The 138,749-nt window shown below is 41.9% G+C and overlaps 4 protein-coding genes and 1 pseudogene across 11 annotated transcripts; 3 read left to right on the top strand and 2 right to left on the bottom strand.

The window, feature by feature from the left end:
* The first annotated feature begins 6,574 nt into the window (after nt 1-6,574).
* Nucleotides 6,575-12,382, top strand: LOC118402611 (homeobox protein Hox-B1b-like; annotated as a pseudogene).
* A 27,444-nt stretch (nt 12,383-39,826) lies between these two features.
* Nucleotides 39,827-87,891, top strand: skap1 (src kinase associated phosphoprotein 1). 2 transcript variants are annotated; one of them, XM_035734987.1, is made up of 12 exons: nt 39,827-40,078; nt 41,532-41,637; nt 43,702-43,727; nt 44,122-44,238; nt 63,344-63,424; nt 63,537-63,620; nt 63,741-63,865; nt 63,990-64,053; nt 64,840-65,064; nt 67,781-67,834; nt 68,121-68,230; nt 86,814-87,891. In XM_035734987.1, exons 1-12 carry the CDS (start codon nt 40,039-40,041, stop codon nt 86,904-86,906), a joined length of 1,125 nt encoding a protein of 374 aa, XP_035590880.1. In that variant the 5' UTR covers nt 39,827-40,038; the 3' UTR covers nt 86,907-87,891. The 2 variants fall into 2 exon arrangements, with proteins under 2 accessions (XP_035590880.1, XP_035590881.1); XM_035734988.1 differs by lacking the exon at nt 43,702-43,727.
* A 6,000-nt stretch (nt 87,892-93,891) lies between these two features.
* Nucleotides 93,892-107,524, bottom strand: LOC118357654 (uncharacterized). Of its 2 annotated transcripts, none has more exons than XM_035734986.2 (7): nt 107,432-107,524; nt 106,518-106,567; nt 106,198-106,284; nt 99,202-99,302; nt 98,976-99,071; nt 98,520-98,741; nt 93,892-97,827 (listed from the first exon to the last, which is right to left on the bottom strand). In XM_035734986.2, exons 2-7 carry the CDS (start codon nt 106,539-106,541, stop codon nt 96,297-96,299), a joined length of 2,061 nt encoding a protein of 686 aa, XP_035590879.1. In that variant the 5' UTR covers nt 106,542-106,567; nt 107,432-107,524; the 3' UTR covers nt 93,892-96,296. The 2 variants fall into 2 exon arrangements, with proteins under 2 accessions (XP_035590879.1, XP_035590877.1); XM_035734984.2 differs by lacking the exon at nt 107,432-107,524 and adding an exon at nt 107,154-107,374.
* A 13,112-nt stretch (nt 107,525-120,636) lies between these two features.
* LOC118357653 (chromobox protein homolog 1-like) lies at nt 120,637-126,054 on the top strand. 2 transcript variants are annotated; one of them, XM_035734983.2, is made up of 6 exons: nt 120,637-120,966; nt 121,947-122,033; nt 124,409-124,586; nt 124,717-124,879; nt 124,959-125,053; nt 125,311-126,054. In XM_035734983.2, the coding sequence occupies exons 2-6, from the start codon at nt 121,976-121,978 to the stop codon at nt 125,453-125,455; spliced, it is 639 nt and encodes a 212-aa protein (XP_035590876.1). In that variant the 5' UTR covers nt 120,637-120,966; nt 121,947-121,975; the 3' UTR covers nt 125,456-126,054. The 2 variants fall into 2 exon arrangements, with proteins under 2 accessions (XP_035590876.1, XP_035590875.1); XM_035734982.2 differs by having other exon boundaries at nt 120,643-120,966; nt 124,361-124,586.
* A 160-nt stretch (nt 126,055-126,214) lies between these two features.
* Nucleotides 126,215-136,463, bottom strand: LOC118357652 (endoplasmic reticulum membrane sensor NFE2L1-like). 5 transcript variants are annotated; one of them, XM_035734978.2, is made up of 7 exons: nt 136,268-136,463; nt 134,695-134,744; nt 133,899-134,455; nt 130,324-130,542; nt 130,137-130,229; nt 129,880-130,026; nt 126,215-129,796 (listed from the first exon to the last, which is right to left on the bottom strand). In XM_035734978.2, the coding sequence occupies exons 3-7, from the start codon at nt 134,451-134,453 to the stop codon at nt 128,426-128,428; spliced, it is 2,385 nt and encodes a 794-aa protein (XP_035590871.1). In that variant the 5' UTR covers nt 134,454-134,455; nt 134,695-134,744; nt 136,268-136,463; the 3' UTR covers nt 126,215-128,425. The 5 variants fall into 5 exon arrangements, with proteins under 5 accessions (XP_035590871.1, XP_035590873.1, XP_035590872.1 ...); XM_035734980.2 differs by lacking the exon at nt 136,268-136,463 and adding an exon at nt 135,550-136,212; XM_035734979.2 differs by lacking the exon at nt 136,268-136,463 and adding an exon at nt 135,246-135,501.
* Nucleotides 136,464-138,749: the final 2,286 nt, after the last annotated feature.

Here is a 138,749-nt window from a genome sequence, read left to right as displayed (position 1 = left end):
CTTATAATACATTTGCAGGATCTTCTTCATTCAGGCTATGTACACTTTAAGAATGTGATTTTTACACCAGACGGCTGTAAATAACAGTGGTTGGCCTGACCAATCCTACTCTGCAAACTCTTTCTCGAGTATTTCATGAATCACGTGACAGAGATGGTGGGGGTCAACTATGGTTGCTCACCAGACTTTCTGACATATGATTTAGGAACTTGCTTCAAGAGCAGTACAACTTTGCGTTTTATATTATTTGCAGGGTGCTGCAAATATTAAATAAACATACCCGTAGTTTTTTCTTTGCCTTCAAGAACAAAGATAAGAACTCTCATATTTCTTTGGCAGAGGGTCTGGTCTCATATAGATGTGCTGCAAGGCAAGTATATACCGTATATATGTATATATAAAAATATCCTGAACAATGCCCACATCTTAGGCCTCTCCTGAAATGTTGAATGGGGCCATTTATTTATCTATCAGAAAATGGTTGGTTGGTTACAATTTGATCAATTCTAATTGATGCCATGTATATACAGTATCAGTCAAAAGTTTGGACACACCTACTCATTCCAGGGTTTTTCTAAATTTTTACTATTTTCTATAATGTAGAATAATAGTGAAGGCATCCAAACTATGAAATAACACATGTGGGAATGATGTAGTAACCAAAAAAGTGTTAAACAAATCAAAATATCAAAGTAGCCACCCTTTACCTTGATGACAGCTTTGCACACTCTTGGAATTCTCTCAACCAGCTTCATGAGGAATGCTGGAATGCTTTTCAATTAACAGTTTATTTTTTATTTTTTTAATTAACAGATTGGCCTTGTTAAAAGTTCATATGTGGAATGTCCTTCCTTCTTAATGCGTTTGAGGCAATCAGTTGGGGTGGTATACAGAAGATCTATTTAGTAAAATACCAAGTCCATATTATGGCAAGAACATCTCAAATAAGCAAATAGAAATGACAGTCCATCATTACTTTAAGACATGAAGGTCAGTCAATGCAGACAATTTCAAGAACTTTGTAATTATTTGCCTACCTCCTAATGCCTTTTGCACACAATGTATATAGACTCCCCTTTTTTTTCTACTGTGTTATTGACTTGTTAATTGTTTACTCCATGTGTAACTCTGTGTTGTCTGTTCACACTGCTATGCTTTATCTTGGCCAGGTCGCAGTTGCAAATGAGAACTTGTTCTCAACTAGCCTACCTGGTTAAATAAAGGTGAAATAAAAAATTAAAAAATTGCAGTCTCAAAAACCATCAAGCGCTATGATGAAACTGGCTCTCAATGAGGGCCGCCACAGGAAAGGAAGACCTACAGTTCCCTCTGCTGCAGAGGATAAGTTTATTAGAGTTACCAGCCTCAGAAATTACAGCCCAAATAAATGTTTCACAGAGTTCAAGTAACAGACACATCTCAACATCAACTGTTCAGAGGAGACTGGGTGAATCAGGCCTTCATGGTCAAATTGCTGAAACCACTACTAAAGGACACCATTAAGAAGAAGAGACTTGATTGGGCTAAGAAACATGAGCAAACGACATTAGACCGGTGGAACTCTGTCCTTTGATTTTAGATTTGTTTAACACTTTTTTTGCTTACTACATGATTCCATATGTGTTATTTAATAGTTTTGGTGTCTTCACTATTATTCTACAATGTAGAAAATAGTAAAATAAAATAGTAAAAATAAAGAAAAACCCTGGAATGAGTAGGTGTGTCCAAACTTTTGACTGGTACTATATATATATATATATATATATATATATATATATATATATATATATATATATATATATATATATATATATATCGGATTCGTTTACATTGTTATATGACAAATGATTATTAAAAACGGCAAGGCCTCCTGCTGCCCTTCTCATGCGATGCCAATTGGTAACAGGGGGGATTAAATACAATAAACAGGATTTGCAAATCAAATGGATTTACTAATGTTCAAACATCTAATCATAGTCCATGAGGCAGCCATGTTCACGTCAGCAATTATATCCTAAATTAATTAATGTAAGGCAAGTAAACTATAATACATACTGTATATATTTATATTCCGGACTCTGACATTGCTCATCCTAATATTTATATATTTCTTAATTCCATTCTTTTACTTTTTAGATTTGCGTGATTTGTTTTGCATTATTAGATATGACTGCACTGTTGGACCTCGGAACACAAGCATTTACACCCGCAATAACATCTGTTAAATATGTGTATGCTTCCAATAAAATTTGATTGGATTCTTATTTACGGAATGAGATCCTGGTGATCGGCGAATAGTGTTTCCCAATAGGCGATGTGGCCATTACTCTTCTTCGCTTTCGAGTCAGCGTCGTAGGCTAAAAGCTACCCATTCTCCGACGACCTCTCCCACAGTGGGCGCCTCCCGCCGATGGTTTATAGGCAACCAATCATTGGAACTGGATTTGAATACTCCTTTATGTTTTTGAAAGGATAGAGCTCTCGTTATTGATTCTAGAGGCAATGTATGTGAAATGAATCATATTTAGTCTGTAGTTCCGCGACCTACGTTATGGCTACACTACGCTAAAAGAAGGCAAGCCGAGGGCTGAAAAATGCTTGTAAATGGTTGGCTATTTTCTTTTTGATTTATGACCATATGGCTCGCGCGCGGTTCAAGCAGAGTTCATAAAGCTGTATGCCTCCATACCAAACGACATTTGTTTCCTCTTCAAAACAACTGTGTCTAATCTTATGTTTTACCTATTTTGGTTACTTATAACAGCATACCCGTTACAGCATAATCGTTATCATGAATTTAGAGACCTTGATTTTCTTCATGTTGAAGATATCAATGTAAATGTAAATAAACGTTATTAGACATTTACAACATATAGCCTAGCATTAACAGTTATTTTTATTTTCCTTTTTTTATTAACTTTTATTTATTCAGGGTAGCTCAATTGAGACAGGGTCTCATTTCAAATGGTGCCCTAAGGACACAATTTTTTACTCACAACAGGAATAACAATTTACATTACAATAAAAAATAACCACAAGGCACAACCTCAACATCAACATTTCAACAAATAAACCACTACAATGACAAGACTAAATAAGTTCAGGAGTAAAAATGTCTTTAACAATTCACATAATAAGTTGCATGGACTCACTCTTTGTGCAATTTTTGCGTTTAACATTTTTGAATGACTACCTCATCTCTGTACCCCACATACAGTTATCTGCAAAGTCCGACAGTCAAACAGTGAATTTCAAACACAGATTCAACCACAAAGTACAGGGAGGTGTTCCAATGTCTTGCAAAGACACGAACACTACAAAGATACTGGCATCCTTCCTAACTCAGTTGCTGGAGAGGAAGAAAACTCTTCAGGGATTTCACCGTGAGGCCAATGGTGTTTAATGGCTGTGAACTTTATATCCTGAATACAAAAAAAAAACATTGTTTGGGGCAAATCCGCACATCACTGAGTACCACTCTCCATATTTTCAAGCATGGTGGTGGCTGCATCATGTTATGGCTATTTAGCAGTCTTATTTATTTTTTAATTAGGCAAGTCAGTTAAGAACAAATTCTTGTTTTCAATGACAGCCTAGGAACCTAGGGGGTTAACTGCCTTGTTTAAAACAACAGATTTTTTACCTTGTCAGCTCAGGGATTTGATCTTGCAACCTTTCAGTTACTAGTCCAACACTCTAACCACTAGACTACCCTGCCACTTGGGGGTAGAAGCTGTCTTGGAGCCTGTTGGTCCGAGAGCCGATGCTCCGGTACCCTTGGCCAGAAGGTAGCAGAGTGAACAGTCTATGGCTTGAGTGGCTGGAGTCTTTGGCAATTTCTCGGGCTTTCCTCTGGTATAGAGGTCCTGGATGGCAGGGAGCTCAGCCCCAGTGATGTACTGGGTTGTCTGTACCACCCTCTGTAGCGCTTTGTGGGCAATGGCGGTGCATTTACCATACTAAAGGTATGATGCAGCCAGTCAAGATGCTCTCGATGGTGCAGCTGTAGAATTTTGTGAGGATCTGAGGACCCATGCTAAATCTTTTCCACCTCCTGATGGGTAAGAGGCGCTGCCTTGCCTTCTTCACGACTGTGCTGGTGTGTGTTGACCACGTTAGATCCTTTGTGAAAAAAAGACTCACAGCTGTAATCGCTGCCAAAGGTGATTCTAACATGTATTGACTCAGTGGGATTAATATTTATCTAATCAAGTGTTATATTAGTGTTTTAAAAATCATTATTATTATTTTTTTTTTTACAAATGTAATAATTTGTCTTCCACTTTGACATTACAGAGTATTTTGTGTGGGTGACAAAAAATGACAGTTAAATCCCTTATAATCCTACTTTGTAACACAACAAAATGTGCAACAAGTCAAGCGGTGTGAATACTTTCTGAAGGCACTGTATCTGATATTGAATATAGAAATGGGTAGTCTGCCAGTGGCAAGTTAGGGTTTTGTTTATATTTTTCTGTAAATGGGACTTCATGATTGAGACTATCGACAGGCTTATCTTGTTTTTTTTGTGAAGTGTTGTTGGATAAATATCTATAGATAGTTGTAATAATGTTATTATTATGCAATAGCTATATTCATATGTCTTTAATTAGTTTTATTCATTTGTCTATTCATTTAACACAGCATTGTACGAGATCTTCAGTTTCTTGGCAATTTCTCGCATGGAATAGCCTTCATTTCTCAGAACAAGAATAGACTGAGGAGTTTCAGAGCAAAGTTAGTTGTTTCTGGCCATTTTGAGCCTGTAATCGAACCCATAAATGCTGATGCTCGAGATCCTCAACTAGTCATAATTGCACAAGGGTTTTCTAATGATCAATTAGCCTTTTTATATTTGGATTAGCTAACACAAAGTGCCATTGGAACACAGGAGTGATGGTTGCTGATAACGGGCTTCTGTACGCCTATGTAATTATTCCATAAAAAATGTGCAGTTTCCAGCTACAATAGTCATTTACAACATTAACAATGTCTACACTATATTTATGATTAATTTGAAGTTATTTTAATGGACAAAAATGAGCTTTTATTCCAAAAACAAGGACATTTCTAAGTGACCCCAAACTTTAGAACGGTGGATTCATGCTGTCACCCCCCTTATCGAGGGAGTTTTTCCTAGCCACTGTGCTTCTACATCTGCATTGCTTGCTGTTTTGGGTTTTAAGGTGGGTTTCTGTACATCGGCTGATGTAAACAGGGCTTTAAAAATACATATGATTGTGTCATTCATTCTCTTTTTTCATAACCTTTCAGGACAGCAACCAAGAGGTCATTGGAAGAAAACTATCACGTGACTTCTGGGTGCAAATGATCCTTCAGAAGGTCAAAAGGGCCCCAGTAGCTGGTGAGGCCTTTCTTGGCAATGCTGAAAAATATACCTACCATGACTTCATAACTACTACACTGAACAAACATTTTAACGCAACATGTAAAGTTCATGAGCCGAAATAACAGATCCCAGACATTTTCCATATGTAACTGTATAGCTTCCGTCCCTCTCCTCACCCCAACCTGGACTCAAACCAGGGACCCTCTGCACACATCAACCACAGTCACTCACGAAGCATCGGTACTCATCACTCCACAAAAGCCAAGGCCCTTGCAGAGCAAGGGGAACCACTACTTCAAGGTCTCAAAGCGAGTGACGTCACCGATTGAAACGCTATTAGCGCGCACCACCGCTAACTAGCTAGCCATTTCACATCGGTTACACATACGCACAAAAAGCTTATTTCTCTCAAATTTTGAGCACAGATTTGTTTACATTCCTTTTAATGAGAGGCCTCCAACGTCTTTTAGAGAATTTGTCAGTACAATCAACCGGCCTCAAAACCACAGACCATGTGTATGGCATTGTGCGAGCGAGTAGTTTGATGATGTCAACATTGCGAACAGAGTGCCCCATGGTGGTGGTGTGGTTATAGTATGGGCAGGCATAAGCTACGGACAAGAAAGATAATTTTATTGAAGGCATTGGAACACCTCCCTTTTATTGTATCATCGCTGCAACTCCCCAACGGACTCCCCTATGGTTTCCCCAATGGGCATGGAAAACGTAGGTCGAGTCATGTTTCCTCCGAAACATGACCCGCCAAAGAGCGCTTGTTAATAACACCCGCCAGCTTAACCTGGAAGTCAGCTGCACCAATGTGTCGGAGGAAACACCGTTCACCTGACGACCGAGGTCAGCCTGCAGGCACCCAGCCTGCCACAAGAAGTCGCTAGAGTGTGATAAAGCCCCCCCCTAACCCGGATGACACCGGGCCAATTGTGTGCCACCCTATGAGACTCCTGATCATGGCTGGTTGTGATACAGCCCGGGATCGAAACCAGGTCTGTAGTGACACCTCTAGCACTGCGATGCAGTGCCTTAGACTGCTGCACCGATCAGAAGGCCCTATTGATGACCATTTGAATGCACAAAAATACCATGACTAGATCCAGAGACCCATTGTGAGGCCCATTTTTTAAAAAGGTATGTGACAACCAATGCATATCTGAAATCCATAGATTAGGGCCTAAGGAATTTATTTCAATGGACTGATTTACTCATATGAACTGTAACAGCAATATCGTAAAAATTGTTGCATGTTGCGTTTATATTTTTGTTCCATATATATTTGGAGATTCCCCATATCAAGGTGTCAATGGGTTTAGACACAATCATGACGCACCAGCCCACCAACCCTTGGCCCACCTGGAGAGCCAGAGCAACCTGAAGGATTTGGATTGCTCATCGCAGTTAAATGGCAACAACAAATCACAACATTCACAGCACCCAAAGGAGCGTGACCCTAACTCAAATTCTTCCTTCACCAAAAGCATCTTCCCATGGATGAAGGAGTCAATAAGGCAGATCTGTAAAAAGAACAACAGAGCCAAACCTGTAAAAGTATATGGTGTGTATTCAAATGCGTAGCCAAACAGATGGACAGTAGGCAAAATCCTATTTACAAATAATACATTTTTAAGCTTGATAAATGCTAATATTATTAGGTGATTTCGACCAATGGGCGATGGCTAATTGTAGCCTATTTCCAGTTTCGACTGAAGCTTAAATGTTGATATAATGTAATATAATATAATGTTGATAAGATTCCATTTATGATTATGTTACATTTCATTTTATTCCGGCAGAACTCTCTGGTAAAGAGGTACACAAGCCGCCAGTTGGTGGAGCTCAAGGTGTTCCACTTAAATAGTTTCCTGTGCCATTTTAGGCGCGTGGAGATGCCTAACCAACTCAATTTAAAGGAAAGGCAGATCAAGATTTGCTTTCAAAATCTGAGAAGTACAAGAAAGTACAAGAAAGATGAAAAGTTAAAGGACTGTGCTCTTAATCAGGTAGCCCAGAAGCTCTTACCATATATTTTTATTTATTTATTTTTTTACCTTTATTTAACCAGGCAAGTCAGTTAAGAACATATTCTTATTTTCAATGACAGCCTGGGAACAGTGGGTTAGTTAACTGCCTGTTCAGGGGCAGAATGACAGATTTGTACCTTGTCAGCTCGGGGGTTTGAACTCGCAACCTTCCGGTTACTAGTCCAACGCTCTAACCACTAGGCTACGCTGCCATCCATTGCATATTAATGCAATGGATGATGATGATGACGATGATTATGACGCTGTTTCCCCGCCATCTTTAAAGCTGCAATATGTAACTTTCTGGGTGACCGACCAAATTCACATCGAAATTGGAGTTATAGATCTGTCATTCTCATTGACAGCAAGTCTAAGAAGCAGTAGATCTGTTCAATTTGTGCTATTTTTATGCTTCCCGTTCTTAAGTTTTGTTTTTGCATCTTTTACATTCGGTTTTGTACACCAGCTTTAAACAGCTGAAAATACAATATTTTGCGTCATTGACAATATATTTCACAGTGGTTTAGACGGTACAATGATTCTCTACACTATGCATTGCTTGTTTTGTCACATAAACTGAAATTTGGGGAACTATTAGAAGTTTAGCAACCAGGAAATGGCGGAGCGATATCTGCATATTGCACTTTTGAAAGCTCTTCGATGTAAAATCCTCTGTTTAGGGGACCTGCTTAGTTCTGGTACTGGTTTCCGACCAACATTTTTGCTCATAAATCGATATGTGGAAACGGCTTGCATTGAACGGTAGCCCTGTTTCTCACTGAAACAGGAGTATGTATCTTCTGCCTGTATGAAGATGGATTTGAAATCTGACTCCACTTGAAGCTGGGATGTCCCTCCTACCATTTCATTTGCTCTTTCAACTGTCCATCAACTCCGAGCTGAACCCTATGTCAACGCCACTAACACCACATATGCCTCGAATCCTTACATCGTAATGCAGAAGAAAAGAGTGTTTTCACACATTCAGAGATCGATTTATAGCCAGTAATCTAAAATAATTAATAGATTTGAAATAAAACCACTTTCTGTTTGTCATGGATGGATAAAATAAATATGAGATGAAAGGCGAGCTCCTAAGGAGTTCAGTAAACCAAGCTAGAGCTCTTTGAGACATTCACCTCAATGGAGGCAGAGGTTTTGATAAAGAGAGACCTTTAGAAAATATGCACATTTTCTCTAACTCTAAATATACAAATATGTATTTTACAGTTATAAGGAAGGTGAAATCTTATAGTTAGTTGTTTTATAAATCTATTAAACTATATTTAGAAAAATATGTGAAGCCTTATTCATACAGTTTGGTTGAATAGGACATTTTGTTTCATATTTTCATATTTAATCTTTTCATATTTTATGATATTTGTACTGTGTACTAGAGCTTGTCCTCAAAAGTGACTACACCTCAGCAATGTATAACTATTTTTACCAGAAAGGTAATATTTGAACCTTGGAGTATGTAGCATTACTAGTTATTGTTTATGGCCCTCTCATGATAAATAATTACTTTGGGGGATTCAAGTAGATTGCATTTAGTTAAATTTAAGAAGCTTCAACAAAAATATTATGTTAGTGCACCAGTCTATTCAAACTCAATGAAAACCCAACAGAAAAAGACCAACACAACCCCAGAATATGCTCCATGCAGTATGCAGGACAATGATAGTATTTTATTCATAATGCTCAAGATGGCCCTGTTTATGTTGACGTGAACTTGCCATTCACTGCATATGGGATAAATAACTTGTGTAATAATACTGCACAGATGACATCAAGGCAACATAAACCTACACTGTGATCCAAAAACATCATACCTGTTGGGGCATAATTATTCTCAGGAAATAATCAAGCACGCTCTTAAACTGACTCATTAGTTGATGGAATCCAAACTTCAGGTTGTGCAATTAAACTTTTTTGTTGTTGCTCAAAGGCACATTACTCGCAATATCCAAATGCATGCAGCACCTGCAGGCTATTGATCCTGTTGGGCAGTTCTCTATTTATATTATTTTGGTTTCTTATCCAATTATCTGAAACCACAGGTTAATGTAAAACATCAAATGTAGTTCAAATTTAAATCAATATAAGGCAAAAACGTTTCTCACTTGTGTGTTTGTGCTGGACTTGACATGGTGTACTTTTATAATTGGAGCGGGCATGCATTGGAATATTAGAGACACATTTATTACAATGTTATTTTGTGTTATTTCTAGGCTATTTATTAAATTAATTTAAGGGAAATTCTTATTTTTTATTCTGTAAGACTGACAATTTTTATCATAGGGCTTAGTGTTTACAGCTGACCGACTCTTTATGCTCGAGGGACCGATGAATCAATCAATGTTCCTCAAAATGTTATTTAATTGTTATATATTTTTATATACTCTATCAAGTAGGCTATATGCTGACGAAGAATTGTCGTATTGTTGAATAAAATGCATGTGTTGTTCAGACGTTCTACAGCACCTGTGTGTTTATTTATGACACAAAAAAAGAGCATGCCTTATCTATAAATCTACTCAATTTAAAATACATGAAAAGTATTAAAATATGTCAAATGAAATAGTCCACACGAAGTGTAGTCTGCTGAAAATTGTATGCAATAAATAAATGGTTAAAAGTCTAAAAGGCTCAATGATTTAGCCGTTTCTTTGTTCCCGCTTGAACAAATTGAAGAACCCGCTGTCAAGCGTTTAGAGGAGGAGCGTAAGATTGATCATTACATTCAAGACTCCTCTCTAAACTTATCTCTCAGCCAGTAAAACACGCCGAGTTAATACAATAATTCACGAGCTGCTTTACTTATACACATTGGGAACATCATTTTCATGGAAGATGCATGGTAGGCTATCATACACCAATCTTGTATCATCTTGTTAACCTCATGAATGACAATGGAACATTTCAGTTCACTAAACTTACATAGGCCTTTTCTTAGCACACTCGTAAAAAAGCACAGCTAATTGACTACTGCGAGCACGCAGCCCATCCAAATCAACCGATTGCTTCGAACTCTAAAATATCGAGAAACGAAATCTTTCATTTTTTAAGACTTTATCATTCTCCCACAGTCTGACCAGAAGGTATTTGCAGAAGCTCTGTTACGTGTTCGCGTTCTTATCAAAATAATGGGCGAGTTTGATTCAACCATTTGTCATGTAAATGTGAAACGTTTGATGGACGATCCTGACTTGAGAAACTGCTGTAGGTGCCTTGCCATTGACCTAAAGTGAGTCACATGGCCTGTCACTAAGGTGATATGAGCTTTGGTAGGCAGTTTTACAGCTTTGACATACAACCTAGAGGTTAACCTAGAGGTTAGGTTGTAGGGCACAGGGAAGATAAATGATCCGTCATCATTAATTTTGCCATAACAATACAGTATGAGCTCTTAGATTATACAAGTAATAACCGGGGGACGAACATATTCAATGCCAAGGCCGGATACCACAATTGAAACAATGTTTACATGTCCTCGTCTTCCAATTCATGCGCAACAAGTGATAGTTATGGGTCCGATGGGCAGGTTCTTCGGTGCCTCAGCATAAGACTTCGAGCCACATTATCCGCCAGCATCAGCCACATCATATAGATCTCCAGTTTGGCACAACGGGAAACTCTGTGTATTGCTCGCCAACAGGGCCCAACTTGGACTATGGACTTCATCAATACGCTCTCAATCATGAGAAAGAACGAGGTTTCATTCTGTCGCCTGTGATTCCTGTTTCAGCCATGGGAACGAACATGCCCCCCGGACGAGGGGAACAGTGGGCCAGGGTCGGCACCAAGCAGCTAGTATCTTCACTTTAGCAGTGGGAAACAGGGGCAGCAAGAAGATTTGGAGAGTATTTACTCGAGATTAGTTCCTTCCCAATGTAGTGATAAGGATTCTGCCGATCAAATTTTAAAAACTTTCGACTGGATGAAAGTTAAGAGGAATCCCGTAAAACAGGTTGGTTAACTACTAGGACATGGTCAGAAATAACATTGCCATGACAAAAGTTCATTTATTGACAACATTACAAAATATATATATTTTTTGAGGACATTTAACAGAGACGCTGCCTAATCAATGTGTGTGCTGTCCATGTTTGTGAATAAACAAATGTACCGTGATGCGTAATATAAATGATCAAATACAGAATGTGTTTCTGTATAATTATAACTGCACTGTTTGCTTGGCTGCTCACAATCATCACATAATCATAACAAGTCTACATAGTTGATTCCTGTTTTCATTTCTTCGTTCAAAATTACATTTATTGAATCAGTTCCTTCATCCAATTCATTCACTTTTACAGTTGAACAATATGGAGTCCCTGGCCAAAAGAATGTAATCCACACCAACTTCACCACAAAGCAGCTGACAGAGCTCGAGAAGGAGTTCCATTTCAACAACCAGGGCCGGTCAAGTGGAAATTGCCGCTGAAGAGCACAACGAAACTCAAATTAAAATGTGGTTCCAAAACCGCAGGATGAAGCAGAAAAACCTTGAGAAAGGCAGGCACGGTTTTTATAGACACCGCAGCACCGGCTAATGATGTGGTAGAGATCACCCCATCTTCTCCTGATGTGTCACCAAGCTCGAAGACCAAAACAATCATTTTACAAATAATATTTGAAATGCTGCACTTTGCTTATCACATTTTCAAGGATAACTCAGGTTTTACAGGTAGGATTAAGGCGCACTAATTCCTGCAAACAATTCAGTGTAATGTTTGCACTATTCACACGTGGTATTTTCAGACAAATTCGACTTATAATTTAACTAATTATGAGATAAATCAAATGAATGAAATATTTGTTTTGAAAATGTAAGTCTGTATTTGTGCTGATTTCCATATTTGTGAGTGAACGGAATTTTCCCATACAGTAGGCTATAAAGTATGACGATAAGGATATGGTGCAAAAAAACATAAATCTATAGTTCTTCTTCTTGGTGTTATTTGTATGCAAATAGTATTTTGAAAGCAAAATATATCGCTGTTTTGTGAAACTATTTTAAATCAGGCTACTCAGGAAATCAGGGATCGGGTCGATTGTCAATCTCGTATTATTGATTTCTATACATATATTATAAAACTACAACTAATATACAATGTTCTGTCTCTCTTTGCAGTTGAGTTTTACTCATCGTTTTTCTTTGCATAATGTGACACGAGAAGTCTTTCACCAAACACGGGATGGCTACTAATGACCTCCACACCTCGGAATACATCCAGTGGTTCTAAACATGACAACAAATTGCAGGGCGCCAGGTTTCACACTAGAAGTGTTACCAGATTTCCAAATTGTTTATGGGGCTAATAAAAATATCATTTAAACGGTCAAAATGAATGACCTTTTAATGTGGCATGAACACAACCAGTCATTATATTTTCATCTGATTGTCAAACAAATCACGTCAAAAAGTAGGCTACCTGTGCATGTTCTTCCACTCCAAAATAATTCCAGCATCCAAACTGCATGTATATTCCAGCCATTTGATGAATGTAAATATAAATCTGTTACAATGGATGTCATAAGGTGAATGCACCAATTTGTAAGTCGCTCTGGATAAGAGCGTCTGCTAAATGACTTAAATGTAAATGTAAATGTACAAAACACCAAAACGTGTGCCTAATGACATTTAGCAATTGTCATCGATTAGGCCTAAATTAATTGATTTATCTTGTTGACAAATTTACACTTTTTGTAGCCTGAAAAGTCAGGACACCTGAAATGGGTCTGAAACTGTCCCAGGAAAAACGTGATGGTCACCCTAACACACACGGTCAATTTACTAGTCTAGGCTAAAATGTGCATTACCACGAACTTCAAATTGGCCTACTGGTAAGCCAGTAATGTAGGCTAGTGGTAAAAATGTGGATAAACATTAAGTACATTTAATACATTAAGTAATGGTCCCTAAACTTTCACTGCATTTTTCTGAAAAGGTGGGTAAACGGGGCTTACTTGTGTTTACCTTCCACTAAGACGACACCACCGTCGATAGCCTACCCTCTAAGCCGAGGCAATTATACACACGTGAACACACGCAGAGCAGGTAACCTACATTCAATATAATACACGAGTTGAATCAAAACATGTCTTACACCCTAGTTCATCAGTTGTCCATAATTCACCAGTTAATGCTTGGAGTCTTCACAGGTCTTGTTACATAATATACTTCCCTTCTTTCCTTACGTTAAGGACATTTGTGACAGTGTTAGGCTATTTGTAATTCTTAAGCATTCAACAATTCAAATAGAACATTTAAAGCCTGTACAAATTATGGATCTTGGAGATCTCGGGGGAAAATGCACTGTAAGTGTAACTATGCCTATATTACACGTTTCGCTGTGAAAACAGTTCTCATGGGCACACACATCCAAAACATTGTAGGTCTATGCCATTACAAAACCACATGCTTCTAACCGAACGTTAAACCTATTCAAATCGAAAGTCACCTTATAGGCCGCGTTCTGTCATTATCGCCTACTTGTTGGATGGATTGGATGCGCATTGGTGTCTAGCTCTAGGCTAGTTGTCTAGTGATATTCTTGACCACAAATATCGATAGAAAATAATAAAGGTAACTAAATGGTCTACTTCTTCTGGCCACAGATGGCAAGAAGAACGCCAGTATCCGTGCGCATCTGAAAAACAAAGCAATTAGCACTATGAACAGCTGACTGACAAAATCCCCAAAGTATAAATCAACGGATAAAACGAACGCATTGGAATAAAGGCTGTTTTTATTAAAAGATCCTTGCCAAACAAATGGCGAAAATTAGGAAGTGCAAAGGAAAATCTATATGTAAAGGTGCTCAGCTAAGGCCGAAATTCAGCCCCAGTCCTACTACTGAGTGGACAGCGCAGCCACAAATAAATGTAATGGTTTATTAAACAATAACATAAAGGTGGGGGTGTGTGTTTCATTTGGAAGATTTTATTTTCATATTTATCAGTGTAAAACATATGCCCTGAGATCCACAAACAATTAGCACAGTTTCTCACTTGCACTTGCCACTTTCTCTTTGATTGTTATAATTGTTCATTCATCTCCGGATGGTATAGGCAGTCTCAATATTTGCACTGGTTGTTAGGTTTGCACAGTTCCTGCCCCAGAGGCACTGGCCTGTCAGTGCCCTCTCCACCAAAGCCAGAGGTTCATTCAAAGTTCACCCACAAATGGATTCACGAAGGCTTCTAGTCAATCAGTCAGGACACCAGAATGGCTTCGAAGAGTCAACTACAGGTCTCCCTCTCTTCTTTTTCTTTTCCTTTAATATTCGAGGCTAAAAATGGCAGGGGATATTTTTTCCTCTACATATTGTATGGCTTGTTAGACAATTGAAGTGGATAATCATCATAGTTCATTTCAAAATGTTACCATTAATTGTTAACAAAGATGGAACCCGTGCTAGATGATGATAATTTCATCAAAAGGCATATCTGCCTCATTGCCTCCAGCCTCCCACAACCCATGCCATCTTCTCCTCCCTCATTGTCTCTCTCTTTTCAAGCTCTCTCCCCCCATTTCCCTCTTCAGACTGTTTAAACAGCAGGCAAGCCCTGAGGATTTGAAATACATCTACATGAGTTTTTACGTTCTCTTCTAACAATTGGCATTAGTAATAGATATATTTTCATCCCATTGTCTTCTGGAATATGCCAGGAGGTGCCGATTCTGCAGGTATCAGATCACGCTTTGACCAGGCAAAACGAGGAAGCTATATCGGGGCGGCAGGGTAGCGGAGTGGTTAGAGCGTTGGACATCAAATTCCAAATCAAATAGCTAAATGATCCATGCTATGACCATGTTAAAACAATTCCATATGTTAAGCTTAGTAGAACCCCCGCAAAGGTTTAAACTTTTAGAGGTTTTAACCCTTAATTTAAGCACTTGAACCAGCCGCAGACTCCGGCTCTGAGGGTTGCATGTTCAATCCCAGTGCGAGGCACATTTTTCTTTTTTTAAGGGGAATTGCACCCACTGATTTGAACTACTTTGACTTGCTCCTGAAGAGATGCTGGCAGCCATGACAGGATACCATCTGTGGTCATCTTCACCATACCCAATTGGCTTATACTCCCTTATCATCTTGGAATGAAATCATTTTTGGAGGTTGCTAAACCATTGCAATCACATTTCTGGACATGTTATGATACCCACTTTTGCTTCTTCTGGTAGGTCCCGTCATATGTTCATAACCTGGGGATCAGTTTGGAACAAACTTTGTCTAACAGAAAAACAGTGATTATCATCATCCCTCAATTATAAACAGAACAAGACAAATAGTATAATCTCAGTTGGAAGCTAATTCTATTCTTTACAGATGTAGACTGGCTGACTCCAGATTGGATTTGATTGAGGCCGTGACGCAGTTTCACTATGCAGCCAACTGTGACATGTTTTGGTATGTTCCTTGGTTGGTTTGAGTTTCTTGGTTGGTATGAGTTTGTTGCTGCTAATTCGTACACTGTTGTAGTCAGACATGAGTTAGATAGTACCACCATAGCTCCATCCAATATTAATTTGTGCCCTAGACGTGGGTTGCACTTCAGAGGCTAATGTGACTATTTCATCTAAATGACACTAACTTAGAGTGGCATGGAAATACAATGACATTGCTAAAGTAGGCAAATAATTAGTTGGAAACAACTTTGACATATTATGATGTCGTCAAATTTACTTTCAAGAGATGGCAATGTTGCCATTACTGTTACTAGCAAAGTTTGTATATAAAAAAAAGCTAGCAATGCTAATTTTAGCGAGCAGAAATGCGGTGGTCCCCTCAATCTTAGATATCTGGCTAAAGTTATACTGCATCTTAAGTCAATTTGGCGACATCATAATCATGACAAAACGTTTTCCTACTAATTATTTGCCTTCTTTTGAAATGTTATCATGTTTCCAAGCCATATCCGGAGCTAGCTAGGTAGCTCGTTAGGTAACATTGACTAACACCGTTCCATACACATTTTGGGCAACTGCGGTATTCAAATGAGGCTGCACTGAAAACTAATGGGACTGTAGTGACTGTGTTGGCATCAAACTCCGGGTGTGAACTAAGTTTCTATTCAGCGTTGATTGACATGATAATGGACCAATAGTATTGGAGAAAAGTTGAAAAATTGGACCCCGCTGACACCGTACGTTAAAGTGTGACGTGTCACAATGTAACTCATTCTCTCGCAGATTAAAACAAGAAATGATCAATGGTGAATGTAATGGTGAGTGTAAAGTTAATTACTCATGAGTTCAATAGTTATTTCAATTGTTCATTTTTCACGTCATCATTGTGAGCCATCATGACTCTCAAAAACCGTGACAGCTGCAGATCACTTGTGAAGATAAACTTGAAAATAAAATTGAAAACCACCCCCAGAAATATCACATTTACATAAGTATTCAGACCCTTTACTCAGTACTTTGTTGAAGCACCTTTTGTCAGCGATTACAGCCTCGAGTCTTCTTGGGTATGACGCTACAAGCTCGGCGCACCTGTTTTTGGGGAGTTTCTCCCATTCTTCTCTGCAGATCCTCTCAAGCTCTGTCAGGTTGGATGGGGAGTGGATGGGCTGTACAGCTATTTTCATGTCTCTCCAGAGATGTTCGACCGGGTTCAAGTCCGGGCTCCGGCTGGGCCACACAAGGACATTCAGAGACTTGTCCCAAAGCCACTCCTGCGTTGTCTTGGCTGTGTGCTTAGGGTCATTGTCCTGTTGGAAGGTGAACATTCGCACCAGTCTGAGGTCCTTAAATCAGACCAGAGAATCTTGTTTCTCATGGTCTGAGAGTCCTATAGGTTTCTTTTGGCCTACTCCAAGCGGGCTGTCATGTGCCTTTTACTGAGGAGTGGCTTCCATCTGGCCACTCTGTCATAAAGGCCTGATTGGTGGAGTGCTGCAGAGATGGTTGTCCTTCTGGAAGGTTCTCCTATCTCCACAAAGGAGCTTTGGAGCTCTGTCAGAGTGACCATTGGGTTCTTGGTCACCTCCCTGACCATGGCCCTTCTCCACCGATTGCTCAGTTTGGCCGGGTGGCCAGCTCAAGGAAGAGTCTTGGTCTTTCCAAACTTCTTCCATTTAGGAATGATGGAGGCCACTGTGTTCTTGGGGACTTTAAATGCTGCAGAAATGGGTTTGTACATTTCCCCAGATCGGTGCCTCGACACAATCCTGTCTCGGAGGTCTACGGACAATTCCTTTGACCTCATGGCTTGGATTTTGCTCGGAAATGCACTGTCAACTTTGGGACCTTATGTCGACGGGTGTGTGCCTTTTCAAATCATGTCCAATCAATTGAATTTACCGCAGGTGGACTCAAATCAAGTTGTAGAAACATCTCAAGGTTGATCAATGGAAACAGGATACACCTGAACTATATTTTGATTCTCCTATTTAAAATATTTACACTATTAATTCCATTTTGAAACTAAAATACATGTTTTTGACCAGCCGCTCCTCAAGCCTTTATCATTTACATTACATTTAAGTTATCAAACCTTAACCCTTAACTTAACCACTTTGAATTCATGCCTAAACTTAAGGGCTCAGAAACACCAATAGCGTTTGCTGGCTGAGAGTATTTAGCACTTCTGAACTTAATTTGTGAACCGAGTGTGCACCGATTTTACTTGTAGAATCGGCAGCCAGATGTCTACAGCGGTGGTCCCATTCAGAATTAATGCCTAAACTTACATTTTAGTTTAACCTTTTCAGAGTTTCATTAACAGCTAAGATACGGCACCACATGGCGTAATTAAAATGTCAAGCCATGGCGTAATTTTGTTGCTGCAGTTACGCAATAGGTTGGCGTTTAATTTGGAGATTTGGATGTACAGTTGAAGTCGGAAGCTTACATACACCTTAACCAAATACATTTAAATGCAGTTTTTCACAATTCCTGCCATTCAATCCTAGTAAAAATTCCCTGTCTTAGGTCAGTTAGGATCACCACTTGATTTTAGGAATGTGAAATGTCAGAATAATAGTAGAGAGAATTATTTATTTCAGCTTTTATTTCTTTCATCACATTCCCAGTGGGTCAGAAGTTAACATACACTGAATTAGTATTTGGTATCATTGCCTTTGAATTGTTTAACTTGGGTCAAACGTTTTGGGTAGCCTTCCACAAGCTTCCCACATTAAGTTGGGTGAATTTTGGCCCATTCCTCCTGACAGAGCTGGTGTAACTGAGTTATGTTTGTAGGTCTCCTTGCTCGCACATGCTTTCTCATTTCTGCCAACAAATTTTCTATAGGATTGAGGTCAGGGTTTTGTGATGTCCACTCCAATACCTTGACTTTGTTGTCCTTAAGCCATTTTGCAACAACTTTGGAAATATGCGGTCATTGTCCATTTGGAAGACCCATTTGCGACCAAGGTTTAACTTCCTGACTGATGTCTTGAGATGTTGCTTCAATATATCCACATAATTGTCCTCCCTCATGATGCCATCTATTTTGTGAAGTGCACCAGTCCCTCCTGCAGCAAAACACCCCCACAACATGATGCTGCCACCCCGTGCTTCACGGTTGGGATGGTGTTTTTGGCGGTTTTGGAGCAGTGACTTCTTCCTTGCTGAGCGGTCTTATAGGTTATGTCGATATAGGACTCGTTTTACTGTGAATATAGATACTTTTGTACCTGTTTCCTACAGCATCTTCACAGGGTCCTTTGCTGTTGTTCTGGGATTGATTTGCACTTTTCGCACCAAAGTACATTCATCTCTAGGAGACAGAACGCGTCTCCTTCCTGAGTGGTATGACGGCTGCGTGGTCCCATGGTGTTTCTACTTGTGTACTATTGTTTGTACAGATGAACGTGGTACCTTCAGGTGTTTGTAAATTGCTTCCAAGGATGAACCAGACTTGTGAATGTCTCCTGTCTTTTGATTTTCCCATGATGTGAAGCAAAGAGGCACTGAGTTTGAAAGTAGGCCACAGGTACACCTCAAATTTACTCAAATTATGTCAATTAGCCTATCAGAAGCTTCTAAAGCCATGAAATAATTTTCTGGAATTTTCCAAGCTGTTTAAAGGCACAGTCAACTTAGTGTATGTAAATATCTGACCCACTGGAATTGTGATAGAGTGAATTATAAGTGAAATAATCTGTCTGTAAACAATTGTTGGAAAAATGACTTGTGTCTTGCACAAAGTAGACGTCCTAACCGAGTTGCCAAAACTATAGTATGTTAACAGGAAATTTGTGGAGTGGTTGAAAAAAAAGTTTTAATGACTCCAACCTAAGTGTATGTAAACCTGCGACTTCAACTGTAGATTTTCAACTAATAACTGTTTCAGTTTCAACTTTACACTGAGCGTCAATGTTAAAAAAGATCATATTTGACACATATCTTTTCTTTACCCTGACAGTCACAATGGGGCCTTTGGAGGGATTGCAGTAGATATAGAGACAGATCCACCAACAACAGGCAAGGGAATACACGTGAGAGACCCAGAGGTGTGATTTCTGTCCTCTTGCTCAGTAATACCTCAGAGCTCCCACCGGGCTCTCCATCTGGAGGTGTCATAGCCAGCAATGGAGGAGTCAGTACCATGGAGACAGATGTTAGACCAAGGAGATGGAGGATGTTTTTTTTTTTACCAGCCTGTCACTGTGGCACTACAACTCTAACTGGAAAATATAGAGCAAGCAGGGCCAGGGATTTAACCAGGGGAGAACGACTGCCCCACCTCATTGAAGCCACGGACATTCAAGGCAGACCGGTGTAATGCAGGCATTCTTAGCAGAAAACCGGATCCCACAAAAATCCCCCAATATTCATGGTCAATCTTCATGTCAGTAAGAAAATGTTACGAAGACAATCATGGCACCAATAATTGCTTTTAATACACCAAATAAAGATCTATTTGCCCCCTTTCTGATTTTCTCTATTTTTGCATATTTTTGACACTGAACGTTATCAGACCTCCAACCAAAACCTAATATTATATAAAGGGAACCTGAGTGAATAATAATCATTGTTATAGAACACACAATGGCCCTGTGTGAAAAAGTAATTGCCACCTTACATTCTATAACGGGTTGTGCCACCTTTAGCTGCGATGACTGCAACCAAACACTTCCTGTAGTTGTTGATCAGTCTCTCATATCTCTGTGGAGCAATTTTGTCCCACTCTTCCATGCAGAACTGCTTTAACTCAGTGTAATTTGTTGGTTTTCGAGCATAAACTGCTCCTTTCAGGTCCTGCTGCAACAACATCTCAATCAGGTTTAGGTCTGGACTTCGACTAGGCCATTCCAGAACTTTACATTTGTTGGATTTCCGCCATTCTGATGGAGACTTGCTTGTGTGTTTTGGATAATTATCTTGCTGCATGACCCAGCTGTGCTTCAGCTTCAGTTTCAGCTCATGGGCAGATGGCCTGACATTCTCCTTTAGAATTCTCTGATACATGAGCAGCATTCAGGGATCTTTCAATAATGGCAAGTCGTCCAGTTCCTGAGGCAGCAAAGCATCCCCAAACCATCACACTACCACCACCATGCTTAATCGTTGTTATCAGGTTCTTACTGTGGAATGCAGTGCTTGGTTTTCGCTAGACATAACCGGACCCATGTCTTCCAGGACCTCTATACCAGGCCACCCAAGTCATAGACTGTTCTCAACACAGCAAGCAATACTGGAGTGCCAAGTCGGGGAACAAAATGCTCCTAAACAGCTTCTACCCCAAAGCCATAAGACTTCTGAACAGTTAATCAAATGGCTATCCAGACTATTAACATTTTCCCCCTTCATTATTATATATTTTTTTTGCGTAATATACGATGCTTCTCGGAGTCAAATCAAATCAAATCAAATGTTATTAGTCACATGTGCCAAATACAACAGGTGTAGACCGTACAGTGAAATGCTTACTCACGAGCCCCTAACCAACAGTGCAGTTTTAAAAAATACAGAAAAGAATAAGAGATAAAAGTAACAAGTAATTAAAGAGCAGCAGTAACAAGATAACAATATATACGGGGGAGGGGGGGGCGGTACAGAGTCAATGTGCGGGGGCACTGGTTAGTTGAGGTAGTAAACTATAGTTTTGGCAAGTCGGTTAGGACGTCTACTTTGTGCATGACACAAGTAATTTTCCAAACAATTATTTACAGTCAGATTATTTCACTTATAATTCACTCTATCACAATTCCAGTGGGTCAGAAGTTGACATACACTAAGTTGACTGTGCCTTTAAACAGCTTGGGAAATTCCAGAAAAGGATGTCATGGCTTTAGAAGCTTCTGATAGGCTAATTGCATATTTTGAGTCAATTGGAGGTGTACCTGTGGATGTATTTCAAGGCCTACCTTCAAACTCATTGCCTCTTTGCTTTACATCATGGGAAAATCAAAAGAAATCAGCCAGGACCTCAGAAAATAAATTGTAGACCTCCACAAGTCTGGTTCATCCTTGGGAGCAATTTACAAATGCCTGAAGGTACCACATTCATCTGTACAAACAATCGTAAGCAAGTATAAACACCATGGGTCCATGCATCCGTCATACCGCTCAGGAAGGAGACGCGTTCTGTCTCCTAGAGACTACAATGATGCAAAAAGTGCAAATCAATCCCAGAACAACAGCAAAGGACCTTGTGAAGATGCTGGATGAAACAGGTACAAAAGTATCTATATCCACAGTAAAACGAGTCCTATATCAACATAACCTGAAAGGCCGCTAAGCAAGGAAGAAGCCACTGCTCCAAAACCACCATAAAAAAGCCAGACTACGGTTTGCAACTGCACATGGGGAGAAATATTGTACTTTTTGGAGAAATGTCCTCTGGTCTGATGAAGCAAAAATAGAACTGTTTGGCCATAATGACCATTGTTATGTTTGGAGGAAAAAGGGGGAGGCTTGCAAGCCGAAGAACACCAGCCCAACCGTGAAGCACGGGGCCAGCAGCATCATGTTGTAGGGGTGCACTTCACAAAATAGATGAGGAAGGAAAATTATGTGGATAAATTGAAGCAACATCTCAAAATATCAGTCAGGAAGTTAAAGCTTGCAAATAGTGTGGGTAGCCATTTGACTAGATGTTCAGCAGTCTTATGGCTTGGGGGTAGAAGCTATTTAGAAGCCTCTTGGACATAAACTTAGCGCTCCGGTACCGCTTGCCATGTGGTAGCAGAGAGAAAAGTCTATGACTAGGGTGGCTTTGACATTTGTTATGGCCTTCCTCTGACACCTCCTGGTATATAGGTCCTGGATGGCATGAAGCTTGGCCCCAGTGATGTAGTGGGCCGTTCGCAGTACCCTCTGTAGGTTGGAAGACGAGCAGTTACCATACCAGGCAGTGATGCAAGCAGACAGGATGCTCTCGATGGTGCAGCTCTAGAACCTTTTGAGGATCTGAGAACCCATGCCAAATCTTTTCTGTTTTGGCATGCCCGCTTCACGACTGTCATGGTGTGTTTGGACCATGTTAGTTTGTTGGTGATGTGGACATCAAGGAACTTGAATCTCTCAACCTGCTCCACTGCCCCGTCAATGAGAATGGGGGCGTGCTCAGTCCTCCTTTTCTTGTAGTCCACAATCATCTCCTTGTCTTGATCACGTTGAGGGATAGGTTGTTGTCCTGGCACCACACGGCCTGGTCTCTGACCTCCTCCCTATAGGCTGTCTCGTTGTTGTCGGTGATCAGGCCTTCCACTGTTGTGTCATCGGCAAATTTAATGATGGTGTTGGAGTCGTTTCTGCCCTGCAGTCATGAGTGAACAGGGAGTACAGGAGGGGGCTGAGCACGCACCCCTGAGGGGCCCCTGTATTAAGGATCAGAGTGGCGAATGTGTTGTTACCTACCCTTACCACCCGTCAGGAAGTACAGGATCCAGTTGCAGAGGGAGGTGTTTAGTCCCAGGGTCCTTAGCTTACTGATGAGCTTTGAGGGCACTATGGTGTTGAACGCTGAGCTGTAGTCAATGAATAGCATTCTCACATAAGTGTTCCTTTTGTCCAGGTGGGAAAGGGCAGTGTGGAGTGCAATAGAGACTGGCTACAGACGTTCATGGCTACAGACGTGAGTGCTACGGGTCGGTAGTGATTTAGGCAGGTTACCTTAGTATTCCTGGGCACAGGCACTATGGTGGTCTCCTTAAACATGTTGGTATTACAGACTTGGACAAGGAGATGTTGAAAATGTCAGTGAAGACACTTGCTAGTTGTTCAGCGCATGCTCGCAGTACACATCCTGTTAATCCTTCTGGTCCTGCGGCCTTGTGAATGTTGACATGTCTAAAGGTCTTACTCACATCGGCTGAGGAGAGCGTGATCACACAGTCTTCCGGTACAGCTGGTGCTCTCATGCATGTTTCATTGTTATTGTTATTTACCTTGAAGTGAGCATAGAATTAGTTTAGCTCGTCAGGTAGGCTCCTGTCACTGGTCAGCTCTCGGCTGTGCTTCCCATTGTAGTCTGTAATGGTTTGCAGGCCCTGCCACATCCGACGAGTATCAGAGCTGGTGTAGTACGACTCGATCTTAGTCCTGTATCGACGCTTTGCCTGTTTGATGGTTCGTCGCAGGGCATAGCGGGATTTCTTATAAGCTTCCGGGTTAGGGTCCCGCTCCTTGAATGCGGCAGCTCTAGCCTTTAGCTCAGTGTGGATGTTGACTGTAATCCATGGCTTCTGGTTGGGGTATGTACGTACGGTCACTGTGGGGACGACGTCATTGATGCACTTATTGATGAAGCCAATGACAGATGTGGTGTACTCCTCAGTGCCATTGGAGGAATCAGAGAACATATTCCAGTCTGCGCTAGCAAAACAATCCTGTAGCTTAGCATCTGCTTCACCTGACCACTTTTTTATAGATCTAGTCACTGGTGCTTCCTGCTTTCATTTTAGCTTGTAATCAGGAATCAGGAGGATGGAATTATGTTCAGATTTGCCAAATAAAGGGCGAGGGAGAGCTTTGTATGCATCTCTTTGTAAGGAGTACAGGTGGTCCAGAGTTCTTTTCCTTCTGGTTGCACATTTAATATGCTGATAGAAATTTGGTAAAACTGATTTAAGTTTCCCTGCATTAAAGTCACCTGTTACTAGGAGCGCTGCCTCTAGGTGAGTGTTTTCTTGTTTGCTTATGGCGGAATACAGCTCATTCAATGCTATCTTAGTACCAGCCACTGACTGTGGTGTTATGTAAACAGCTGCAAAGAATATAGATGAAAACTTTCTCGGCAGGTAGTGTGGTCTGCAGCTGTTATTTACAAAAATACATAGACCACCGCCCCTTGTCTTACCAGACGCCGCTGTTCTATCCTGCCGGTACATCATATAACCAGCCAGCTGTATGTTGATATTGTCGTCGTTCAGCCACGACTCCGTGAAGCATAAGATGTTACAGTTTTTAATGTCCCGTTGGTAGTTTATTCTCCCAGTAACTCGTCCAGTTAAATGTCCAAATATTGCATGTTTGCTAGCAGAATTGAGGGGAAGTGGGGGTTTATTCGATCACCTCCGACTTCTCAGAAGGCAGCCCGCTCTCCAGCCTCTCTTTCTCCACCTCCTCTTCATGCAGATCACTGGGGTCGGTGCCTGTTCCCGAGGGAGCCGTATATCCTCCGCCTTGTGCTCGTCAGAGTCAGGAAAGAAGAAAATAAGTTACAAACAACACAGATAAACTAACAAAAAAACAATCGGTTGGGGGCACGTAAAACGTCTGCCTTCTGCTCCGGTGCCATCTTACTATGTCCTGGCTGAACAAGGACATGGATAATATACATCTAGCTGTTTTTTCTATACTAAGGAAGTCTCAAGGTTCTGCTCGCCTGAGTTAGAATACATGTGTCTGTAGATCTTACTATTTCCCAAGATAATTTTCATCTATAATCTTTGTAGCTGCCTTTTTACCGTCCCAAACCGACGCTGGAACTAAGTCTGCACTGAATGAGAAGTATAGGGCCATAAGCAAACAGGAAAATGGTCATCCAGAGGCCACTGGAGTGGCCGGTTTTACCTCCTTTCTACCAGCATGTCATCTGTGCAACTAGAGGCTAAACAACTCTAGATCACCTTTACTCGACACACAGAGACACATACAAAGCTCTCCTTCACCCTCCATTTGGCAAATCTGACCATAAACTCTTGATTCCAGCTTAAAATCAAAAACTCAAACAGGAAGTACCAGTGACGTGCTCAATACGGAAGTGGTCCGATGAAGTGGATGCTAAGCTACAGGACTCTTTCTCTAGCACAGACTGGAATATGTTCCGCGATTCATCCGATGGCATTGAGGAGTTTATCCATATCAGTCACAGGCGACCTCGTCCCTACAGTGACTGTACATACATACCAGAAGCCATGGATTACAGGCCAAATCCGCACTGAGCTAAAGGCTTTAAAGGAGTGAGACAGTAATCCGGATACTTATAAGAAATCCCGCAACGCCCTCCTACGAACCATAAAACAGGCAAAAGCGTCAATGCAGGACTAAGACAACAACCTTTCCCTCAACGTGAGCAAGTCAAAGGAGCTGATTGTGGACTATAGGAGAAAGAGAGCCGAGCACGCCCCCATTCACATCGTGCACCTTTGACAGCATCTTGACTGGCTGTATCACTGTTGGGTATGGCAACTCCCTGGGGGCGAGCTCCGTGCCATCCAGGACCTCTATACCAGGCGGTGTCAGAGCAAGTCCCTAAAAATCGTCAAGGACTCCAGCTACCCAAGTCATAGACTTTTCTCTCCGCTATCGCACGGCAAGCCGTACCGGAGCACCAAGTCTGGGACCAAAATGCTCCTTAACAGCTTCTACCCCCAAGCCATAAGACTGCTGAACAGTTAATCAAATGGCATTGTTTTTATTCTTATATTTTTATTCTTATATTCTTATATTTTATTCTTACTCTCTTGCACAGGCTCGATATACACTCACTGGAATCTAACCACAGACTCACACTTACTATACTGACACTCCGACACACATTCCTTCACACTCTTAACATACGCTACTGCTACTCTCTGTTTGTTTTCTATGCATAGTCAATTTACCCCAACCTACATGTACATACACTATATATACAGAAGTATGTGGACACCCCTTCAAATTAGTAGATTCGGCTATTTCAGCCACACCCGTTGCTGACAGGTGTATAAAATCGAGCACAGTCTCCATAGACAAATATTGGGAAAAGATTTGTTAAATGAAAATTACTTGGAGCTGATTTCCTGGTTTTCCTTTCCTGTTTTTATGTCCAACAATATATCAATATTTATATCAATATTTTAAATATATATATTTATTTTCTTTGTATTTTTTTGTTGGGGCCAAATAAAACCACCCGTGTACCAAATTCGTCCTGTGGGCCTCCAGTTGGGGAACCCTGCCATAAGCTATAGCAGGTATTCCCAAACGCGCCATCGTGGGTACGCCAAATAAAAATGTGATTGACATTTTTTTTAAATAAATAAAATACAAATATTTGATTAAAAAAAAAAAAATCTTCACATTTTCAAACAGATGTTTTCTCTCGCCTGAATGATCTGAATCTAGGTATACAGGGACTCTCCGCAACTATATTCAATATGCAGGACAAAACTGAGGCTATGATTAAGAAGTTGGAGCTCTTCTCTGTCTGCATTAACAAGGACAACACACAGGTCTTTCCATCATTGTATGATTTTGTTTGTGCAAATGAACTCAAGCTTACGGACAATGTCAAATGTGATATAGCGAAGCACTTGAGTGTGCAATTATGCAGGTACTTTCTCAAAAGGGACGACACGAACAACTGGATACGTTGTGCCTTTCATGCCCTGCCTCCAGTCCACTTACCGATATCTGAGCAAGAGAGCCTCGAAATTACAACAAGCAGTTCTGTGAAAATTGAATTTAGTCAGAAGCCACTGCCAGATTTCTGGATTGGGCTGTGCTCAGTTTCTTGCCTTGGTAAATCGCGCTGTTAAGACACTGATACCCTTTGCAACCACATACCTATGTGAGAGTGGATTCTCGTCCTTCACTAGCATGAAAACTAAATACAGGCACAGACTGTGTGTGGAAAATGATTTAAGACTGAGACTCTCTCCAATACAACCCAACATTGCAGAGTTACGTGCATCCTTTCAAGCACACCTTTCTCATTAACCTGTGGTAAGGTATTCACGATTTTTGATGAACAAATACGTTTTTATATGTAAGATGGCAAAATAAAGAGCAACATTATTGATTATTATTATATTATAATTTGTGCCCCTGGTCCTATAAGAGCTCTTTGTCACTTCCCACGAGCCGGGTTGTAACAAAAACTCACCCTCATTCTTATGTTTAATAAATGTATCGTATAGTGTGTGTGTGGCAGGCTTACAATGATGGCAAAAAAACAACATTTGAGAGTGCGCTGACCTTGGTGCTAGAGGGGGTACGCAACTGGAGGTTGAATGTTTGAAAGGGTACGGGACAGTAAAAAGTTTCGGAACCACTGAGTTATAGCATGAATGCCAGCAGAAACATAAAGACAGACGCAAAGCAACAAACCAACGTTTTGCAATATTTTGAACATCCTTATTGCTTCATGCTAACATTTTCTGAGGCAGATGAACAGTGAGACCCATGCTGGTTGCAGCTGTTGCACACTCTTTTACAAGTTGAATGCTCGGCTCACTTCATTGGCCTTTGGTTCCACTGTGGCATTTCATTTCAAACCATGTGTTTGATGTATTTGATACCATTCCACCCATTCCGCTCCAGCCTTTACCACAAGCCTGTTCTCCCCAATTATTAAGGTGCCACCAACCTCCTGTGCTCTGCAGGGACACCAACCATCAAGGCAGGGACAGCAGGCATGAACTGGATACATTATTCATGGGTTAGGGGGTTGGGGATTTCATGGGCAGCACAGAGGTCACTTTTTGTTGATTATAAAAGCAGAAATCAGGGTGGCATCCTAAACATTTTAGAACCAGGTTAAAATATCTTTACAGGTGTTCAGTAGGCCTCAAAGAAAATGGCACACGTTTCCTGATTCTGCATGATTCCTAGGTATCTCCAAAACCTTCCCTCTCCTTGAGAGGCTCTTTTCTATCTGGATCCATAAGCCAACTTGCAGGCCAACCCTCCAAAGTCCTCCAGCAACTGCATCCATTCTCTACCCTATAAGCAGGCTAACCAGGGGGGACAAGTGGCTAGGCCAGGGTTAACTTACATTTACATTTACATTTAAGTCATTTAGCAGACGCTCTTATCCAGAGCGACTTACAAATTGGTGCATTCACCTTATGACATCCAGTGGAACAGCCACTTTACAATAGTGCATCTAAATCTTTTAAGGGGGGTGAGAAGGATTACTTTATCCTATCCTAGGTATTCCTTAAAGAGGTGGGGTTTCAGGTGTCTCCGGAAGGTGGTGATTGACTCCGCTGTCCTGGCGTCGTGAGGGAGTGTGTTCCACCATTGGGGAGCCAGAGCAGCGAACAGTTTTGACTGGGCTGAGCGGGAACTGTACTTCCTCAGTGGTAGGGAGGCGAGCAGGCCAGAGGTGGATGAACGCAGTGCCCTTGTTTGGGTGTAGGGCCTGATCAGAGCCTGGAGGTACTGAGGTGCCGTTCCCCTCACATCTCCGTAGGCAAGCACCATGGTCTTGTAGCGGATGCGAGCTTCAACTGGAAGCCAGTGGAGAGAGCGGAGGAGCGGGGTGACGTGAGAGAACTTGGGAAGGTTGAACACCAGACGGGCTGCGGCGTTCTGGATGAGTTGTAGGGGTTTAATGGCACAGGCAGGGAGCCCAGCCAACAGCGAGTTGCAGTAATCCAGACGGGAGATGACAAGTGCCTGGATTAGGACCTGCGCCGCTTCCCGTGTGAGGCAGGGTCGTACTCTGCGGATGTTGTAGAGCATGAACCTACAGGAACGGGCCACCGCCTTGATGTTAGTTGAGAACGACAGGGTGTTGTCCAGGATCACGCCAAGGTTCTTAGCGCTCTGGGAGGAGGACACAATGGAGTTGTCAACTGTGATGGCGAGATCATGGAACGGGCAGTCCTTCCCCGGAAGGAAGAGCAGCTCCGTCTTGCCGAGGTTCAGCTTGAGGTGGTGATCCGTCATCCACACTGATATGTCTGCCAGACATGCAGAGATGCGATTCGCCACCTGGTCATCAGAAGGGGGAAAGGAGAAGATGAATTGTGTGTCGTCTGCATAGCAATGATAGGAGAGACCATGTGAGGTTATGACAGAGCCAAGTGACTTGGTGTATAGCGAGAAAAGGAGAGGGCCTAGAACAGAGCCCTGGGGGACACCAGTGGTGAGAGCGCGTGGTGAGGAGACAGATTCTCGCCATGCCACCTGGTAGGAGCAACCTGTCAGGTAGGACGCAATCCAAGCGTGGGCCGCGCCGGAGATGCCCAACTCGGAGAGGGTGGAGAGGAGGATCTGATGGTTCACAGTATCGAAGGCAGCCGATAGGTCTAGAAGGATGAGAGCAGAGGAGAGAGAGTTAGCTTTAGCAGTGCGGAGCGCCTCCGTGATACAGAGAAGAGCAGTCTCAGTTGAATGACTAGTCTTGAAACCTGACTGATTTGGATCAAGAAGGTCATTCTGAGAGAGATAGCGGGAGAGCTGGCCAAGGACGGCACGTTCAAGAGTTTTGGAGAGAAAAGAAAGAAGGGATACTGGTCTGTAGTTGTTGACATCGGAGGGATCGAGTGTAGGTTTTTTCAGAAGGGGTGCAACTCTCGCTCTCTTGAAGACGGAAGGGACGTAGCCAGCGGTCAGGGATGAGTTGATGAGCGAGGTGAGGTAAGGGAGAAGGTCTCCGGAAATGGTCTGGAGAAGAGAGGAGGGAAGGGGATAGGGTCGAGCGGGCAGGTTGTTGGGCGGCCGGCCGTCACAAGACGCGAGATTTCATCTGGAGAGAGAGGGGAGAAAGAGGTCAGAGCACAGGGTAGGGCAGTGTGAGCAGAACCATCGGTGTCGTTTGACTTAGCAAACGAGGATCGGATGTCGTCGACCTTCTTTTCAAAATGGTTGACGAAGTCATCTGCAGAGAGGGAGGAGGGGGGGGATACTTCTTGATACTTGCTAGAATAGCCTCCAGGATCCAAATGACCACCTTAATAGTTGGTGTCTGTCAGTTCACCATGGCTGTTTGGCGTAAGAAAAACAGGGGTTGCAGAAAAGCAGAATAACGAAGCAGCACTATGGAGGGGTGGTGAGACAAGACGGTTGTAACCATGGCAGGTTGAGTAGAATAAGGTTAAAGTGCTGTCACAGAAAACCTACCCTCATTTACCCGCAGTGCCTCTTTGCATACATTTATTAATCAGCTGTATTGTTCCAAATGGAGACAGGAGAGCTCGATCAGCGTCGCGTAACATGGTTCAAAGTAGCCAATTCGATGCTGCCAGGTGGGTGAGAAATGGGTGTGTTTGTATTCTAATTACCTAGACAGAGAGAAGCCACGATATGCAGGATCAGAAGCAGCTACACACTCCTAGTGTCCTCCCTGTCTCTCATTCCACTATCAGTACTCCTGTGCACTATTGTGTTTTTTCTTTGACTGAAGCTAACTGTTCCGGGTGGAAATAGCACAGATTATTATTTTCTCAATGCCTCAAGGGACAATGTCTGAACAGTGAAGCATTTGAGAGGTGGGGAATTGTTCAGTAAAAGACAATGTTCTCCAGCACAGCACACACTGTGGTAAATCAAGTAATGCAAAGACAAAAACACCATGGTTTGGAATATGGTTTGGCATGAGTTTCTTTAGGTCTTAGTTTGTAAAAGTGACTGACTCACTGAATGCATGAAGGTTCTCTAGAACTTGAGTAAGTGCTATACCTGACTTTGGTGTTCCCCAGCTATCATCACATTTGACCTTCCAAGACCAAATCCCACCCCTCTCCTCTCTCTCATATTTTTGACTATAGGGTGGGAGAGGAACACAATGATTTCCCAGGAAATCCCTAAAGCAAACTACCTCTTCATTTCCTTTAGTAATTTAAACATTTGCAGACTCTTAAGAATCAACCCAAAAGTTGTGAAGTGGAGGGGGCTCAGGTCTTCCCTCGGGTTTCTCCTGACTCTCCCTCCTGGCTATATCAGATCAGAGAGACCCAATGTCCTTTCCTCACTGCAATGAAAATGGAAAGGAACACACAGATAAAGAGGCCTGATACTAAAGATAAAAGGGAAAAAGACAGGAGGAGTTGTGCCTGGCCATGCAGTCGTGGGAAAACAGGGAGTACAGGAGGGGACTGAGCACGCACCCCTGAGGGGCTCCAGTGTTGAGGATCAGCGTGGCAGATGTGTTGCTATCTACCCTCACCACCTGGGGGCGGCCCATCAGGAAGTCCAGGATCCAGTTGCAGAGGGAGGTGTTCAGTCCCAGGAATTTTATAACATCTGTACATTATAGGAACACCTGTAATTACAAAAGTACAATGATTAATGTTTTGCTTGAGATTAAGAATCAGTGTTAGAGACTTTGCAAGTACATGAAGAGGTCAACTGTACAAAAGTCGGATGTCTGTGTGTTGAAACTATACTTTCAGTTCCTGTTGATACTATGTTCCAGTCTTACCTCTGCTAGCACATGATAGCAATAGGAGGAAGAAGGATTGGGAAACTAACTGGAAATAACAATAAACTGAACTCCACCTAGCAGAGACATCTTTGTATTAGCAACTATTAATTATGAGCTTATATGGTATTAAAGTTAAGGGACATCAACCTGGGCGGGGTGAACCTCCAGTAGGAGATAAAAAGGAAGAACACCATCTTTTGTACTGTGTGTTACTTGCAAACTACTGTAAGTGTAAACTCCAGGTTGCAGTCTGGCTTGCAATCCTTATTAAACAAACTAACCTCTGATCAAATAAGTTTCCTGTGATCACTTGTGTGCACATCGGGCGGAATTCCCTTACAATCCTTAGCTTAGGGATGAGCTTTGAGTGCACTATGGTTTTGAACATTGAGCTGGAGTCATTCAATAGCATTCTCACGTAGGTGTTCATTTTGTCCAGGTGGGAAAGGGTAGCGTGGAGTGCAATAGAGATTGCATCATCTGTGGATCTGTTTGAGCGGTATGCAAATTGGAGTGGGTCTAGGGTTTCTGGTATAATGGTGTTAATGTGAGCCATTTACCAGCCTTTCAAAACACTTCATGGCTACGGACGTGAGTGCTATGGGTCTGTAGTCATTTAGGCAGGTTACCTTAGTGCTCTTTGGCACAGGGACTATGGTGGTCTACTTGGAACATGTTGGTATTACAGACTCAGACAGGGATATATTGAAAATGTCAGTGAAGACACCTGCCAGTTGGTCAGCACGTGCCCGGAGCACATGTCCTGGTAATCTGTCTGGCCCTGCGGCCTTGTGAATGTTGACCTGTTTTAAGGTCTTACTCACATCAGCTACGGAGAGCGTGATCACACAGTCGTCCGGAACACTGCATGCCTCAGTGTTGCTTGCCTCGAAGTGAGCATAGAAGTGATTTAGCTCGTCTGGTAGGCTTGTGTCACTGGGCAGCTCGCGGCTCGCAGGTCACAGCTCCACCCTTTAGCTCAGTATCAATGTTGCCTGTAATTCATGAAAACGAACAGGTTAATGACAGGTCAATGAGAGATGAATAGGCAGAGGTCAGCAGACAGACATGAAACTGTGGTAAAGGCCTTAATTGTCTTCAAATGTAGATTATATGATTTATTTGTTGTAATAAAAATGCAATTCTCTCTCAGCAGACCTATAGCTGTAACGGTAGTTAAATGAAAAGTTGGGGGATGTCTAATCAACAAATTGTGAATGGGATAATATCTCAATAATGTGATGACCTCACCAAGCATAACTAGCCCTTCCAGAGATGCAACCTCTCTTATCATCACTCGGTGCCTGGGTTTACCTCCACTGTACCCTCACCCCACCATACCCCTGTCTGTACATTATGCCCTGAATCTATTATACCACGCCCAGAAATCTGCTCCTTTTATTCTCTGTCCCCAACGCACTAGACAACCAGTTTTGATAGCCTTTTAGCAGTACCCTCATCCTACTCGTCCTCTGTTCCTCGGGTGATGTGGGAACCAAGCAGTGCTTTCGACCTTCGTCTCTCCCGAGCCTGTACGGGAGTTGTAGCGATGAGACAATTGGAAATTGGGGAGAAAAGGGGGTAAAAAAAAAAATATATATATATATATATATAGGTTCATATTATAGACACTTACCACACTTTCTCCTTCACCAGACGAAAACCGTTACAGAATCACCCACCAACCAAGGACCAAGCAGCGTGGTAAGGAGCAGAGCTATCTGGGGGAGGTGACAACATGGGACGAAATAGAGAGGTGGTCTGTCGACCCAGGGAGAGTCCCGGAGCCCGCCTGGGATTCTCTGGAGCAGTGCGAGGAGGGTTACAGGAGAATGGAGTTGGCAACACGAACACGGCAGCGCAACAGGGACAAGAGGCAGCCTCAAAAATGTCTTTGGGGGGTGGCACACGGGGAGTGTGGCTAAGTCAGGTTGGAGACCTGAGCCAACTCCCCGTGCTTACCGAGGAGAGAGGTGGACCGGGCAGGCATTGTTTTATGCCATGAGGTGCACGGTGTCCCCAGTGTGCAGGCATAGCCCAGGGTGCTACATCACAGCGCCTTGTATCGGCCGGGCTAGAGTGGGCATCGAGCCAGGTGCTATGAAGCTGGCTCAGCGCATCTGGTGTCCAGTGCGTCTCCTCGGCCCGGGGTATATGGCACCAGCCCTACGCACGGTGTCCCCGGTTCGCCAGCACAGCCCAGTGCGGTATGTTCCACCCCGCCGCACTGGCCAGGCTACGGAGGGTATCCAGCCAGGACAGGTTGTGCAGGCTCGGTGCTCGAGACCTCCAGTACGCCCCCACGGTCTGGTCCCTCCGGTGCCTCCTCCACGCACCAGGCCTCCAGTGGCAGCCCCACGCACCAGGCTGTCTCTCCATCTCCTACCTCCTGTTCATCGCTGCCAGAGTCTCCCTCCTGTCCAGCGCTGCCCGAGTTTCCCTCCTGTCCAACGCTGCCCGAGTTTCCCTACTGTCCAGCGCTGCCAGAGCCGCCCGTCTGTCCTGAGCTGCCAGAGCTGCCCGTCTGTCCTGAGCTGCCAGAGCTGCCCGTCTGTCCTGAGCTGCTAGAGCCGCCCGTCTGTCAGGAGCTGCCAGAGCCGCCCGTCAGTCAGGAGCTGCCAGGGCACCCCGTCAGTCAGTAGCTGCCAGAGCCGCCCGTCAGTCAGGAGCTGCCAGAGCCGTCAGTAGCTGCCAGAGCCACCCGTCAGTCAGGAGCTGCCAGAGCCGTCAGTCAGGAGCTGCCCTTCACACCGGAGCTGCTGGAATCGCCCTTCACTCCAGCGCTGCCGGAATCGCCTTTCACTCCGGCGCCGCCAGAGTCTCCCGCCTGGCCAGTGCTGCCGGAATCTCCCGTCCATTCGGGACCCGCGGCAAGGGTCCCCAGTCCGAGGTCGGCGGCGAGGGTCGCCCCTCCCAAGGCACCACTTAAGTGGGCCGAGACTATGGTGGAGTGGGTTCCACGTTCCGCGCCAGAGCCGCCACCGCGGACAGACGCCCACCCAGACCCTCCCCTATAGGTTCAGGTTTTGGGGCTCGGAGTCCGCACCACCTTCTTCCCTTAGTTCCTTTGTTATGTCTTTGTTTTAGTTTGGTCAGGGTGTGATTTGGGGTGTGTAGTCTATGTTCTTTTTTCTATGTTGTGTTTATGTGTTTGGCCTGGTATGGTTCTCAATCAGAGGCAGGTGTCGTTCGTTGTCTCTGATTGAGAATCATACTTAGGTAGCCTTTTCCCACCTGTGTTTTGTGGGTGATTATTTTTCTGTGTCAGTGTTTGTTCTATACGGGACTGTGTCGGTTTTCATTTATTTCTCTTGTTCCTTTTGTTTTTCTGTGTCCAGTGATATTTCATTAAAATATATTATGGACACTTAACACGCTGCGTTTTGGTCCTCTTCTCCTTCACCAGACGAAAACCGTTACACGATCCTCGACTTTGGCGATGTAATTTACAAAATAGCTTCCAATACTCTACTCAGCAAACTGGATGCAGTCTATCACAGTGCCATCCGTTTTGCCACCAAAGCCCCTTATACCACCCACCACTGCGACCTGTATGCTCTAGTCAGCTGGCCCTCGCTACATATTCGTCGCCAGACCCACTCCAGGTCATCTATAAGTCTATGCTAGGTACAGCTCCGCCTTATCTCAGCTCACTGGTCACGCGCTCCAACAGGTATATCTCACTGGTCGTCCCCAAAGCCAACTCATATTTTTCCCGCCTTTCCTTCCAGTTCTCTGCTGCCAATGACTGGAACGAATTGCAAAAATAGCTGAAACTGGAGACTTATATTTCCCTCACTAACTTTAACCAGTTGCGACGAGCAAACCCGTATCCGGGAGCGTAATCATAGCATCAAATTCATTAGCATAACGCAACGGACATAATTGGCTGAATTGGGTGTTTCAGTGTCGCTCCAGCATCAGGACTGTCTCAGGGGACAGTTTCTCAGCTCGGTCCAATTCAACCCCCCAAAATACTTTTTGAAAGTCATTATTTTTATTTTTTTTATTTGTGGAGACATATACAGTGCTTATTTCACTTAATGGACTGTTAGGCCTGGAAAAAAAGATTGCTGTTTTGTTTGAATGTTTCCCTGCTGTCCCAATTTGATTTTTAATCTCTATGAATATATTATCCTGTATAGTGGATGTTCCTCTTATTAACAATAATGTTAGAAGCATTTACTATGGATGATAATTACTTCAAATAAGTCTGAGGAAGTATTCAAGTCATACAAATGTTAAGGACTGTTGAGAGATATATTTTTTAAAAAGGGGGCACAAAGAAACTTTTCCTATTCATGAAAATCGCAAATGAAATGAAATAAATATATTCAAACACAAGCGTAGCCTTTTGTTAACAACACTGTCATCTCAGATTTTCAAAATATGCATTACAGCCAACGCTAGACAAGCATTTGTGTAAGTTTATCATGGCATAATGCTATGCTAGGCTCTGCTGGCAGCAGGCAACATTTTCACAAAAATAAGAAAAGCAACCAAATGAAATAATTTACCTTTGAAGTACTTCGTATGCTTTCACTCAGGAGACTCGCAGTTAGATAGCAAATGTTCCTTTTTTCCAAAAATATTATTTTTGTAGGCGAAAAAGCTCCCGTTTCTTCACCATGCTTGGCTGAGGCCCGAAAAAATGCTACAACTATAACGTTTTTCTTCACCATGCTTGGCTGAGAATCATCAAGACCGAAAATATGCTACAAAAAATGGCTCTCATATTTTACGCCTGCGGGAAACCATGTGACCACATGCCATATGGTCAAAAGGGAAATGCCTAAAAAGACTAATGCTGTATTGGGGAAAATAAAACGTAAGCTCATTCGAGCTCATTCACAGCCATATAAGGAGTCAATGGCATGAGGCGGTTTTAAAAAATGCGGCACTTCCTGGTTGGATTTTTATCTGGGTTTTGCATGTAACATCAGTTCTGTGGCACTCACAGACAATATCTTTGCATTTTCGGAAATGTCGGAGTGTCTTCTTTCCAAAGCTGTCAATTATATGCATAGTCAAGCATCTTTTCGTGACAAAATATCTTGTTTAAAACAGGAACGTTTTTCATCCAAAAATTAAAATAGCGCCCCCTAAATCCAACTGGTTAAACATCAGCTGTCTGAGCAGCTAACCGATCACTGCAGCTGTACATAGCCCATCTGTAAATAGCCCTCCCAATCAACCTACTTCATCCCCATATTGTTTTTGATTACTTTTCTGCTCTTTTGCACACCAGTATTTCTACTTGGAAAAGCATGGCCATCTATTTATTGCAGTATTTTTCTTTTTTTTCTACGCAATTCCATGGTTTTTGTGTCGCAGTGCTTTGCTTTATCTTGGCCAGTTCGCAGTTGTAAATGAGAACTTGTTCTCAACTAGCTTACCTGGTTAAATAATGGTTAAATATTTAAAAAAAAATTAAGAATGTAATAATATGGTCCAATATTACACATATACATGTTATTGCCAAACCCTGTATTGCTTCAATAAACACAAGAAAACACATGTTATAGCCTAACTTACAATAGGTGTAACTTCAAAGCTGACTTTGAAAATGGAAAATAAGTGGGTCAAGATGAAGGATCAAAGGCCGACAGTTGCTTAGTTGCCTGACGACTCATCCTGAATTTAATTCCGCTGCTATATCGATCGCTCCATACATCGTGGAGAATGATTATTGTTAATAGTAGATGGTCATTTTTCATGATGAAAGATTGTATTGATGAAAGATTGTATGCTTCATCTCTTTAAAATTTGCCTGAATATGTGAAAGTTGGTTTGGCGTCTCTAGCTTGAACGGTTCAAGAGTTACTGTTGATGGGTTATTTCATGATAACTTATATAGCTATAGTTTATAAAATTTTAAAGAATGTTAAATTAGAATAGCCTGAACATGCCAAAGTTGATTTGGTGTCTCTAGCTTGAACGGTTCAATAGTTAATGTTGGTGGGTTATGTTATGCTAATTTCTGCTAATTTGTTTAATTTGTTTAGGCCAAGGAGCAGGATCATTTGCTAACCATGTGTATGTGACAAATAAATTTGATTTGATTTTGGATTTGATTTGATTTTGAATAGCTACCTCTTGGGGCCGTAGGTAGCCTAGCAGTTAAGAGTGTTGGGCCAGTAACCGGCTCGAATCCTTGAGGTGACTAGGTGAAAAATATGTTAATGAGCTGTTGTAAGTCCCTCTGGATAAGAGCATCGGTTGAGTGACAGACATTTGTAAATATGTATTCTTATGGATTTCTTTCAAAACCATGTTAATTTATGCAAATTGTAAGTGGTTATAGTTAAACAATTATATACAGTCCATTCGGAAACTACTCAGACCCCTTGACTTTTTTCACATTTTGTTACATTACAGCCTTGTTCTAAAATGGATGAAATTGTTTTTCCCCCTCATCAATCTACACACAATACCCCATAATGACAAAGCAAAAACTGCTTTTTGGCTGAAACTGTGGTATATCAGATTGTATACCATGGGTATGACAAAATGTACTTTTTACTAGTTTAGTTATGTTGGTAAGCAGTTAATAATAGCCATAATACACCTTTGGGGTTTGTGGTATATGGCCAATATACCACGGCTAAGGGCTGTATCCAGGCTCTCTGCGTTGCGTTGTGCATAAGAACAGCCCTTATCCGTAGTATATTGGCCATATACCACACCTTATCGGGCCTTATTGATTAATTAAACCTCAGTTGCTTCAACACAGCGCACCCTATCAGTCATCTAGTGTATATATAAATCATTGGATGTAGATGGGTAGCCAGGCAACTAGCCCAAAGTAGGCTTTTATCATAATCTCTCCATAGCAGAGCTATGTATTTATGTACTGGCTAGTTACAGTAGTGCTGATGCCCCCCTACTAGCAATATGGATTACAAACCGAAAAGGGACCTGAGGAAGCGAGTACGTTTCAGTGATCGTTTTTTTGGTTGGTGTTTTCTAATAAATATAGGATAATTAACATTTGGTCAGAAGACACGTATTCAGCAATTTAGTTACTGATTTAAAAAGCTGCACTTACTTTGCCTCAATTGCGTAGTATGGCGAACATCTCTTATTTTACGGAGAGATCCAGCAGCTCGCGCGCCAAATTATCATCTGACCTGTGCTGCACCAGGTGTAGATAACCTCCCCTGCAGGTAGGCCAAACAGATTGTGTCATGTCATAACCGGACATAGCGGTGTCTGGGTAAAAATGTGTTGTATTGAGCACTAGTTACCTACACATTAGCCTATAGTACAGTGTTTGGTGGAAGGATGTCCACTCAGCAGGCCTATAGTAGGCCTTAACAATGTTGAATGAGACATTCCATCGGAAACATAGAGACATATTTCTACATTTGATGTAGGGTAGCCTATTTACTCTGTGAAAATAATCTCTGCAAGTGGCTGTCATGAGTGTAGACTTTATTATCCACGTATTTTACTCATGTTATGAGCATGCATTAATCTCAGTTAGCTAAAGAGTAGACCCGAGCAATTAAATTAGAGTCAACTGTTACCAAAACATCACCAGTTATCAATAGCCTGAGTGACAGTCTTTTAGCCAAGTCTTTTATTGTGGTCCAGAAAACAAGGTGTATCGATGATAAAAACAAAGGAGTTGGCTAAACCAGATTCTTCCACCCATGCCATCCGGTGTCACCATATTCACTGGACTCTAATAGACATACTTGAGGTTGGATGCATACAGCCAGGGACTTTGAATACGCTGATGTGACATATGAGATAACAACTGAAGAACACCATTCAAAGGAAGCTTTTAGTCACCTCATGCTCCGCCCCATTTGTGTAAATATGGCTTGTTATATCATATGTCACATCAGCTTATTCAAAGTCCCTGGCTGTATGCACACACGGAAATAGTTTTGGTTTGAGAATAGTAGGGTGCAGGTGCTGTGTGAGTGTATGAATGTAGTGTGTGAGTATTCACAGGCTTTCATTTCAAGCAGTGAGCTGTTACAGTGTGACGGGTCAGGTCTACACAGATACTATAACCTTTCACCAAAGTATAGCTCTGATTTACCGTTTCAAAATTAAAATTGCCTGAAAATTCTTCTGGAACTTTGAGAGAAGGATGGGGACAGTCTCTGATGACATTAGGAGGCTTTTGGAGGGTAACGTTAATCACTAGCTTTTCGATATCTTTGACATTCTTACGTATAACTAGAAACATTGTTCATAAGTGCAGTGATAGAAAAAGTACCCAATTTTCATTCTTGAGTAAAAGTAAAGATACCTTAAAAGAAAATGTAAAAGTAAAAGTCAACCAGAAAAATACTACTTGAATATAAGTATTTGGTTTTAAATATACATAAGTATCAAAAGTACAAGTATAAATAATTTAAAATGTCTTATATTAAGCAAACCGGACGACACAATTATCTTGTTCTTAACATTTACAGATAGCTAGGGTCACACTGACAAAATTTACAAACTAAGCATTAGTGTTTAGTGAGTCTGCCAGATCAGAGGCAGCCGGGATGACCAGAGATGTTCTCTTGATAAGTGTGTGAATTAGGCAATTTTCCTGTCCTGCTAAGCATTCAAAATGTAATGAGTACTTTTGGGTGTCAGGGAAAATGTAAGGAGTAAAAAGTACATGACTTTATTTAGGAATGTAGTGGGGTGAAATGAAAAGTTGTCAAAAATATAAATAGTAAAGTAAAGTACAGATACCCCAAAAAACAACTTAAGTAGTACTGAAAAGTATTTTTACTTAAGTACTTTACACCACTGCATAAAATGACATATTGTATAACATTGCTGCTATATGTAGGCCTACTGAGTGTTTTGAATTGTTAAAACAATGCCTGTTAACATATGATCAAATCAAATCAAATAATGTTTTTATTTTAATTTAATTTCAAATCAAATCAAAATCAAATCAAAATCAAAATCATGTGCTGCAGAATTCAGTGATCTGTGTTAAAACTCATCAAACTGTCTGGATTTATATTACACTATTATCTACAGTGGCGCTGTGAACTACTATACGTGTGCCTTACTGTATTTCACATTCTATGGTCTTTATGACAAAAGAATGTTGCAAGTTCCTTATGGTTATCCATCATAGATTTCAATATGATTCACCCTGTAGTGACAACTGTCAATGTTCCCAAACAGGAATACTGGCGTTTGTCATATTTGCATGTACTAGCAACCAGAGCAACCTGACTTGGTCCCTCTGACCAACATTTGCATATGTTAACCCCTTTATGTAATATTACAATGAAAGGAATAAAGAAATCTGAAGTTCAACTTGATTTTCCTGTGTGAACATGAAAGATAACATTATTTCTGATATGCTCGTGACTTGGCATACAGTTTGTGATTAAATGTGCCGGTGGAAATTGTAACAGAAAATATCATTGCATGGTTTTGAGGCACTTAAAATGGTGTACATTTTCAGAAAGAGTTGATGCTCTAGGTAATGAGACACAAAATATCTGAATTGGCTACTTAGATTATGATGATCTTTTCTATAATGTCTTTTCAGGATTGTGATGGACAGGTAAAACATCTTTCCACCTCTTATCAAAAGTGTGACTTGCCTGACTTGTCTTTCAGACTGTGAGCTCTTTGTATCAGATATCCTACAGGACGAGAACCTCAGTAAACATGCCAGAGAAACACGGGACGTCCTACTTAATAACTTCAGGGTGGTCCACTCCAGGTACGTGGAAGTGCTGTTCCTCCCAATTGGCCCCCTTTATCTCCCAATAAGAAACTTGTCACTTAAATCTTACATGAGATGTTCACATTTCCTGAGGCTTTTTGGATGATAGAAAATATAGATTTCAGAGTCTTGTTTGTAGCTAGGTTTCCACCCAATTGGCGACATATTTTCATATGAATATTCTAAAATCTGTAGAAAGAAAATATCCACATTTTCCAACCAGTGGTGTGTTTCCGCTAAACAAACTTGTTGAGGAAAAAATCTGTTTGTGATTATGTAGTGCACACAAAATGTACTTTTTAGCTTAAGTTTTCTTGTACCGAATAAAAATCTAAAGTTCAATGTGTTTCCATCGCATTTTCAAATCTAACGATAGTTTTGTCACAGAAACTGTTGCGTTAAATAGCGAATCTACTCTGTATACTCTGGTTTTGGCACGCGTGCTCTAGCCAACAGCTTGCAGATACCGTCAATAGTGTGCACCTGCAGCCCGCAATTCGGTGCATTCCTGCATGTGGGCATTCCTGTATCTCATTGGTTCCTGCATGAACCCCTCTTGAGCACCCCATTGGTTCCTGTATAACATTTTTTATGTGGGTCAAAAGGGAAATAAAAGTATTAACCGAGTTCTTTGCCCCCGGTGGGAGCCGTTAGACAGTGTCCTTCGCTCCAGCTGAACACCTGCCCTCACCGGTGTTAACAGAACTGAGGGAAAACAGTGCCCGACAGGCAGGGGCGAAGGATACTGTCTACCGGTTGTCCCCACTAGCACAGCAGACGGAAGGCTAGAGTGACACTGTGTACTAGCTAGCTTGCTAGTTAGCTAGCACATGGTGTCGCCCTCCCACATGCTGTGTATCAGAGTCCTCCTTAGGCTCCTTAGGCCTAGCTGGCTAGCTGGCACCTGCCCTCACCGGTGTTAACAGGGAGGGAAAACAGTGCCCGACAGGCAGGGGCGAAGGTTGTCTAGCACAGCAGACGGAGGCTGGAGTGACACTGTGTACTAGCTAAAACAGTGTCCTTCGCTCCCGTCTCCCGAACACCTGCCCTTTGCCGCCATTAACAGAAATACGGGAAAACAGTGGCCGACAGGCGGGGGCGAAGGACACTGTCTACCGGTGTAAGGCTAGCCAGCTACCGTTGTCGCCCCTTCTGTGAGTTTTATCGGCGGCTGACATACAACGTTATCGTGCATTAACACCACCTTCTGTGCTGGAGTCCTAAATTAAATTGACCAACAGAAGTATAAAGAGTGGTTCCTGCAGATGCAGGAATGCCCACATGCAGGAACACCCCAAATTGCAGGCTGCAATTGCACCCTACTCAATACAGTCTATATGATGAGATTATTATCGATAAGAGAGAGATTTTTTTATTTTTCCAAACGGCAGTCAAGCATCGATCATCATGTCACCAGAATCCGCCCCTCTGTAGGTATTGGAACAGAGCATCAAGATCACCTCACGAAGTTCATTATAAGTTATTTCATCTGTAGCCTAATAAACTGCATGGTTTCCTGAGTCGCAGTGGGAGGACCACACACACCATATCATCTCGTGACTCCAAGTTTACTTCGATATGATGGTTATTACATCAATATTTGCGCACCTCCATTTCTCACATAATTCATTTTTAAAAAGAAAAAAAGAAGAGATCCCACCATGACAAACGAACAAATGACTTGTCCGCGTTAAAAAAATTGTACCTAAACATCCATCGCAACTTTTGTTATTTAATTATTTTTTTTATACAGTATGACTTTACTCACATAAAAACTGTGGATGGAAATGTGGTTTGTGAAACAAAAATATGTGTGAAAGCAAGCACGAGAGGAAATTAATAGATAACTGCAATCTGAGATATCTGCACCAGATACTAACTACTCTGTGCACGTTGCACTTGTTTGCAAGAGGTTGTCTTGTGGTCTGTGAAGCAGGAAGCCAAAGTAGAGTGTTTGAAGCAATTTAAAGAACTATCAACACCCAAAAAAACTTACAACCTATTTGTGTTTAAATTAATTTGCAGTCTAAATTTAACTCATGTCCAACTTTTATTTTGCAGAAATCCTCAGGAGTTTCCTTTCAGATGTAAGTGACTGCATATTTTAAATTATAAAAAGGTTGAATTCTTACTTGAGGTGTAACTTAGGCTATTTTGTGTGCACTGACATGAATTCAAGCATCTAATACTTTTGGCCATATTATTTTTCTTTCTTTCTTTTTATTTAACCTTTATTTAACTAGGCAAGTCAGTTAAAAACAAATACTTATTTACAATGACGGCCTACCAAAAGGCAAAAGGCCTCCTGCAAAGGACTGGGGTCTGGGATTAAAAATAAAAATAAATACAATATAAATATAGGACAAAACGTACATTACAACAAGAGAGACAACACTACATAATATTAGGGCATTTCCTGTTTGCTTTTGAAAGTTCTCCCACTGGCTTCCTGACCCTGATATTGTGTTGGTGCCTTTCTAGCTGAGTCCAGACAGGAGGACAGTTCAGATGACAACCAGAGCTCAAGTCTGGGCCGTTCGGCCCCCTCAGACGACCTGTCTGTGGCCTCTGACTACCAGGACGAGGGCTCTCCTGAGTGTGAGTAAATGCTTGGTTTGTGTGTGTGTGTGTGTGTGTGTGTGTGTGTGTGTGTGTGTGTGTGTGTGTGTGTGTGTGTGTGTGTGTGTGTGTGTGTGTGTGTGTGTGTGTGTGTGTGTGTGTGTGTGTGTCAATGTGTATGTGTTTAAGGCCCAGTGCAGTCAAAATTCTGTTTTTCCTGTGTTTCGAATCATTTTGTACAGCAGCTGATGAAACTAACACTGTACAAGTGTGAAACAATGTGAATAGATTTATTTCCTGATAGTTTCTGGTTGAAAATGCAAGTTACACCAATCAGCAGGTTTTGCATGGGTGGAGTTTTGGCTTGCCTGGAGACATCACCAGGCGGTACAAGTTAATAGACCAATAACAAAGAGAATTTCAAACCTCTCTGCCAACATCAGCTAGTTTTCAGTTTACTTATCCATCCTATTAGGTCCCTCACTCAGACCACTCCCAGACAGTCCTAGCAAAAATCATGCTTGAGAAATAGATTTTTACAGAAAAAAAATATATATATATTTTTGAAAATTTTAATGGGAAACTATTTACAGTAAGGTACTTAATTGTTACCCACAAATGATTTGATATTGAGATAAAAAAAAACAGCTGCATTGGGCATGTCAATAGGGTGTTTGCTACATTATGTTTGCAATTTGTAAGGGGAACATAAAGTTAAAACAAAATAAATAAAATAAAGCATAGGAACTCTTGCTGTGCACTTTTACCTAAATTATGTCAGGACATAAAATGGGTGTCAATTAACAGCTTGCCCTCTAGTGGTTGGATCTGCTGCACGAACGGGGTGTTGGTGGGAATACTAAGGGTGTGGGGATTGTTCACACAGAACTGATAGGTGACCAAGAGCTCTCAGGGGTGAGAGTAGTCTGGAGCCCTCAGTGTATCCATCCGTGTGTACCGGGGGAGGCAGAGGTGTTAAGTCAGTTTCTCTAAGATCAGCCCACACAAAGTGCGCTCTGTAGCTCAAGGCGATTGAGGTGATTGATTAACCCTTACCCTGCTCTCCATTCCCAACTCAGTTTGAAATACAACACTGTAGCTGAGAAGCCATGTGTGTTCCATCTCTCTTCCCTTTGTCAGTCTTGCTCTCCATCTTCCTCTCTCTAGTTTCTCTATCTGTCTCTCTCTCTCTGTCTCTCTATCTTTAGTTATATGAGACATGGTAGTACTTGACTGGTTATTCAGAAGTGGCACAGTGACTCACCTAGAGCCTTGGGTGCCCCATGCACTCAGTGGGTGTTATGCCATGACATAGATGATGGGCATCTGTTTCTGTAACTTCCTACGTATAACTTCTCTATTTAGGTTATACAGGCCTGTGGCTTTTCCTCCAGGGCTGCTGGAGTTCAGAGTTCACTGTCCGTTCACTACCCAGAGTAAATGACAGATATGGCTTTACTCGCTTTGCAGAGTGGGGCATTTCAAAGGAAGAGGGTGTTTGTGAAAATAATGAAATGATGAGCCAATGGAATCAATGACATTTTAGAAAGAACATTTATTAATGGTTTAATTACAGAAGCTGGATATGCGGTGTTGGAGTGTAGTGACCTACATGTAGTTCAACTAGTAATTTAACTATGTTTCGCAGTAGCTTGGTGGTAGTTCAACTAAATTCACATCTGGGTAGTGTTTTTAGTAGTTAATTACTTTTTTTTGCCATGTAGGGGTGTTTAGTTAACTATTGGAACAACACAACTTTTTTTAGCAAAAATAAAATATGGGTGAAGTAGGCAATCATTTCCTTTCTTTTTCAGCGTCAGCCCTGCCTAATTCTCACTTGAAACATTGTTCTTGTGTTTAATAGGCCACGTTACACAATCTCTTAACATATGATTCTCTTAACATATGATTCTCTTAACATATGATTCTCTTAACATATGATTCTCTTAACATATGATTCATATGATTCTCTTAACATATGATTCTCTTACCATATGATCCCAAAGTTCTTGCAGTTCTTTCAATTCATGGTCTATGACATTTCAGATTTCCATATGACAACTTTTCACGAAGTGGTATGGATGTAGTGAACTACTTCTTTAAAGTAACTTTAGTTAAGTCAACTATATTTTTCGTCAGGGTAGCTGTAGTGCATCTTAACTTCTTTCGGTGTGAAATAATTGGTCGTTTCGTAAAATATACTTTCAGAGTAGATTCCCCGACACTGGATATGTGTCACTGTTTTTAGTAGCACGGCCCTTCCAGTGCCCCAAACCACAAAGGTCTATATGAGCTCAACTTTTAACTCAGTAAAAATCCTAAAGGCAATCGCACGTCTGAGCTATCTTTGTTGCAGGTGCATGGTAACAGTTGAATAAGATGAGAAAAAAGAAGAAACCCGCACACCGCTCTTGCTAGTATCACTGCTCTTTATTAAGCTTTACGTATCGGCTTCAATTTGCACCCTTATGTCGACATTGCATTGAATGGATGTGGGTGCAGGAATGTCTATGGCCTTGAGGCCGATATGTAAAGCTTATTAAAGAGCAGTGATACTAGCAAGAGCGGTGTGCGGGCTTCTTCTTTTTTCTCAACTCAGTAAAAATCCCAAATTCTTTTAATGTATTTAGCCTTATGAGAATAATAAACAATATAATGTCTAAAGATAACCTAGCAAAAAAAGAAACATCCCTTTTTCAGGACCCTGTCTTTCAAAGATAATTCGTAAAAATCCAAATAACTTCACAGATCTTCATTGTAAAGGATTTATACACTGTTTCCCATGTTTGTTCAAGGAACCATAAACAATTAATGAACATGCACCTGTGGAACGGTTGTTAAGACACTAACAGCTTACAGCCGGTAGGCAATTAAGGTCACAGTTATGAAAACTTAGGACACTAAAGAGTTCTTTCTACTGAGTCTGAAAAACACAAAATAAAGATGCCCAGGGACCCTGCTCATCTGCATGAACGTGCGTTAGGCATGCTGCAAGGAGGCATGAGGACTGCAGATGTGATCAGGGCAATAAATTGCAATATCCGTACTGTGAGACGCCTAAGGCAGCGCTACAGGGAGACAGGATGGACAGCTGATCGTCCTCGCAGTGGCAGACCACGTTGTAACGGTTTTGACTTGAGGTTATTATTTATAGGGGTGCCAGGTAGGTTGTGCCTACCAGAGAAAACATTGGTTTCTCCTTTTAGTTTGGGTGGGAATGAGTCCCATCTGGTCCGTCAAGTCTACACCAATACAAAGGACGTATGTAAAAGTCAGGATGGAAATAAACTTTTCATAAACCCTTAAAACATTGAAAAGAACTTCAAAAACAACTATATTCTGTTGCGTGGGTTGTATTAGCAACAACAATGATTACACACACACATATAATAATATCACAATGAGTTCTGGTTCCTCCAGAAATGTCCTGTACCTCGGGCCTAAAAAGAGTCCTGCCCGGTAGAGTTCAGGGAACTCAAGTGACTTCTGTCAGCAATGTTTGTCGTTCATTCAGTGTTGCGTAAACCCAGTATTAAACATACCATCAATATAACAATAATTTTACCACAGAACTTTAAAGCGTATCAACTCTTACTAAGTCCTCAACTACAACTAACTACATAAATCATCACAGTATACCTCACCATCAAAACAAATGAAATACCGTATACAAAAAGGTTGTAGTCAGTTGGTCAGTCAGACAATCCAATCCGCCAATAGATCTCCAGCGGAGAAAGGCCACGAAGAACAGAGGTGTAGTCCACGGACGCAAAGAGTGGATCCGATCCTGGGAAAACTCTCTTAGGCTACAAAACACACGTTTAACGGCAACAAAACAAACGGAATAGAGAAGCTTCGGAACTGAGGGTTGAACACATCCTCAGTCACGTCTCCATCACAACCCCACTTTCGCGCAGCTGATGCTGGCTATTTAATTGGGAATTAAAGGGAAAGCGCCCTATTGGAAGGAGCTGCACTGAGACGGTTCAGAAAAATTCCGGGCTGTCACAACGTGTAACAACACCTGCACAGGATCGGTACATCCGGACATCACACCTGCGGGACAGGTACAGGATGGCAACAACAACTGCCCGAGTTAAACCAGGAATGCACAATCCCTCCGTCAGTGCTCAGACTGTCCGCAATAGGCTGACTGAGGGTGGACTGAGGGCTTATAGGCCTGTTGTAAGGCAGGTCCTCACCAGACCTCACTGGAAACAACATCGCCTATGGGCACAAACCCACCGTTGCTGGACCAGACAGGACTGGCAAAAAGTGCTCTTCACTAACGAGTCGCGGTTTTGTCTCACCAGGGGTGATGGTCGGATTTGCGTTTAACGTCGAAGGAATGAGCTTTACATCGAGGCCTGTACTCTGGAGCAGGATCGATTTGGAGGTGGAGGGTCCGTCATGGTCTGGGGCGGTGTGTCACAGCATCAACGGACTGAGCTTGTTGTCATTGCAGGCAATCTCAACGCTGTGGGTTACAGGGAAGACCACACCAGATACTGACTGTTACTTTTGATTTTGACCCCCCCCTTTGTTCAGGGACACATTATTCCATTTCTGTTAGTCACATGTCTGTGGAACGTGTTCAGTTTATGTCTCAGTTGTTGAATCTTGTTACGTTAAGTTTGCTGAAAATAAACGCAGTTAACGGTGAGAGGATGTTTCTTTTTTTGCTGAGTTTACAAGGGCTTGAATGAACTGCAGGAAGTAAGTATAGGAAAATGGATGTTATGGGTTCAGTTGGTTCCCCTATGTAGAGGAGACCCATGACACTCAGTAGGTATTTGACATGGGAATTTGACTGCCTCTATTTCTCTGCTCCCTAACCTGAGTGTTGAATAAGTGTATTGGATGTAGTCACCGACACAGTGTTGTTTCACTAATTGGCCTGGCCTGTTGTCTCCAGTGACACCAGATTTGTAATGGCTGACAGGAACAGATGGACCCTCCATTGTTTCCCTATGTGTCTGCATGGTAATTTGAACTGCGTTTCACCCGCCGACCACACAGTTGACCTGACCGTGCCAGCAGTCTCACCCCAGCCCGGTTGACAACAGCCCCCATCACCACCCAGCACTCCTCCAGTGTGAGGAGGACTTGGGAAGCGGAGGGAGGGAAGTAGGAGATGGGGGGTCAAAGTACTATGAGTCTTGGCATGCCATTTTGCAGGGTCAAGTTTACGATCTGTCTTAAAAGAAGTATTGTGATATTGGTTGGCAGCCGAGGCAATGAAAGTATTTGCATCAGACCATTGTATCAGGAGCGGCCAGAGGAGATTGGGTTTTGATGCTGTATCTCTGCTTCTACAACATTTTTGTAGTCATAATGATTGTGCTCATATATTGTTATCTCCTATATTTGTTCAGGTGCGTAGAAAAGGTGTGATTATTGATTTAGTAAAACATCTAACAATATGTTTCATAGTGGACATATTTGTTATTGAACACATGCAGGACATGTTAAAGCTGAAACAGGCACCAACTCTCAAACTGATATCTCACCAGATGATTAGTGTCTCTTTATTGATCCCATTGATTGCTATGATCTATTGACGAACATGTCTGAGTGGTGAGAAAGATCTGTTCGTTAGAAGCAGGGGTAGGCAGAGCTACTGTGTGGTATCAGAGAATGCAGGTAGCCTGGGCCCTTGTGTCTGCTGACTGATAGATATCGGAGACAATGGGCAGCAGGCTCCAGCTCTGACAGTGCCAACACTATTTCCTGCATCGATTACGGCCAATTAGAAAAAGGCCAAGATAAACTTTTTGAATTTGAAATAGTCATTTCAGATAAATTGTATCACATTTTTCTTACATTGGGTCAATATAATGTAAATCTAGAATTTAAATTGCCAAAGGGTGTGCTAACGTAACATTTTTGTGTTTTGATTGGTATAATTTAGTTCGGAAAGAGTTTGCTTTCAATTATATTATGCTATTAGTTATAACTATGTTATCGAGAACAAAATTGCATAGAGGAAAAAGGTTAGTGGGTAGTATAAAGTATGTAAAGATGCACCTGCCCCAGTCAAAGATAACGCACAACTAAATAAATAAAGAGATTTGTGGGGTTGTGGCTAGACTTTGAATGGCCTCTGTATAGTAAGTGGTTTTAGTGGAGGAAGCTGTTAAACCTCAACTTGGATGGAAAATTACTGAGGATAATAGCAGAAGATATTGCCACTCCTATTTGCCATATCTTCAATTTAAGCCTACTAGAAAGTGTGTGCCCTCTGGCCTGGAGGGAAAAAAGTCATTCCGCTACCTAAGAATAGTAAAGCCCCCTTTACTGGCTCAAATAGCTGACCAATCAGCCTGTTACCAACCCTTGGTAAATTTTGGAGAAAAATGGTGCTTGACCAGATACAATGCTATTTTACAGTAAACAAATTGACAACAGCTTTCAGCATGCTTATAGGGAAGTACATTCAACAAGCACAGCACTTACACAAATGACTGATGATTGGCTGAGAGAAATTGATGATAAAAAGATTTGTGGGGGCTGTTTTGTTATACTTCAGTGCGGCTTTTGACATTATTGATCGTAGTCTGCTGTTGGAAAAACATATGTGTTATGGCTTTACACCTCCTGCTAAATTGTGGATAAAGAGTTATCTGTCTAACAGAACACATAGGGTGCTCTTTATTGGAAGCCTCTCCAACCTAATCCAGGTAGAATCAGGAATTCCCCAGGGCAGATGTCTAGGCCATCTAACTTTTTTCAATCTTTACTAACGACATGCCACTGGCTTTGAGTAATGACTCAACTCTATACACGTCAACGACTACAGCGACTGAAATGACTGCAACACTTAACAAAGAGCTGCAGTTAGTTTCAGAATGGGTGGCAAGGAGTAAGCTAGTCCTAAATATTTCAAAAACCGAAAACATTGTATTTGGGACAAATCATTCACTAAACCCTAAACCTCAACTAAATCTTGTAATGAATAATGTGGAAATTGAGAAAATTGAGGTGACTAAACTACTTGGAGTAACCCTGGATTGTAAAACTCTCATGGTCAAAACATATTGATAAAACAGTAGCTAAGATGGGGAGAAATCTGTCCATAAAGCACTGCTCTGCCTACTTACTGTAACAACACTATCAACAAGGCAGGTCCTACAGGCCTTAGTTTTGTCGCACCTGGATTACTGTTCAGTCGTGTGGTAAGGTGCCACAAAGAGGGATTTAGGAGAATGACAATTGGCTCAGAACAAATGTTCACAGGGAGCTAACATTAATGATATGCATGTCAATCTCTCATGGCTCAAAGTAGATGAGAGATTGACTTCATCACTACTTGTTTTTGTAAGCTGACAAGCTGAATGCACGAGCTGTCTGTTTAAACTACTAGCACACAGCTCAGACACCCATGCAGACCCCACAAGACATGCCACCAGAGGTCTCTTCACTATCCCCAAGTCCAGAACAGACTATGGGAGGCGCACAGTATTGCATAGAGCCATGACTACATGGAACTCTATTCCACATCAGGTAACTGATGCAAGCAGTAGAATCAGATTTAAAAAACAGATAAAAAATACACCTTATGGAACAGAGGGGACTGTAAAAAGACACACACACACACACACACACACACACACACACACACACACACACACACACACACACACACACACACACACACACACACACACACACACACACACACACACACTCTACACACGTGCATTGTAATATTGTTGTATGGTGGTATTATACATTTTGTATTGTAGCTATGTAGTGGTGTAATAATGTTACATGATGTACTGTCTTATATTTCTGTTCATGTGTAATGTAATTGCCTTAATGTGTTTGGACCTCAGAAAATGTGCCTGCCTTGGCAACTAATAAATACAAATACAAAAATACCTCAGATACAGATTATCTTTATTTTAGCTGGTACTTTGCTGACTCAGCTACAGTGTTTAGAAGTTCTGTGAGAAACAGACCTGGCTCTCCCTGTGAGTGGTCATGTTGTCTATCCACTCAGTGAACTTCTGACCCCTGGCCTCTTGGCTGGTCAATCTGTGACCTGTCAGAACCCAGTAACCTTGTCTAGAATATTGACCTGGCTGCCCATAGTAACTCCACAGATCTACATTTCTTTTGACTTGGAAATACCCACCCTTCAGAAAACAGGGAAATTCATTTTCCAGTGTTCATTGGTGCATGGATTTCAAGCCACTCATGCTACTCATTTGCAGGATGCACAGAACATATTAATGACCATGTTCTTTTTTCCTTTCTCCTTCACTCTCTCCTTTTCCCTCGCTCTTCTCCTCTACTTTAGTCAAGAGACACATTACAAGACTGGAACAGGCTCGGCATGATGCTGGCCCTGCCATCAGGGTTCAAAAGTTCACGCTATTCCCCTGGGGCTACTGTGCTGCTGCAGATGCTGATAGTTTTTCCTTTCTCTCTCTGCTCCTTTGCTCCCCCTCGCTCCCCTTCTGCGCCCTAACTCCCTGTTTAGACTATTCATCTCCAACACTCTCACTCTCTCATGCTGCCTGGCAAGAGGAGAGGACTGCTTGAAGGGGGGGATTTAGATGTCATTAACTGAGGGGCATCCATCACTCTTGTCTCCTCGCCCCCACTACAAGCTCTGCCATGTTGTTTTCTGGCAGCTTCTGTATAAAGCTATTTTGTTTCAGCTTTCTCCTTAATTTCCTTTGTTTAATTGTTTTTTTTGGTGTAAGTCTTTGGTAAAACACAGAGAAAACAGGGCTGTGAGAATGTCAACGTGTAACAGTCTACATTAATGGGTGTCGAACACATTTTGCCCCGGGGTCCGAATTCGGTATTCGACGAGGTCCAGAGGACAGCACTGAAAATGTCTTATATTTCCTCGCCGTCAAAAATGGAAATAAATAGTTCTCTATACATTGTTTTGGAAATGTTTTTTGCTCCCTGACTGTTTGGTGTTTTTTTTTGCGAGCTGGACACAATCAAAAGAACTGTATGAATGTAAAGCCCATTATAGTTTCTGCACAGTTTCCATTTGGTTTTAGTCATTTAAAAGTAAATTGAGTTTATTTGAAATGTATTTACATTTTTTGTTTTACTCAAACCCCCATCATGGGCCGGATCCGGCCCGCGGGCTGTGTGTTTGACACCCCTGGTCTACATAGACAGCATGCAGAGTGGGAAGCCCGGGCTGGGTGGTTCTAATCTCCCCTTTAGCTTTCAATGACACAGACAAATAGCAAAACTATCACCATGCGCTAGGTTCACCCAGAGGTTAGGCTTCCCAGGTATCTCCTGCATTCACTCCCTCGCCTCTCCCCCCTCCTATCTTGCAAATGAGAATTTGATTTTTCTCTCCACTTGAATCCATTTCTGGAGATGAATCAAGTTTTGATGCCAAGCCCAGGTGGCCCGCTGATTTTTTAGGGTAATAAATGGAGAGTAGAGAGATGTGTTGGCCTGTGCAAAGACAGGGGCACAACAGCTTCCAAGGCCTCTGGGATTCCTTTGTTTAATTGGGGCTTTAATGTAGCACTTTGAGGTCATTAACATGCCCTTGTGGAGTTATTTGAGGACACTGAATTCGATTCATCCCTCTTGTTCATCAGGGATACCACTGGAGAGCCAATCGCACTGTGTGTGTCAGCGTGACAGGGTTGCCTCTGTGTGGAACCATGTGCCTGTACTTTGTGAGCAGATTGCTTATCTACAATGGAAATGATCTCCAACGATATATTGTAGCCTGTATTGTAAATTAGCCTTATCTCAGGGAAATAGTGTGTGATCACTCTGTGTGGAAAAGAACACACTCAATCTTGTAAAAACACAGTACTTAATATTGTCAAAAAATCGAATCAAATTTTATTTGTCACATCTGCCGAATACAACAGGTGTAGCCTTTACCGTGAAATGCTTACTTACAAGCCCTTAACCAACAATGCAGTTGAAGAAATAGAGTTAAGAATATATTTACTAAATAACTGAAGTAAAAAATAAAATAAAAAAGTAACACAATAAAATAACAATACCGAGGCTATATACAGGGGTACAGGTACCGAGTCATTACGACAGGTTAGTCGAGGTCATTTCTACAGCGAGTTGCAGCAGTGTAAAAACAAAGGGGGGGTCAATGTAAATAGTCCAGGTGGCCATTTGATTGATTGTTCAGCAGACTTATGGCTTGGGGGTAAGAAGCTGTTAAGGAGCCTTTTGGACTTAGACTTGGCTCTCCGGTAACGCTTGCCGTGCGGTAGCAGAGAGAACAGTCTATGACTTGGGTGACTGGAGTCTTTTACAATTTTTTGGGCCTTCCTCTGACACCACCTAGTATATAGGTCCTGGATGGCAGGAAGCTTGGCCCCGGTCATGTACTGGGCTGTACGCACTACCCTCTGTATCGTCTCTTACGGACGGATTAGATTATTCTACTGATAATAGTCATGCAAGGATTAATCCTGAGTTTGGGAGTTTGTCCTAATGCAGATCTGTCTGTCTTCTTCTGAAAACAAAAACATTGTTAGCAATATATCTCTCCCCTCTGAATAAACAGCTCATGGAAAATGTGTATATCAATGATTAAAACCACTTTATGTGAATTCACTACATAATAGGCCTATGTAGATAGATTTGTAGATAGATTTGAGTTTTATTTGTATTTTTACAGGGACAGTGCACATTAATCAACGTTTCAGTAAAAGTGCCGGTATTAGCCAGCCGGCTCATTTTCAACCACAGTCCCCGGGCAGGTTATTAAAAACAATTACAATAACAATACAGACAATCATTGAGCAGAGAGCAACATAGGACAAGCAAGACGCAGCATGCAGACAGAGCAACAGAGCACAAAAAGCAATAGTAATAGCAACAATAGTTTTTTGTGAAAGTGTGATAGTGGTGCAGTTATGTGTGTCTGATGCCAGTGTATTCCAGACACGGGAAGCTCTCAACATTATATTAATATAGTGTTGATCCATAAATTAAATTGATTTATAAAGCAAGTAAAATGATTAAATAACACTCATCAGCAAGCACACCACAATGCAAATAATAATGGGCTAAATCTAATCATAGAGCGAGGCTTCTTCTATTCAAACAGCAGATTACTTTATTGGACTTTTGGCACTAAATTACCGCAGTGCCACTGATATTTTCAATTCTGGTTATTTTTGTTGTATGTTTATTGTTCTCATAAATGATAAATGATGTTACTACATTGATACATTTTTTTTTTTTTTTTTGTATTGTTGATTCAGTAAAGCCCATATAAGCGTCTAAGAAATATTCATATTCTATAACCAATAAAAAAAATGACAATGTACAAATAATCAGACACATAGGGAGGGTGATCAGTGCCCGTTCCAAAATGCAAAACTGAAATGCTCAATTGAAATGCACAACATTATAGATGCATTTATATTTTCATATAACTGCACATGATTCATGCCACAATGAAATTACAAAGTTAAAATGAAAATGGAAAAACGGTTAATGGTTAATGGTAAACAGAAAATGGCAGATGATTAACAGAAAACCGTAAATGCAATGAGCAAAAAGTGAAATGGAAAAAGTGGCTGTTTTCATTTTCCAACCTCTCTCTTTTCACTTTCACTTTCAAAGTGTATGCAAATGATTTCCTGGAGGCGTGAACCAGAAGAGAAACACGACACCACCGTGTAGTTGTACATCCTAGACATGGTCACGCTGGCTGTGGATTGATTTTAGACTAGTGTAACCACCGGGGATTGAATCTGGTGTTTTGTAAACCAGAAGAACATATTAGCCTGCTAAGCCAAAGTTACTCAACACAAGGCAAAGTTATTCATCACATGTGGGTTGTGGGTAGTCACCGAACCACTTCTTCCTGGTTAGTAGTTCGCATGATGAGTAACCTTGAATAGTTTCCTGAATAGTTGCATTGGCTATAGGCTTTGGTTTAGTGGACTAATGTGCTCTTCTGATGTGCAGAAGACTGTTGTTCAAACCCTGTTTGTTACATTTGTCCTGTGGCTCAGGTTTGTTTCTGTGAGGAGGAGGAGGTCAAAGGATGGTGAATTGTAACTGAGGTGATTCAGTTACCCCACAAGAAGGCCTAACCTTGCCTGAGATCGGAAGTTGCATTCGCTCCCCGAATCAATGCTAGGCTTCAGCTTCAAGTCTATGCTTTTCTGGTTCGCGGGAGACCTGGGTTGGCTTGGTTCGCAGCCTGAGAGTTGGTTACACTAGTTTAAAATCCATGTACAGAAGCCCGGCATGGCTGGGATGTATGACGGTGTGGTATTGCTCTCTTGGTTCGCAGCCTGAGAGTTGGTTACACTAGTTTAAAATCCATGTACAGAAGCCCGGCATGGCTGGGATGTATGACGGTGTGGTATTGCTCTCTTGGTTCACAGCCTGTGAGTTGGTTACACTAGTTTAAAATCCATGTACAGAAGCGCGGCATGGCTGGGATGTATGACGGTGTGGCATTGCTCTCTTGGTTCACGCCTCCAAGAAGCAATTTGCATACACTTTGAAAATTAAAATGGAAAATGAAAGACAAAATGCTTAATTGGTTAGTTGGAAAAGGAAAACAGCAACTTTCAAATTCCCTAGTTAAATTGATTTATAAAGCAAGTAAAATGATTAAATAACACTCATCAGCAAGCACACCACAATGCAAATAATAATGGGCTAAATCTAATCATAGAGCGAGGCTTCTTCTATTCAAACAGCAGTGTACAGTATCTGTATAATGTACAGTATCTTCCACCAGTTTTAGCCCTTGTTTCTCATCAAATAAAATGTATTGGTACATTAGAATGGCTAATAATGATCAATATTTTCCCACAAATGGAAGAATCACTGAGGTAGGTTTTCATGATCAAGGAAACTCTAAAGTTCTAGACATTTCCCCCTTTATTGGCTGGCTGAGAAATCTTTATTTAGATTTGTATGTAAAACAAAAAAAATAGATATTATTTTATATTTCCATAGAAAAACGTTATATTGCATGTCTTATACTCCATCAATTTCGCAACAATAGCCTCTATCAAAACACAACTAGTAAGACAATTATTATCTTATCCAAAATGGCTTTAATTGTACTTTTTAGATGATCATTTATACATTAATCCCAGGTTTAGCTTACTTTGATTTTTTTGCTGCTACTTCTCAGTTCCCACAATGTTAGCACAAAACAATTGTACTTTGCTTCCTGATGTAAACGATGGCAATTGCCAATCTGTATGTAATCTAAATCCCTATTTTTGTTTTTATTCCCACTCTATGCCGACCTAGATTTATACATTTTCATCCAAAACTCCCTTATTGGTTTGCTGTTGTATTCAGTGTTTTATCACAGATAGACAAACTTTCCTGTGGGCCGTGCTCCGCCATTGTTGGTATTTGTATCCCAACTGTAGTTTTTCCAAGTGTCAGTGAGGCGGCTGAAAGCCATCCCCTGTGATTAGAGGATAATTGTATCTGCAGTTAAGCATTTGAATAGTGGTTGTAAATCTATGAGAGGGAATTTAGTGCGATATAGTCACTCCTTATGGCTTCCCAGGGGGAACCTGATGTCACTTAAGATTGCTCCCTCTGCCCCTGAACACTGGCACAGGGAATGGGAAAGCAGCAGAGCCTGGCAGGACTGACACAATATTTTTTATCCTGCACAGACGCACAGAAAGGCAAGCGATCTGCTCCCTCTCATAGCCATTGGCCTACACAGAGGCTAATATTTGACCTCTCGTTGCTATCACAATACCGATACATAACATACTGTACATTCTATTTACATAAATAAAACATGGACCTCTACTGCTTTTGCTCAGAAGCATACATTACAAGATTGATTCTATATGCTCTGCGTATCGATGAGTAAAATCCTAATCAGATCAGTGGTTGGAGTTGGGGGCAGGGAGGACATTTGGACTTTAACCTCAGAGCCTCTGTGTCTCTCCTCCTCCCCCTGACGGTGGCTCTGTGGAGGGATGCACACACAGGGAAGAAGGAGGCTCTCCTACTGTAATGAGGAGAAATGTCTCCATTTAGCCTGGGCTGTGTGCAGATGGAGTGCTGGGCAGGGTGAGGGTGCACTGAGTGGATCCTTTTTCCTAATTAAGGACAGTGTCGGAGGGGGTCACACTGTCGCTCTGTCTTCCAAAGCAGCATTCCTCCCTCTCTCTGTCCCCCAGGCCTGGGGGGGCCAGCCTCTGCCTTCTGGTTCACCTCATCACCAGGGTTCACACTGGGGTCAGGTCTTGGCCCAGTTTTTTCTCTACTCCGACTCAATGCAGTATCTTTCTCAGCAAAAGACACAGGAAAGAGGCTAGTGCTAGGGATCCAAGGACTACTGAGGAGAAACAGTATGGTTCCTATCCTAATTCTCTCCCGGTAAGAGGTGTGTCATCAATTCACCAGCTCTACTAACCCACCTGACCCAGCTTGAACAGTTCCAGGACACAACCATTTTGGCTCACCTAAAACTGATTAGGAGAAAGTCCACTCCTGGATAGGATGGTTAGCAGCTGTATATGGCAAGGCCCTCCAGGTAACGATGAGTAATTTAACCCAGGTTATGTTGACACCTAACCAGGGTAGTTTCACATTGAGCTGACACGCTGAGTCTGGGCAGTACCCTGCACACCAGGCCGGCCACCTTGAGATTTTTATGTTACTCAATGTAAATCACTGGCAGCCTCTTTACACCATTTATTGTTTTTATAACACATTTGTTGCGTTATGGCAATATAGATTTAATATATTGTGTTCGTCCTCCCAACTACCATTTGCCTTCATTATGATTCACTCTCTCGCCAGCCTCTGATTGACTTGCAGCATAACTAAAGTGGATTTTAATGGGAGAATACATTAACTCCTTCTGGTCATTATCACATAAATCAAGAGATTTTTGCTGGATCAACTGCTGAGCTCGTAACACCATGCTGAGACTAAGGGTGAATAACCAAATGAGAGAGAGTGGCCATGACACTGCTATGGCAGCTCACATGCATCATATGTCACTTTGGTTTAAGGGTTAACATGGGGTTTTTGTAGGTGTATATCTGTTTAATTAATAACAATATAAATGATATGAATGACACTAATTTAAACAGGAAGGAATGAAAATAAAGGAGATGCATAGCGCTGAATAATTAATAATGCAATTTACGATTGATAGAAGAACCGCCTCCATCTTGGATTTGGAAGAAGCCTTCAATAGATGGTGCTCTTCAGTTTAGGGAAAATATCATCTCATTGCTTCTTTATGTGTCTGTGTTTTAAGAAACATCCCAATTGAAACAAATTGGATTCTGTATTTGTGGTTTGTGTGAATCATACACGTTTTTAATAAATAGTTTCACATTTTGGCTCAAACCAAGAGTAGATACATTGCTATACCTGTTGATAAGTATTTTCATAAGACGATGTATTGCTTGCTCTCAACCAATCAGAATTTGTTATACAGAGGGGTGGGATAAAAATATGTCAGGGGAGTAGGATTTCTGACTGTACATTATGTGAACTTTAAGGTTCCACTGCTACCCTGTGATAGAAACCTGGACCAATCAAGAATCATTCTAAATCACCAGCCCCTTGATTGTTGGTGAATTTTGTCCTCAAGCTGTCAGAGCAATTCCTTGACCCTTGCGATATATTTTAAATCCAGCATGAACCACATCCCTGGTTTAAACCATGAGGCCTGGTCAAGGAGCTCCCTTTGAGGGTGAGAAGCCATCGTTCTGTTGTTTACTGATTCAAGCAAATCTAACCATCCCTTTGTTGACTTTATGTCTCCTCAACTATTAACTGGGAAAGGCCTTTGAAAAGGGAAGGAAGTAGATGGATGAGGGGATTAAAAGGTGCCACGACAAGGAAGCAGGCCTGGAACAGAGAACTGGATGGATGAGGTGACTGGGCTTTTGTTATGATAAGGTTCTCTTTAACAAAATAGTCTGTAGCGGCGTAGCGCCAGCTGCCGTATTTTTAGTGGCACGAGTCAAGTCATCCACAAAGCAGAGTGATATGTGAGTGTGGTAGTGTCATGAGGTGTCTTGGACCGTACTCTGAGTTGACCGCCAGTGACCACCTTATCTGTCAGTAGAACCTGCGAGGTATGCGTTTATATGTCACACACGCATAGGATGGGCTTAAAACGTGAATCTCTGTTATACGCCACGAAGTTCAGATATGACTTTGATTCCATTGCATTCTGGACCAGGTTAATTTGCATACAGTAAAACAACAGGGGCAGATTGCCACTGACATTTTGGCTAGGGGAGCTCTACCAGGGCAGCATAGAAGCTATCAGCTCTGTCTCTTCCTCTCTCGTGTTTTGGATTTTGTAATAAATGAGATAGACGCTCCTTTCCGCTGAACGTTGGGGGTTTCATCTACTTTGTTTGGACAAGAAGACTCAGTTGTGGCGCAGTGTGTTTGGTTTTGTTCGTTGAAAGTCAAGGTCTGGTTCAAAGGGGATGGATTCCAGGCCTCTTTCTCTGACATACGTGGTCCGAATTGAATTAAAGGTCACACAGACTAGTATAAATGGGATTTAAATAACTCCTGCACCCCAAACCAAAGGGGGCCACCTGTTCCCCCATCCTCCCTCCTTGGTAACTAGGCTCAAGCCTGATGACAGGTTAATTGAAAAGTGGTTGGGATTGAGCTTTGTTTTGTCATGTATGTTCAGGAGGACAGGCACTTTGGTTGAATTCCATTCAACTGTGGAATCCTAGATGGAGTCGTAAAGAGAGACAAATAATGGCCATTTAAAGTCAAAATGAAGATGTAGTGGATGTTTAAATCATATCCAATTGTATTTGTCACATGCTTCATAAACAACATGTGTAGACTAACAGTGAAATGCTTATGGGTCAGTTTCCAACATTGCAGAGTTAAAGATTTAAAAGAAATATATATAAATAGTGACACGAGGAATGAATACATATTGAATAATGAATAACAATTATGAGTAAAAAATAACATGGCTGTATACAGGGAGTACCAGTACCGAGTCGATTTACAGGGATACAAGATCATTGTAGGTAGTTCTGTACATATAAGGAAGGGGTAAAGTGATTACTTGTGCAGTATTACTTTAGTGCCGTGTTGCAAACAGGATTCACATTTGTGAACATTTTGATCATGCACAGGCTTCCTTCTTTCCACTGTCATTTAGGTTAGTATTGTGGAGTAAACTACAATGTTGTTGACCCATCCTGAGTTTTCTCCTATCACAGCCATTAAACTCTGTAACTGTTTTAAAGTCACTGTTGGCCTCATGGTGAAATCCCTCCGGGGTTTCATTCCTCTCCAGCAACTGAGTTAGGAAGGACGCCTGTATCTTTGTGGTGACTGGGTGTGTTGATACACCATCCAAAGTGTAATTAATAACTTCACCATGCTCAAAGGGGTATTCAATGTCTGCTTTTTACATTTTTTTTTTACCCATCTACCAATAGGTGCCCTTCTTTGCGAGGCATTGGAAAACCTCCCTGGTCTTTGTGGTTGAATCGGTGTTTAAAATTCCCTGCTCAACTGAAGGTCCTTACAGATAATTGTATCATGTTAAACATTATTGTTGCAACTCTGTCCATGCAACTTATGTGACTTGTTAAGCACATTTCTACTTCTGAACTTATTTAGGTTTTCCATAAAAAAAGGGTTTGAGTTCTTATTGACTCAATCAGTTTCAGCTTTACATTTGGAATTAATTTGTCACCGATTGAAACGCTAATAGCGCGCACCACCCCGAACTAGCTAGCCATTTCACATCGGTTACACAAAGAAGGGTCAATGCAGGGATTACGGTTATCCATTTGATTAGCTATTTAGCAGTCTTGTTTAGCAGTCTTATGGCTTGGGGGTAGAAGCTGTTCAAGGTCCTGTTGGTTCCAGACTTGGTGCACTGGTACCGGCTTGCCGTGCAGTAGCAGAGAGAACCGTCTATGGCTTGGTTGGTTGGAGTCTTTGGCCCCAGTGATATACTCACCACCCTCTGTAGCGCCTTGCAATCGGGTGGCTTGCAGTGGTCGTACCAAGTGGTGATGCAGCCAGTCAATATGCTCTCAATGGTGCAGCTTTAGAACCTTTTGAAGATCTGAGGGCCCATGCCAAATCATTTCAGCCTCCTGAGGGGGAAGAGACTCACTGCCGTGCCCTCTTCACAAATGTGTGGGTGTGTTTGGACCATGTTAATTCCGAGGAATTTGAAGCTCTCGACCCGCTCCACTACAGCCCCATCGATGTGGATGGGGGCGTGCTCGCCCTTCTGTTTTCTGTGGTCCACTACCAGCTCCTTTGTCTTGCTGACATTGAGGGAGAGGTTGTTGTGCTGGCACCTCACTGCCATGTCTCTGACCTCCTCCCTGTAGGCTGCCTCATCGTTGTTGGTGATCTGTCCTACCACTGTCATGTCGTCAACAAACTTGATGATGGCTTTGGAATAGTGCGCAGCAACGCAGTCATGCGTGAAAAGGGTGTACAGGAGGGGACTAAGCACACACTCCTGAGAGGCCCCCGGTGTTGATGGTCAGCGTGGTGGATGTGTTGTTGCCTACCCTCACTGCCTGGGGGCGGCCCATCAGGAAGTCCAGGATCCAGTTGCAGAGGGAGGTGTCAGGTCTCAAGGTCCTGAACTTGCCCTGATTTTACACTGCTACATGTGTAACATGGTGCGGCTCTCTGTAACACATCTGTTAGATGTCAGTTAATAGCACACACCTACAGGCCTCTGAGGTGCAGAGTCACTGTATAACTGAAGCTCCAGACCAGGAGGGAGTCATACAGAGACCCTTTCTGTTCATTCCCCACTGCAATGTTGGTTAAAGGGCTTGTACGTAAGCATTTCACTGTTGTATTCTGTGCATGTGACAAATACATTTTGATTTGATTTGATTTTGCAGTGGGAGCAGAGGTACTGTATCTGCTGCATCGTTAATCTGCAGCACCAAAATTGTTCTGTCATCTCAGTACATTTACAGAAGTGCTGTAAATGTATTGATCCCAGTTTCCCCTAAGCTAGCAGTGGTGTATTTGATCCAGGGACAGCTGGCAGTGTGGCCTGTTGCTGCTTCCTGGGTATGAGAGACACATCTTCAACATGGAGTCCATGACAAATACAATAATAGACCAACATTTTTTCTGTCAACTTATATGTATCCTACTTTGTGATCTTCCACAGACTTTGAGGAGATCCAAATGGTGGCAGCCCAGGATCTCAGTAACATCTTGAAACAAGGCTACCTGGAAAAGAAACGACGGGGTACTAAGATTATGGAGTCGATTATTATGGAAATATTGAATGTTGAGTGCTCATTTAAAGGCGTGTGGGAAGAATTACATCATTTGTTATTTTCATTCCATTTTCCATTTAGATCACAGCTTCTTCAGCTTAGAATGGCAAAAGCGATGGTGTGTCCTCAATAACACAATATTCTACTACTTTGGGAGCGACAAGGGTTGGTTTGATCCCTTACATAACACTAAGGCATACAATGTACCCATGTAGTCATTTATGCCTGGAACTCATACCTGTGAACATTCTGGTGAGGAGATTGAGTTGACACTTCTTCCTTCAGACAAGCAGCAGAAGGGCTCCTTCTATATCAATGGCTACAGCGCAGAGCTGGTGGCCAACCTACGTAAAGACTCAAAGAAGAATGCCTGCTTTGAGCTGAGTGCCCCTGACCGACGCTCTTTTCAGGTGGGTGTACAGTACAATAACAATACAACTGACTCCTAACAATGGGATTGAATGACAATAATGTTTCATAGCATACCAGTCTGACCTAATGATCATACTTTATGATGGTGTCTATCCTCCCCAGTTCACTGCTAGCAGTCCGCGAGAGGCCAGGGAATGGGTGGATCAGATAAACTTTGTCCTGAAAGGTATATCTACATAGTTCGAAAACGATTTCAAAGACACAGTAGTAGAAAATGATATAGTGATGGTTGTGTATGTTTTCTTGTCCTCTGTTAGATTGCTATTGCCTGAAAGGACAGAAAACAAACCATTTTATATCCATTCCCAAATATATCCATCCCCAAAACGACCAATCAGACGCCTTCCAAACCTCCTCATCCGCTACGTCACAAGGCATTCATGTCACGTGTCGTCCTCCCCCCCCCTAATAATTTCACCCTTACGGGAAATTGATTGATAGTTGTTCTGGTTATCTTCTAGCGACATTGATTTCTGCCTGGCCTATGGTGTATCACAGAGGACCTGATACCCTGTGTTGCAGTGCCCAGTCGTCAGCAATCACAGCGCTGCTCCATCTGAGAGAGGCGAGCTGCACCGGCTGCTCTTAAATGGGCTGATTTGCGGGATGTAACAGACACCCCATCATTTGTCTTGTCCTCTTTTACTACTAAACAAGATCCAGATAGACATGGAGTTTGAGGCGAAGATTTTGCTCTCTGTTACTTGCTCTGGATTTATGAAGAGTGGATTTTTCCTTTTTCCCGCCAACTGTTCATCAAAGGAGCACATTAATGTCCAATAGAATGACTAGATGTTTCACAGATATCTTTTAAAATATAATCAAATGGGGAAGTCAGTGGATGCCATCTTCTACTCTGGGCCCTTTGGGGAGGGAGGGAGAGAGAGAGAGAGAGAGAGAGAGAGAGAGAGAGACTGCTCATTATTTTATGCCATGTCTGTGTCCCATGCAGATTTGAGTTCCAGCTTCATCCCCTTTGATGACGATGAGGAAGAGGAAGAGGAAGAGGAGGAGGAGACCTATGATGACATTGAGGGGGTGACCGGGGCGGCCCCCGCCCCCGCCCCCGTCCTGCCCCAGCAGGCCAAAGCCTCTCTCAGTAGCCAGGAGGAATGGAGGCCCAAGCAGGTGGGGCAAGAGGAAGCAGAGGAGGATGATATCTACGAGGTGCTCCCAGGTATGAGAACACACACATTCTCATTACCCCTCAGAGATGCATCACTATCACTGTAACTCAAAGACTAATTACACATTATAAATAATTCATTCTTAATAAGAGTGTCAGAGGTCTGGTTGCTGTTTACAGAGTAAATACAGGACTGTCCCACAGGCAGGTGGGTGGCTAAAGGGATCCTGAGAATGACCAAAGGGGGCGACTTCTCAGTGTCATTATCCATCACTCCATTTAAGATACATCAAGATTCTGTTTCCCCTTTGCCGAAATCATTGGTTGGAGAGATATGTGTCTTGTCAACTGCCTTTTCACCATAAAAAGCCATCTGGGATGGGTACAGACCCTGACCACAGATGGTGTATCGAATGTCTTTTTCTTTCAGTTTCTCACCCTACCACTTATCAATCTCTCTTTCCTTCTTTGATCACTCTCAGATGTTCTTAAAAGGCACTGGATGTAGTACATTGATTACAAACCTTGTTCTTTTCACATATTTCTTTTAAAGAAAGATATTTTCATATTATTATAATTATTGTAACAAGTTACATTTTAATGGGTAACCATGGCTGTTAAGTTGGTGCAGTAGGTGTATTGGTCAGTGGTCTGGGTGTATTTGTGTGTGTGTGTGTGTGCGTGTGTGTGTCTTTTCCCTGCTGTTACTGGAAGCAGAGGGCAGGTTGGTCTGGAGGGTGTATAGGGTTGCTGGCTGGTGGCTTTACTGTCAGACTGACAGCGTGACGATGGATGTGGGAGACAGAGAGCAGGGATATCACTGTCACCTCTCAGACCACGAGGTGCCACGCCCGTAATCCATGTCACACGTACCTCTATAAGGCTAAGGAGGTTGAGAAATGTCCCCTTTAGATATTTGGTTTATGTGATTCAAAGTTAACAGTAGCATATGGTAAAAGTTTAAAACTCTGTTGTTCATTGTAATGTGGTAAAGTGCACATCCCTGCTTGTCTGGTCAATTGATTACCACTGTTAACACGTAAGGTAGAGTAAGTGCCCTATTGGCTGCGTGTCGGCAAGGCCGGCGGGCTCAATAGGCAGGATTAAGCGGCCTCCTATGGTGCCAGCATTTTCTGAGCTAAACTGACCAAGACGCACCCCCAACAACAACACATAAAACATTGCATAATTCTGCCCAAAAACAATGACATTTTATTCCAACCAGTGGCATATGGGCTTTTTAGGTGAGCGCTGATGACACCGCAGTGCCCATGTTGTCAAAGGCAGGGGCGCAAAATATTTGTATTGTCCATTCCCAGCGCACCTCTCCAGGGTGTTATTGGAGACACGCATCTAACATAAATCATTTAGCAGATATATGATATGGTAGAAAGAGTACGTGGCCTTTTCTGAAGCCTACAGGCAATGTAATGAGACGGACACTTTTTACATCATGCAGGTTTCTCCAGATCAAATTGCCAAACCTAAATGGCGCTCAAGCAAATAATAAATGCACTGTCATGTTAACAAACAACATATCCTAAAAACAGGACAGATCAAAGTAAAAAGGATAATATCGAATGGACAATCACTACTGTTGTCCAGGAGTTTCACCCTGTTGTCATGATCAGTGATTTTAAGTTTGTATCCTTCTATTTTTGACATGTTGATCATAGCGGAAAAGAAAATACTTCTGCAATTTCCCGCCGTGTAAACAAATTGCGAACAGGCTCACGATAACTCCTGATAAAGATGGGTAGATGATATTCAGTGCTTAAACAGCCAAGTTGATTAGTCACAGGAATCAGGACTAATAAAGGAAATGTAATGGCCTGTTTTACAAATGGTGGGCCTACCACACGGATGGGCGTTCATAAAATTACATTGCGGGCCGACATGGTCGGCTACACCAGATTAAGCACAAGACAATGTCTTTTGGTCGTCTTTTTTTGGTCCGATTCGGACCGTCTTTTTTTGCGTTATATAAATGGTAGGTTTACGACATAGATGGGCATTTATAAAATTCCATTTCAGGCAGCACTGTAGGCTACACCTCCGTAAGCACGGACCGTAGCCGACATCTTTTCGACGTCTTTTTTTGGTGCAGTCCGGACTGCCCTTGATTTCCACATCCAAGAACATTGGTTTGTGGTCCGGTCTGGACCAAATCTGAACCAATGATAGACGTCTATCTTTGGCTCAGATTTTGTCCAGTCTTGACCAGTCTTGATTTGGCCTGAACATAAACATCTATGAATTACTTATTTTCAACTCTCATTCAGAACTAAAAATTTGCCTGATTTTATCATCCGGAAAATACTTGTTTTCAACATCCGGAAAATCATTCAGAACCAAAAAAGGAACCTGATTTCAACGTCTGTAAACAGTTATTTTTCAACGTCCAGAAAAGATGCCTTTTCAAAGTCCTGGAAAATATTTATTTTAAACATATGGAAAATACCTTTTCACCTTTCATTCAGAACTTAACTTCTACGTCTGGAAAATACGTATTTTTTATATCTGTTCAACGTAATTTTGCTTACTGTCACTATTCTGGTTTTGCGTGAGGGCGGCATTTTTTGGTCTCGCCTGGGGTGGCAGAACGGCAAGGACATGCCCTGGTGTAAGTATGTAGTCGTGTCCAGGGCCAAGGGAGGTGGTGGGAAGACAGGTGGTACCCACATCTCCACAATACAGAAAGTGCATTATCTTTTTCAGGAAAGGTCCTGGAATTTCTCACCTCTTTTGTTTTCATCCCATTTTCCAGACGATGACTTTCCAGAACCAATTGAGGAGATCAGTGAGAAGAGCACAAAACCAGGTCTGACTACCAAAGAGCACACATTGACCAGCAAAATAGGAAAGTAAACAAATGAATGTATAAATGTTGGATACCCTTTCAACAATCTGTATCAACTTTTCATTTTCCACAAAATCCCCTTTGTCAGCAGTTTATGTTAATACAAGATAGATGAGGGTATGAAGGAAAGGACATATCAGCAAGCTGCTGTTCTAGAGACGAAGTGTGTAGGTGTCACTTTTATAGAGTTAAAGATAAGGGTATTACTGACATATTTTAGGCAACAGCATTGTGTGTTTTTCCTTAGTCTGGTCCATGGACTATGCCAACTACTACCAGGGCTTGTGGGACTGTGAGGCAGACGAGCCTGATGAGCTGGCCTTCCAGAGAGGTGACCTCATCTATATCGTCAGTAAGGTCAGCATCAACAACGCCAGTCAAAGTTCCTTCATACACATCATCAACATGCTACATATAGTATGTTCTATTCTAATTTGATTCTATTCTGATATTTTCCAAATAACGCCTCAATCCCTCTTTGTAACACTTATTTAAGTCTAACTCCAAACCCATCCATTGTCCAATCCAAGGCCAGTGGGGGTGGGGGGTGGGGGGCTATCAGATGTTCAGTAATGGGATTGTGGTACATTACTGAGTCTGTATCTGTATCATGGGGGTTAATTGAGAGAGCAGCCATGCGAAAACCCCGCTGTGTTCAACACAAATTGCAGTTGAAGCATCCTGCATCTCAGCTTTTTTCCATCAATCTATTTCCCTGTGTTTTATGGCAATTGTGTAGTAACATGCAGTCTATCTACTTGTTACAGCCACTCTAGTGGAAATCAATGTGTTGTAATTTGGGCACCGCCGCCCACTATGCTTTTCAAGACCTTGTTCGCAGATTGAAGCTATTTTGGAAGGCTTGGATTTGTGTGTCATCATATATCCTGTTTTTACAGTATGTACAACTGGTATTTTATAGGAAGAGTTAAGAATCATTTTTAGTTGAACACGGTGGTCTCCTCTGCAGTATCAGATAAAGGAGCATGTGTCTATGTGTACTAGTTTATAAGGGAATGTCAAAACAACCCAGTCCATTTTTCATAGAAGCATAATAATGCCACCTGCTCTGAATCTGTTGGAAGTGGATCAAGAAGACATTACCAGCCTTCAAGTGTTTTAGGATTTCTACAGTATTACCTTTCAGTGTAGGTGTTGGCTTACCTACCTTTCACTGTAACAGACCAACTGTTAGTGGCTGTAGCTGTACCATCTGGTACACGGCTATAATGATACAGATGACTCGTTTTGTCAAGCCGATAGACCACAACAGAGCCTTCTAACGGTCCCGTAATGGATTGAAAGTGAGGGCCTCATTGTAATTAATTTAGAGGTGATTCCTTCCTGTCTGTTTCTGAGTGGAAGCCTTTGTTTTAGTGTGACACTAGTCCACCCGTGTCCCACTCACACTCATAACCTTGTACCACATTTTCCTCATGAATTACACGATTAGGACCCTAAGTGGCTATGTTTGTTTTAACGAGCCTTAAGGGAGGGCAATCCCTGTTCCCTCTCTGGTGCGTCAGTAGAGCAGTCGATTTAGTTTAACAGGGGTTTCCTGGGAATCCTGACCTCTACGAATGAAATACAGGCCCTTGGCTGCAACTTAAGCCTAGCTCTAACTGGGGAACACAGACGTAAAATGGCCATAATAAAACTAAGGCCCATAAATTCTCATGAACAGAGGCTTGAGGTGTTGGGGGAGGCTGGGTGTATGGGCTCTATGTCAACACTGCCCATAATTACAAAGGAGTAAGGACACGCTCTAAGTGCTAAATCAATGGTGCTAACAAACTGTAATTTTTAAGGCCGAGGCTACAGATACTGAGTTTTCCCCCACGCCCTGCCCGCCCCTCCGGAAACCTCTTTCTTATAGCCTAAGATCCGGATCACATTCTGCGCATGTGTTATTTTATGCACACATTCGTTTTTCTAACATAGCTGCTGCTCCCCCTCCCCCGCCCTTCACGTTTCGCTCTGTACTCACCCTCTTCTGAACCATGAAGATGTAGTCTATGTCTCTGCCTCATATTTCTGAACAGCTGAATCAAAAACCCTGCGGTGATTAGAACAAACATTCCAAAACATATATATTATGAAGGCTCCAGCTGAATGTTCCGGGAAGCTGAGAGTGTATTCAGACCAGTAAAAAATTGTGTTTTGCATCACCCTGTGCCAATGTTATACCATACAGTGCATTTGGAAAGTATAAAGACCCCTTGAATATTTCCACATGTTGGTACGTTACAGCTTTATTTTAAAATGGATTAAATTGTTTTAAAAAATTAACTGAAATATAACATTTACATAAGTATTCAGACCCTTTAAATCAGTACTTTTATTGAAGCATCTTTGGCAGCAATTACAGCCTTGAGTCTTCTTGGGTATGATGCTACAAGCTTGGCACATCTGTATTTGGGGAGTTTCTCCCATTCTTCTCTGCAGATCCTCTCAAGCACTGTCAGGTTGGATGGGGAGCGTCGCTGCACAACTATTCTTAGGTCTCTCCAGAGATGTTCGATCGGGTTCAAGTCCGGGCTCTGGCTGGGCCACTCAAGGACATTCAGGAGTTGTCCCGATGCCACTCCTATGTTGTCTTGGCTGTGTGCTTAGGGTCATTTCCTAGTTAAATAAAGGTTAAATAAAAAAATATACACTGCTCAAAAAAATAAAGGGAACACTAAAATAACACATCCTAGATCTGAATGAATGAAATATTCTTATTAAATACTTTTTTCTTTCCGTAGTTGAATGTGCTGACAACAAAATCACACAAAAATGATCAATAGAACCCATGGAGGTCTTGATTTGGAGTCACACTCAAAATTAAAGTGAGAAACCACACTACAGGCTGATCCAACTTTGATGTAATGTCCTTAAAACAAGTCAAAATGAGGCTCAGTAGTGTGTGTGGCCTCCACATGCCTGTATGACCTCCCTACAACGCCTGGGCATGCTCCTGATGAGGTGGCGGATGGTCTCCTGAGGGATCTCCTCCCAGACCTGGACTAAAGCACCCGCCAACTCCTGGACAGTCGGTGGTGGATGGAGCAAGACATGATGTCCCAGATGTGCTCAATTGGATTCTTGCAGGAACTGCTGACACACTCCAGCCACATGAGGTCTAGCATTGTCTTGCATTAGGAGGAACCCAGGGCCAACCGCAGCAGCATATGGTCTCACAAGGGGTCTGAGGATCTCATCTCGGTACCTAATGGCAGTCCGGCTACCTCTGGCGAGCACTTGGAGGGCTGTGCGGCCCCCCAAAGAAATGCCACCCCACACCATGACTGACCCACCGCCAAACCGGTCATGCTGGAGGATGTTGCAGGCAGCAGAATGTTCTCCACGGCGTCTCCAGACTCTGTCACGTCTGTCACATGTGCTCAGTGTGAACCTGCTTTCATCTGTGAAGAGCACAGGGCGCAAGTGGCGAATTTGCCATACTTGGTGTTCTCTGGCAAATGCCAAACGTCCTGCACGGTGTTGGGCTGTAAGCACAACCCCCACCTGTGGACGTCGGGCCCTCATACCACCCTCATGGAGTCTGTTTCTGACCGTTTGAGCAGACACATGCACATTTGTGGCCTGCTGGAGGTCATATTGCAGGGCTCTGGCAGTGCTCCTCCTGCTCCTCCTTGCACAAAGGCGGAGGTAGCGGTCCTGCTGCTGGGTTGTTGCCCTCTTACGGCCTCCTCCACGTCTCCTGATGTACTGGCCTGTCTCCTGGTAGCGCCTCCATGCTCTGGACACTATGCTGACAGACACAGCAAACCTTCTTTCCACAGCTCGCATTGATGTCCCATCCTGGATGAGCTGCACTACCTGAGCCACTTGTGTGGGTTGTAGACTCCGTCTCATGCTACCACTAGAGTGAAAGCACCGCCAGCATTCAAAAGTGACCAAACATCAGCCAGGAAGCATGTAAACTGAGAAGTGGTCTGTGGTCACCACCTGCAGAACCACTCCTTTATTGGGGGTGTCTTGCTAATTGCTTATAATTTCCACCTGTTGTCTATTCCATTTGCACAACAGCATGTGAAATTTATTGTCAATCAGTGTTGCTTCCTGTGGACAGTTTGATTTCACAGAAGTGTAATTGACTTGGAGTTACATTGTGTTGTTTAAGTGTCCCCTTTATTTTTTTGAGCAGTGTATATATACAATTGTCCTCACCCCAGTCTGAGGTCTTGAGTGCTCTGGAGCAGGTTTTCATCCAAGATCTCTCTGTATTTTTACCATTCATCTTTCCCTCAATCCTGACTAGTCTCCCAGGCCCTGCTGCTGAAAAACATCCCCACAGCATGTGTTGCCACCACCATGCTTCACCGTAGGGATGGTGCCGGGTTTCCTCCAGATGTGATGCTTGGCATTCAGCATTCCAACATTTTCATTTTCTTCTATCTTTTTTTCAATGTACATTTCTTTGTAAACAGTTGAAGTCGGAAGTTTACATATTCTTAGGTAGGAGTCTTTAAAACTTGTTTTTCAACCACACAAATTTCTTGTTAACAAACTATAGTTTTGGCAAGTTGGTTATGACATCTACTTTGTGCATGACACAAGTAATTTGTCCAACAATTGTTTACAGACAGATTATTTCACTTATAATTCACTGTATCACAATTCCAGTGGGTCAAAAGTTTACAACCACTAAGTTGACTGTGCCTTTACACAGCTTGGAAAAATCCAGAAAATTATTTAATGGCTTTAGAAGCTTCTGATAGGCTAATTAACATAATTTGAGTGAATTGGAGGTGTACCTGTGGATGTATTTCAAGGCCTACCTTCAAACTCAGTGCCTCTTTGCTTGACATCATAGGAAAATCTAAAAATTGTAGACCTCCACAAGTCTGGTTCATCCTTGGGAGCAATTTACAAACACCTGAAGGTAACACGTTCATCTGTACAAACAATAGTACGCAAGTATAAACACCATGGGACTACGCAGCCGTCATACCTCTCAGGAAGGAGCCGCGTACTTTGGTGCGAGAAGTGCAAATCAATCCCAGAACAACAGCAATGGACCTGGTGAAGATAATGGAGGAAACAGGTACAAAAGTATCTATATCCACAGTAAAACGAGTCCTATATCGACATAACCTGAAAGGCCGCTCAACAAGGAAGAAGCCACTGGTCCAAAACCGCCATAAAAAAGCCAGACTACGGTTTGCAACTGCACATGGGGGGGACAAAGATTGTACTTTTTGGAGAAATGTCCTCCTGGTCTGATGAAACAAAAATAGAACTGTTTGGCCATAATGACCATCGTTATGTTTGGAGGAACTTCACAAAATAGATGGCATCATGAGAAGGAAAATTACATGGATATATTGAAGCAACATCTCAAGACATCAGTCAGGAAGTTAAAGCTTGGTCACAAATGGGTCTTCCAAATGGACAATAACCCCAAGCATACTTCCAAAGTTGTGGCAAAATGGCTTAAGAACAACAAAGTCAAGGTATTGGAGTGGCCATCACAAAGCCCTGACTTCAATCCTATAGAAAATGTGTAGGCAGAACTGAAAAGGGGTGTGCGAGCAAGGAGGCCTACAAACATGACTCAGTTACACCAGCTCTGTCAGGAGGAATGGGCCAAAATTCACCCAACATATTGTGGGAAGCTTGTGGAAGACTACCCGAAACGTTGGACCCAAGATAAACAATTTAAAGCCAAATACTAATTAAGTCTATGTAAACTTCTGACCCACTGGGAATGTGATGAAAGAAATTAAAGCTGAAATAAATCATTCCCTCTACTATTATTCTGACATTTATCATTCTTTAAATAAAGTGGTGATCCTAACTGACCTAAGACAGGACATTTTTAAATGTAAATGTAAGGATTAAATGTAAGGAATTGTGAACAACTATGTTGAAATGTAGTTGGCTAAGGTGTATGTAAACTTCTGACTTCAACTGTATATCCATACAAAATATTTTGACTGGCTGAGAAACGCTGCCTGCCTCTCTCTCTCTTCCAGACTCCTGACCCCTACACGTTCATTATAGTTTATATATACAGTTTATACAAATCTCCGCAGTTGAAAACTAAATGTTAATCTAAAATAAAGTGAGATAATGTCTAGATGCTTTTTATAGTGGAGATCGAGTTTATAAATTGCCTGGCTGGGCTGATAAAACAGTGGATTATGCAGTCAGATGGAACAGAGTAAATAGGCATTTTAACGTCATAGATTTAGCCGGTGGTAACTTGTGGAATAGACACCAGCTGAAATGCGCTTTTAACCAATTAGCATTCAGGATTAGACCTACCCATTTTATAAATGCTGATATTGTGGCAAGTAAATATTTTACAGAAAATACATTATCAAAATGTTCGTACGAGTTACATGCAGCTAAGAAAAACATGAAATCGCTAGACTGCGTGTTTGTGTTGTGCTTATGTTTGCAATACTGACAACAATGTTTGTACGAACATTTTGATCATGTATTTTATGTCAAATATGTAAATAGCTGCATGTATTCTCCTCCCATCCTGAAAAAAAGAACATGAAATTATGCTTACTGACGCATGGAATCCAACAGTTTGAACAATTTTGTGTACAACATGAAGTTTGTAGGCTACACCAGTGACCAGACAAAGGCGATCAATGAGGGGGGTTGGCGGCAGTGGAGCACTCAGCACAGCAGCTACGTAGGCAGCGGTGTGCAACCAGCTAACAACAACAAAAATATAAAAAAAATATATGGCCGAAATATCAACAAAAAAATTCTAGGCACGTTGGAATACAGAAACTCTGTGATTTGATTGACTGCCTGAGTGTAGACCGGGCTAAGGGCTGGCCACAGGCACGGTGTCTTATGGCTGTGAACTGAGTAGTACATGACAATTATACAAAGAGCCCCCATCAATTATTATTGATCTAGCGAGATATTACTGTAAAGAGGAGCATTTTTACAGTATTTGTGTGTTTTTTTTTATTGGATAGTTTTTTACTGTGTTTGTATATAAGGGGGAAATTGTGTGTGTGTGTGTGTGACATTTTAGAGCATGGCATGTTTTTAGCTGTTATAGATTCTTCTGATAAACATTATCATACTAATATCAAACTATTTTACTTTCTACCATTTTTCTATGTTTGGGATATACTACTGGATGTATCCTACGTATGCATACGGAAATGATAACTTTTTCGAGTTCTTATTTTCAGAACTGACAGGTTAGGACTATGTATTGCACATATACAGTCTCTAGTGAAAGTCGATACACCCTTTCTTCACATTTTGCCATTACAGCTGTGAATCATTTTGAATAGGATTCTACTAACAACTCTTAGGGCAACATTTATCCATTGTTTTTGCTAAAATTGCTCGAGCTAAGTAAATTTGGTTGGGAGTCATTGATGGACAGCAATATTCAAACCGTGTCTCTGATTTTAGGGCAATTTTAAGTCAGGATTGAGACATTTAACACCTTTTGGTGTGTCTTTGGCATATACAATTGTGTAATTGTTATTGTCTAACTTTTTATTAGTGTTTACTCTATTTATATTTATTTTGATCCTGACAGACTCCCGTGTCCCTGCCGGTGACAAACATACCCGTAAAATAATTTTGCCATCACAATACTTGAAAATACAGAGGGATTCACACTGTTGTGTTGTATTGGATTTGACCCAAGCCTGTAGTTTTGAATTTAGGTCAAAAATAGAATTTCTTTGCAAACAAAATTGATTATGGAGTGTATTTTTTAACACAGGCTTCATTCTTATCGTGGTAGCAGCATCATGTCATTCTTTTCACCGGCAGAGACTGGGGAGTTTGTCAGGATCAAAATAAATATGAACGGAGCAGTCCAGATAAAAAGTTAGAGAAAACCCTGCCTCAGTATTCTGAATACCTAACCCTGGGATAGAGTTTTGTTTTTCAGCGGGACAATTGCACTAATTTCAATGCCAAAAAATAGGTGCTGAGTGTTCCTGAATGGTCCAGTCTCAGTCCTGAATTAAATCTGCTAGAAAAGGTATAGGTATAGGTATACCAATATATATATATATGTATACCATATATTTCAATATTGCTGTCCATCAATTACTCCCAACCAGCTTTTTTTGGAAGTCAGACCAGGGGTGCTGACATGGCTCGTACAGCTCCTTTGAAGCCTTTAGGAGATGCAGAGAAGATGAAGGATACCCGGCCTTTACATGATAAGTTTCTGTCACAAGGAGTTTCCTGGTTCAGTGTTGGTCAAGTCTCTCCAGGGTCCCTCCTCCAAGGAGTTCCTGAAGATGTTTGAGTTCCTCACCTTCCAGATGCCCACCTCCAAAGTGGAGGAGGAGGTCCCCAGGACTCCTGATAAAATGCCTGAAATTAGAAAATGCTATCTTTTTTTTTGCTGCCAAAATGTCTAAAATTAGTAAATGCTATCTTTGCTCTGCTAACATCTGTATTGCTTATATTCACTCCTGAGCATGGTTCTCACTAATCTGTCGGGTTGTCCTGCATTCCAGCACGGTAATTTATGTAGCCGGAATCAAAAGACATGGCTCCACAGGTTAGCAGCCACATTCCGATATTCCCAGAGGCACTCATCTGGAATGGTGGAATGGAGTGGGTGAGATTTACGATGTCAACCCATCCAGCCTCCTTTAAACACACACAGACAGAGAGAGAGAGAGAGAGAGAGAGAGAGAGAGAGAGAGAGAGAGAGAGAGAGAGAGAGAGAGAGAGAGAGACTACTCCAGGCACTGCTGTTCCATGCAGGTAGTGACACCTAGTGGCTGACCTCTGTGCGTTTCTGTCTCTAATTAATACTGTGAATGTTTAATGCAGGGGTGTCAAAGTCAAATGGACGGAGGGCCAAATAAAAAATTTAGCTACAAGCCGAGGGCCGGACTGTTCGAATGTTCATTGAAAAATTTTTAAATGACGCATATAGTCTAGTGAACCTAATTGAACCTACTGAAAACCTAACAAATATATTCCAATATGATCAGATAAATAAAGCAATATTTTCTTATGGCTCTGTCAGTAATCTTTAATTTTCAACAGACACAAAAGACAAATTTCCTTTATATAAAAATCCCCATAACATGAACATTAAATGAAAGAAACCGGTATTCAAGGCACCATCAGTAGCCTATATTTTCTATTTTAGCAAAAGTGGGCTAAATTTACTTCAAAGAAAAAAACAATAATAGCAATTTTCTATCATCCACTCAACTGAAATATTTTTAAAATATAATTGGATTGAAATACAATAAAATAAAGTGCAAAAATCTATTAATCAAAAACAACACTTTGTTTAAGGAGAAGTAACATGCAGTGAAAACAAATATTAAACTTTAACTTTTAAACTTGAACTGAGTAAAAACTCTAAATATGTGATTGCACAGTAATGTTCACTTGTTTGAGGTTGAGGGTGATACTTGGTGGTGTCCCATCTTTTCCACAAGTTCATCAATGTTCGGGGTAAGGCTCTGAGCTGAGGAAATCCTCAGAATTGAGTGGAGGTGTTCAGCAGTAAGTCGACTTCTGTGTGATGTTTTGTTCAAGTTCATCAAAGAAAACAGTTGTTCACACAGGTATGTGCTGCCAAACATAGACAACGTTTGAGCAGCCTGGATGCGCAGCTGGGGCATTGTGTCGGGGAGGAAACGGGCGAACTCCGCAGCACCCACTGCCGCATATTTTGCCCTCAGTGCATCATTGCATTGGAGGTCAATCAACTCCATTTGGAGGTTTGGTGGTGAGCTTTCCACGTCAACAGCAAATGGGTTACCGAGCAGTTCCAACCTGCTTTTTGTGCTTCAAAGTCAGCAAATCGGCGTCGAAAGTCAGCGGCAAGCATACCTATTTTATCAGCCAACTGTGCGCTCGGGAACGCACTGGTAGAGAGCTTCTCTTTCATGGTCTGGCAGCTGGGAAAGTGGCTCAAATTTTCTTTCCGCATCTGCGTCTCCCACAGAGTCAGTTTGGTTTTAAATGCCTTCACTGTACTGTACATATCAGAGATGACACGATCCCGACCCTGCAGCTGCAAGTTCATTGCATTCAGATGACTCGTAATGTCACACAGAAAAGCCATTTCACACAGAAACATTTCGTCTCGGAGTTGTGTTGTGTCTTTCCCTTTGCTGTCCAAGAACAGACAAATCTCCTCACGAAGCTCGAAACATCTTTGAAGCACCTTTCCCTGGCTTAGCCATCGCACCTCTGTGTGATAAGGCAAATCACCATGCTCCGTTTCTAACTCCGTCAGAAATGCCTTGAACTGGCGGTGATTCAAACCTTTGGCTCTGATAAAGTTAACTGTGCGCGTGATGATGCTCATTACATGCTCCATTTTCAAGGCTTTACCGCACAACGCTTCCTGGTGTATGATACAATGATAAGCTGTCAGCTCACCTGTCGCGTTTTCCTCTTGCATCTTTTCCCGTATCTTCGCCACCAGTCCGCTCCTGTGTCCACACATCGCAGGTGCTCCGTCGGTTGTCAAACCCACGAGTTTTTCCCAAGGCAGCTCCATCTCATTTACACATCTTGACACCTCTTCATACAAATCATGCCCCGTAGTTGTGCCATGCATAGGACGTAAAGCCAAAAACTCCTCTGTCACGCTTAGGCTGGAGTCCACTCCGCGGATGAAAATTGACAACTGGGCAATGTCAGAAATGTCGGTGCTCTCATCCACAGCCAAGGAATATGCAATGAAATCTTTTCCCTTTTTCACAAGCTGCTCTTTTAGATTGATGGACAACTGGTCTACTCTCTCGGCAATGGTGTTTCTGCTCAGACTCACATTTAAAAAGAGTTGCCTTTTTCTGGGCAAACTTCGTCACAAACTTTAATCATGCAGTTTTTGATGAAATCCCCCTCCGTAAATGGCCGGGCTGATTTAGCGATCTCTTCTGCCAAAATAAAACTGGCCTTGACAGCAGCCTGGCCTTGTGATTTGGCTTTTTTGAACAGAGCCTGTCGAGATTTGAGGCCTCGTTTTAATTCCTCTGCCTTTTGTAGCCTTTGTTCCATGTCCATATTCTTGTTTTTGTCCGCGTGTTTCGTTTCATAATGTCGTCTCAGATTATACTCTTTCAGTACCGCCACACTTTCTCCACACAGAAGACACACAGGTTTTCCAGCTACCTCCGTGAACAAATACTCCGACTCCCACCTTGTTTGAAACCCCCGGTTCTCAGTGTCCACCTTCCGTTTTGCCATTTTTGATGGGTATCTGAAAGTTAATTTTACTGTGATGCTGACAACTGCTGTGCCAATAAATATTGAAATGAAGCAGCCTACTGCTCGGTGCGTCACCGTTGCATTGTGGGAAATGTAGTATTGGTGCGTGTAAAAGATCTGTGGGCTGCCGGCTTGCTGCGGTCTGCGGGCCGGTTCTAATAATAAATCAAGATCATCCCAGGGGCCGTAAAAAACCTTCTCGCGGGCCGGATGTGGCCCGCGGGCCTTTACTCTGACATATGTGGTTTAATGGATGACAGCACACACACTGAGACTGATTTACACTAGTAGGCTGTATCTCCCTCTTAAATTAACATGAACTTTACCCTAAGTAAATAACTATGAGTTATGTTTAAGTTTGCAGCAAGGAGAAAAAACAAAAAAATTTGAATTGATTAAATTAATTAAAAACCTTTATTCATAAATGCAATCAAAACAGAAATTAATAAATAACTTTCATTTTAAACATTCACACATACACACAGGTACACCTTTTCTCTCTCTCACACACAACACAGCTTAACGCTTCAGGCATTCTAAATGAGAGTCACTAAAGGAAAAAATAACTGGCTCTATGGATACAAGGAACATATTAAACTTGTTGAAGAATGTTACAAAAACATTGTAACCATCTGTACTTTTCAGAGAACTTCCAACATGCACTTATAGGGGAAAAATGTGTTATCTAGAACCTAAAAGGGTTCTTCGGTTGTCCCCATAGGAGAACCCTTTGAAGAACCCTTGTTGGTTCCAGGTAGAACCCTTTTGAGTTCCATGTAGAACCCTTTTGACTTCCATGTAGAACACTTTCCAGAGAGAGTTCTACATAGAACCCAAAAGAGTTCTACCTGGAACCATTAAAGGGTTCCAGGTAGAACTCTTTCCAGTGGGGGTTCTTCATTGAACCCAAAAGAGTTCTACCTAGAACCAAAAAGGGTTCTCTTTTGTGGACAGCTGAAGAACCCTTTTGGAACGCTTTTTTCTATGAGGGTAGGCCTACCCTTCCTCCCTCCCACACCCTCTCTCTCTTACTTACTCCCGATCTCACACACATCCTCTCTCACACACACATACAATCATACACACCCCACGCTTGCATATGGAGCCTACCTTCGAAACATCTCTTTGAGTAGCCTATTCCTTAAAAAAAAATCCTGTGCCATCCAAATATGTACATAGCCTAGTCAGTGGTCAAGTTATCCGGCTAGTAACCGTTTGTTATCAAACCAAAACATAGCGAACTGCGAGTAGTTTAAAATGGCTCACGAATCCGGAGCAGAAATAAAATAACATGTTGGGCCCACTTTAGCTCCGGTAATATTGGGCATCATTTTTACATTATTTTGTCTAGAGGCACACGGTCTTTGGCAAAGTAGCTGAAGGCGCAAGCATTGACTGTGTTATGTTCTGCATTTAAAAGGTGCGCTTAAAAGGTTACATGCGTTGAAGAAATGGAGACGTGATTAACGGCATCAAGAGAAATGGTGCTGATAAATATGTCACATTCTATATTTTTACATCAGAAATGTATCAATTTATGTTGGAAGGTAGAACCAAATCATATAAAGTCTGTAACTACATCATTATCCTCCATCAGTCAGCGTGCTTCAATAGGACAAAGTGGAAACTATATATGCTGCCATTTGGAATTATAGTGTAATGTGCAATGCGCTGCTGAAATAATTTGGTTGTAATATAACAATATATTCCACTCATTATCTGGATTTCATTGATACACTGTACGCTGATCATTTTAGCTGGTGAAACTGTAGCAGTTGCAGTAATGATGTAATTCACATAGAAAAGTTGATCTTGTGCAATACATCCCATAATATCTGATGATTTCTTCAACATACAGTGCATTCGAAAAGTATTCAGACCACTTGACCTTTTCCACATTTTGTTAAGTTAGTCTTATTCTAAAATTAATTAAATTGTCCCCCCCCCCCCTCATCAATCTACACACAATACCCCATAATGACAAAGCAAAAACAGGTTTACATTTTTTGTGCTAATTTATAATCAAATGAAATACTGAAATATGACATTGACATAAGTATGCAGACTCTTTACTCAGTACTTTGTTGAAGCACCTTTGCAAGCGATTACAGCCCAAGTTTTCTTGGGTATGACGCTACATGCTTGGCACACCTGTATTTGGGGAGTTTCTCCCAATCTTCTCTGCAGATCCTCACAAGCTCTGTCAGGTTGGGAGTGTCGTTGCACAGCTATTTTCAGGTCTCTCCAGAGATCGAGAGTTCGATTGGGTTCAAGTCCGGGCTCTGGCTGGGCCACTCAAGGACATTCAGAGACTTGTCCCGAAGCCACTTCTGCATTGCCTTGGCTGTGTGCTTAGGTTCATTGTCCTGTTGGAAGATGAATCGTCACCCCATTCTGATGTTCTGAGCCCTCTGGATTAGGTTTTCATCAAGGATCTTTCTATACTTTGCTCTGTTCATCTTTCCGTCAATCCTGACTAGTCTGCGAGTCCCTGCCACTGAAAAACATCCCCACAGCATGATGCAGCCACCACCATGCTTCACGGTAGGGATGGTTCCAGGTCTCATCAGACGTTTGGCATTCAGGCCAAAGAGTTTAATCTTGGTTTCATCAGACCAGAGAATCTTGTTTCTCATGGTACGAGAGTCCTTTAGGTGCCTTTTGGCAAACTCTCATGACATGGCTGTCATGTGCCTTTTACTGAGGAGTGGCTTTCGTCTGGCCACTCTAGCATAAAGGCCTGATTGGTGCAGTGCTGCAGAGATGGTTGTCCTTTTGGAAGGTTTTCCAATTCTACAGAGGAACTCTGGAGCTCTGTCAGAGTGACCATCGAGTTCTTTGTCACCTTCCTGACCAATGCCCTTCTCCCCCGATTGCAGTTTGGCCGGGTGGCCAGCCACCTCTAGGAAGAGTCTTGGTGGTTCCAAACTTCTTCCAGTTAAGAATGATGGAGGCCACTGTGTTCTTTGGGGACCGTCAATGCTGCATAAATGTTTTGTGACCCTTCTCCAGATCTGTGCCTCGACACAATCATGTTTTGGAGCTCTACAGACAATTCCTTCGACCTCATAGCTTGGTTTTTGCTCTAACATGAACTGTCAACTGTGGGACCTTATATAGACAGGTGTGTGCCTTGACAAATCATGTCCAGTCAATTGAATTTACCACAGGTGGACTCCAATAGAGTTGTATAAACATCTCAAGGATGATCAATGGAAACAGGACGCACCTGAGCTCAATTTCGAGTCTCATAGCAAAGTGTCTGAATACTTATGTAAATAAGGTATTTCTGTTTTTTAGGGGTTTGAATACTTTCCGAATGCACTGTATGCACGTTATAAGGATACTGAAACTGTAAGACAGACATCTGCTCCAAACCTTGCATTTTATATATTTTTTGACATGATTTGCAGTAAATTTGAAAACATTTTACATACTGGTACATAGCTAAATACTGTATGGAACATTTGATTTCACCTCTATTATTCCTTCTATTCCGCACTTCAAAAAGATCTGTTTTTAAAATGACATTATGTATTTTTTGCTATTGGATTACATTTGAGTTAAATCTAAACTGTGAGCTGATTATTATCGGATATATTGGTGACTAAACTAAAGGTTCTCGTGGTATGACTCAGGGGTGAAAGATGTGTGGAATTCCATGCTAAATCAAAGGTTCTGAACAAGAAAGAAAGGGGGCATTACAAGTGTTTGCAGATTTAGTACTAAGAGTTTTTAAAATATACCACTTACATCTGAACAATTTGACAAAGTGATTGACCAAAATATGTAGTTTGCATTGAATTGTATTTTCTTGTGAGTATCTTATTTCCACATAGGGTCATATTCTCATGTCCTCAACTGCCTTAAGTTCATAACAACCCCAGTTGGCCCATTGCCATAGGTCACACCATGTGAATGTGGCCAAAGAAAAGGGAAAGGGAGGAAAAACAATCAGATGGAGATCCCTTTATCACTTTGTGTGAACCCTTTATCCCCCTCTCTTTATCGCTCCTTTCCTTTGTCACACACCCCTTTAAAGCTGCTTTTGTGTCTATAGACACCAATACCCTATAGACAGGGCAAGACATCCTATTTACCACCCAAAGTGGTAGGGGGTGAGTCTGGGATTTGGGGTCATCTAGGAGGCAGTGGTCATCTCCCGGTCAACTACAGTAAGGTTATTTTTCCGGCCCAGCCAATAGCCTAGAACTGTGCCTGGGCAACCCCTAACATTCTGCCTGATTATTATAAATGAAGGGCAGCGTAAGCAGCTATTAATACAGACACTCAGTGGTATACACAAATCCACTTTAAATAGCTATTAAGTTAAAGAACCATCCATAATCCCAAGGCGGCTTTCGAAGAGAAGCGGATTGTTTGTTCGTTCATAATTTAGACCGCTTTCATGCTCAGTTATCTCTCGACTTTGAATCTATCACGTTGATTAAATTAAAAGATTGCCTGTTTATGAAACAGATCTAAACCATTTCAAGAAATCACCAAGCCTAAAACCAGTGTGTCCAAATCTCTAAATAGGCATTGCTAGGATTCCCTTTAAATATTCATATCTGGCAAAATAAGTAGACATTTATTTTGCAATGGTCGGATACGTGTCCATGTGCAAAAATATTTCTAGAACAGCTAAGGCAGTCCAGTCCACCTGTGTGAGCAAAATTATTTGACTAGATTTGTGGTCAAATAGACCAGGAGCTGCGGCTTGTAAGAGGTGTCCATGTTTCATTGTTAGGATGACTAGTGGAGAGAGACGCAGCGCTGCAGTGTGTGTCTGATGACTCTCCTTGTGGATGAGAGCGAAACAGAGAGGGGGGAGAGGTAGCTAGAGAGAGAGGGGGCGATGGAGGGAGGGCAGGGAGAGATTGTAACACCCAGATGGCGGGTTCAGCGGCAGGGCAATGAGAGACTTCCTGCGCTCCATCACGCCCAAGGCCTGCCTTATGGGTCAGTCTTATTAACACTCCTCCTGCGTACGTGTGTGTATGTAGGTGTGTGTTTGTGTTTGTGTTCGTACGTGTGTGTATGTAGGTGTGTGCGTCTGTGTATGTGAATGTATGTGTTTACGTGTGTATGTATTGCTTATACATCAAGAGAAATAGTGAGAGCAAAAATACAAAGAATGACAGTGGAACGTGAGCAGAACCTGATGTTCTACAAAAAGTAGTGAATGTATAGCTCAAGGAGGAGAGTGGGAATCGGGTAGAGCAGCTGTCACAGTGACCTGGCATGGCATACAAAGTGCTCCTTCTCCTGCATCCTGCTTCTGTCATTCACCCTATGAGAGACAGTCAAGCCAACCTCCTCCCTCTTCAGGCATCGTTAGCTGTCAATCTGTCCTCCTGCCCAAAGTGAGCGATGGGCCCATCCAAATGTCACCATTAGCCAGGCCCCTGAGTGGTAAATAAACGATGCTACTGGTGTACTGCAGGTGTTGTCATGGCAACCTGCGCAATCCCCCTCTCTCCCCGTGCCAGCCCCACCCACGTTCATTTGCACCCTCTCAATGGAGGAGTCATGGGGAGGTCAACGAGTCAAAGCACCGCCACAACATGGCGCTGTTCTCTCCTCATTCCACCTCCTCCCACCATACACAGTTATGAACTCAGGCTGCACAAAACATTCCAGATTGCCACTAAGGGCCACTTGATCATTCTTTTATTGGAGGAGAATGTCTTGGTATGGAAATGGCATGGCATCCTTGGCACCCACGGAAAGGTGTTATCCATTGTATTTTCACATCTCAATAGGTGGTCCACTGGCATCCCCATCACATGAAACACGTGTGTGTGTGGGGGGGGGCTTCCTCTTTTGTTCCTCAAGCACGGGTGGAGGCCGATGACGTCACAAAGTGACCATCAGACCAACCATCAGTTGTGTCGAAGAAACCCAATTTTGCTCAAAATATAGATTTTATGTACCCTTTAGTGAGTGTACTTTATTGTATTTATAGCACTTTTCAACAGGAAAAGTCCCCAAAGAAATCACTGGAAGATCATCATATCAAAAAAGTCTGATATGCATTTTACACCAAATGAAAGGAGAAAAGTCAGAAGGAGGTAGGAGAGATGGAAATTAGGGCATTGTCATTGGAATACATTTCCTCCCTATGCTTCTCTACGAGACCTCCCCTTCCAGCAGGTGTACTCTGTATGAACCCGTAGTAGGCAGCGAGGAAGATGGAGTTGGCATGCTTGACAGACCTTTGCTGCCATTGGCACACTGTGGTGATGTAGCAAGCGTATTCAAATGGTGGCGTTAATAATCAAAAAGAGCTTTCTCAGGGAGGACGTGAGACTGGCTGCACAGATGGGCTGGGGAGATAAATAGAACTTTCTGTCACTGGGGTTGGAGGAATGGAGCTGCAACAGCCCTGGGGGAGAGAAACGGTTTCGTTCCTGTGTTCTCCGATGCCCCAGTCCGTCTGTTTTTCTCCTTTTTTGGATTACTATTCAAGCTAGCTTTCCACAACAAAACATTTTCGCTGTATGTTTCTGGTTTTTAAGATAGAAACATGGGTTTTTATTACTTTAGATATTAGGGCCATGTGTTGGAAATCACAGGGACTAGAAAATGTACCTTTCCATGAAGAAAATGTGTGTGCTTGCTTCACGTGTCTTAAAGCCAGCAAGCACATCAATTTGCCATTTTGAGTGGAGTATTTATCCACCTTCAATCACTCTGTAATTGCATTGAAAGAGTCAGTTCTCAGTGCTCTGTGTAGGTGAACAGACAGAATGATAATGTTCTCTCTGTTCTGCACATCCAGATGGATGAGCTGCTTATCATGACCTGCTGGGCCATCACTCTGATCTGTGAGCTCTAACCGACCAATATGTCATCTCTGTCCAGACACAACTTATACGTTATCTCTGTCCAGTCACCAGTCATTAGGAGTAGGTCTGTTTTTCATTCCTCTGGCTCTATAGTGAGGTGTCAGAACTCTCTATATGATAGGAAGGGCTGCTGACTGAGGATGTGGGATCTATCACATCAGTGGCCAGAGAGACAGCCAGGAGAGGGAGAAATGGTTCTACAAACATGCATTCTACACGTAAACCTCATACAAATGGATTGATCGATAGATATAAGATAGCCTTTTGGCTTTCAGATGTTGTACCCAGAGTGCGAATTACACCGTGGCATTCGGGGGGGGGGGTCTCGCGGCATTTGATGAATGGAAAGAGACATCTGTTACAAAACACCAAAAAGTGTCAAGACATTTAGCGATTGTCATTGGGTCTACACTCTTGTAGCCGGAATTAATTGATGCGCCTTTCTGACTGACAAAAGGACCTTTTTTTGTGTTAAGAAAAGGACACCTGAAAAGAGTCTGAAATATGGGACTGTCACGGGATGACAAGCGCTGCCACATGGGATTTATTTATTTATTTACCATGTGGGAGTGTTTGTTTCATTTGGAATAAGCTTTTATTTGAATATTTACCACTGTAGCAGTACAAATTGCATTTGAAACAAATAGGAGAATTGTTAAATGAGCATTATTTAGAGCCCCCCCCCAAAGTTAGACTTTTTTTGCATCATGACTCATTCGGGGGCTCTGAGACCCCCCTGGGCCCCTGGTAATTCTCAATCTTCATGTACCCCAAAAATGACAAAACAAGGTATCAAGAGCCATTTTGAGCCTATGATGACATAGTCTACTGAGCATAGTTGTGCGTGTTCCTCCTCACCATACTTGTGTCTCTCTGTGTTCCAGGAGTATAACATCCATGGCTGGTGGGTCGGAGAGCTAAATGGTACCATCGGTATCGTCCCTAAAGACTTCCTCCACCCTGCCTACATCCTCTGAGCTCCAAGAAGTACTGGATCACTCTCTTATCGTTAAGATTATAAAATAATTTAATGGAGTAATGTAGCGTAACAGGTCTCCTGACACCCACTGAGATAGCCATTGAGAGAGCAGGAGATGTGTATATTCACAAGAGCTTGGCCGGCCATTTAGGACATCTGGTGGCTGAAAGTAGAACTGCATGGGAAATTGAATCAGCATTATAGATGGGTTGGTTGTTCACCAACAAAACCGACGCGTGCGCAACTATGGGGCAAAAGAACTGGCTTAGGTGGTTGACAGCATGTAAACTATATTTAGTCTCTAAATGTTTATTGAAAATGTAAATATATTTGCACAATGAGCACTTGTTGTCTCTCAAATACATAGTTACAGTTGTTGGTTAGCTAGCTAATTCATTTTTAGCCATATTAGCGTAGACGTGTCATGAGTCAAAACAAGAAATGGTATCAATAACAAGATGCAATGAGCTGAAACGAGCCACCTACGATTCCCCACATGGCAGCTTCTTCTCATTGTTGCTAGCTATCTGACCATCCAGAATCATTACACAACATGGCCTTCTGCATCATCGACGTGCGCGCATCATTGTTTCTTGACATTGTCAGCTAACCCATCTTTATAGATATTGATATGCTCAGTAATGCTTAATTATAGCATCATTGACATCATCATTGGATTGGGAAAAATTATTCCAACTATACGCCATAGAAAAAATATCACACTGCACAATACTACAGGAACTGTATGTTACACGTTCCGCTCTGATGATCGTTTATCTTTGTATTATGCCTTACTTCTACAGTTGAGTGATGTGACTGACTGCGTTCCCAGCTCCAAACACTGAACACTTCGAGATTGATGACAAACTGAGATATTTTATTATTTCGTAATATAATGTAATGCAATGCTGTTAGTGTAAGGTTTTTGTATAATGTTTTTGTAAAGATTGACTTAATTTCCATGCATAAATGACATTACCTTGGTCCTTCTGAGGCCTTTGGTCTACACATTGAATTATGGATCATGTCGAAAGGTTTCCTCTATCCAATTGTTTCCAGTGTGCAGTACCCATGTGTGTGAATGGAAATGGACAGATATTTATGAAACATTATGCCCCTGTGACTAAAATAGGAAATCCTCACCTCTGAGTGAACTGGGGGCTATTTGACATTACAAAGCATACCGACTTGTGCCTTCAACAGCCTTGATGCTGACATTAAGATATATAGGCAACAAGGGTTCAGGCTTGCTCCACTATCTTGTTTCAAATAAGAGTTTGAAATTGGAATACCTGATAATTAACAATATCAAGAAAAATACTATATTTTGATTGTTGAGCTTGTACATATATATTTTCTTAGCCTAATGGTTGTGTTTTTCTCATGGTTTGGACCTACTGGCCTTTTATGTCCGAGTGAATTGATTGGGTGCTTATGCTTTAACATCATGCTGTTTGTGACTGCTGTCTTTCTATACGCTTTTTTTGTGTGTGTGTTTTAAAAGAAGTGCACTCTCCTACACATCAACCTGGTCTCAGAGCATTTCATAATAAGAGAGATACAGTACATATCTGCGATCTCTAACCGGACAGAGAATGAGGACGTGGCTAGAATGTCGTTTCTTATGATTATCAGTCAAATTAGCTCATTTATAAAATATCAATTACTATGTATAGACTATAAATGACCAACCACACAGCTTTGGAGTAGTTAGAAGGTGTATTACCCTGAGAGGAGCTGGCTACTGTGGGAGACTACCAGTAATTGCGCTAAACTAACGATATGCTAACTTCAATAATCTCCTGCAAGCAAATACCTAAAAATGGGTTTCCATGAGTTCGTCGGACTCTCGGTAAGTAAAAAAAACGACCTAAATCTTGAAATCTCACTGTATTCTTTTAAGCCATGTCAGTGTCTGGAATCATTATTCACCATTATTTCTGCCATGAGTCATTTATGAGTTATATTATGTTTAAAACAATATCATGATGATACCCGCACACTGTCAAATGCTCATTTGCAATCAATGAACAAAAAACCTTCTCACCAATTACTGTCACTTTTCCAGGATCCTTTTCTCTCTCCATCTTCTCCCTTTTAGCTTAACCATATAGTTCAAATGAAATAACTTCAATGTGTCAAATAATTATCCAAAGTCATAATGACACAGCCAGATATTTACATTTGAGTTAGGGCAGAAGATCACTCTGATTTAGCTGTACAAATGCTACAAATAATACATACATATAGCCAGGGGTGCAACTTTCTCTGCGGACAGAGACATGTCCCCCCCCCCCCATTCTGAAAATTGTTTTTTTGTCCTATAGAATCTGAAACAGTGTTGGTTTGAGTGACCAGCAAGTAGCCTCTTTTCAAAGGCTATGTATCTCTGATACGCGCTTTCTGTGTTGGAGACCACCCAAAAATGACCCAATGTGATTAGATCTTTTTTTAACTAAATTCTAATGCGCCTGAGAAAGCTACTCCCGAGCCCCACCTAGCCTTGATCTTGACAAAACGGAGCTGCTCTTCCTCCCGGGGAAGGCCTGCCTGCTCCAAGACCTCTCAGTCATGGTTGACAACTCCTGGTGGACCACACAGATGGTCTTTGGGACAGTAAAGTTTGAGTCGGGGTGAATTTTGATCTGCAACATAAATAATCCACTCAGATGCTGTAAAAGACTAGAAAGTACTATAACTAAGTACAGTAACACACATCTTCTGTATTTAAAAAAGTCATACTAGCTGATACAGTAACTTGTATTTAAAAATACACCTTCTCCGTTTTTACTTTAACCTAAGATGGAAAAAAGTTAAACAAAAAGGAATACACAGTAGGAAGCGATACTGAGCCAGCTAACTGTAGCCGTTAACCTAATAGCAACCCTATAGGCTTGACAGGCTAGCGTTAGCACAGTTAGCTTAGCATATACAGTGCTTCTCTAAAAACACAACTCTGTAACATTGCACATGGGTGGGGAGATGTCAGTGCCTAGACCATATAAACAAAGTAGAATATTACCTCAGAGGAGCTATACATCAATACATTCAAACCAAAATATTATCTGACACCATGTTTTTATTATTTTATTCTATGAGCTAGTCTTACTTAGCCACAACCCTAATCTCCATGTCAAGATCGCAAACAGTTTCACTCAATCAATTTACACATTTACATTCTACAATTTCAACATAAAAGGTAAGTATCACTCAGATAACCATTTAGGCTAACATCTTCTATAAATAATGTGCTTGTTTACACCACATACCTGCTTAAGAGAACAAAGAAAAAAGAGACAGGAGGAGAAACGGTTAGTTGTCACAGCCTCTGAGTGCTGTTGAGGGGAGAGGGCAAACCTCTGTGCTCCAGCGCCCCCTGCTGGTGGCAACAGACAAACAATTCTCAATGGAAAACCTATACAGTCATTGATAACAACAATATCTAAACCACATTTTATAAATATACTAAACAAAAATATAAACGCAACATGCAACAATTTCAACGATTTTACTGAGTTACAGTTCATATAAGGAAATCAGTCATTAAATTCATTAGGCCCTAATTTATGGATTACATTACTGGGCCTGGGCCCAACCACTGGGGAATGATTATGCTGTTTAATCATCTTCTTGATATGCCACACCTGTAAGGTGGAAGGATTATCTTGGCAAATGAGAAATGCTCACTGACAGGCATGTATATAAATTTGTCCACACAATTTAAGAGAAGCTTTTTGTGCATATGGTACATTTATGGGATCTTTTTTTTCAGCTCATTAACCAACACTACATGTACTCTTATGGGCAGCCAAAACTATAGTGTTCGAAAATAAACATTAACACTTATTTTGAAAAGGCACAGAAACCTAAGACAAACCTAAGACACAGAAACCGTTGGTGCCTTTCAGCAAACTCCAATGAGCTGTCATGTCTTTTACTGAAGAATGGCTTTCATCTGGCCACTCTACCATAAAGGCCTGATTGGTGGAGTGCTGAAGAGATGGTTGTCCTTCTGGAAGGTTCTCCCATCTTCACAGAGGAACTCTGGAGCTCTGTCAGAGTGACCGTCGGGTTCTCGGTCACCTCCATGACCAAGGCCCTTCTCCTTCGATTGTTCAGTTTGGCCGAGTGACCAGCTCTAGGATCAGTCTTGGTGGTTCCAAACTTCTTCCATTCAAGAATGATGGAGGCCACTGTGTTCTTGCGAACCTTCAATGCTGCAGAAATGTTTTGGTACCCTTCCCCAGATCTGTGCCCCGACGCAATCCTGTCTCGGAGCTCAGCGCACAATTCCTTCGACCTCATGGCTTGGTATTGCTCGGACATGCACTGTCAACTGTGGGACCTTTTATAGTCAGTTGTGTGCCTTTCCAAAGAATGTCTAATCAATTTAATTTACCACAGGTGGACTCCAATCAAGTTGTAGAAACATCTCAAAGATGATCATTGGAACAGGATGCACCTGAGCTCCATTTCATGTCTTATAGCAAAGGGTCTGAATACTTTTGTACATAAGGTATTTCCATTTTTTAAAAACACATTTCTATAAACCTGTTTTCGCTTTGTCATTATGGGGTATTGTAAGCGTAGATTTATTAGGAAAAAATGTATTTAATACATTTAGAATAAGGCTGTAATGTAACAAAATGTGGAAAAAGGGAGGGCTCTGAATGGTTTCCGAATGCACTGTATATACACTTATTTCATGAAACATTAATATGTTATCGACTATTGAAACCTGGGCATCCAACTTTACTCGTTTAAAAATATGGTCAAACTTTTATCGTACTCGTCAAAATCTTGATTTGAGTGGGGGGATTCTTCGAAAGTTGCACGATCACTATTAGTAAGGGGAGACGGGGAAGGATAATATAGTAAGAGCAGTCTTTATCTATTAGACATGTTTGCGCAGTGGCGAACTGTGGATATTGAACCTAGGTCTTCAGTGTGGTGAAAAAATATTTCAAGATCTTGTACCAAACTCAAATCAAGAACAATAACAGAAACTTAGCATCACTTAATGTGTTGAACTGAATCAATCAGGCCCGTGACTGGGCCAAACTTCAGACTGCCACTCACACAGAGATAAGAAACTTGTAAATTTCAGACTTGCTGACTCGTTGAACACAGCACGTGTATAACTACAACTTGCAAACTGAAAGTCGGACATTTCAGAGGTTCCTAGTTTCGAATAGCACTTGAACACGGAATATCACACAATCACCAAAAAAGACAAGTGATCACAGACAACTTCAGCATTTTAACAACTACTTGCTACTTTGCAACTACTTAGCATGTTCGCTAAACGTTTACACTTACCCAGGGATGTCAAACACATTCCAAAGAGGGCAGAGTGTCTGCGCGTTTTTGTTTTTGTCTAAGATCTAGACTAATTAGTGACCTTAACCTTAATGAATTAATTCATCAATCAAGTGCAAGGGTGGTGCAAAAATCTGCAGACACTCGGCCCTAACATGCGAGTACTAGCGAGTACTCATTGTCCGACACTGATTAAAAATGTCTCAGACCCCGAGACAAGACAGACTCAATATGTGGTCTCTAGACCGGTCTCGAGTACTACTACACTGCAATGCATAACAACTTGTGCATCCAACAGCCTTGTGTCTGAAGGCAAAAGTGCTTGTTTTTTTTTATGCTGACATGAAATATGTGAGCCACAAGGGGTCAGGATTGCGCCACCATCTTGTTTCATTTAAATTGGAATACATTATAATGAATAATATTAAATAATTGTTTTAATTGTTGCGCTTTAAAAAATATATATTTTCTGTTAGATATAAAAATGTCACATATGAACTTGCTTGACTGTGCAAGTCTGACAAATGTCTAAATGTCATGCATTAAAATAGACTCATGGATGCAAAGCAGGTGTGGGGGGGACTATCATTTTATTTCCAATTAAAATGATATTAAAAATAAAACATTGTCAATAGCTGCATTCCTGGGTTGTTGTTGACTATTTTAGTACATTGGTATAATATTGCCCGTGTAAATCCATGTGTCTAAAATACATAACATTGAAAATCTAAAACCATGTGTCCGGGAACCATCTACCACTTAAAATAACTAATGCACCTGTTAAAATGCAGAATATGGGAACAAACATAGCCTGATGAAAGAATATAGGGAAGCATGATACCAGAAATGTTACCAGACAATGTGGTCTAACAGAAGGTTGGCTATAGTTAAATCTGCACTCTATGCTTCCTCTAGTAGTCCACCCCACATCATGTTTCACATACCCAGTAGAACAGTGATCCTATCATAATTTCAAATGCACTACAAGTATCATGACCAATTATATCTAAATGTAGTTGTCTACCCACACAAAACATAAATAATAAAATGGTCCCTTTTCTCAGTGTTGAAAAATACAAACAGCTCGTCTTGAAATAAAATAATGAAGCATCCCTGGGAAGACACTAAAAGCATATGTTCGCTCTGACTGCATTGGTGTAACATGTTGACAATTTACAAAGATATCAGTGTTGAGTACCGTCTCCTATACCTATATACTGTAACTAACTCCACCCCGAGGACAGAGAGCTTAGTAAAGCTAGGGTCCATGCAGCCTTCGGCTCAATTGGCTAACATGGCAAGCAATATGACACCCACCATCTCAGATTTACAGAAACTATTTCAGAACATTAGAAATAGATAAGATTAGCATTACTTCAACATTATTTCATTGACATTTAATTTGATCTGACAATGTAAGATAATTGTTGGCACCCAAATTGGCCCTTAACATTTTTAGGATTCACATCATATTCAAAAATATAGTACAACATCCAATTTGAACCAAACTTCTTCCTACCATTATGCCAGACATGAAGAATCCATTAAAGTGGTAAAAAGCCACCAATGGAACCCCCACACACCTCCCACCCCAACAACCAGTATCAGTTATGTCTGACAAGCAGTATGGAGCTGCAGCTTGGAACACTACTTGTTGTGGGCAGGGGTCCTGATCCCACGAGCTTACAGTGAACATACATATCCATACAATGTTTAATGTAAGCTCGCGGGATCTGGCGGTGTTGCAAGGCTAGGTCCGTGGGAGGCTTTTGATCATTTTATTGGATTCCTCATGTCTTACTCATTGTTAGGAGGAATTATGGTCCAAATTGGATGTTAGGTACTATATTTATTGACAATTATATAAATCCAATCAATTAAAATGGCCATTTTGGGTGCAATCAATTAGAGTCCCAGTGCAGTCAAATATATGAGGTTAGAATAATACACTATGAGGTTGGAAGAGCACGGAAAATGATAATGGCCTTTTAGTGTAAGAGCTGTTTGAAAAGATTACCTGAAACTTCTGCCTGGGATGGAGTTTAGGCCTGCTTGGTGACGTCACCATGCGGTAATTAAGTTAATAGACCAATAAGAAAGAGTTCCAAACATCTCTGCCAATAACAGCTAGTTTTCAGTTTTCCCCTCCCCACTGGGACCACTCTCCAAATTCTTGCTTGAGAAATGGCTCTTTGCTAAGGAGCTATTTTTGACCATTTTTAATTTAAAACAATCACAGTAAGGTACTTAATTGCTACCCAGAAAATATTTGATACAGAGATAAACATGACTGCATTGGGCCTTTAATTTCTATTTCTTAAATTATATTATATATATTATACATATTTCAACAAAATAATATTTCAGGAACGCTGATCTTATCTGCTTCTAACTACAGAAACGATTACGACACAATCTGAGATGGTGGGTGTCGAAATCCTCTTACTTGTGCTTTTTTGAGGTGGAACGACCCTCATCCCTGTTTATTCAAGCTGAACCAAGAAATCACCCACGTCAGCAAAGGGAATGCATGCAGGATGACACTTTTTGCTGGAAGTTATTAATAAAACACAGTCAAAGTTGATTGCAAGACAACTTTTCACGGACTCCAAATTCGTAATCACGACTTCCCTGCGACAGTTATGGATCACATAATAATAATAAATTACATTTGTGAAGCACTTTTCATTATACAGAATCATCTCAAAGTACATTAAATACATTTAAAACCAAATAACGTTTTTTGGGACAACTAGACCAGGCAACTGACACATAGAACACAGTTGACGCTACAAGGGACAAGGACAAGCCCAGCTTTCCTTATCTAACTTTGCATTGTTGGAAAAGGACCCGTAAGTAAGAATTTCACTGTTAGTCTACACTTGTTGTTAACGAAGCATGTGACAAATCAAATTGGATTTAAAAGCCTTCCTAAAGAGAAAGGTCTTTAGGCCCATTTTAAAGGAGCCCAGAGTCTGTGATGCCTTCAGGTGGTCCGGGAGGGCATTCCAGAGGCTGGGTGCGGTCGAGCTGAAAGGCTGATCTCCCAAGAAGCTGAGCTTGGTCCTGGGGGCGTGGAGTCGCTTGTCCTAAGGGTGCAGGTGGGGTTACGGAGGGAGAGTAGTTATTTTTAGATAAAGGAGGGGCATTGAACACACGGGAATGTCCGCAGGAGGGTTTTGAATTCAATCCGTAATGAGATAGGGAGCCAGTGCAGAGAGATGCTGCGATGGGGTTGATGTGATGGCGTTTCTGCACTCTCATCAGGATCCTGGCAGCTCTGTTCAGGATGTACTGGAGCTTTTGGAGACTCCTGCCTGGGTTCCCGATGAAGAGTGTGTCGAGGTAGTTCAGCCGTGAGGAGATGGAATGACGCTTTACGCGGTTGTTTGACATGGCTGTCAAAGGTCAGGGAGGAATCAAGCTTTTACACCCAGACTGGAAACTGAGGGGGAGAGAGGCGTGTTCTGTCCTGCAATGGTGAGGTGTGTTATTGGTGAGTGCTGGACCTGACAGTGGGTGCCAACAAGCAGGGCCTCGGTTTTGCTGCTGATCAGTTGAAGGGCGTTTTGCTTCATCAAGGCAGGTGTTCAGATGGGCACATGCATCAGAGGGACTTGGGGCAGGTTGGGACATGTTTGCCCCTCATAGTCAAGCATACAGTGTTACGGCATGTGGATTAACTGACAAAATAATTGTCACATTAATGCCACTGGGGCACCACAGCCGGTTGAGTTAAATGGACTAATTCCCTTATAGGCACAAGTTCACAGGGTATACAGAGAAACACATGAAAGTGCCAGACTTGAGGAAAGTCAATGACCAAATATGAAGCGTGATACACTGGACTTGTCAGCTTGGGGAAGTTCTCACCCATAGACCAAGTATTACTGTGACTTTGAGCACGCTCTGCTGCCCAACAGAGGAAGTTCATCAACGCAAGCGAAGCAGAGCTCAGCTGGAGTGTGAGAATAGGCGTGCAGGGTGAGTAAGAGACTGGTTCTGTCTTTGGCAGAAGACATCCCACTATCCATTGTTCAGGTTCAGAGTGCATGCAGCAGCCTAATATCTAGGGCTCCATCTCTGGGCTCACAGTCTGGTTTGTAGCAACAGTGAACCCATGGGCCTCCCATTCCTGGCTCACTTCTGAGGCCTCAGTATTACCCTCCTGGGCTAATGAGATGTTCTGCTCTGTACAGTGGCCCTCAGACTCCAGATGACTGCTCTCTTCGATTCTCATGCCCTTTAGCTCAACTCCATCACCCACTAGCTCTGAAGATTCATTCTCTAGGGTTTTTGCTGAGCAACTGTTGACCATGTACAAAATATCCCTGTCCTCTCTGACTTTGACATCATTGGTCCCCTGAGCATTGGATACCTCAGATGTGATTTCATCATGTGAGGGACCTCGGTTAGTTTCGAGAATTACAGTGTCTGAGTTGTTGAAGGCCTTTTCTGCCTCTCTGCAGTCTGTTTGGTGATTTTCCTTCTCGGGAGCTGTCTCCATGTAGCCATTCGTCTCTTGTATTGCATTGTCGTTATTGGCAGAATCCTTGTTGTCGCTCTCCTTATGGCTACTCCCATCAAATGTTGTTGCCCCATCCCCAAGACTCTCCCCATCCTTTCCATTAATTTCCTCATCGATCTCAACCTCTTGGGTTGTGTCCAGCTGATCATCTTCTTGTTGAATGTCCAAGGGAGCCTTCTTCTTCTGGGTTGTCTCATCTCCACTTTCTACCCTTCGGGTTGAGTCATCAACACGTTCCACCTCTTCTGATGTGATCTCATGACACTCTTCCTCTGGGCTGATCTCTATGTGGGAGTTAATCTCATCCATGTGCCCTTGGCTGTCCAGCTCAATGGCTGTTACTGTGTCTTTGTTGCTGTCCCCTTCCGAGGTTGTCTTCTCATGACTGATGCTTTCTTGAGCTTCCTCCGCAAGGCTAAGGTCCTCTAGAACTCCATCTCCATCTCGAACTCCATCTCCAGGAGTTTCCTCATGGATATCGAGCTCTGGGCTACGCTGTTTGGGAGGGGTCGTCTCTGTAGTCGTGTCAGTAATGGCCTCTTCTGATACATACTCCTTCTCCAGGCCTGTGGCCTCTTCCTCAGGTGTCTGTTCCCCTTGGTGGATCAGTTCCTCGTGGCTATCTGGGTCTAGGTTACTCTGTTTGGGAGGGATTGTCTCTGTAGTTATGTCAGCATGGCTCTCCTCCCTAATGACCCTCTCAGTCGTCACCTCCACTACACACTCCTCCAAGCCTTTGTCCTTTTCACAGTGCACTTCCACAGGTGTCTGCAGTTGACAATCACCTTGGTGGTGGATCATCGCCTCATGGTCGAGCCTCTCTGGAGTCGATTCTTCATGGCTGCCCCACTTAAAGATAGTCTCCACTGGGCTGTGTATCTCCAGGATGGGCTCTGCCTGGACTACATTGGGGTCCTCCTGGGTGACCTCTGGGGAAAGGGTCTCCACAGTGTCTATGTCATCGGCGTCAGCTAGGAACTTCTCAGTCCGTAGGCCCTCTGGCTCACTGGAGGCGAGGTTCACAGGGCTGAGGGGCTCTTGACATTGCAGGGTAGGTAGATGAGGGGCAGGGCTGTGGGGAAAGAGAAGGCCATAGAGTACCACTACTCAACATAACCTTTATATTGACATGTAAAACCTGAAATACAGGTATGGGTAACAGATTGATGCAGAGTCAGATTTTTCACTTTGAAAATGCATGTCAAACTAAAACCAATGATTGCAAAGTTAAGCAAACGATGTAGCTATTCACAAGGAGTACCTTTAACAATTTTTTTTATAGACACATTTACTTCAAGAACAGTGCAGATGCAAAGCTTATAAACAGAATAACACATTTGTGCTGTTTGTGCCGTCATTCTGTTACCAAACTTCTCATCTGCACTGTTCTTAGAGTAAATGTGTTTTTGTCCAAATTTCCATGATAATTGTTAAAAGCCGTCCTCATTCTCTTACCGTAGAATTGCATGCATCTGCAAAGACATAGGCTGGAATTCAATCCGACCGGCCCTTTTTGGCTCTGCACAATTTATAGGCAAAGTTAACCTTAACGTTCAAAGTAAACGCTGAAGATGTCGGATCAATCGGAAATTACCTTTACATCACGCTACAAGGCGTGTGTTCCGCGGTCCAGGTTGAATCCTGGCCTAAAACAATGTGTCAATTGAACACAATCAAGTCTATTCAGGAGCACACCAGGCGTTTAAACTCAAACCTACGCCTTATTTGTGCCCGTGTGGACAGTTTGATCCGCTCCAGTCTTACCTCTCCATGGACTCATAAGGAACTGGAGTGAGACTAGGCTCCTGGGTCAAGTCCTCTTCCTGAACCCAGCCCTGATTGGACGAGGCATAGGTGAGGATGGCCTCTGTCACAGTGTAGGGGGTGTGGCCCTGCACACAGTCTAGGATGTGACCAACCGGCAGTTGGGTTTGCAGGAAGAGATGGAGCTGGCTGTCTGACAGACACACTGTCATGCTGCACACTCTGAAGAAAGACAAACAAAGGTATGTTTGAAGAAAGACAAACAAGGTATGTTTGAAGAAAGACAAACTAGACAAACAATGCCATGCTGTGGTCTATTGATCGTCGGCTAGTCATGGTACCATTTTTCCTTTGTGCTCATTCTAGGTGTGACAATGACAAATAGAGGGAACAAGCAGGCAATATAATTGAAATGGTGGAATCATTGCTAATTATTAACTTAGGAGAGGAACTGACTTGTCCAGGAAGCACTGCAGGCCTTTCCTCCTCTTCTCCAGGAAGTCTTCACCACTGAAGGAGAAGAAGGACTTGCTGGGCAGGTCTGGGACAGGTCTATAGGACAGACGGGGACAGAGAATAACCCATAGCTCCCAGAACAGGACAACTTCACATTGGTGTTTGTAATTATTTTATAAACAAGCAGTTAAGCCAAGCACATTTGGGGGACAATGCTATGACTTACACCAGGCCAGTGTTTTTCTGCATCCTCTTCTTGAGCCAGACAAACTCACTGTAGCGCCGGCGCACACAGGACGTCTTGGCAGTGAAGGACTTGCTGTTGGTCTGTGAGTAAAAAGAGATGGTGCACCATTACATCCTGCGGATACAGACAACGCCAATGGGAGTGAAAACATCAAGCCCAAACTAGAGAGCTGGAAAATAAGGACAAAAAGTAATATTGCAATAAATAGACTTTCCATTAGTGGCAGGGCTCTAGACTAACTATTTCAGGGCCAAGTAACACATGAAAGAATTTATTTATCTGACATGTTCCTCAATGTTCAGAGTAAATACTGTAATCATTTTTTACACTCAGAAAGCTGAGACTCTCCTCAGTAAAAGTAATCGTTTTAAAAACGGTGTTTTACATTTTGAAATAATATGTTGTGCGACTGTCGTATGCTTGTGCTTATCAGAATGCATCTCTCCCTTCACAACATGCGCAAAGGGGGGAGAGGGAGTGAGAGTTGGCAGCGAAACAGGGACATGAAAGGGCAAGTTTTTCTTCCATTTTCGACAATGTTGCAAACTAGCATACACACAATAACTCTGCAAAATGTGTCGTAAACGGTTGGAAAACAATGACGACCATAACACGCAGCACCCCTTGTTCTATCGGCATGTGGGGGAGGGTTCTTGAAATGTAACATCCAATCAAAAAAAACAGAGGATCATTCTAGCAGTTTCGGCTAATACAAAATGATCTAGACCTCCAAAAGAAGCGGAACAAACAACGTGATTTCAAGGTATGTGAGACTGTTGATCAAATGTGACCCGTTTCAGGAAACTAGGTGTATGTCATGGGTTATTACTTCACAGGAGAGTCATTCGAAAGTACTTTTTAAAAAAAAATCTAAATTGTTTTTTTGGCAGAAATGGCTCGAACATGTGCACTTTCATGTGCCTTAATAACAGACTTGTATGCCATCTGTAAATATGAATAACATTGTTAAATTACGAGCCTATTTGTTTGAGTCACAGAAAAAGGAAGCAACCTTCCTGCTACCCATGATTGGCTGAGATAATGAGTGGGCTGGACATGCCGAGAGTGGAGTTTGGATTGGTCGGCAATATCTGTCTATTTGAGCTGGTCAGTTTGTGTAAGTAATCCTGTCTAACGCAGCTTTAAAAAAAATTTTTTAAAATGTATTGCGTAGTAAAACTTCACAAAAAGACTCAACTATGCAAGTATCCATTTCAGTAGAAAGTCACTGCAAAAACTGTTTCAGATCACTCTCGTCTAAGTGTGCCAGAGCGCAGAATAACTGATGAATTTACGAACGCTCAACACCGGTTGAAAAAAAGCGTTATTAAATTGTTGCCAGGAGCACAAATACAGCCAACAACGCTCTGGATAACATGAAAACAGCCAAACCAACTCTGCTAGGGCAAGTAACTTGGTCAGAGTTTTCGTAGGGGTTAAAACTTATGAGGATTCTTATGGCATTGCACATGGTAAGTGTGAACCAGTGCCTTGACGCCAAGCAAGCTGTACAAACAAAATGGAAACGACACAGACAGGACGTCTTATTTAATGAAAGGGGATGCAGTCTGCCGTGAAGCTTTCATCCACGTATACATACGGGTAAGAATCTAGCTACAGATATTATACGTTCCTCATTTTGTCAGAAAGTTGTTCCATTGCAAGTTAAAGCTTATTGTTAGCTAGCTATATGTGTGTGTATATATATATGTGTATATAGACTGCCCATTTTTTTCTACTGTGTTATTGACTTGCTAATTGTTTACTCCATGTGTAACTCTGTGTTGTCTGTTCACACTGCTATGCTTTATCTTGGCCAGGTCGCAGTTGCAAATGAGAACTTGTTCTCAACTAGCCTACCTGGTTAAATAAAGGTGAAATAAAAAAATAAAAAATAAAAATGTGGCTGGAGGTTATAGCAGATCACCTATCGGTAGATTTTTTTTGAAAGGCAGACACTGAATATCCCTTTGAGCATGATCAAAGTTATTAATTACACATTGGATGGTGTATCAATACACCCAGTCACTACAAAGATACAGGCGTCCTTCCTATCTCAGTTGTCGGAGAAGAAGGAAACCACTAGCCCAAACTGTTCGAACTCTACAGACTGAAGTTGGCAGGTCGGCTGAACCGACTTCAGACGAGTCCCAAGATGCTTGTGGGAGCCTTTCACAGCAGATGCGGAAATGCGACATTGGTGGATGCGGTGAATTGAGATGCATCCAATGCAATAAAACTGATCTCTGGCTTAAACGTTTTATCCATTATGCTAATTACATTTCTGCAGGGGTGCAGACATCAACTCTGGGGGGTTAATTGGGGTGTCAATACTTTCTGAAGGCACTATAAATGCCTTTTATGCAACACCAAGCCAAGCATGAGGGCCTCCGCTGTTCCATGCTTGGCTCACCTCCGTAGTGCACCTCTGTAATCATGAATTCCTTTGAAAAGCTGGTCATGGCACACATCAATGTCCCAGATAGCCTGGTAGGCCCCCCCCCCATCCACCTGGCTGTAGTGGAGCGGGTCAAGAACTTCAAGCTCCTCTGTGTCCACATCACTGAGGACTTAATATGGTCCACACACAAACACACAGTCGTGAAGCAGGCACAACAGCGCCTCTTCTCTCTCAGGAGGCTGAATAGATGTGACACGGGGCCCCCAGATCCTGAAGAAGTTCTACAGCTGCACCAATGATAGCATTTTGACTGGCTGCACCACTGCCTGGTATGGCAACTGCAATGCTCACAAACGCAAGGCTCTACAGAGGATGGTGTGGACGGCCCAGAACGTCACTGGTGCTGAGCTCCCTACCATCCAGGTAATTTTATACCAGTCGGTGTCTGAGGAAGGCCCAGAAAATTGCCAAAAAACTTCAGACACCCAAGCCATGGGGCTGTTCTCTCTGCTACCATCTGGCAAGGGGTATCGGAGCATCAGATCTCGGACCAACAGGCGCAGAGACTGCTTATACCCCGAAGCAATAAGACTGTTGAGTAGCTAATCAATGGCTACCTGGACTACCTGCACTGACTATGCACACTCACAGGTCTTTATCCACATACTCAGACATGCACTCACCATATACGGTACTGCTACTTTTTACTTTTATTATCATCATCTATCCAGATGTCCATATTTATCTCAATTACAACATATTGAGCACAGTGATATGGTATTGGTACTCCTTATAGCTTACATATATTTATATTAATTTATAGTGTGTTTTTATTTTCTTTATTTAACTCCACATCATTGAGGAAGAGCTTTTAAGTAAGCATTTCACTGTAAGGTCTACACCGGTTGTATTCGGCACGTGACAAATACAATTAACATTTTACTGCATTACCTCCTGAGGAGTCGATCAAGCAATTCACATGAATCCATTTTTCTTAGGCTAATGTCAGAAAGGGACAACGATGGTACGTATTAAGAATGATACTTCACCTGCAGGATTCCATTGTATGTTTATAGAGAACAAAGTAAATACTAGATTGACAAGCAATTTGAATGAAGCCCAATGTTAAACCTCCAGTATAAGCCTACATTAAACTGCTTGATGACAGCTTAGGCCTTCATTACCATGAGTCAAACATCATGGGGAGAGAAATGTCAACAGCAGAGATTAACAAAAACACCTGAACATTGTAGAATTCATACCCACAAATGTTGTTTACCTCCAAGCTGGGTACCATGGTTTGAGTGAAGACACATAGCATTCCAAACCACTTGCCATCAACTTTAGCGATATCATCTAGGTCTATTTGCTGATGGGAGTAGTAGGGCGGTGCGATGTGGTCAAAACGTCAATTCACTGGATTTAAAAAAAAAATTGACTGTATTTTATGCAAAATGCAGTGGCGTGTACTCATGGATGCCAAGGGAAGCCAGGTTTCCCCCCAAAAAATGAAAAAAAAAAACATACATTATTTTATCTTGTCTCTTTGTGTTTCATTCATCGTTAGAGACTGAATGCATCTCACTGGAGAAAGCATCCGAAAGAGCAAAACAGCACCCCTCTGTCTCTGTATGTGTAGGCCATCAATCTGATGATGTTGGGTCCAAAAGAGTATGACATTGATGCCGCCCACGAGCATTTGGCCTCCCTTGATAATTTTTTTTATTTTTTAAAAAGAGTATAAAATAGGCAATCAGCGTTGAGCTCGAGTGTGAATGGTCCTGGCACACAAGGGAAGCCAGTTTGGATATGGCGTCACTCCTATCAAATCGCAATGAGAGCATATGTCGTTGACAGAAACAACTTCTTTTTGTCTCTGCTGCTAAAGCCACTTTCTACCACTCTAAATTCGAAGCATCTGCCTCTAACCCTAGGAAGCTCTTTGCCACCTTCTCCTCCCTCCTGAATCCTCCCCCCCCCCCTCTCTGCAGATGACTTCGTCAACCATTTTGAAAAGAAGGTCGACGACATCCGATCCTCGTTTGCTAAGTCAAACGACACCGCTGGTTCTGCTCACACTGCCCTACCCTGTGCTCTGACCTCTTTCTCCCCTCTCTCTCCAGATGAAATCTTGCGTCTTGTGACGGCCGGCCGCCCAACAACCTGCCCGCTTGACCCTATCCCCTCCTCTCTTCTCCAGACCATTTCCGGAGACCTTCTCCCTTACCTCACCTCGCTCATCAACTCATCCCTGACCGCTGGCTACGTCCCTTCCGTCTTCAAGAGAGCGAGAGTTGCACCCCTTCTGAAAAAACCTACACTCGATCCCTCCGATGTCAACAACTACAGACCAGTATCCCTTCTTTCTTTTCTCTCCAAAACTCTTGAACGTGCCGTCCTTGGCCAGCTCTCCCGCTATCTCTCAGAATGACCTTCTTGATCCAAATCAGTCAGGTTTCAAGACTAGTCATTCAACTGAGACTGCTCTTCTCTGTATCACGGAGGCGCTCCGCACTGCTAAAGCTAACTCTCTCTCCTCTGCTCTCATCCTTCTAGACCTATCGGCTGCCTTCGATACTGTGAACCACCAGATCCTCCTCTCCACCCTCTCCGAGTTGGGCATCTCCGGCGCGGCCCACGCTTGGATTGCGTCCTACCTGACAGGTCGCTCCTACCAGGTGGCGTGGCGAGAATCTGTCTCCTTACCACGCGCTCTCACCACTGGTGTCCCCCAGGGCTCTGTTCTAGGCCCTCTCCTATTCTCGCTATACACCAAGTCACTTGGCTCTGTCATAACCTCACATGGTCTCTCCTATCATTGCTATGCAGACGACACACAATTAATCTTCTCCTTTCCCCCTTCTGATGACCAGGTGGCGAATCGTATCTCTGCATGTCTGGCAGACATATCAGTGTGGATGACGGATCACCACCTCAAGCTGAACCTCGGCAAGACGGAGCTGCTCTTCCTCCCGGGGAAGGACTGCCCGTTCCATGATCTTGCCATCACGGTTGACAACTCCATTGTGTCCTCCTCCCAGAGCGCTAAGAACCTTGGCGTGATCCTGGACAACACCCTGTCGTTATCAACTAACATCAAGGCGGTGGCCCGTTCCTGTAGGTTCATGCTCTACAACATCCGCAGAGTACGACCCTGCCTCACACAGGAAGCGGCGCAGGTCCTAATCCAGGCACTTGTCATCTCCCGTCTGGATTACTGCAACTCGCTGTTGGCTGGGCTTCCTGCCTGTGCCATTAAACCCCTACAACTCATCCAGAACGCCGCAGCCCGTCTGGTGTTCAACCTTCCCAAGTTCTCTCACGTCACCCCGCTCCTCCGCTCTCTCCACTGGCTTCCAGTTGAAGCTCGCATCCGCTACAAGACCATGGTGCTTGCCTACGGAGCTGTGAGGGGAACGGCACCTCAGTACCTCCAGGCTCTGATCAGGCCCTACACCCAAACAAGGGCACTGCGTTCATCCACCTCTGGCCTGCTCGCCTCCCTACCACTGAGGAAGTACAGTTCCCGCTCAGCCCAGTCAAAACTGTTCGCTGCTCTGGCCCCCAATGGTGGAACAAACTCCCTCACGACGCCAGGACAGCGGAGTCAATCACCACCTTCCGGAGACACCTGAAACCCCACCTCTTCAAGGAATACCTAGGATAGGGTAAGTCATCCTTCTCACCCCCCCCCCCCCTAAAAGATTTAGATGCACTATTGTAAAGTGGCTGTTCCACTGGATGTCTTAAGGTGTATGCACCAATTTGTAAGTCGCTCTGGATAAGAGCATCTGCTAAATGACTTAAATGTAAATGTAAGATACTGTTGCACAATCAACATGCTGATTTAGCCTACAGTACTGGTATCAGGCTGTGTTAGCTAGCTACGTTTGCTCTGACTCAGTACATGTATTAGCTGGCCAGCTAACTATCGATTAGCAGCTAACACGACTTAGTTTTACTTGCTAAGAAAAGACAAACTGGCTGTTTGCAGATGTAAGAAACAAACTAATTAGTGTAATAATATAAAGCTGGTGAATTTATATTGAGAAGCTAACTGGAAACATCGTTGTAATCAACATTGTTGCATGTGCTGCATTGCCCATGCAGAGACTGAATGCAAGTGTGTCCTGGTCAAGCAACAACAAATGCGCTCCTTGAGTGACAGTGGGCGGGGCTAGGTCTGTGTGGAAAGCTGCATGGAGAAAGGAATGACTCAAGTAGCGGTGTAAACTATAAAGGATATTACATTTGAAAAATCAAAAAAACATAAAAATACCGTTATAGAAGGTAAAGTAAAAACCTAGACAGGTCCGTGCATAAATACCGGTATACTGTAACATACGGTATACCATACGGTATACCGCCCGGCCCTAGGGAGTACTCATTTGTTTTTTCTGATCCTGACTCATCTATGACAAATGCATACAATGAGAGTCTTAAGTCATTTCAAACTAGCCCTTTCCCAAGACTTGGGTTCTACAGCTCTAATATGGCTTAAGCCTTAAGGACTTGCACACTCATTGAGACAACTGCTTCTTTGTTGAGTTTGTTTATGGTGAATGGATACTCACGTGAAGGAATATCTTGAAGTCCACGTACGAGTTCCAAGAGCCTTCATTCTGAACCCGAGGGTCTTGGACCCGCACTGCAACAAATTCCTGCAGAGACAAACAAAGAAGTGGTTTCACTAACAGAGGGAACTACAGGCATTTACTTTAGCTAAATTGATGAATCAACAGCTTGAGCACTGCAATGAGGAAGTGATACAACATGGTGTAGGTGGTTCCAAGTCATGGATGGCTTACTTTTTTTTCATCCAACAATTCTTTGTTAACCTGAGGCTACAGCAGAGAAGAGGATCAGGGTAAAACAGTGAATGATGTTAACTTACATCTTCTTCGTGATTCTTCATCATCCTTATGTAGGCTGCACAGGAGACATCTGCCAAACGAAGAAACCAAAGAATCATTCAAAACAATTCAGCAAGTGGGAAAGGACTCAGCCAATGCTTCTCTTCCGCAGGTTGTGCCGCTCAAGTCTTACTAAAGTACTCATATGTCTCATCCTCTACTTTTAGGAGGACAACGTTTCAGGGCCACAATAAGTTGTGAACAATGTATGCATGGATAACATCTCAAATGCAGTTAGTATTTGACTTCTCTCTCTCTCTTTGATGTTAGCCATGTTGGGAACAGAAGAGACAACTGGGGTGAATTCCTTCACTTGCCCTTTCTCCTGAAGATAAACGCCCTCCTCTTTATAGTACAGACACTGCATTGGAAAAAGGTTTAACTCCCCCACCACCAATCACTCCCCACTTCTGTGTAAGAAAATGATTTGCAATCCATGATGATTTGATACATGCAAGTCTTTGACTTTAGCCACATTCTATAAACGAATTTTCATAAAATTCAAGTCACTCTGACACTTAACAGTTAACCTAGCTCTATCTAGCAAATGTGTGGGTAACGTTAAACAAACTGATGAATGATGTTTTGGATTGACTAATGCAAGGCTAGTTACTTACTTCTAAATTGTAGTCAGGGTATCACGTCTTCTTAAAAACTTGTTTTGAAAGAGCCACAAATAATTAGCTAGTAATAATTAGCTATTTAGTTTGTAAGAAGTACAGCTATAACAAACGTTATCTAACTCTGCTGAGCTATTCATGAGTCAGAGGTTTTTGTACAAATGATGTCATGTCACGAAGGTCTTAGAAAGTACATAGACTGTGCACTACCACAGATCTGTATCTTTAGTAAAAACTCTGTCTACAATTATGGCGAATTCCAACCAAATCCTTACCATCTAAAGATCTGTGGAACTCGGCGCAGCATCAACTCTATTTTTGTTACCTTTAGTGTGAAGCAGGCAATAATAACGAAATACTTCCGGGTAACATATTTTTTATTTTTCTTTTTCGGTATCATGGCGTTTGAACATTTTGTTTGTGCATGCCGCCACCTACTGTGCGGTAGTGTGCATTCAATCAAATCAAAATGTATTTGTGAAATGCGCCGAATGCAACACGTGGAGACCTTACAGTGAGTGACCTTACAATGAAATACTTACTTACAAGCCCTTAACCAACAATGCATTTAAGAAAAGTATGTATTAAGAAAGTATTTACTAAAATAAACTGAAATTAAAAATAAGAAAATAGCTTGCTGCAACATTACCATAAACATTGCACCTGAAACAACGCAGTTGATTCGGCATAAAAGCTATAACAGGTTAACTGATATTGCCTGTCAGTCTGACTCAAAGGGTCATGGATTTTTGGAATCCTTTAGAATAAGTGTCATGTTGTGTGTACTTTGTAAATTAAGAATTAGTGTGAAAATAATGGAACATGTGCACAATTATGAATATATTTTATAATACTTAGCATACAAAGAATAATCAAAAGTATTTATGTAAGATATGTGATGTATGTGTTCATTCTTTATTTTTTCAAGCCTAAATGGTCAACAGTTTTTTTTGTTGGTGTGTACTCCTATCATTTATTGCAATTATGTATGGTGCAATATGTACTGTATGTCCAATATGAAAAAACCTACTGCATTTAAGCTGATTGGCAACTCTTTAAGAGTGACTAAATGAGCAGAGACGCGTTCTGGATAAGTTGCAGGGGTTTGATCTTACAAGTGGGGAGCCCAGCCAACAGCGAGTTGCAGTAGTCCAGACAGGGGGTGACACGTGCCTGGATTCAGACCTGCACTGCTTCCTGTGAGAGGGCAGAGGGTTGTTTTTGCCTTAGCACTACACAGCTGATTCAAATGATCAACTCATCAAACTTCAAGTGGTATTTATGTATTCATTTGTGATGCAATCCTTGATATGATCCTGCTATTGACACATGCTACACATGCACATGTGTGTGTGCACATGCATCTATCCAATTGGTATCATGATGTGTTGTAAGGGATATTATATTTGAGTAATCCACAATGAACTGGTGATGTAAAAGTCTAATGACATTATCTTCCATATTCCTACAGATACCTTGTAACTGGAGATTCCTCAAAATGATTGCCTACAGTTGCCATGTAGGGCACTGCAAGGTTGGGTGACCAGGGCCATCTGGGACTGCCTCTTGGGGGAATTAAGGCATGTGAAGGTTACCTGTGTCCTGCATAACTTCATGAGGATGGACACGAGGAACAGGAGGGGGTCTGCAGCTCGCCGCCGCGTGCCAGAAGGGGAGTCTGCTGCTCTGCAGGATATTTCAAGGATGGGGTCCAACAACACAGCAAGAGAGGCAATCTGTGTGCGGGAGATCTTCACCTTCTACTTCGAAGAGGGTGCTGTTCCCTGGCAACACCATAGACTACACTATGCACAACCAAAGGCTCTTTATAAGCCTTCCACATTGCAATAAGAGTATTCTTCCATTTACTTAGCTATGTCAACTGCAATTATTAAATTCCCAGTTTCTCTCCCTTGGATATCTACTCAGGTGAGGGTGCTGTTTAGGTAAGGGTGTGATGTCTGTACAAGAACAGGATATTTTAAGTCACCATCTTGAAAAAATAAAGTACAACAATTAGACACCCTATAACCTGCACACCAGTAGCGGTCTGTGACGTTTAAGATTGGGGAGACCGATTATTTTTTTTTACTCTTATTTTTTTATAATTTTTCTTAAACATGGACTTATTTCTATTACAACATATTGGATGACTGTCATTCATATTCCGTTCACCCAGTTCAATGTAACATTGATAGATTTAGGCTACTAGATGATACTAAAATTTTCCCTATACCCATCATGAGGTTGCTACAACCTAGCCTATGAATGAAAGTTTACAATGTACATTTGAAGTCAGAAGTTTACATGCACCTTAGCCAAATACATTTAAACTCAGTTTTTCACAATTCCTGACATTTAATCCTAGTAAAAATTCCCGGTCTAAGACCAGTTAGGATCACTGCTTTATTTTAAGAATGTGAAATGTCAGAATAATAGTAGAGTGAATTATTTATTTCAGCTTTTGTTTCTTTCATCACATTCCCAGTGGGTCAGAAGTTTACATACACTCAATTAGTATTTGGTAGCATTGCCTTTGAATTGTTTAAACTTGGGTCAAACGTTTCAGGTAGCCTCCCACAAACTTCCCACAATAAGTTGGGTGAATTTTGTCTCATTACTCCCGACAGAGCTGGTGTAACCGAGTCAGGTTTGTAGGCCTCCTTGCTCCCACACGCTTTTTCAGTTCTGCCCACAAATTTCTATAGGATTGAAGTAAGGGCTTTGTGATGGCCACTCCAATACCTTGACTTTGTTGTTCTTAAGCCATTTTGCCACAACTTTGGAAGTATGCTTGGGGTCATTATCCATTTGGAAGACCCATTTGCAACCAAGCTTTAACTTCCTGGCTGATGTCTTGAGATGTTGCTTCAATATATCCACATAATTTTCCTCCCTCACGAAGTCATCTATTTTGTGAAGTGCACCAGTCCCTCCTGCAGAAAAGCACCCCCACAACATGATGCTGCCACCCCCGTGCTTCACAATTGGGATGGTGTTCTTTGGCTTGCAAACCTCCCCCTTTTTCCTCCAAACATAATGGTGGTCATTATGGCCACCATTATTCTATTTTTGTTTCATCAGACCAGAGGACATTTCTCCAAAAAGTACCATCTTCGGCCCCATGTGCAGTTGCAAACCGTAATCTGGCTTTTTTATGGCCGTTTTGGAGCAGTGGCTTCTTCCTTACTGAGCGGCCTTTCAAGTCATGTTGATTTAGGACTCGTTTACAGTGGATATAGATACTTTTGTGCCTGTTTCCTCCAGCATCTTCACAAGGTCCTTTGCTGTTGTTCTGGGATTGATTTGCAAGTTTTGCACCAAAGTACGTTCATCTGTAGGAGACAGAACGCGTCTTCTTCCTGAGCGGTATGACGGCTGCGTGGTCCCATGGTGTTTATACTTGCGTACTATTGTTTGTACAGATGAACGTGGTACCTTCAGGCGTTTGTAAATTGCTCCCATTAATGAACCAGACTTGTGGAGGTCTAAAAAAAGAATTCTGAAGTCATTGCTGATTTCTTTGGATTTTCCCATGATTTCAATCAAACAGGCACTGAGTTTGTAGGTAGGTCTTGAAATACATCCACAGGAACATCGCCAATTGACTCAAATTATGTCAATTAGCCTATCAGAAGCTTCTAAAGCCATGACATCATTTTTGGAATTTTCCAAGCTGTTTAAAGGGACAGTCAACTTAGTGTATGTAAACTTCTGACCCACTGGAATTGTGATACAGGGAATTATAAGTGAAATAATCTGTCTGTAAAAAATTGTTGTAAAAATGACTTGTGTCATGCACAAAGTAGATGTCCTAACCGACTTGCCAAAACTATAGTTTGTTTTCAAGAAATTTGTGGAGTGGTTGAAAAACCTAGTTTTTAATGACTCCTACCTAAGTGTATGTAAACTTCCGACTTCAACTGTGGGTGCACACATGGACAGACGATGACATTCAATACCGCCTTGCACACTCATGCCTGCATCTAGCTGATATAGGATGTAATTATTAGTCCAACAGTTGCAAACAAGAGTTTCTATTAAATTCAAGTATGTTTATCTTCTGTTTAAAGAAACTTTTTTTTTCAACTGACTCGGTGGAATGTATACACCCCTGATCACGCGTAAACACACAGCCACGTCTATTCCGTCTCGCCTCCATGTGCTCTCCTCCTCTCACCTCTTCCCTTCGCTTGTGGACTTCAATTCACAACACATAAGCTGTATGTGACCAGGTGAAAAAACCTTTCCAGGCCAAACCGCTGGGTTGGGTTGTATTGGAGAGAGTCTCAGTCTTAAATAATTTTCCACACACAGTCTTTGCCTGTATTCATGCTAGTGAAGGCCGGGAATCCACTCTCACATAGGTACGTGGTTGCAAAGGGCGATTTGCCAAGGCAGGATACTCTGAGCGCAGCCCTATGTGAAATCTGGCAGTGGCTTCTGATATAAATAAAATGTTCACAGAACCGCTTGTTGCAATTTCGATGAGGCTCTATTGTTCATATATCGGTAAGTGGACTGGAGGCAAGGCATTAAATAACGAATCCAGTTGATTGTGACATCCGTTTCGGGAAAGTAATTGCGCACCCAGCTCACTCGTGCTCGTTCATAAGCACACACAAAAATCATACAATGATGGAAAGACCTGTGTGTTGTCCTTGTTAATGCAGACAGAGAAGAGCTCTAACTTCTTAATCATAGTCTCAATTTTGTCCCGCACATTGAGTATAGTTGCGGAGAGTCCCTGTAATCCTAGATTCAGATCATTCAGGTGAGAAAAAACATCACCCAGATAGGCCCGTCGTGTGAAAACTCATCTCTCAATTTAAAAAACAAACAAACAAGCTACTTTGCACCTTGATAACCAGTATGTTGTAAAAGCGTTACATGGTCACTGCCCACATTGCATAGTGCAGAAAATACACGAGTTCAGGGCCTAGCTTTAACAAAGTGAACCATTTTCACTGTAGTGTCCAAAACATCTTTCAGGCATTCGCTTGGCAGCAGGAGCCTCTCGGATGCTGCAGTGTACCCAAGTGGCGTCGGGAGCAACTGCTTCCACCTGTCATGGCTTTTCAGTACAGATTTTTTTTTAATTTTTACCTTTATTTAACCAGGCAAGTCAGTTAAGAAAACATTCTTATTTTCAATGACGGCCTGGGAACAGTGGGTTCTGCCTGTTCAGCCTTGTCAGCTCGGGGGTTTGAACTCACAACCTTCCGGTTACTAGTCCAACGCTCTAACCACTAGGCTACGCTGCCGCCCCTAGATACCAACACATCTTGACCACCAAGTCCATGTGATGACACAAAGCTGTCCAGTACTTTAAAAATATCCTCTCCTGTTGTCCAGGTTTGCAGAAGAAGTCTTCTTAATTGACCCCCCCCCATAAACGTAATGGACATATACCAGGAACTGTGCCGGGCCCGCCACGTCTGTTGACTGTAACGGATAGAATTCACTGGCTTGTATGCGAAACAGTAATTGTTTCAAAACATCTCCTGTCATGTTACTGATGCATCGTTAAAGTGTTGTTTGATGAAGTTATTGTCTGCATAGTTTTTGTTGGCCTTTTCCCCCAGCATTGTCCCAGCCATATCTGCGGCAGCAGGAAGAATGAAGTCCTCCACAATAGTATGGGGCTTGCCTGTCCTAGCCACTCGGTAGCTCACCATATAAGACGCTTCTAACCCCTTCTTAATAATGGTATCTGTTGCTTTTATACATGTCTTACTACTCGAAAGTCGTCTTTATTCTCACTGAAACTCTTCTGGCTTATTTTTCCAATTGTTCCGTTTCGTTTCTAAATGTCTGTGCAAGCGTGAAGGTTTCCTGCTAGAAAGTAACGGTTAATGTGATTGGATGTAAATTATTTGTCTAGGCTACCTGTATTTGACATTGTTGTTATTTCGCTGAACACTAGATGGTTTAATTGTATTTTTGGCAGTGAAACAAGGCTCCTCAGGCGAGGGGGGACTAAGCCAAATGTTGGAAAATATAAATGTACTGTTTGAAAAATGTGAAGAATTTTTTAATATTTTTTAAATAAAAAATATTTTTGAAATGTGAATCACATTTTTATTTGGTGTACCTCCAACAGCATTGCCCAGTTTGGAAACACCTGCTCTAGGTTATATCCGCTGTGTTGGTGAACCCCTCCCACATCTGAACTGGCTAGAGGTGAGAGGTAACTTGGTCGGGTCAACAGGAAGTATTATTAGAGACAGTGAAATACAGCTAGAGATGTAGTAGTCCCAGAGTTAATGATCCAAGGTCAGTTTTGCATTTCACCTCCTGAAGATTTGTTACGTTCATCGTAGTGAGAAGACCAAGGCGCAGCGTAAGATGAATACATACTTTTAATGAAGACTAAGAACACTTAACTATATTAAACAACAAACCGAACGTGAAGCTATAATAATAATACTAGTGCAGACACAGGCAACTAGAAACCCACAAAATACCCCCCAAAAAGATGGCTGCCTAAATATGGTTCCCAATTAGAGACAACGATAAACAGCTGCCTCTAATTGAGAACCAATCTAGGCAACCATAGACATACATAAACACCTAGATAGTAAACGACCCCATAAACCTACAAAACCCCTAGACAGTGAAAAACACATACATCACCCATGTCACACCCTGACCTAACCAAAACAATAAAGAAAACATAGAATACTAAGGTCAGGGCGTGACAAGATTATGATCAAATCAAATGTTATTTGTCACATGCCCCGAATACAACACCTTACAGTGAAATGCTTACTTTACAAGCCCTTAACCAAAGATGCAGTTTTTAGAAAAATACCTAAAAACAAGTAAGAAATAAAAGTAACAAATAATAAAAGAGCAGTAGTAGAATAACAATAGTGAGGTTATATACACTGATTAGTTGAGGTAATATGTACATGTAGGTAGAGTTATTAAAGTGACTATGCATAAATAACAGTGTAGCAGCAGGTAAGAGGGAGGGGGGGGGCAATGCAAATAGTCTGGGTTTGCCATTTTTCACCGCTTCCCATGACGCGTTTGCGGTGACAAAAAGGTCTGCTGTCTCTACTGAAAATGAATAGGAAGCGATGTTTCACTGCGCGGCACAGCGTGCTAGTGTACACGGGGCATTATGGTCAAGGGAAGTGACATCCCAATGATTCCAGATAGTTTATTGCGTGTTTTTGCTTGCTTTTCAGAGGTTTTGTTTTCATATACAGTATATTTTTTACATTCAAAATACAGATAAACAATTTACATTGTTACATCATACAAAACAGAATGCAGGTATTAATGAGAAAATACTAAAACACAAAAAAGTCTGCAAGGAGCTGCCAGTCTGCAAGGAGCTGCCAGTCTGCAAGGAGCTGCCAGTCTGCAAGGAGCTGTCAGTCTGCAAGGAGCTGCCAGTCTGCACGGAGCCACCAGAGCTGCTAGTCTATAAGAAGCCGCCAGAGCTGTCAGCCTACATGGAGCAGCCAGAGCCGACAGTCAGCATGGAGCAGCCAGATCTTTCAGACTGCCAGGATCCGCCAGTCAACCAGACTCTTCCAGATCTGCCAGTCAACCAGACTCTTCCAGATCTGCCAGTCAACCAGACTCTTCCAGATCCGCCAGTCAAACAGACTCTTCCAGATCCGCCAGTCAACCAGACTCTTCCAGATCTGCCAGTCAGCCAGACTCTTCCAGATCTGCCAGTCAACCAGACTCTTCCAGATCCGCCAGTCAGCTGGGATCTGCCAGAACTGCCAGTCGGCCAGGATCTGCCAGTCGGCCAGGATCCGCCAGTCAGCCAAGATCCGCCAGATCCGCCAGTCAGCCAGGATCTGGTAGATCTATCTACCTGCCTGAGCTTCCTTTCACTCCCGAGCTTTCTCTCACTCCCGAGCTTTCTCTCAGTCCCGAGCTTTCTCTCAGTCCCGAGCTTTCTCTCAGTCCCGAGCTGCCCTTCAGTCCCGATCTGCTCCTCAGTCCAGTGGGGTTCTGGGTGAGGACTACTAGGCCATGGTCGGCGGCGAGGGTGGACTATCCAGGGACTCGAGGAGAGGGGACTAAGACATTGACTGAGTGGGGTCCACGACCCTCGCCGGAGCCGCCACCATGGACAGACGCCCACCCGGACCCTCCCTATTGTTTTGAGGTGCGTTCGGGAGTCCGCACCTTGGGGGTTCTGTCACGCCCTGGTCGAAGTATTTTATGTTTATCTTCATGTATTGGGTCAGGCCAGGGTGTGGCATGGGTTTTTGTATGTGGTGTGTATATATTGGGATTGTAGCTAGTGGGGTGATCTAGCAAAGTCTATGGCTGTCTGGAGTGGTTCTCAATCAGAGGCAGGTGTTTATCCTTGTCTCTGATTGGGAACCATATTTACGCAGCCATATTCTTTGAGTTTGTCGTGGGTGATTGTCCTTAGTGTCCTTGTTCCTGTCTATGTGTTAGTGTACACAAGTATAGGCTGTTTCGGTTTTCATTACGTTTATTGTTTTTGTAGTGTTTTGTATTTAGATTCTTGTTACATTTGTTTATTAAACCATGGATCGCAATCTACACGCTGCATTTTGGTCTGACTCTCCTTCACCACAAGAGAATCGTTACATGAAGTAATAAAGAATTATAGTGAAATTGTAATGACTAAAAAGAATCATAACTACCTTTAAAACCTGTTATGGATCATGCGCATTTTCGCAGCTTTTTGTTAAAAATCGCGCAACATTTCAGCGCCCTGCTACTCATGCCAGGAATATAGTATATGCATATGATTAGTTTGTGTGGATAGAAAACACTCTGACGTTTCTAAAACTGGTTAAATCACGGCTGTGACTATAACAGAACGTGCGTTTCATCGAAAAGCGCAGGAAAATCTGATCACTGAAAATGGGAAAATATATCCATGCGCCACTTCAACCCATTGTTAAACGTGAACCACATTAAATGGGGCCGAGGTTGCAATACCTACAGCTTCCACACGATGTCAACAGTCTTGTCGTTTGTCTCGGATTTGTTTCTTGGTCAAACGGACACAAGGCAGCACATTTTTTCCGGTCTCCGACCGGATGTTTTGTTTGAGAAATAGTTGGACATGATATCAGGACGTGGAGCTATTGAATATACATCGCCCCTTGATCATTTTGATAGATTATTAACGTTTACTAATACCTAAAGTTGCATTACAAAAGTATTTCGAAGTGTTTTGTGAAAGTTAATCGTCAACTTTTTTAATTTAAAAAAAATGACGTTGCGTTATCAAACTTAGTTTTTTCCTTGATTACACAGTCTTCATAGATCGATATTTAGGCTATATATGGACCGATTTAATCGAAAAAAGACCCAAAATGATGTTTATGGGACATCTAAGAGTGCCAAGAAAGAAGCTCGTCAAAGGTAATGAATGTTTTATATTTTATTTCTGCGTTTTGGGTAGCGCCGGCTACCGCAAAATCTGTCGTGTTAGGTGACGTTGCAGTATTTTGGGGGTGGATGCTATCAGATAATAGCTTCTCATGCTTTCGCCGAAAAGCATTTTACAAATCTGACTTGGTGGATAGATTCACAACGAGTGTAGCTTTAATTCACTACCTTGAATGTGTGTTTTAATGAAAGTTTGAGATTTATCAAAAACTATAGGTGGTGCTCTGAATTTCCGCTGATTGATGTTCCTGCATGGGAACTATATTCTGCGTCATCCTTAAGTTATAAGGTAGTTAAATTCAATCAAATATGTGTAATTTTGGTATAGAATTTTGGAAATGTTGTTTGTGTATAACATAACAAGAAGAATAAAAAAAATCACAATCATTTCAATGGTCTTGTTATCATCAATAGTAACATATATCCTCCGTCACCGATTGAAACGCTATTTAGCGCGAACCGCTATCTAAGCTAGCCGTTTCACATCCGTTACATATAGAGAAACATATACTTCATTGGTTATCTAAATTTCCCAATTTGTTATTATTGATAGGAGGGGACTTTAACATTACTATAGATAATTCAACTGATAGATGGCCCCCAGGTAGGCCGGCCAATCAGAATTTGGGTTTAATACTTTTTATGGAAAGGTTTGAACTTACTGATATATGGAGAGAGAGGTTTCCGGCCGACAGATCATTCACTTGGAGTAACAAAACAGGTACAAGACAATCCAGAATAGATTTTTGGCTTATATCCAAATGTATTGATAGTGAGTGTGTTACTACAAATATTTGTACTACTCCCCTTTACATTCATATCAAAATATTTACCCCTGATACTAACCTTGGTAGAGCATCCTACTGGAAGCTAAGTAGCTCATTATTAAATAATGATGTAGTTCAATTTGAGGTTAAAGATCTGCTCTCACACTTTTGGGAAAGGGCTTGTGAAGAAAAATCTTATTGCAAGAACTGGGAGCTCTTTAAATTTGAGGTGTCCAAATACCTTAGAAAATATGGTAGTAATCTTGCTAAGACCAGAAGAGCTGAGGAGGAAAAGGTGATCATTAAGATATCTTCCCTTTCTCAGAGGTCCCCAGCCGACCTCTTGGGGGAGGAGAAGATGGAACTAATTGAGTTACAAAATAAACTGGATAATATAGATTAAAAGCAGAAGGAGACTTTATTAGATCTAGGAAAAAATGGATTGAGGAGGGAGAACAGAATTCATCCTATTTCTTTAGACTTGAGAAATGTCACTCTAAAGATAACACTATCCATAAGTTAAACATTGATGGTGTTATTACAGATAACACCATCAATGTTTAATCGCTAAATACTGTAGCAATTTTTACAGAAAATTGTATAGCTCTACGTAATGTCAGGAATCGACAGATATGTTTTTTTAACTCACTGAATAATGTTCACTCTATCAGTGATGTAGAATCTAAACAGTGTGATGAACCCATCAAAGTTGAAGAGATTATAGAGTCTATCAAACATCTAAAGAACAATAAATCACCAGGTGTTGATGGAATTACATCAGAATTTTACAAATGATTTTCCGAGCAAGTAGCTCCCTTCCTATTTGAAGTCTTTTTTTAGAGAGTATTAAAAACAATGTTCTCCCTCCTACAATAAGTCAGGGGTTAATAACACTGATACCTAAGCCTAAAAAAGAAGTGCTGCTCATCGATAACTGGCATCCAATTTGTCTTCTTAATAATGACTATAAGATATTAGCCTTACTACTTGCAAAAATAATTAAAGAAGTCCTGGATGCAATCATTGATGAAACACAGTCTGACTTCATGAGGAACAGACATATTTCTAACAATGTCAGACTAGTATTAGACATACTTGACTACTCAGACCTAATAACTGAGGATAGCTTCATATTATGTTTTAGATTTTAATAAAGCATTTGACACAGTAGAGCATCAGTTTCTCTTCCACTCCCTTGAGATACTTGGCTTTGGGGATTTTTTTCTGTAAGGCTATTAAGACTCTCTATACAAATGGTAACAGCTCTATCAAATTGAAATATGGCACCTCACCTAGATTTGAGTTAAAGAGAGGAATTAGGCAAGGTTGTCCTATCTCTCCGTACCTGTTTTTATTAATCACCCAACTTCTTGCAAATTCTTTAAATAATAGTTCTGTACAAGGTAGTTCCATAGCTGGTAAAGAAATTATTATAAGCCAGCTGGCTGATGATACTACACTTTTTCTGAAAGACGCTAACCAAATTCCCATATCGATCAATGTGATTACAATCCTTTTCCAAAGCGTCTGGTCTATATCTTAACATTAATAAATGTGAACTCATAGCTGTCAAAGATTGTGTGGACACCTTCATATTACGGTATTCCAGTAAAAGAAGAACTTACATATTTGGGCATAACCATTACAAGGGATCAAAAGTCTAGAGGCTTACTAAATTTTAACCCTCTTATTAAAAATACCCAGAAGAAGCTAAATCAATGGCCACAGAGGGACTTATCTTTAAAAGGTAGAGTCCTAATAACCAAGGCCGAAGGTATCTCTAGACTAACATATGGCTATCTTTATATCTTGACAGTAAAATAAGCAAGGAGATAGACCAGACTTTCTGTGGAGAAACCGTACCCATTACATTAGGAAAACTGTTGTCATGAACACTTATGAGAATGGTGGACTGAATTTTCTGGACTTTACTACTTGAAATAATACTTTTAAGATCAATTGGATAAAACAATTCCTAAGAAGACCCACTTCTATCTGGAATTGTATTCCTCATCTTGTCTTCTCTACTTTTGTTGGCCTTAACTTCATGTTGTTTTGCAATTACAATATTGACAAAATTCCAGTGAAACTTTCTGCTTTTCATCGGCAGGTTTTCTTGTGATGGTCCTTAATTTATAAACACAATTTTCAACACAGGTATTATATATGGAATAATCGAGATATATTGTATAAAAATACTTCTTTGTTTTTAGAATATTGGTTCCGAAATAATATCCTATTGGTGAGCCAACTGGTAAATGCAGAGGGTCTTTTACTCAGTAATAAGGAATTCTTATCACTTTACAAGGTCCCTGTAACACCTAAAGATTTTGCAATTGTTTTAGATGCCATTCCCTCAAGTGTTGCTCTGTTATTCAGGAACGTGTCAAGACCTGACCATCAGAGCCTACCTTCTATTGACCCTGTTGACTCATCAGTGGGAAAGATTTGTTTCTCTTTTGGTCCATTCAACAACAGAGCGATGCGAACCTTGTTTCAGCAGGATGTTGTACCTTATGTCATGCCTTATTGGAATGGATAATGGATAATGATAATATCTGCTGGAAAAAAAGTTGGGATGTTGCCACACACATACCTAATTGTTAACAAAATTAAGATTAAAATTATTCATAAATATTATCCTGCCAACCACTATATGAAGTAGTTGAAGGAAAACATCAACTCAAATGGCTCCTTTTGTAATGACCCCCCTGAAACATTGTTGCATCTTTTTTGGTATTGTATTCATGTAAGAAAACTGTGGCAAGACATCAGTAGATTTCTAATTTAACACATTTATGAAGATTTTACACTATTGTGGAGAGATGTACTGCTTGGATTCTTTACAAACGATAGAAATAAGCTGAAACATTTTTATGTAATTATTTCATTATTCTTTTGGCCAAATTTCATATACACAAATGTAAATTTACAAACAAAAAAACACCTTAGAATTGTTAGAATTGTAAGTGTATGTATGTCCCTTAAGGTCCTTGTGTAATTGTAATGTGATATTGTACCCCCTAGCTCGATTGTCCATTGCATATAATCTATATATACTTGTGTTCCCTCGTGTGCTTTCTGTATTGATTTGTTGTTAATAAAAAAATAAAAAATAAAGAGAGAGAGGTATTTCCGTTAAATAAAATCAGACGTCATATCCGTTTCCGGGCAAACTAAAATAATTTTGTTTTATTAAATTACAAACTCGCCCGTTTACCTTCATGTTAAATGTTATAACACCGACACTCTTGTTAATGGACAGGATACAATTATTCGCATTCAGAAGAAAATGCTGGGTTGTTCGAGGGGGATGGATAGATACCTCGCTCGTACGCTTCAGCTCGCTGACGAGCTAATCTCTACAACATCTGAGAAACCTAGCCAGCTAGCTACACGAGAACTTGTTTCTTCGAGAAATCCACACAATGTGGAATCGATGCACGTGTATAAACGCAGTTTTTTTTTATCGGACATTAAGGGGGGCGGACACGATCTATTTAGCTTGCGCATGTTCATATTTGATTTAATATAATAAACGAAACTGATTTATATAAGAAAATATAAAACAAGTTATTTTTCTATCTCAGCATCATTTAAAGACAGACTGTTTTCACTATCGAATAACTCGTTTTGAGGTGAGTTAACGTTCCATTAATTATATCATTGCTCTCTTAACGTTAGCTACCTGCACGTTTGTGTTGGGAAATAGTTTCTAGCTACTGTTATATAGCGACAGCTTGTATCTAGCTGCGGAAAGATAATATACAATGCATGTCCATACATTGCGTCTTTGTTAGATTACTTAGCTAGATAGCTAACGCATTTAGAATGTGCATGCTAGCGTAGTAACGCTGCTTTTGTTTTATTTGTAAATCAATATGGAGGAGAGTGCCGTGTATACTAGAAGTGGAGAGCTCGGCCGAGTCGCTGCTGGTCCATGACCATGACTCTAATGCTGGCTAATAGCTAGTTAACGTTAAATAGTTAAATAAACACAGGCAGCAAGCCAGACTGCTAACTGAGAGTTTTCAAACCATCTTTGGCTAACTGATCATTATTTGCATTTGCAAATGACCAAATCATTTTTTAACGATCTTTGACTTTGGTATCACCTCCTATTGTACGCGGTAGCTAGCAAGTCCTCCGATTGTTTACAGATTGAAGAATGTGTGTTAATGCACCATCTCCTGCATGATTGTCACGGCAATTAAAATTGGAACTGCCAGTGGCCAACCTATCCATAGTCTCTGACTTCTATTGAGCGCTGTGCTCATTGGATGTTTGAAATTTGCGCACTGGTCTCTTGCTGCACATCCCTTTTAATTATCTACCCCCCAAAATAACAAAATATTGTGACAGTAGGCATAGTAAACCTGTAATAACCAAGTTCTTACATTATTTTTTACTCACCTATGCAAAGGGCCCCTGATAGAGAACTGGAAACAAGACTGTAACTACCAATTGGAAATTGGGGAGAAAGGGATAAAACGTACAAATAAATGTATATATAGATATGTAGCCACTGATGATTCGCCTTCTCTCCAATGCTATTTTGTTTCCTGTCTACCTTTTATTGATTCCTGACCCTCGTTGCCCTATTCTTGACTTTGACCAGGAACAACTGTTGGTCCCACTGTCTACCTGATGAGTATGAGCGAGATTACAGAACCTTCTAATGATGATGCTCCCACTCTTACTGAAGGTCTTATAACATTTTTCATATTTCATATATACAATGTCACTGTTTTATTTGTGTGGGGTAAAGGATCACATGTTTTTGCAAAACTCAAGCTGCTATTTCTACTTACAAATATACTTCTGCAGTGTTGTGAGTTTCCCATCTACCTCTCATTTGTTTAACTGAATTACAGTATATCAATTCAGAAGTTGAGGCTATTTGTCTCACAAGATGCCATAGAACAGGGCTCTCCAACCCTGTTCCTGGAGAGCTACCACCCTGTGGGTTTTCAATAAAACCCCAGTTGTAAGTAACCAGATTCAGTTTATCAACAAGCCAATTATAAGTATTAGGTGTTTGATTGAGGTTGGAGTGAAAACCTACAAGATGTTAGCTCTCTGGGAACAGGGTTGGAGAGCCTTGCCATATAACTTAGCATTTGTAGGCTTTAAAGGGACAATCTGCAGTTGCTACATCCATTTTTGTAAACACTGAGCTGTTGTATCCTCAAAAAAAAAGTGAAATTATTTTATACAAATACAATTGCTTAGAGGTTTTGTTAAACATGTAATTGAAAATACATTTAAAAAAAAGAAACCAGAGGTCAAAATTATTAGCACTCCTGTTTTCAATATCCTAGCACCCTCCTCTTGTGAGGATAACGGCACTGAGCCTTTTTCTAAAATATGAGATTGGAGAACACATTGGGAGGTGTCTTAGACCAATCCTCCATTACGAATCTTCCCAGATCCTTGATATTCTTTGTCTGCCTTATGGACGGCCCTCTTCAAAATCAAACCACAGGTTTTCAACGGGTTCATGTCCAGAGACTGAGATGGCCATTGCGAAATGTAGATTTTTTTGTGGGGGGGGATTAACCATTTCTTTTTGGATTTTGATATGTGCTTGGGGTTATTATCACAAACAAATGTAAACACAGTTGTCTTGAAATCACCACAAATCCAGAGGAGGCCAGACTTAGATGACAAAGTTTGACAATTTGCCCATGAGAGACTGCGTGTTCAAGTGAGCACAACAAGGTGAGTCCAAAAATGAGTTGTACGCTGCTGCATAAATAATATACCAGAGAGATGTGTATACTGTAGCTAAGAAAGTAATACTAAGTGTATATTGTGTAGTAAGCTGTTAGTAGCTCATGTGGCTCACCCTAATAATTTGGTCTATTTTCCTCTCTTAATTTCGCTTACTGTAATCATTGAATATTGTAAAAGCTGTCATTGCCCCCTTTAATTATCCTATGGTTCTGTCCTAGCTCGCTTATTAATGTCTTAATCGAATTTACGGATTGCCTCTTATCTGCTTGTCGTCCCCGTATGCTATAGTTTGTACATCTCAATTGTCAGTAGAAACCACATTTGTTTAAGCAAGCTATGCATATAAGCTATGTTTTTTTGGCGGTTTGTCACCTTTATAGTGCAATTAATGTATTGTTTTGTGATGTGTAGTGGCTTTACTGGCATGCTTCCCCAACATTTAGTTTGTGTTTGCCCCACCAAGATTTACATGGCAAAATCGCCACTGGCCAGGAGGCTGAAGCTTGGCCGCAAGTGGATCTTGCAGCAAGACAATAACCCCAGGCACACATCAAATTCTACAAATAAATGGTTAATTGACCACAAAATCAACATTTTGCAATAGCCACCTGTCTCTGGATATGGACCCCATTGAAAACGTATTGTTTAAATTATCAGGGGGCCGCCCATAAGCGCAGATGAAGGATAGCAATTTTCTGTATAGAGGAATGGTCTAAGATCATTCCCAATGTGTTCTTCAATCTCGTCAAACATTTTAGAAAAAGGATTGGTGCCGTTATCCTTGCAAGGGGAGGGTGCTGGAAAACCTGACTCCTGTCTTTTAGACTTTTTTAAAAACAAAATCTTTCCCTTTTTTTTCATACAATATTGCTCAGGATTGTTTTGCTTATCTTTATCAAGGGTGCCAATAATTTCAGTCATGACTGAATACACATTCATTCTTGAAGAATAACTTATGAATGCCTCATTAACTCAGTTAAGCTGTCGGACCCCATCAGAACCCAAAATATGCTTGTTTTTCTCCAATGTTTGTAAACATAGTAAATGTATAGCCTCAAAACTAACATTTTTATATATTTGGTGGTCAGTCCTTGCAACCATAGCGCTGTCTATAAATTTAAGATTGGTTATATTTCTCCAGGCCCCTTCCCTTAGCTTTTTACCAAAACAGAGGCCGGAAGGCACTTTATTGTTTCAACTGGGGTTAGACCCTTTAATGGACAGTTCAGTATAAGTGCCACCATCAACAGAGTGGGCGTTTTCTGGAGCCGTGATTTGCTGCTCCTGCACCCACAGCCGCCATTAACCCTGCACCCACAGCCATCATTCCCCCTGCACCCACAGCCCCCACCCAGTCTGAGGTGACGATGATGACACCGGCTGAGAAGATACAGGAGAAGGCGGCTGAGGATGTGGTGGCCGTGGAGGAAGAGGAAGACGAATATGTGGTGGAGAAAGTTTTGAATCGAAGGGTGGTGAAAGGGAGAGTGGAGTACCTTCTTAAGTGGAAAGGCTTTTCGGAGTGAGTCTACACAATACAGATGTGATATATGTTTTATCCCTATGTGGAATGATTGTATTGACCAAACAAAACCCCTCTTTCACTCCAATGCCATTTTCTGGCTTAATTAACACTGCTTTTGTTTCTTCAGTGATGACAACACATGGGAGCCAGATGATAATTTGGACTGTCCCGACCTGATTGCACAGTTTCTGCAGAAACAGAAATCCGCTCATGAGTCTGTAGGCAAGAGGAAGTCTGCGGAGCCTAATGTGGAAGGAGAGGAAAGTCGACCCAAGAAGAAAAAAGACGACGTAAGTCCTAAAGACAGAATGTACACAGATGGAATCATTGGTCTTTTTCACATTGAGTGACACTCGCCCTGTGTTTTAGCCAGAGAAACTAAGGGGCTTCACTCGAGGTTTGGATCCAGAGAGGATTATTGGCGCCACCGACTCCACTGGAGAACTCATGTTCCTCATGAAATGGTTTGTATAGCCCTTACTGCCCTATTCATTTGAATTTTATTTTTTACCTTTATGCTACTAGACCTAATCATTCAGCAGTCGCAAGTCAATGTACCTGTCAATTCACATAACCCGGTGTTATCATGCCTATGCATCAATAAAAAAAAGTGGATCCATTGCCTTCAATCTGTGCATCCTAACCCATTTCATAGCGCCACTACAATCCACTTAAGTACTCATCCAACTCGTGGTTCTCTCTACACGGCCTGTTCTTGTAGGAAAAACTCGGATGAAGCAGACCTGGTACCAGCTAAGGAAGCAAACGTGAAGTGTCCACAGGTGGTCATATCCTTCTATGAGGAGCGGCTCACGTGGCACTCTTACCCCACAGAGGAGGAGGAGAAGAAGGACGACAAGAACTAGCCGTTTTGGAGAGAGGTATCAAGCTGGTTCTGAAGACTGTAGAGGTAGTGTCAAGGGTTTATGGGGCTCTAGGCAAAGGTTCTGAGACAAGCACGACAGCACATGGACTCCCTTTTTGGTTTAATTATCACCCATCAGGTTAAAATCTCTGGATAGGATATGACCAAAGTCAATACAGGCTATGGGTTCTCTTGAGAAATCACAACCCTGGAAGAAATGTATAATGCAGTGTTAAATGTTAAGATTCACTCTAGTGACCATTTGGATACTACAAGATCATTTTCACAGGGCAGTTGACTAAGAGGTCTAGGCCTTGTACATTACTGTGTAGGCTGGTGGAAATGTTATCATTCATTGTCTTGTAAACAAGTCAACGGTGCCATTTAGTTTTATGTAAATGTTTCGTAGCTTATAGTGCCAAACAATGTTAATCTTTGCTCATTTTGTGACTGTTTTAGTGTATTGAGGTAACACATTTTTGAAAACCATGTTTTTTTTGTTGTTTTTTTAACTTTGCTCATTTGTCCATCTTATTCTAACATTTCATAAACAGGACTTGCTTGTCTGTTTTTGGAGAATAAACAACTTGTTACAATTGTCATCGGTCTCATAGAGAGCCTAAGCTCCAAATTTGTGTAAATAGTTGGATACATTAAGGCCTTATGTATTTATCTTCACAAAACCTAATGATCAGATATTCTATTCCCCCCAAATGGACACATTTCTCCTCATTATTAAATCATGCAAATGATGCAGTCACAGATGAAAATAAACACTTTATTAATCAATAAAATAACAATCCCAGATTGCCAGGAAATATTTAAAAGTAAACCAAAGAAAATACATAACCAAAGCAGGGGCTGTGCAAAATGCAGACAAACTACAGAAAAGAATGACAAAAGGAGAAAATATTTACTGAACAAACAAGACCATTAACAAAAGCAGCACTAAGAAGTAATAACTTAAATGGGCTTTGCATTGTGTTGCAATGCAGGTGAACGTTTGCACGTCTTAAATATCAAATGTTTTCTGAAGTGCGACAACAAACAACTTAATTTAAATTGAGACAGCAACTTTTTCCCCCCCTGCGAAAGTATTAGTACTGCATGAAAAAGTATTTTTACTTTGGCTCCCCTCACAGGGTAATGATGACCAGAACTATGAAAGTTATGTGGATGAAGAACATAGGACACTCATCAGTGCAGCGACTTAGTTCTTTCCCATCCTTCACTGTAGATCTGGGGTTCACAAATGTACTCATTCTCTTTAAACAGCTATTGCTGCTGCATTAATAAATGGCCTCGTCTTTTTTTGATTCGGGGTACATGCTAAAACACAATTTGACCCCAAAAAACACATAAGCTCAGGCAATAGCACTTCTAATGTTCTGATAACAGTCCAATAGCCTTTTGTTCTCAAAACCCTCACATTTAGAAATGTGCTTGTGAAACAAAGGCATTCCAAAACAAGGCTCTCACTTCACATATGATCCTTGTCAGTTCACTCAGTTCGATTCAATTGGTTTACAATTCTAAATGACACGTATGACCGTAGACTATTAAAGCCGACAACTAGGTTATTCATCAACTGTCTTGTCCATTGCTTCAGGTAACTATCAAATAGAATGACAACTCTTTCAAAGGCTACCACTGCAATTACTCGACAGCCGAACGGCTCATTTGTCACCTTACAAGAAACAAACAAACCTAATATTAATGATAGTAAAGATGGGTGCATTTGATTTGTAATAAAACGGGACACTTCCACAGGGTTGCAGTTCATACAATACTTCCTGCAAAGACGGCTATCAAAATCAATATTCCCTGGCCTGTAAAATTCCTGCAATGTGGTTACAGGCACAACCAACAGTGTGTGATACAATAAGGACAGGGAGTAGACCCAGCATGATGAAGCTAGACTTATAACCTAGCTTATTCTGGACAGTATGAGGATGTGTGGAAAACGAAAAGACTACCAGCAGAGCTCATCCTTAAACCTGCGGCAGACGGCTAGCCAGAGACACGGCACGATGCATACAGCCAAGCCTTAGGAGGACAAATTACAGAGCTATATAGATATACAGAAGCTGATACATTTGTAACGCAGCGTGTGCCTTCTTACTCAGCGTTCCATCTCCTATACTTGTCATGCTCCACCACCGTGGCAAGCCCAAGACTACTCTCCCAGCCTCTTTTGTGTTCCAGTGTCCTAGTTCTACATCAAAGGGACTCAAAGTCAATGGCCAGTCAAAAACGGTGGTATTTGTAATAAACACATTTTGAATGAGTGCAGTGTCAGACTAGCTAGACTTTTGCTTAGAGTACAAGTGAAGTGCACAACACATTTGGTTAGTATCGGCGGTATTGTTAAGATAATGGTATCCTGGATGATAGACTAGCTTTACCCCACTGGTATCTTAACCTTTGACATCTCCAGGCCCTGTCTTAGCTTTCCTCTACATGTGCAACTTCTACTTACTCCAGAAACAGTCACTCCACCAATCACTCCAAGGCCCAAGCAAGAAAATCGGTTTAACAATCCGTTCAAAGCTGACTAACAATGGACCGGAATTTACACCCAGTTTCACGTGGACTTAATGTTAGTTTTTCCTCTAACTCTGACTTCACTTGATACCACTCCCTTCACTTCATAACATGAAGTAATAACATCATGGCCTGGTGCCAAAGATCCAGAGAAATCTTTCAACCCCTTCTTTTCCTCGTTTGTTCCTTTTTTTCCACCCAAACAATGAAAATTCAGTACTCAAATTAAGAACTTCTGCTTCAAAGTCGTTTCCCAGAGAAAACACAGGAACCACAAAAGAAAAGGAAAAAACCTAATGCAGGAAAAGGAGTCAACAATGCAGTTTCTCCTCACAAGAATCTTCTCAAAGGAAAAAAGACCGCTCTTGCATCTGCAGAAATCTCTCTTAGTGATTTTAGCTAAATGAAAGAAAAGGCAACAGCTTCCTCACTTCTTTTTGTCCTTTTGTTTCTTTTCGGGCTTACGGGTTTGCTGATCTGTCATGGTGCGGGGCATGATCAGAACGCTGCCGTCAGCGCTGTACTGGAGCGAGTACTCACTGGAGGGGTAGGGCTGGCCCTCCTCATCCCGAAGCTGGGTGAACACCTCCTGGTAGAGGCTTTGAACTTTCTGCTTCATCTGGCGGATGGAGCGAATAAACTCCATCTTCTCCTTCAGCAGCCGCGCCTTGTCACGACGCAGGTCGTGCACCCCTTGCTCCAGGTTGATGATGGTATCCAGCTTGCGCTTGCGGCAATTCTGGGCCGCCATCTTGTTCTTGCCACGTCTACGAATGTCGCGGACGAGGGCCAGTTGGGCCTCGCTCAGGTGGTGCTTGGACAGAAGCTCGTTGAACTCCTCCACAGGCAGATTTATGATCTTCTCGTTTGAGAAGGGGATCTTCATGGCCCGAGCACGTCGCTCATCGCGACTCGACTGTTTGTCCAGGAAGTCCTGTTGTGGCTTAAGCTTTGACTGCTTCTCACAGACCATTTTCTTGCCAGTGGGAATCGGTAGCTCTAGGTGTTCATCGAACGATGAAGACAGTGGTAAATTGTAGGTGTGATTGTGGTTGATGTTGTCGAGCTGAGGGAGCCCATGTAACTGGGAGGGGTCCTGGTAGCTCATGCGGCAGAGCTTGTTGAACTCGGGCTGGTAGCCCCCCACAGCACCTTCTTCTGGTTCCACGGCAGCTGACTCCGAGTCAGTGCTGTATCCCACAGCCCCTTCCTCTGAGAAGGTGGCAGAGGAGGAAGCGGCGGAGGAGCAGGAGGTGTCAGAGCTGCTCGGTGAGACCGGGCTGTGACTGGAGTCTAGGGAGAGGCCTGAGTCCGAGTCGAGTTCATCCTCCAGCTGAGAGGCCTGGGCCTGGTTGAAGCCCTCCTCCATTGCCAGGTCCAGCAGACTGATCTCATCCAGCATAGACTCCTCCAGCATAGTGCTGAAGGGATCAGGCAACACTGGAGTACAAGTGATGTTGTTGGTGCTGTTCAGAGGCGGTGGGAGAAAGAGTCCAGTCAGGTTGGTGGCTCCGAATGTAGAGTTGACATTGGAGGAGTTGCTGGAGGACATTCTAAGCAAGGTGGTCCTTGGGGTGATTGTGGCATCCATCTCTGGATTGAAAAGTGTGGGAAAGTCCTGACTGCAGCTCGGGAGGGAGGCCTGGTGAAGGCTGACATCTTGGTGAATAAGGGTGGAGGAACGAGTAAGTCCAAAGCTTCCAACTGAGCCGGACTCACTTGTGCTGCCACTGGTATTGGTACTGTTGGAAGTAGTGCTGAGGAAGGAGTTCTCTGAGGTGTTATTAACCTCCATTTCCTTCAAAAGAGAAAAAAATTGTAAGAAAAATGTAGTTTTTGTTTTACTGGAGAAACAGTTGTGATTAAAGCACATGTACAAACCTGTAGTTCCATGATAGCCATGATGTCTTGCCACTGCTGCTCCAGGTCCAACTGGGGCAACAGGGGAGTCAGTGGTAGGCCCAGAGATGTGGATGGAGCTTCTTCATTGGCCACCGCAAGCTCAGCTGTGACTACAGGGGCTGGAAACTGATAAGATGTTTACCTTTAAAAGTCTCACAATTATTTTGGGATTTCCATAGACTATAATGTTAATCTAGCATTTGTAGTATCATAAAACAGAATGCAAATGTCTTTACCTCAGGAGATTCTTCTCCGAAAGGGAAGGTGGCCTCCAGCAGCCTTAGGCATTCCTGCAGGGACAGTGAGGTCTGAGAGCCAAGGCCTGGGATCTGGGGGAGGAGCCGACAGCACAGAGGTCACTCCCTTTACTATCAACTACAGTGGACACACAAGATCATGAACACAATCTGTTCCCTTAGCTACCTGCTCTGGTATGCTCTCCCCGGTCTCTCCATCCACAGGCTGAGCCTCTTGAAGGTTCACTCCATTCCTCCATCTCTCCTGTGCCTCTGCTCTTTCCTCCTCCTCTGGGCTGGGCTTTTCTGCCTCACTCTCCTTCTGGCGACTGCTATAGTTGAACACTTCCCGTCCTGCGCCAAGGTCGATGTCCTGTCGCCACAGGATGTCAATCAAATCAATGTCCTGAAAAATCCACGAGGTGAAAAATATGTTAGGACTACAAAGAAAAGAGCCCCCTTGATTGAGTTGCACAACATCTTGTCTTACACAACTTAATTCAAAATAAAAAGCACAAGGAGAGAACTACAGTGCCTTGAGAAAGTATTCACACCCCTTGACCTTTTTTTTTTTAATAGTCTGAATTTAAATGTATTATATTTAGATGAGTCACTGGCCTATACACAACAGCCAATAATGTCCAAGTGGAATAATGTTTTTAGAAATGTTTACAAATGAATTAAAAGCTGAAGTCTTGAGTCAATAAGTATTCAACCCTTTTGTTATGGCCTAAATAAGTTCAGGAGTAAACATTTGCTTAACAAGTCACATAATAAGTTGCATGGATTCACCGTGTGAAATAAGTGTTTTAACATGATTTTTGAATGACTACCTCATCTCTGTACCCCACACATACAATTATCTGTAAGGTCCCTCAGTCGAGCAGTGAATTTCAAACACTGATTCAACCACAAAGACCAGGGAGGTTTTCCAATGCATCGCAAAGAAGGGCACCTATTGGTAGATGGGTAAAAAAAAAAAAAAAAGCAGACATTGAATATCCCTTTGAGCATAGTGAAGTTATTAAATTACACTTTGGAGGGTGTATAAATATACCCAGTCACTACAAAAGATAACAGGCTTCCTTCCCAAGTCAGTTGCCAGAGAGGAAGGAAACCGCTCAGGGATTTCACCGTGAGGTGACTTTAAAACAGTGACAGAGTTTAATGTATGTGACAGGAGAAAACTGAGGATGGATCAACAACTTTGTAGTTACGCAACAATACATTAATCCCGTTTGCAATAAGGATCTAAAGTAAAACTGCAAAAAAAGTGGCAAAGAAATTAACTTGATGACAAAGCGTTGTGTTTGGGGCAAATCCAACACAACACTGAGTACCGCTCTTCATATTTTAAAGCATGGTGGTGACTGCATCACGTTATGGGTATGCTTGTCATCGGCAAGGAATGGGAGTTTTTGGGGATAAAAAGAAACAGAATAGAGCTAAGCACAGGCAAAATCCTAGAGGAAAACCAGATTTAGTCTGCTTTCCAACAGACAAATTAATCTTTCAGAAGGACAATAACCTAAAACACAAGGCCAAATACACACTGGAGTTGCTTACCAAGATGATATTGAATGTTCCCGAGTGGCTTAGTTAGAGTTGTGATTCAAATCAGCTTGAAAATCTATGGCAGGCCTCCCGGGTGGCGCAGTGGTTAAGGGCGCTGTTTTGCAGCGCCAGCTGTGCCACCAGAGACTCTGGGTTCGCGCCCATGTTCTGTCGTAACCGGCCGCGACCGGGAGGTCTACGGGGCGACGCACAATTGGCCTAGCGTCGTCCGGGTTAGGGAGGGTTTGGCCGGTAGGGATATCCTTGTCTCATCGCGCACCAGCGACTCCTGTGGCGGGCCGGGCGCAGTGCACGCTAACCAAGGTTGCCAGGTGCACGGTGTTTCCTCCGACACATTGGTGCGGCTGGCTTCCGGGTTGGATGAGCGCTGTGTTAAGAAGCAGTGCGGCTTGGTTGGGTTGTGTATCGGAGGACGCATGACTTTCAACTCTAATCTCTCTCGAGCCCGTACGGGAGTTGTAGCGATGAGACAAGATAGTAGCTACTAACAATTGGATACCACGAAATTGGGGAGAAAACGGGGTCAAATTTAATTTTAAAAAAATCTATGGCAAGACTTGAAAATGGCTGTCTAGCCAACAACCAACTTGATAGAGCTTGAAGAATTATTAAAAGAATAATGTGCAAATATTGTACAATCCAGGTGTCCAAAGCTCTTAGAGACTTACCCAGAAAGACTCACAGCTGTAATTGCTGCCATATTGACGCATGGGTACTTTTGAAAATGAGATAATTCAGTATTTAATTTTAAATAATATTTTAAAAAAACATTTTCACTTTTTCATTATGGGGTAGTGTGTATAGATGGGTGAGAAGAAAATATATATAATCTATTTTTAATTCAGACTGTATATAACACATGGAATAAGTCAAGGGGTATGAATACTTTGATGGTACTGTACTTGACTGTGGTGCAAAAATCAAGGATTCCTATACCTGTGATACTGTAGGCTTTATATGTCGATATTTTCATCCTCGAGTAACTGTCCTGTCAAAATATCACTTTTAAAAGCTCATATTCAGTTAGCGCATACACAAATAATGTTGTTGACTCATCCTGTACTCTTGTGGCCAAAGCATAAATTGGAGGGGGGGGGGAAAACACAACCCACATCAAATTTGTGTCTCAAACAGACATGCTAGTTCCTCATAGAGGATGAGTTGACCAATCAGCAGTCCACTGGCATGAATATTTGTTCATGACCGGTATAGGCCTAGGCAACATCCTGTTGTTGGGGTATGCATGCCCACACCATTCCAACACAGAAAAATCTGCTTTTTTAACAAACTTTCCTTCCAAAAGATAAGCATTTCAATCATATTATAATTAATTATAGTTCATATTTCATCGAAAATCATGGAACTTCAGATCATTTAAGCAGGGATGGGCAACTGATTGGGGTGGGGGCCATAAAAAAAATCATGAGGGGCCGAAGTGGCTCGCAGGTCTGCATACCCACATCCATACATACCCACACATGCATGCATTCAGAGCTAGCCCTAGTCTTTGAGGCTTTAAGTAAAACATGGGCTAATTGAGTGAATGGCAGTGACTGACATACGTGGAAAAACTGCTGCTGGACAACCAAATTTCGAAATTGCACTTTAAGTATTCTACTATTCTAACTCAACCTATTAAGTTGAGACCCCAACTGTGTGTGTGCGTGTATGTATGTATGTATGTATGTATGTATGTATGTATACATATATACACATACACACATACACACATACATACATACATACATACATACATACATACATACATACATACATACATACATGGTGTCTGCCAGTTGCCCATCCCTGATGTAAGCCCACTAATGCAACCGTAGCCACTTAATTACCATAAAAGCATGTGATTCATTTGGAGACTTAGTTAATTCTACTTTAACAATGGCTTAGTGTCACCCAAAACCACTGCCTCCAAGTGGTGGTCCTGTGACTATTAGGGGCAAGGATGATTCTAATGCAAGGACATTACTATAATGAAAAAAAACACATTACACAATAATGGCAGAAATAATTATAGTTCATTAAAATTGTGATTTATCAAGGTTCACACATAAATGCGTCATCTGAGAAGTAGGCCTATTTCCTCCTAGTAACACATCCCTCCCTGTACAATACAATAGAAGTGCCATGCCCCAGCTTGCCTTGATCTCACCTCTACTCAGGCTTTCCTACCTCTTTGGTGAGGTCATCATTGCCATCCCTGTTGCGCTGCTCCTGGCTGTCCTCAGGGGCCACGGCTCCCAGGTTGCTGTCCTCTCCACTTGGGTTGTAGGTGGACTCAGGCGCTCCGCCACCACCCCTCATGGTCGGGGTTTCGGAGTTGTTCACGTCCTCCAGGCCGGCCCCATTGTCCAGGGTGATGCTGGGGCTGGACTGGCTGGCGGCGGACACCACAGTCTCAGGGTCACGGTGCACCAGCCACGTGCTCAGCTCTGGACTGGGCACTGACAGGCGATCCAGCTGGCGCACCTGGTTCAGCAGCCGGCGGGTGGTAAAGAACTGGTCAAGGTCCACACTCTTGGGATGGATGCCATACCCGTCCAGCGTGTTGCGTAGGTTGTGGAACTGCGTCTGGGTGTAGGCCGAGCTAGGACCTAGGATGATCTCCCGCAGTGGGGGCAGCTGATTGCTCAGGTAGGTGTCCAGGTCCAGCCGCACCCCAATGAGACTCAGGAGGATGGTGAACTGAATCAGGCCCTCTGTGAAGTACTTTTTCAGGTAAAGCATTGCTTTACAAAGGAACAAAAAGTAAAGTAAAAAAGTAAAAAAATGAACAGGACAAACTAGCGTTGCGCAATAGTTAATACTGAGATAAAGACTGGGATAAACAATGAAAGTATGACAATTGCAGATATGACAGAAGAGGGACTTTCTCTTTTAGCAGTATTTTGCAGAGTTAGCTTAAAATGTGAATAGAGAGGGTTTCTGTGGTCTTGTATGTGCGCCCAATATCAGTCAAAGGGTAAACCGTGTTCTAGGTCAGGCTTTGGTCTTCCCCATCAGTAAGTCCTCCCATACCTGCACAGACAGACAGACAGACAGACAGAGATCAAGGCCAAATGAAACCTTGACGCCTTTAAAAAAAATGTATGACAGGATAAAGAAATGTGAATTTGTTGAGTAAACAAGCTTAGATTAAATGTTAGGTTAAATGTCCTCCAACCTAAGCTGTGTACTACAGTATGATTTCACAGTAAAAATATATATAAAAACATGACATTACATAATGTCAAAAGAATATTTTACATGACATAACAGAAGCTGAATGCATCAAACATTGTTCGGACAAGATGAAATATGAGTATGGCCTCAGATGTTGAAACAAACAGGATTTTCCTCAAACGTGTACAATGGGCAATCAGCCACAAACGATTTAAGATGACCAAATTCAATGATAACCAACAGGAATAGCCAACTCAAACTAAACTTTAAACTCACAACCATAAACCTAGCATATGCACTACCAGTGAATGCAAAAACAAACTCATATTTCTATGGTAGGGAACAATAGACACACACTCCTTAGCAGCAAACCATCATGTCTCCACTTCCTAAAGCAGTAGTGTTCAAACATCTCCCTGGGGATCCCCAGCTGTTCCATGTATTTTATATATTCCAAAGAAAGAACACCTGATTCCAATTGTCAACGAATCATAAAGCCCTTGCGAGCTAGTACAGGGCTACAATCAAATTGTTAACTGGGGGTCCCTGAGGAGAGGTTTGAAAACCACTCTCTCTGGAGAACACACTACCTCAATCAACCCCAATTCAAGAAGACCAATTTGACATGCCAACCTGACAATGTACAACTGAAATGCATCACCTAGTCCAGTGCATAACAGGAATAGATGTGAAGGTGAAAGAGGGAGGGTCTCGGGTTCTCCTCCAGTAGCTACGCTTCATGACTCCCATCCCTAGCAGTCTCCCTCTCATCCATTTTCTGTTCAAGATCTGCAGCTCACCGATGTGTCACTCACACATACACAATTACATTCAAATAATAGCAATAAAAACGATGCATCAGTATATCTGTCAATGTTTAAAAGTAGGCAGCCTAACAACATCGTAGCCAGCAGCATCCACCGGTATTTCTCGTCCAGCTGGAAGTGTTGATAGCGCTCATTTCCGATATCAAGCAACCACCCTAGCAACAAGTGGCGCATGGATGACTGGCAGGCTGGTGAACCATTCACAAACCAAGGATTCGATCATAACGTGTGATTCTCAGAAACGTTAACCAATGGGGAAAAGATGGGGGCGGGATGTTGAGGTGACAGCAACGGGGAGGAGAAATTGCTAAAATGTAACGTTAGCTCGCTAACTGTTACTATGTATTTTAAAACAATGTGTTGCATTGCCAATCTCAACTAAACGTACAGACAAGAAGCAGATTATGCATCCGCCTACTTCACGTCGCTTGTCCAAAACATTCAAGCGCAATTAGCTACAAGCTAACGTTATGCTGCTAGCCAACGTTGGCTATCTACCAAAGTTAGTTGGCTAACGTTAGCTATCTAGCTAAAAACCTATTTTATACTTACGCGTGGAGATTTTATACATCTGCCTGTATGCCCACAAGTCGGCCACCTTCTATAACCATTATCTGATTTCAGAAGAGTTATCTCATATGTTTTATTAGCATTACACAATGTCATTATCCACCCTCTCCCCCCATTGAATGGCCCACCATGACTTGACAATATTTCCATAGGCTAGCTAACAGCGGCGCATCTGACACCAAAACACGCTTCCCACAGAGCATGCGTAGGCGCATGTTTACATCACCGCAGTGAAAATCCCCGAATTTAATCGACTGGCTTCAAAAATTAATTATTCAGCTAGTCTAAAAAAAAAGACTTCATGTCATATTAAGATTGAGAAATTATGGAAATTGAATACAACAATCAGACCTTTCTATAAAATTAGTCGATTTCTGTTCATTTCTGTTCAAAATCATTTGAGAATTAGGATGAGCTGCCTATGAATTATCGAATAATTCACACAGAAAGTGAAAAACTGGTTTCACCATTATGCCTAGGCTATTATGCCTGTGTAACAACATGTTTTGTTTAACATTTTATTCCATGTTTGTTACTTAAAATTGTATTTTCCTTTCCACTATTTTCTAACCATCCTCTTATTTTAAAGGTCCAATGCAACCGTTTTTATCTCAATATTGAATCATTTCTGGATAACAAGTACCTTGCTGTGATTATTTTTTACAATTTGATTTGAAAACAAACAAAATAGCTTCTTTGCAAAGAACAATTTCTCAAGTAATCATTTTGCTAGGACTGTCTGGGAGTGGTCTGGGTGGGGAGGGGAAAACAGAAAACTAGCTGTTATTGGTAGAGAGGTTTGGAACAATCTTTCTCTATTGACAAATTTACTGCCTAGCGATGTTCCCAGGCAGGCCAAAACTCCATCCCAGCCAAACAGGCTGAAATTTCAGGCAGTCTTTTCAAACAGTTCTTACACTAGAAGGGAATTATTATAATTTTCACAATATTATTCCAACCTCACAGTGTGTAAAAATATATATAAAAAACAGGAAATCCCATTTTTGACTGCACTGGGTCTTTAAAGTCTGACTCGTACACTACATCACGGTGCATGATTCATGACACAATTAAATTTAAAAAGGAAGAAAAAAAAGGAAAATTGGAAATGGTAAACAGACATTCTAAATAAAAATGGTAAATGGTAAACAGAAAAAGGCAAATGGTAAACAGTTCATTATTAAAAATAATTAACCTCATTGAGCATTCTGCGCTGTGCTCTTGCAGTCATCTTTGCAGGGCGACCAGTCTTAGGGAGAGTAGCAACAGTCATGAACTTTCTCCATTTGTAGACAATTTGTCTTTCCGTGGACTGATGAACATCAAGGCTTTTAAATATACTTTTGTAGCCCTTTCCAGCTTTATGCAAGTCAACAATTCCTAATCTTAGGTCTTCTGAGATCTCTTTTGTTTGAGGCATGGTTCACATCAAACAATGCTTCTTGTGAATAGCAATAAGCATTTCCAATCTCGTCTCATAGATTGGACTCCAGATTTTCTGACTCCTGACTCCAATTAGCCTAGGAGTTCACATACTTGTCCAACCTTTACTGTGAATGTTTAAATGCTGTATTCAATATAGACAAGAAAAATACAATATTTAGTGTGTTATTAGTTTAAGCACAATGTGTGTGTCAATTGTTGTGACTTAGATGAAGGTCAGATCAAATTTAATTACCGTAATTGCTGGACTATAAGCCGCTACTTTGAACCTTGCGGTTTATACAATGACGCGGCTAATTTATGGATTTTTCCCGCTTTCGCAAGATTCATGCCGCCGCCAAAAAAACTGAGCACCGTCACATAATGTGACGTAAATCGAGCGCGCTCAAACTTCCCATCATTCTGATTACGATAGTAACCCTCATCATAGCAAAGATACGGAGAAATGCATATGATGCAGCTTTCAAGTTGAAGGCGATCGATCTGGCTGTTGGAAAAAGAAATAGAGCTGCTGCATGGGAGCTTGGCCTTAATGAGTCGATTATAAGACTTTGTAAACAGCAGCGTGAGGAACTGACTCAGTGCAAAAAGACAACAAACCTTTCAGAGGGAAGAAAAGCAGATGGCCCAAAGTATTTGCAGCCACTCGACATCAGTGTAAAACGTACATTTAAGGTGGCTCTCCGTGTTCAATGGGAGGCTTGGATGACAAGTGGGGAGAAATCCTTCACTAAAACGGGCCGCATGCGAAGAGCAACTTATGGTCAAGTCTGCCAGTGGGTCCTGACAGCGTGGAGCATTGTCAAAAATTCCACTATCATCAACGGGTTTCGAAAGGCTGGACTGCTGCGTGTTGAAGGGGCAGCATGAGCTCAGCGGGGTATTTGCCTCAGGATGAAAGTGACGAGAGCAACAATGAAAACGATCCAACATCGGATGAAGCAATTCTGAGGCTATTCAACTCCGACACCGAAGGAGATGACTTCAGTGGTTTCAGTGCACAGGACGAGGCTTGGTAGGC

This window comes from Oncorhynchus keta, chromosome 24 (genome assembly GCF_023373465.1).
Source record: "Oncorhynchus keta strain PuntledgeMale-10-30-2019 chromosome 24, Oket_V2, whole genome shotgun sequence".
NCBI lineage: Eukaryota > Metazoa > Chordata > Actinopteri > Salmoniformes > Salmonidae > Oncorhynchus > Oncorhynchus keta.
This window is presented reverse-complemented; position numbering and strand designations above follow the sequence as displayed.

Coding starts and splice junctions, on each gene's coding strand:
- LOC118357654 (XM_035734986.2), bottom strand. CDS start 106,541: ATGATGAAGAATCACGAAGAAGAT. Junction 106,285..106,517: donor TGAAGAATCACGAAGAAGAT/GTAAGTTAACAT, acceptor TTGTCTCTGCAG/GAATTTGTTGCAGTGCGGGT. Junction 98,742..98,975: donor CTGCAGTGCTTCCTGGACAA/GTCAGTTCCTCT, acceptor GTCTTTCTTCAG/AGTGTGCAGCATGACAGTGT.
- LOC118357652 (XM_052478409.1), bottom strand. CDS start 134,453: ATGCTTTACCTGAAAAAGTACTTCACAGAGGGCCTGATTCAGTTCACC. Junction 130,230..130,323: donor GGGAGAGCATACCAGAGCAG/GTAGCTAAGGGA, acceptor CTCCTCCCCCAG/ATCCCAGGCCTTGGCTCTCA. Junction 129,797..129,879: donor TGGCTATCATGGAACTACAG/GTTTGTACATGT, acceptor TCTCTTTTGAAG/GAAATGGAGGTTAATAACAC.
- LOC118357653 (XM_035734982.2), top strand. CDS start 121,976: ATGAGTATGAGCGAGATTACAGAACCTTCTAATGATGATGCTCCCACT. Junction 124,587..124,716: donor AAGTGGAAAGGCTTTTCGGA/GTGAGTCTACAC, acceptor TTGTTTCTTCAG/TGATGACAACACATGGGAGC. Junction 124,880..124,958: donor CCAAGAAGAAAAAAGACGAC/GTAAGTCCTAAA, acceptor CCTGTGTTTTAG/CCAGAGAAACTAAGGGGCTT.
- skap1 (XM_035734987.1), top strand. CDS start 40,039: ATGGGGACAGTCTCTGATGACATTAGGAGGCTTTTGGAGG. Junction 63,425..63,536: donor CCTGGAAAAGAAACGACGGG/GTACTAAGATTA, acceptor TTTTCCATTTAG/ATCACAGCTTCTTCAGCTTA. Junction 68,231..86,813: donor TCATCTATATCGTCAGTAAG/GTCAGCATCAAC, acceptor TCTGTGTTCCAG/GAGTATAACATCCATGGCTG.